General features: G+C 43.7%; 2 protein-coding genes and 2 non-coding genes across 10 annotated transcripts; 2 read left to right on the forward strand and 2 right to left on the reverse strand.

Moving 5' to 3' along the window:
• Window positions 1-18971: 18971 nt before the first annotated feature.
• SERHL2 (serine hydrolase like 2) lies at window positions 18972-69515 on the reverse strand. 6 transcript variants are annotated; one of them, XM_072126999.1, is made up of 14 exons: window positions 69136-69244; window positions 68914-68986; window positions 65490-65522; window positions 45173-45310; window positions 43942-44055; window positions 41059-41100; window positions 40515-40534; window positions 39019-39093; window positions 38102-38202; window positions 36800-36879; window positions 34532-34566; window positions 30818-30906; window positions 20290-20383; window positions 18972-19269 (listed from the first exon to the last, which is right to left on the reverse strand). In XM_072126999.1, exons 1-14 carry the CDS (start codon window positions 69148-69150, stop codon window positions 19150-19152), a joined length of 1029 nt encoding a protein of 342 aa, XP_071983100.1. In that variant the 5' UTR covers window positions 69151-69244; the 3' UTR covers window positions 18972-19149. The 6 variants fall into 6 exon arrangements, with proteins under 6 accessions (XP_071983100.1, XP_071983099.1, XP_071983098.1 ...); XM_072126998.1 differs by lacking the exons at window positions 30818-30906; window positions 68914-68986; window positions 69136-69244 and adding exons at window positions 30684-30760; window positions 69391-69515; XM_072126997.1 differs by lacking the exons at window positions 68914-68986; window positions 69136-69244 and adding an exon at window positions 69391-69515.
• A 6157-nt stretch (window positions 69516-75672) lies between these two features.
• POLDIP3 (DNA polymerase delta interacting protein 3) lies at window positions 75673-91207 on the reverse strand. 2 transcript variants are annotated; one of them, XM_072126661.1, is made up of 9 exons: window positions 91064-91207; window positions 89195-89576; window positions 86895-86984; window positions 86003-86113; window positions 82982-83182; window positions 82304-82381; window positions 80767-80896; window positions 79694-79760; window positions 75673-76848 (listed from the first exon to the last, which is right to left on the reverse strand). In XM_072126661.1, the coding sequence occupies exons 1-9, from the start codon at window positions 91129-91131 to the stop codon at window positions 76662-76664; spliced, it is 1314 nt and encodes a 437-aa protein (XP_071982762.1). In that variant the 5' UTR covers window positions 91132-91207; the 3' UTR covers window positions 75673-76661. The 2 variants fall into 2 exon arrangements, with proteins under 2 accessions (XP_071982762.1, XP_071982761.1); XM_072126660.1 differs by having other exon boundaries at window positions 86003-86116.
• A 256-nt stretch (window positions 91208-91463) lies between these two features.
• Window positions 91464-91613, forward strand: LOC140105310 (U12 minor spliceosomal RNA). Its single transcript, XR_011850547.1, has one exon. It is a non-coding gene; the product is annotated as a U12 minor spliceosomal RNA (small nuclear RNA).
• A 1798-nt stretch (window positions 91614-93411) lies between these two features.
• Window positions 93412-93562, forward strand: LOC140105322 (U12 minor spliceosomal RNA). The gene has a single exon (XR_011850558.1). It is a non-coding gene; the product is annotated as a U12 minor spliceosomal RNA (small nuclear RNA).
• The last annotated feature ends 50617 nt before the right edge of the window (window positions 93563-144179 follow it).

A 144179-nucleotide genomic window follows, 5' to 3' on the forward strand; every position in this document is an offset into this window, starting at 1 on the left:
ATCTTACACTGATCATCAGTTATAGGAATTAAATTCGCAATGAAACTGAGTAAAATTGTAAAGTAAGGGGGTTGAAATTTGAGAATTTTCTTTTATGGGCAAACCCAATTAACTCTTCCTTTTCCCTGGTCTTTCACTGAAGTTCGGCAGATTCTGAGGTCCAGGGGATTTGGAAGGAGGTGCATTTATACAGACAAGCTTTTACAGCCTCTTAGAATGATTTATAATACTCGCCACACTCCTGTGTTGGAGCATACCAGTGATTATTGTTATCCCTGCATTTAACACATTCTGGCCTGGATTGCATTATCAGGATCCAAATCATTCAGATCCTGATTAGGAAACCAAAAGAAGAATTTATAAAATACAGACATACCTTATCCCTGCTCCCAGTAGTGATGTCAGAATCACTGGGGGAAGGAGTGTAAACCGGCACTCTGAAAGTTGCATGTTGTCTGTTCTACAGAAAGTATATTTGAAAATTGTATAGCTTTTCTTTTTTTTTTTTTAAGTGTTTATTTTTGGAATTTTTTAGAACATTTGTAGGAACAACAATAATTCAACTTAGTACAGAAATACATTGTCATACATACATTGCGGCAACAATATTTTGACAGTAACGATGCGCCTTGACCTTATAAGACATAATTAGACACAATATTGCTGTTAGGTATAGTATAATGTAAATGAAACGTTACCGCAGCCCAAGCTACCAACCCACTCGTACATCACACATAAATCAACAACAACTACATTCATACACTTCCTCCCCCTCCCCCCTTGACACACCAAGTGTAATTGAGGATGCTAGAAACAAGAGTCCGTACCCTTACGCAGCAGTGCGCGGGGTGTTACACCACCTTCCCCAGACCAGGTCAAATTTTTGCGGACAACCTCTGTGTTGATAGACCGTACGATAGTGGGGTACAAACTTATTTATCAGTAGAATCCATCTCTTTAAGGCGGGGATGTCGGGATCTTTCCATGACATTACGACTACCTTTCGTGCACAATAAAGGGCAAATCTACAGAAGATCTTATCATAATGCCCATGGACTAATTCATTAATTATACCCAGGAGGCAGACTTTGGGTGATAGGACACGGGGCATGTCAAAGTGTGTATGCAGAAATTCCATAACTGCGGCCCAGAATGGTTGAACCCTGCTGCAGGACCACACACAGTGGAGAAAGGACCCACTGGCAGCCTGACATCGGAAACAAGTGTCCTCCTCTATAACGCCTATACGACGTAGTTTTTCAGGGGTATAATAAATGCGATGAAGGAACTTTGTTTGGACCAGAGAGTCCCTAGCGCTTACAATATTTTCAAAGAAGGATGATTCAACTTCTTTCCATTCCTCATCTAAGAGGTCTGGGATATCTTCCCTCCAACGCAAAAGGGCCTTATCAAAGGGCCTTCTACGCGTGGACTGAAGAAGGGTATAAGATTGGGTGAGTGGTCTAGACAGTTCCGGGGAACTCAGTAGTTTTTCTAGAGAAGTAAACTCTACAGACAAGTTGAGGGAGCCAAACTGTGCTTGGAATGCATGGCGTAGCTGAAGGTAATGGAAAGACGCTATTGCCGGTAGGTTAAATCGCTCACTTAATTCAGTGTAGGAAAGAAATTCTGAGGTTGGAGACAAGAGCTGACCGAGGAATTTGATTCCTGCACCCCCCCACATAGTCCAACCAGGGAGGGAGACAAAGTTGACCAACCACGGGTTACGCCAGAGAGGAGTTCTAGGGGACTGAGGAGCAGGGGCAGCAGTATGGACCAACCCTTGTGCCCGTTGCCAATTTACTGCAACTGCTCTCAGCGGCATAAGGATAGATGTAGATGACTTGTATCTGTATAATAAGCTAGTGAGGGCTTCATACGATCCCAGGAGAGCCCCAGCCAGCGCAGTGGCCGCGTTTGATCTGTCAATATCGATCCACCACCTAGCATAAACAAGTTGGGAGGCCAGGTAGTACAGATACATGTCTGGGGCTGCCATACCCCCCCTCTCCCTCGGGGCCTGCAACATTTCCAGACTGAAGCGAGGGGGACCCCCCTGCCAGTAGAACGCACGCAACATACTTTCAATGCGCCTAAATAGCTTCCTAGGGAGCACAACCGGGCAGACATGGAACAGATACAAAAATTTGGGAAGGTATATCATCTTAAAAATATTGATACGGCCCAGTAGGGAGAGTGGGAGAGAGGACCAACTACGTAGGCGGGACTCTGTGTCTGTCATTAGAGGCTCAAGGTTAAGTTCTGGGTATGCCCTGACATTCCCAGAGACCCACACACCCAAGTACTTAAAACGAGAAACAACCTGGAGGGGAACCGGAAAAGACATGGATGATACATTTATTTCTGATAATGGGAATAACACAGATTTGCTCCAGTTGATCCTGAGACCCGAGAATGAACCGAACCTATCTATCAGGGATAAAAGGGACGCTAGGGAAGGCCCAACATCTTGTAAGTATACAATAGCATCATCTGCGTATAATGACACCTTTTCTACTATCGGACCACGGACCATGCCACGTATATCAACAGACTCCCGGATCGCCAAGGCAAGGGGCTCTATAGCAAGGGCAAACAGGAGAGGGGACAATGGACAGCCCTGCCTCGTGCCTCTCCCCATAGAGAATGTCCCAGAAACGTCCAAGTTTGTTCTGATCCTGGCTTTGGGCTCATGGTATAGTATCCTTACGAAGGCAAGGAATCTAGGGCCGATCCCTATTTTCGATAGCAGGAGCCACAAATACGGCCACTCTACCGAATCGAATGCCTTACAAGTGTCTAGTGATAGCACATAACCAGGATCAGAGACATCCCTAGCAGCCGCTATATTCAAAAACAACCTCTGAATGTTAATGTCTGTGCTCTTTCCAGGCATAAAACCAGTTTGGTCTGGATGTACCAGGGAGGTGATCACTTTATTTAGCCGTGTAGCCAATATTTTTGCAAGGATTTTTACGTCCGAATTGAGGAGGGAGATGGGACGATAGGAATCGGGGAATAGAGGGTCCTTTCCTGGCTTAAGTAGTACCACAATCAAGGCCTCCCGCATAGAGTTCGGGAGAGAACCCCTCTCCAAAGCTATAGAAAAAAGATTAACTAAATGGGGGATCAGGATGTCACTGTTATCTTTATACCATTCCCCCCCCAACCCATCCAGCCCGGGGGTCTTACCCAGAGGGAGGGATTTAATCGCCAGCTCCACCTCCTCGGCCGAAACCGGAGCATCCAGTTCAGAGGACTGCGAGGGGGACAAAGTCCATAGGGGAAGATTTCCCAGAAAGAGCTCCGTATCCTCGGCAGAGGCGGGGGACCTGGAGGAATACAGGGAAGAGTAAAATTCCTTAAATACAGCATTAACTTCCTTGGGAAGAGACACCAAATTGTTATCAGAGTTAATAATTGATGGAACTGAGGCGCATGGCCGCTCGGCTCGGGACAAATAGGCAAGCAGCTTCCCATTCTTGTCCCCGAATTCAAATACTGATGCCTCAGTGGCAACCAACCGTTTCTTGGTCTGGTCCTTGGCCAAACTCAGGTGCTCCCTTTGAGCATGTGCCCATCTGCGCTTGTTTTCCTGACTAGGGTTATCTAAAAATTCCCTCTCCGTCTCCCCTAAAGTCCTTGTCAGGTCCGTTTCTCTCTGTCTGTACACTCTCCTCTGTCCTGCCACCCCCGAAATGAAGGCCCCCCGGACACTAGATTTGTATGAGTCCCACGCAGCCAGCGGATCAGGATGATCAGTGTTATTACTCCAGAATTCTAGGTGCGTGGCCTGCACCACCTCTTTGACAACAGGGGAGGTCAACCAGGCCGGGTGTAGCCTCCATATACGAGAATCTGCTGGGGGACCAATCAATAGGGTTAAAAGCAGAGCAGAATGATCCGATATGCTACGGGGACAGTAGGAGATCGCATCCACTGCTGGGAGTAGATCAGGTGAGACAAAAGCTAGGTCGATGCGTGAAAAACTTTTGTGAGCCAAGGAATAAAAAGAATACACTCGCTCCATGGGGAATTTCCTCCGCCAGACATCCACCAGACTAAGGGCAGTGCCCCAATCATTCAAATGTGTTGAAGCGGAGTCAATACCACTAGTACGGTCTATAGACGGATCCGGTACAGCGTTAAAGTCTCCCACACACACCAGTGAACCAGGAGGCATACCAGCTAATTTACTGGAAATAAGGGTTAACAGTGACGGGTCCATAGGAGGAGGGACATAAATAGAAGCAATATTGAAGGTAGTGCCCCACAGAACACAGTGCAGTATGACAAATCTTCCAAAGTGATCACATGCTACTTGGGTTACCTCGATAGGGAGGGACTTAGTGATTAATATGGAGACTCCCCTGGCATATACAGAGTAAGAGGAGTGGTACCCTCTTGCCACCCAAGCCCGCTTTAGCGCTAGTACCTTCTGCCCAGTCAAGTGAGTCTCCTGAATACAAATTATATGCGGTGACTGTTTCTTAATAGAATCTAATATTAATGCTCGCTTGAATTTAGAATTAAGACCCCGCACATTCCAGCTTAGTATCTTTAGCGGAGCCATATTATTTGAAGGGGTAAGGAAAAAGAAAGGATATTGATATCCATATACCAGTAAAGCCCAAGGGGGGAGGAGCCACATTCATCCATCCAATCACTCTCACAATCCACACAATTACCATACTAGTTGCCAACAGTACAATACAAACAAAACCAAAACAACCTATTTCCCAACTATGTAACCCCCTGTCTAACCCACAGCAGTGGAGACCTATACCCTAGAACAATTAACTAACACAGGACAGTGGTCCCTAGCTAAGACAGAACAACCTCGGCCTGTCCCAGGACCCTGATCCGTTGAATAATGTAGATATACATACAGCTGTAAGGCAGCGTTTAGAGCAGTATTTGTATAATGAAGTGGAGCGGTAGGGAAATGTGGAAAGAGAAAGGTAGGCAAAGAAACAGGTAAGGAAGATGGGGAGGGCAAGGGCAGAGTAAGGACATTGGCATAAGGAGGGCAAGAAGGGTAAGGGGGAGGGAGAAGGGAAAGGAAGAGGACATTTGGAATGCAAGACTAATGCAAGTACAGTAACTTCCAATGTGAGCCTTAGCATGAATAATACAGATTAAGTATGCATTAGCAGCTGTTAAGGCTTATGTTGGTAATCCGATTTAGTCCGGAGGACGAGGGGCCGCAGCAGCTCTAGGAGCCGCATCCGCCCAGTGCAGGGCCTCAGCAGGGGAGGTGAAGAATCTGGAAACCTGACCATCGACGACTCGTAACCTGGCTGGATACAGCATTGAATATTTATATCCTTTTTCACGGAGACGTTGGCGGACTTCTGTGAAGTGGGTGCGTTGCTTCCGTACAGCAGCTGAAAAGTCCGGATAAAAGGATACTCTATTACCGCTGTGCAGGATTTCACCTTTGATGCGGACCGCCCGCAGGATGGCATCTCTGTCTCTGAAATGTAAGAGGCGAGCAAGAAAGGGACGGGGTGAGCCCCCCGGAGGACCCGGTCGAGCTGGGACTCGGTGGGCCCTTTCAATAGTGAAGAAGGGGGAGAAAGTGTCGACCGGCAGGAGATCTCGAAGCCATCTCTCCATGAAGGAAACAGGATCCGCGCCTTCCACTTTCTCCGGCAGACCCACAATTCTAATATTATTGCGCCTTAGGCGATTCTCAAAGTCGTCCGCTCTTTCTATAGATGCTCTCATTTGTTGCTGCAGATCTCTTATTTGAGCCGGCATAGGTCTCTGCACGTCCTCCACCTCTGAGATTCTACGCTCCGTCTCTGTTATCCTTTCCTTGGCCTTATGAACATCATGGCGGAGCAGAACAAAATCCTGCCGGAGTTCATCCACTTTTGAGACCATCAGAGATTGGCAAGAGTTTATGGCTGCCAGGACCTCAGCAAATTTCAGATCTAACACTGCAGAGGGATCCAGAGAGTCATCAGGGTTGGTAGGAGAGCCCGGTTGCGGGGGGCTCTGAGAGCCCTCAAACATAGAGGGACATGAGTCCAGAGATCTTGTAGGTGACTGGGGTTGCGCCCGCGAGAACCTCTCCAGTTTTTGAGCGGCATGCGTTTGTATCTGGGCCAGCACCGCTTGTGATGTGGTAGTTGGTTGAGAGTCCAGGGGGTCTAATGAGTGAAATGGAGGGTCCCCAGTAATAGATTCGTCGTCAGATGGCGGAGCCGAAGGACCAGGCGCCAGTTTCTGTTTAGCAGTCCTACGTCTATTGCCCATCACAAGGGGTTACACAAAGCAGAGGCAGATATGCAACAGAGACAGCAGGTAGGTCAGACGATCAGCCAGATACCTTCAGTGAGATAGATTAGGAGATGGCCCACTTTTATTGAGTAGGTGTGCTTAATCAGGCTCGATGCATGAGTATGTCTGAGGGCCCAGAGGTCCCCCGATGCAGTCCTCCAATAGAGAGACAGAGCTATGGAGAATACCGAGTCACACTGACAGATCCCACAGCAGAGTAAATGCAAGTGTAAACGAAAATGCCAGGCAGATAGGAGCCACACACATTAGTATCAGGTTGATCTTGGCAGAGACAGTCTGGCAATGCAGCCAACTAGTACTTGCCCATTGACGGCATCCAGGGTCCAAGGAACGTTCACAGCTCCACAGGCCAGGAAGGAAGGTGGGGAGCTGGCGCTGGATATGCGCCCGGACAGTCCCAGCGTCCGTTAGAGGAGCCTGCGACGCGGCAGCGGGGGACCGGAAGTGACTGCGGCCCGCACTTCCGGTCGGCGGCAGCCCCTCCGTATAGAAGGCCGAGTATTCCGATTCTAGCCGCCGGTCGCCCAGAGACCTCCAAGCGGCAGGCGGAGAGGCGTATATTGCACAGCAGGCGGGTAGATGGGAGCCGGGTGGCGTGATGGCGCAGAGCGTGGCGACCGCGCGGTGGCTGGTATGGTTGCCGGCTTACCGCCGCTCTCCGCTCCCTAATTTCTGTCCTGATGGGGTCGGGGAGCTCCACAGTGAGAGAGGAGTCGCAGGGGAGTAGCTGAGTAGCAGGATGGCTGCCTTTTATGCAGGATGAGAATCAGGATCCCGGGAGCTCGTCGCCGTGCGTCCTCTCAGCCCGACATCCGGCCACGCCCTTGTATAGCTTTTCATTACACAAACAATATCAATTACTTTGCTGAAAATTTTTTTAAGCCATTTTTATTGGGAAAAGAAAAGGTACATGAATACAAAGTACATTGTTCACACAGGTTCACAGGTTATTCAATGATTTGTTTGATACCTTTGTTTCCTTTGGTACGCTCAGATATCACCTCCTTCCCCACTCCATTTTCCAATTTTCCTCCAACATTTACGAGAATTAAGGCGTATTACACGCCCTTGGGTCTCAGGTTGTTTGGTCTACAAAATTTTATAACAAACTCGGGCCAAGTGGGAGTAACCTCTGGGTTCTTTAGCTAAATAGTAGCGGTCGACAATACTGGCATATACCTTATATGGACTCCAGCCCTTTCGTCCTATGGATTAGACTTTGAGTCTACCTAGTGTGCCTCTCAGGTCTTCCGTCATATACCATACTGAATTTTTAAGTTTTCTCATGAATTCTTGTATTTGGTTGGTAAATGGTTTATTATAAATTTATGCCATTTGCAGAAAAGCTGCTTTACTTGTTTCTCCCATTTTCTTTCTGCATCTATCTTATCTATCTACAAATATAATTTAGCTTGGCTTATTATTTCCTCAATTGATGGGAGAGAAGACTCTAGCCCAGTGGTGGCGAACCTATGGCACAGGTGCCAGAGGTGGCACTCAGAGCCCTCTCGGTGGGCACTCAGGCTGTTGCCCCATGGCAGAGTTTGCCAGACAGGGATCCTCCTGCAGTCCCAGGACTTGCCATGCTTAGCATTATTTTAATGTGGAGCATCCTGGTCTGCCTAAGACTGCAGGAAGAGAGAGGAGGTGTGGACAGGGTCAGGTTATCATTGGAGTTCCTTCTGTGCGACCCCTGAATCTTCCTGTTCAGGTGGATGTCAAGGGACGCTCCAATTACATTGCAAATTTCCTCTCCTTCTGGAGCCCTCAGTTTCATTGAAAGCTGTGGTATAGCACAGAGCAAGAAGATTGCAATAAGTAACTGCTTGAATTACTGTATTGGCACTTTGCAAAAAAATATGCATGTTTTGGGTTACAGTTTGGGCACTCCACCTCTAAAAGGTTCGCCATCACTGCTCTAGCCAATGGTTCTGATTCTCCTCTTCTTTGCTCTAAAAGTATATACAGAAGGGATATAGAGTGCCTTGAATTTGGACCTCCAATCACTGTGTAAAAATCTATTCGACATGATTTCCCCGACAGGTTCCTTAACTTAGAGGCACAGAACGCTTGTAACTGAGAGTACTGAAACTCCTGTCGCGGTGGCAACCTGGACTCAGCTGTTATCTCAGTTAGGGACTTCAACCGTGGCTTGGTGGAGTGTAGTACCTGTTTGAAGCAAGCTATCACCTGAGTGCGCCATGGTATGAGCAACCTGCTACATGACCCTGCCTTGAATTCAGGATTATTCTAGAGCATAAGATATTTTGAAAGCTGGTAAGAGAGGTGATATCTTTTACACAGAAGTTTCCAAGTTGCAATTGTATCCTTCATCACTAGGGATTGCTTAGCTATTGGTGGTAGTTTACCATATGGAATTTGGAGGGCCGCCACCAGGCCACAGGATCCAAGCATTGCCTGCTCTAGTCTGGTGTTGGAATAATAATTAGTGGAGTTTATCCAGTCAATCAGGTGTCTAGACACGCTAAGTTATACCGTCTTACATCTGGAAAGTTTAACCATCCGTTCAGTTTCCTGGCCATTAGTTTTTGTAGAGCTATACGGGATCTTTTCCCCTGCCATATAAAAGAAATAAATGTTTTGTTCAACTCTTGTACATCTGTGGTTTTCGGCAATAACCGTAAGGTCTGTATTGGGTAGAGAAGTCTGGCAAAGCTAATCATTTTGATTAGTTGTACTCTGCCCGATATATTAAGTGGTAATGACTGCCATCATGTTAGTTCAGTTTTTATTGTATGGAAAAGTGGGGGGTAATTCAGTTTGTAAAGAGATCACGATGTGGTGCCTATCTTTATACTTAATGTGATCCCTAGCAACATTAAGGCCAAATGTCCTATTAGTGTTTTGTTCTGAAAAAGTAAATGGATCTAAGGGAAGTATTTAACTTTTCATTTGTTTATTGCGAAACCCGAAAACGACCCGAAATGTTTGATATGCTCAAGGATTTTGAGGATGTGTACTATAGGATCGGACACAAACAATAAAATGTCATCTGCAAATAAAGCATTGGACACCCTCTCGGAACCCACTGCCATTCTGCTGTAGGATTTAAGATATCCTCTTTTAGTGTGCGTTGACTTTGTTTCTAATCAATAAGCATGCAAAGAATGACAAATTGCTGATGCAAGATTTGCTAATGCTGTTACCCAGAGCAAAAATCAGCACTGCGCAAGCTTTATTTGGTTTCACAAAACTATATAGAAAAATAGGAAAAAGAAACAGAAGGGGAGGAGAGTTTATGAAGTCTCTTGATTGGAGAACTTCCCTGCTGTCCGCATTCCTTGGCCTCAAAACTTTGAGGTGTGGTCTAAGATCTCGGTGCCATCTTGAGTTCATTGTTTCTATTACAGTACTTTTTAGGAAAATAAGACAAGTAGAAATTACAGGATTTGATCTATCAGCTAGGTTTACCTTAACAGTCCCCTCTAAATCAATACAATTTCTCTCAGCTACTCTTGGTGTAGAAGCACCTACAGATCTGCCCATATGTGTGTCGTTCTCCTTTACACCAGCTGGATGACAGCATACCCCTATTGGGTATGCTCCCATTTAGTGGACTTTCAAATATGGGAATCAAATCTCTACCCTACCTTTCCCTACTCCATGGGGCTGTTTGATATGTTTCAGGGGTTGTTGATCTCAGAGGGATATCTTCATTATGCAAATTTAGGTAACTTGAGTAAGGGACCACATAGCACGCAATAAATGACAAGAGCAAAATCACAATCCCCAATATCACCCCCACTTCCAATCCCCCAACCACAAAGTGAAGAATATAGCGTCCACTTCTGAGTTTCTCTTGAGTTCCCAGGACAGTCCTTCAATCTCTTCAAGCGCATGGGTAATGAATCCATAGGGGGCGATGTCATCCGGGATACATATGCAACAAGCCGCTCCCACCATCTTACAGACTCCTCCATTCTCAGCAAGGGTCATGTCATAGCGGGGCTCCAGACTCTCTCTCTGATGTGTTTCTTTACCACCACGTAGTCTCCAGGCTTTAGGTTATGCGTACTGAGGTCTCTGTCTGGATCTGAAAAAGAATTGGAAACACTTTTGCAGACCTTTTCCAAGGCCTGGCTCAGCTGTGTGGCATGTTCCACCTGGTTTCCTGCCATCTGATGTAGGGGCCTAGTTTGGGTGCACAGCCAAAAAGTATCACAAAGGGGAACAATCCCATCTTTCTGTTGAGGGTGGTCCTAACTAAATAGTGGGCAGCAGGAAAGCACTCGAGCCATGGTTTCCCTGTTTCTTCCATGGCCTCCCGGATCTCTAACTTAAGAGTACCATTTTGTCTCTCAACCCCACCACTAGCTTGGGAAGGGTAAGGGGTGTGCTGGGCCTGTTCTACACCCAGGAGGGACAAGGTTTCAGGTCTTTTCCTGTCCAGTGAAGTGGGTTCCGCGACCAGACTTTATGGTCTCTGGGAGTCCAAACCCAAAACAAAAATTTCACTCACCAACTTCTTGGCTGCAGCTCTGGCAGTAGCCTTGGTGGGAAAAGCTTCTTGCCACCCTGGAAAGAGATCAATGCACACAAGCACGTATTCCTACGTACCACTTTTTGGTAGCTGGATAACATTCATCTGAAGGGATTCAGCGGGTGGGGTGTCACCTTTTGTGGGGTCTTTACCACCTTACCCGAGTTGTGTCGGGTACAGACTATACAGGCTTTCACTAGTCTAGTGACAGGGATAGTAATGCCTGGGGCAAAGCACTTGCAGTTTATGAGCACTAGCATGACCATTTTGGATATGTGTATGTGTCCGTCGTGTGCAGGGCACTGGGCAGACACACCCTCTCTCCCAGCATCCAGGTCCCATCGGCATCTGGGCTCCAGCTTTCTTCCACACTCCCTTCACTTCTGATGACCCTCGGGCTACCAGGGACTGGGCACCTGTGGATCAAACTTTCCAACTCGGAACTCACCGCTGAGACTTCAGGACAGTCTCTGGGTTCCATCTGTGCAGCTGCCTTCGCCACCCTATCGACCGCATACTTGCCCTTGGCTTGTGGAGTTACCAAATTGTGTGTGCTTTTACTTTTACCATCTCCACCTCTTGTGGAAGTAAGAGAGCATGCATGAACTCTTTACCCAGCGTGCCCTGGTTAAAGGGGGTCCCTGCAGAGGTGAGGAAATCTCTAGCCTTCCATATGGGTTCATAGTCGTGTTTAGACCTCAAAACTATACCATGAGTATAGATGTTTGCCCTTTTACCTTCCACCTGCTGTAGCGCTTCCCTGAGTGCCGTCACCCACCTCCTGCACTGACCTGTGTGAAGGGAATGCTTCTGCTTTTGCTACCTCATGTGCGCCACTAACCACTGCATATCCAGTGCCGAACCATCTGTCTTCTCTTACAGACCTGGAACCATCTACGAGAAAAAACTCAACATCTGGGTTAAATGCTCTTATTTTGGTTAAACACCATTCCCCCCCCCTTCCGAATCCCCGAAGACTGGTGACAGAACGGTACGATTCAGGGCTGTGCAACCTTTCAGTGTGACGGGGCATCAGGAGTGTACGCTACAGTCTGAGCTGTCTGGTCTTTGCTCAGACGCTTGGGCTGTACTTGGGTGAGGACAATGTGCAAGTCATGTGGGGTTAACACAGTAACTGAGTGATCTAGGATCAACTCACTGGCCTTGCTGAGCGGATTGCTGGCTGCAGCTACTAACACATGAGGGGCTCTCCTCATGACTGGATCTAACCGGGCTTAATAGTGGGCCACTGGGGAGGCCACCATGTTCCTGGGCTAGGACACCTGAGGCGTGGCCTAGATACTCTAGATACCTAGTGCAAAATAAAATAAAAGGTCTCGTTCCGTGGGGTGTTCCTAGGGCTGGGGCAGACAGGATTTGCCAGCTTAAGGCTGTGGAATGCATCAATTGCGTCCTGACTAAGGGCAAATGGAGAAGAGGCAATGCAGTCATCAAGGGGCAGCATCAGGCTGGAGGCAGCAGACCTTATCCCAGGCCTGCAGTAGCTGGCCAGTCCTAGAAACGTGTGAAGAAGCTTAGGGCCTCGAGATAGAGGCATATTCTGGACTGCCAGCTTTCTTTCCTCTGTCAGGTGTCTGCCTGTGGCTGAGAACCAGTGGCATAGGAAGAGCACCTTCTCCTAGCAGTACTGGAGTTTGTCTCTGGAAACATTGCAACACTTCTGTAACAGAAAACACATGAGGTCAATAAATGCATTCTGGCAAACCTGCAAAATGGAGGCACAAAAACAGTAGGTCATCCACATACTGTAAAAGGAGAACATCCAGTAAGGGGCTAGTCTGCCAGTCTACTCCCTTTAGGGCCGTGGAGTACTGGCTGGGTGAATTTTACCCCCTTGTGGGAATCTGCACCAGGTATACTTGAATACTAAACTAGTAAAGGCAAATAGGTACTGGGAATCTTCATGTAAGGGCACAGAGAGGAAAACATTTGCCAAATCAATAACAGTGAATAATATGTCACTCTCAGGGACTGCTGCCAGTGTGGGACACTCATTTGCAGCTTGGAGGTCATAGACAAAGCTACATGTATCCGGCTGTTCTCTCTGGGTCTTTTTCTTGACTGGGAATGAGTTAAAATCATCATCTGGCTAGCAGGGGAGGAGTCAAACTTCAGTTCTACAATGAGAGGAGGTAACTCTGTCTGGTACGTCCTTGTTCGTTACCACCCCCCTAGTCCTGCCCTGTTCAGGCCGTCACGACCACTCAATACAGTCACTTCAGTAATGTCTCCGCCCCACAAGTTGAAGAACGCCTACTTGTGTCGGGCTCACACAGGAACGCAACTTTTGTCAGTCTAACTTTTGCGGCGGTCTGTGAAACTACCAAGTCTCTGTTCTTCCTGGCTTTCTGTCACAGTCTTATCAGTCCCTCTATATGCAAGTCTGACAGAAATGTGTCTAGTCCTTTGGTAAGAAAGTACACTTGGATTTCACTACACTGTCAGGTCATCCCCCATGTGTTCTAAAGCTGTAAACAGTTCCTGTGAAACTCTTCCATGACCGTTTACTTCTCTGCTTTATCTCATCCAGACACACGGGACTCTCCACCCACCATCTCCAGCCCAGCGCTCTACGCTATCTATGGGGGGCTTGTCTTTGCTTAGTTTGTTCGTGTAGTACACAGAGGGACTTCATCGACATTACATGGCATAAAAAGGGCTCTTAGACTGTCAAAAGGAACTTTAAATGCAACAATGTGCCCCCTCCCTATTGTAAACATTGGCACTAGCCTGTCTCTTAGATAAGAGACACAGCAGCATTCTCAGACATCTCAATATGCTGAAATTCAGCTTTCTGTGAATGTCAACATCAGTTCTGAAGAAAACACAGACACAGATAACACATTTCAGGCAAAGCCTAGCTGCACTGCCCCCACGATCTCCCTAGTTAATGCTACAAACTCCAGAAAGCAGGTACCAGAGACATTGCAAAACTCCCCAGGATCTCCCTAGTTAATGCTACAAACTCCAGAAAGCAGGTACCAGAGACATTGCAAAACTTTTTATAGTAATTATTCTCTAATGGTCAGGATCAGATAAGTTTTAACTAGACCATAATAAACTAAACAAACAGCGTTCCAATCCCAAGATAGATTCTTTAGCAGAAGTCTGAAATTAGGTAAAATAAGCTATGCCGGCGTTTATTCCAGACACCTGTCAAGAAACCCGAAGGGTACTCAACCAAAACCACAACAACAAAAAACAGGTGCCAATAGAGTAGTCATAGGCAATTAATTTTCAGGGACTTGAAGGGAATATAATGGTTTTAAGATGGCCGCCGCTGAAAAATAAACTGTCCTAAGATGCCACCACTGAAGGATGGTAGGGCGTGTCATCTTCTCTAACCGCCAGACACAGGGGTGGAGTCTGCATTCCAGATGCCATCTTTCCCTCACGAGGAAAATATAATAAAATCTCTTTTTCTCAAATTCTCTCCACATCAAAAACTTTGAAATGTCCCTTATCGCCTTTCTCTGAAGGATTCCTGTCACTCTGTCCTGGTCCGTCTGTCAAAGGCAGAGGCTCTAAGTGTCTGCAAATCTGATCAAGTTTTCTCACTTGTACAATCATCAGATCTTCTAACACATGCCAAAACCTTCAAACCTTCACTACTACTTTTCTTTTCACCACAATGCTACCAGCCCTTCTGTTCCATTATCTCAACTTGCACTTTTCCAACAGTCCTACTTAATTCAACAACCTTCTGTCTATGTATCTTTCCCTTCCCTGCACTCAACTAACGCTATCGCACCAGTGGTTCCCTCCAGGAGGATGTCCTTTATATTCCGAAACCGCAGCATAATTTGTCCGAGACCCTTAACGGTGCAGCTGCTCACCCGCCTAAGGGCTGACCTTCAAGCTCACTGGTCACCAGTTACAGAGACTTAGCTCACTGCGTGTCAGTTAGAGTTTTATCAGAAGGCCCCCCTTAACGATCTCCCTTTTCTCCTAATTCTGGCGGCCCCTATGCCTGATCTTCACTGTGGCTTCGCTCTACTCCTCTCAGTATCTTGCCTGAACTTCAAACATCCTCCCCCTCCCTTTCTGTTCTGGTTCAGCAAAGCGCTTACACACAGCAGCCAAGGCACTTGTTTCAATTTCACACAGAAGTATCTAACAATTCAGGCCCCGCGCAGGACACCAGGTGGCTATACATATTTACCCTCCAATCCCAGCTGTCTACAGCCACAGTATCACCATTCCCCGAGTCCCAGGCAAGTAACAGGTTAACATATGTAATCTGAAACTTAACGTGATCGTGAGCTGATCAGTCCCAGTCGGGAAGTGGTGATCCCAAGGCTGCATAAGGTGCCGAGGGGGTGTCCTGGTCCTGATCGCGAGTTCAATTCTCAGCAGTGCCTCCAACTGTTATTCTCTTTTAGTGTGCGTTGGCTGTGTTTCTAATCAAAGAATTGCTGATGCAAGATTTTCTAATGCTGTTACCCAGGGCAAAAATCAGCACTGCACAAGCTTTATTTGGTTTCACAAAACTACCTTATATACTCGAGTATAAGCCTAGTTTTTCAGCACAAAATTTGTGCTCAAAAACCCTAACTCGGCTTATACTCGAGTCAACTAAAAAAATAAAGACAAAACTCACCTTTCTGACGTCACCTGTAGGTCCTCTTCTGTCTGAGACAGTCTGAGACAGAAGAGGACCTATGGGGGACGTCGGAAAGATGAGTACAGTGTTATTTTTTTTCCTACTACAGGGGTTGGGCAGGCTGTATGCTACAGGGGCTGGCAGACTATATACTGGGTGGCTGTAACCAATGCATTTCCCACCCTCGGCTTATACTCGAGTCAATAGGTTTTCCCAGTTTTTTGTGTTGAAATTAGGGGTCTCGGCTTGTACTCGGGTCGGCTTATACTCGAGTATATACGGTATATAGAAAAATAGGAAAAAGAAACAGAAGGGGAGGAGAGTTCCCAGCTTATGAAGTCTCTTGATTGGAGAATTTCCCTGCTGTCGCAAATTGACGTCAGGTCCGCATTCCTTAGCTTCAAAACTTTTCTGTCTTGGCACCATCTTGAGTTCATTGTTTCTATTACAGTACTTTTTAGGAAAATAAGGCAAGTAGAAATGACAGGATTTGATCTAGCTAGGTTTGCCTTAACACTGGGATTGATTGAGCATCCGTGCCAGTGGTTCCACCGCTAGGTCAAGTAAGACGGGGGAAAGCGGACATCCCTGCCGCGTCCCTCTATTTAGTGTAAGGTATCCCGGGGATATGGCCGGCATCGGATATATAGCGTTTTTAACAATGTTCGAAAAGGGACTGTGAAGTCAAATCAATCCTGCTCTTGGTTTAGCCACCCCCAGCACACTTTGTCGAATGCTTTTTCAGCATCCAAAGTAATAAGGACTCTCTTGCCCACTGTGGGCGGCTGGACCCTAACCCTGTCTAGAACCGTGAGAACTCTGCATATGTTAGCCACCGCTGCTCTACCCTTGATGAAAACCCACTTGGGCTACTAACTAGTTTGGGCATAAGAATTGACAAGCCGTTTGCCAACATTTTTGTTATCAACTTCAGACCCTGATTAATGAGGAAAATGGGCCTGTGTGAGCTGGGTAGCACGGGGTCCCTATTGAACTTTTATGTAAGCCAAGTTAGCAAAAGGGCGTAACAAGGATCCTTGTAATAAGGCATTGTAGTGTCTCACTAGGGTCCGCGCCATCTGGTCCCTTAACCCTATGTATGCTTCTACTGTGAAGCCATCTGGCCCTGGTACTTTTCCAGAGCCTAGAGACTCTTGATTGCCGCAGTCACCTCCTCCGTGGTGACATCTGCGCTCAATGTTGCTTTTTGTTCCGGGGTTAATTTTGGCAATGTGAGCTGAAATAAGTATGCCTCCCCCTTCACAGTGTCGTACTTATCAGGGTCTCTGTATAGGTCAGAATAAAATTGACGGAAGATATTTAATACCTCCCTGGGGTTATCTTGTATTTGGCCTTGTGCAGTTCGCAGTTTTGGGATATGCATAGCCGGTTTTTGGCCCTTTGCTAGGTTCGCTATTACTCGGCCCGATTTATTTCCAAACCGGAATAGATGCGCTTTCATGTTTCTTCACTTATAGTGGTCCTGCTGTTCGAGTAGTAGTAGTAGTAGTAGTTCATAATTTGTCCTAGCCTTTTTCCAGTGTTCTAAATTCGTGGGTGAAGGTGACATCAGGTATGTCATATATGCCCTCCTAAATCTTGTACTGCTGTCGTTGTATCTTTTTGTTTGGATTGTTTTGGATTGGGGCGTATTAGCCCCATATAATGCATTATCTGGTCTGTAATGACTACCTTCACCGCCTCCCATTAAACCCTTGGTTTTTCTATAGTGTCCGAGTTATAGAATTTAAATTCAGTCCACCAGCCCCTCAACCTCTGTAGAAAGGTCTCATCTTGCGCCATATAGGATGGAAAGTACCAAATATAGTCTGTTCCTGGTTCATGGGAGTGGCTTAAAGATCATGTTACTGGTGCGTGGTCCGATATGGCCATATTTTCAATGTCCGTTTGTGTGATTCTATCCACCAAGATGGTGCTCACTAAATGATGGTCTATACGAGGCCAAGAGTGATGCACTACCGAGATGTACTAGTATTCCGGATGTCGCCATGCATCTACCAAACTTAGGTCCAAAGACATTTGGGCTAGGTCTGTAGCTGTAGCTGAGGGGTTGGCTGGTGATTCCCCTTTGCGAGCTGTCCTCTCTCAGGTGCATCACCTGATAGAAGTCCCCTGACACCACTATCTGCGGTGATGAGTCCAGTGCCAGTTGTGTCATCAGAGTAGTGTAAAATTATTATTTATCATTAGGTGCGTATACAGTGTACATACTTAATTCTCCTGCAGGGGTATCTAAGATGGCATGTAAAATTCTCCTGTCTTCTGATGTTGTGTGAGACCTTGGCGTTATTGCTGAATTTTTGGATCAACATTAATACCCTCCCCCCTCTACTGGATTCTGAATAGCCAATGGCCTCGGCCACCCACAGGCGCTTCATGAACTTAGTTTCTGTGTCGTTCAAATGACATTCTTGCAGCGAGGCCACAACACCATTGAGAGCTTCTGTGGGGACCGAAGGCCCTTGACATTCCAGTAGACTACTTTCAAAGACATAAGAGTTGTTTTATATGGTACATTTCTCTCTGACTATCTTGGTATAAATTATGAATTTAGGTATCTCCCTTTTAAATCGGCCAAACATATTCAAATAAATTTTAATTCAAGAAGAAACAGTAAAAATCATTGCTTTCTACAATAACATATAAACCAGTGGAGTGATGGTCATCACAGTCGTCTGGTATGAACAATGCAAATACATTTTTGTTAACTTCCTCATATTCCGCCATGTTAGGAAGACAACCCACCCTATATGAGCATAACATTTACCGACCAGCTGATAATACCCCTAAGGGCAATGTCCCGCTAAACTACATAACACAGTCACTCAAGTAGTTTCTCGCGGTCTCCGGCATTCTTTTGTCCCTTATCTTTGTTGCCTTGTGGACCGCTGAGGTTATCCAGCAGTCATCGCCAACAAGGATGGTCTTGGACTGTAGCCGGCAGCTACAGTAAGGGCCCCCTGAGTCCCTGGAGATCCTCTCTCTCTCTCTGGACGTTTCTGCCAGTGCCGATTCTGCCTGTCTGCATCAGTGAATGAGTGCATTGAGCCATCCGGTTATGCCACCTTGAGAAGGGCAGGGTATAGTAACTGAAACTTTCACTGCCTCTGGAAGAGTTAGGAACATAAGGCCCGTTCCATACTAGCGAGTGTGATAGGATTAACTCGCATCACACTCACAACGCATGCTGCCCGGATCGCACGGCCTGAACGCTGCAAACCAGGACTGAACTCAGCATGTCAGTTCACTCCCGGTTTGCAGCATTCAGGCTGTGCGATCTGGGCAGCATGCGTTGCAAGTGTGGAACAGCCCTAAGCAGCCCTAAGCAGTACAAAGGCTGTGAGATAAATGGAACTTCAGGTGACATCTAATGAGTATGGGTCCATTAGTTTTGCCATAGGAATAAACAATGTTTTTTTTACATTCACCCTTGCCTTCATCTTCTTCAGCCATAATTAATAATTCATTAGGGCTTTTGCTCTTGAAATTACTGCAGCAGAATAATGAGCGTCAAGGTTCAAATATAAATACTGTTTTATTACTATGTCAAACATATCAACATTATTGATCAGTGGCTGTTTTGGAATGGTTCTCCTTTATGATAAAAAAATACATATACATCTTGTTGGAGTTGCTTGAGGATAGACAATTAACTTCAGCAGTAGGTGCAAGATCTCTCCATCAAGTACCAATGTTATAAATGGGAGTGAGTGTAAGGACGCTCATGCAGCTGATTAACAATGATTTTGGCAATCTTTTCTGGTTCATTCAAATGTACAAAATGATTTCCATCTACAACAGTCGACTGAAAGCGCTGAAAAGACAAACAAATAACACAATTTTAATAAAAGTAAGACCTAAATGTACTTTTTGCACAGCACCCATTTCAAAAGGTGCCTGGATAAAAAAAAGTAATTGTCACTTACTTTTGATTTTTTTCTAGTTATATAAAACATGTATTGTATAAAAAAGTTAAACAAATATATATATATATATATATATATATATATATATATATATATATATATATATATATATATATATATATACATCCAGCATAGTTACAAAATAAAAAATGTATTATTATTTTTTTTTAGGTTTCAACAATCCCCAAAGATAAAAAGTTTTCTTTTGTAATATATTATATAGTTAATATAATGTTCATATTAACTCAAAATGACTCAAAATTAATTCCCTAGTTTGTGACTGTTGTTTTGATATACAATTTGTATTGTCTCAGGCAAACAGGGTGACTATGGCGATGTAAAGTATAAGAGGTTTTTTTTTCCTTGTAAATATTGATGTTTATTTGTAAATATTTATTAGTACTGTGATAAAAGACCCCAACGGGACATTGTCACAATTTTTTTTCCAGTCTGTAACTGGGCCATCTATAGGGGCCCCAGTTATAGTGGCAAATAGACCCCCTGTGGGATAAAAAGTCTGGGGCAGAGTCCAATTAGACCCAGCAACTCTGACAAACCCTTTCAGACCCGACAATCACTATAGAGCCGGCGGCAGTGCTGGCTTCTGCCTTCACTACATTGTGCTATCTTCATCGTGATGCAATGAGGAGAGGAGAAGGTGGAAGCAGTAATAAACCACTTCTACCTTTTCCCATGGGTGTCCGGCTGTATCTGACAGCCGAATACCTGGTCCTGCTCCTATTATCGACGTGGGAGCAGGAGAAAACTGCAAACTCTAAAGACGTTGCTCTAGACTTGGGGCCTGTGCCTGCTGACAACTAAAGTCAATAGTTGATCAGGTACAAGTTAATGCAAAATAGAATTGTGCAACAATACCATCCATAAAAAATCTCAATACATAGACTCACCCCCTTCAGATTTTCTTTAAATCCACTTAAAAGGGTCTGGCCTACATCAGTGTAAACTCCTCTCATTAGATCGGCGGCTATTCCCTCATTTGCCCTGTAAAAAAAAAAAAAAAGATTTGTGAATGTATAATGTCTGGTCTGTCCAATCTGTATAACTCAATTTCAACATTGTCAGGATCAGAAGATTAGAGGTTTCAAAATATAGTCATACACAGCCTGTTTGCCAACATGCCACAGGAGGGTAAAACAAAATCAGAGGCTAACGATACCCAAAATAAATCCCTTTTTACATTTTTTTGGCTGTGTCAACTAGGTATTCTTAAATCAACAATAGACTTTATTAAAGGGAACTTGGAGAGACAATTCGCACAGTGAACAAATCACATTTAGGTTGGTCTCGTAGGACCCATTAGAAAGGGAATACAAGTCTGAGCATACATGGGTCGTTGGAAACTATAGAAGTTCTCAATTTGAGCCAGACTATACAAGTCAGACTATATAGCAATACAACACAGGTATAACAAGAAACAGAATAAAATAGAACAAAATCAAACAGAATACACAACCACGCACCTGCATCCCACCACTGCCTTGGATTCAGCTCCCACAATTGCATACACTAGAGATGGCAAAGACTAAAATATAAGCTCAATTATGTGACTATGTAGGAATATGCGGGGCATCAGTAAATGGTGATTCAAGCCATTTGTCCCAGCTAGAACTAAATTTATTTTCCTGTGGACAAATATCCACTTGTTGAGGGGAAGAGCAGCATTGACTGTAATGTAAGGTGAGAAGAGCCATCCAGAATCTGGTTAAAGTTTTACTAGGGTTTCAATCAGGAAAGAGCAATCTGTGGTAGAATGGAACAGCTCCGGGTCCACCAGGAGTAGACATATACTCAGAAACTTTTACACCCATCCTGTTGAACAGGAATTTGTGGTCCTGTACCCAGAACCCCTTAACCACATGAGTGGACCTGCGTCTGGGGTAGCAGAGCACTTGGGGCACAAATCTAGGAAGCAAGGACAGAATTAACTAACTCTGGCAGGCATTAGATACACCTGGAAGAGTACATAGGTCTGCAATATTCTGTCTCCTGATTTGGGATAAACCATTTAAGGCGTGGAGAGATTGATGTCCCACTCCTCATCTGTCAGTGGGCCAAGCTCACTGACCCAACCCCAGAACAGGTGTTTTCTAAATATTACATGCATGTTAATGTACATGCTAGGAGATGAAGGTACAAAAGGTGGAAGGAGTTAGGTAGGTCATAAGTCTCTTTCAACTGCTGAAACAAACTAAGGACAATGTCCTTGCAGAAGTTTCCCATATAGTGCACCCCTCTGGATCCCCAGCTAGCCCTATTACTCTTAAGGCAAGTTCAGGAAGGGCTGAGTTATTCCCTGGGGGAGTAAGCCTGTCAAAGCCAGTTGGCACAAAAGTGGGAATGCCCCTCTAATGTTACTGTTCCAAGAACGTGTTCAGGTAAAGCGAAAAGGCCAGAGTGCGGGCCAATTAAGAGTGCCATAGTACACAACTTCTCAAAATGAAACATCCCGGGGAAGTGAGACACTTAGAAATTGGGAGCGGAGTCCCACCCCCTTCAGGAATGAAACAACAGATGGGTGGCCACCCTTGCCCTATTGCCCCCTCCAACTAAAAGAGACCATGCAGCCATGACACGGGAGACTGAAGCAGGACATGCAGGATTTGGGGTAAAAGGATCATCTTGACAAAATTCACATGGGCAGAGATGGAAATGTGGAGCTTAGGTACCAGAGCCAACAAGGGGAACACATTCAGCAAGTTGAGCACAGTGTGTGACATGCCAAGATAATATCTCCGAAGTCACTTGAACGGACTGGGAGCCGACCTCAAAGGTAGGGACTGATAGGTCAATACAAAGAGAGTGTGTGATTTGGACCGGTTGATCCCAAGGCCCAAGTGAAGTCCAAACTCTGTGATAACCACTTGAACCATCCACAGTGAAGGTCCCGAAACAGGGCCGGACTGGCTCACCGCTATGCCAGTGAAAGCACCGTGGGTCATGAGGTCATGACTGAGAGGTCTCCACTCCCTGCCACTGATGGGACTTCAATAGAGGAAAAAGAGCTGAATAACTGGATGGTGCAGGCAGGGAACAATTAGCTCTCTGCATTATCATCGTTCCCCTGCTAAGGCTGTGATACCAGCAGGCGCAGAGTAATGATGTCATGATCTGCCAGCACCACAGCCACATCGGAAGATGAAAAGAGGAGAGCTGCTGGGAAACGGGGACAGGTGAGTGTGGTGTTTATTTTAATTCATTTTAAACAAGAAAAAGAGGAAAAGTGGGAGTACAATATGGGGGTATAGGAGAGGGCAGCCACAATATGAGGGGTATGAGAGGGGACCCACAATATGGGGGGGATATGAGAAGGGGCCACAATATGAGGAGGAGATGAGAGGGGCACAATATGAGGAGCAAATGAGGGGCACAATATGAGGAGGAAATGAGAGGGGCCACAATAGGAGCTGGCAGAGGCACTGATTGCTTTTAATAGGCCCAACCTAATGCTGGAACTTACATCCATGTTCACAAGATTGAATTACATTTTAGGTGAATCTGGAGAATCTCCTCCTGGAATGCAAACATGTTTAGATTGCAAAAAAGTTACTACTTAACAAACCTGAGCATTTAGGTCTAAACAGATTTGTCGAAAAGCCACAAATCTGTATATTTGAGTGAAGACTGTGCTAAAACATAACTTCATCACCAATAAATATCAAATAAATTACCTTGCAGAAGTATACACTCTGGAGGTGTTACAACGAGCAATAGAGTCCGATTTATGTCTTAGCTCATTATGGTCAAAACACTCTTACCGTAATTCAGACATGTTTGCTCCCAGGCTGGGGGTAGGGAATGCCAGATTAAACTATTGTCCTTATGGGGTCCCTTATAACTCCCGCCCTTACAAGGGCAGTCCACAGCTGTCCCTGTTAGTTGAAGTATACCCTCTGTGCACTTCAAATTCCCGGACGCATTTTGTCTACTCAGAGGCATTGAAGTGTCTTAGTGCTGGTACCGGCCGTCCATAAGAGTGGCTTAGCTAGAGCCAGTCATCCAGTGGCATGCGTGTCACATAGGGCTTGCTGTAAGCTAGCACCCTGATAAAAAGACTGCTCGTTTCCAGTCCTGATGGTGGACTAGGAGATCAAAGTTATGCAGGCTGGCCATTTGGTTTGCGCCAGCTAGAGAATACTTCCGCCTCAACTCCACCCTCTCACATGTCAGATTGGGCGCACCCACCAATTCTGTTGCTTCTATTGGTCAGATCGCAGTGCACCGCAAGCTAGTGCGGTGGACTACAATGTACACAGCCGGGGAGTGTGATCCATCAGTAGTGCGCATGAGCGAGTTCGGTGGGGAGGATTTGATAGACGCGTCTCCATCGGGTCGCTGAAAATCCCATCCCATTATGGGCATGTTTACCACTTTGAACAGCCACAAGTAAGCATATAGGCAGTCGGCTTCTGGTTGCAGTAAAATTTGAGTTTCAAATACAGAGACCATATGAAAATGGGGTCCAGTCTCCTCTCAAACTCTATCGACGCAATGTATGAACATTTAGAGAACCCTTGACATAAGAATATCTGCATAGTATTATAGTATCTCTGACATTAACAAAGCAATATAAAGGCACATAGAGAACCAATAACATAAGAACACCAGTATTACGTAGAAAATTGGAAGAAGATCAGGCATTTGAAGAGTCACACATTAAAAATGCTGACAGTAGATGACAGTCTAAACATATACATTTTTGGAGATCTACACATATAGTCCAGCCCAGGAGCAAATTAACATATGAGGGAGTGCCAGGGCTCCCCATGGCTGTGCCCCTGAGCTGGTGGTAGATTTGGCCATCAAACAAAAAAACATTTCTGGTCAAAGTAGGAGATCCTGGACCAACCCACTATGTGCTTGGTACTGTGAATCTCTGGTTGAAAGGAAGAACTCCACTGCCTCCAACCCCCTTTCATGGGGAATGGAGGAGTAGAGTGCCTCCACATCAATGCTTACCAATAGGGGATTTTGCTGAATTGTTAACCCCTTAATGTGTCCGTCAGTTAAGATGGCAATGAGTGGACAAATGGTAGTATTGTATCAATATGTATGCCAACGTTTTGACGGATCAATTTAACCCTGACACTATCACTCTTCCTTTAAGGGGTGTGACACCCTTATGTACCTTCGGGAGGCAATAGAAAGTCAGCATTATCGGAGTGGATGGGGTCATAAACTCAAATTCGTCATCACTAATCAATTTATGTGACCTGGCCTCTCCAAGAATTCTCTGGAATTCCAATAAGTAGTCTGATGTTCGGTTGGACCTCAGAACTTCATAGCCTGTACTATCTCCTAACCGGTCCCCACACCTTTGGGCATATTTTAGCGTATCCATCACAACAATATTCCCGTATCTGATGGTTTAATCGTGATTCCGCCATCTTTTTCAAATCTAAACAGATTTGTGTCCCAAGAGGAGATTCTCCACATGCGCCTAAAATGAATTTTAAAACACAATTCAATCGGATCTTGTGCACAAGGTCTTAGGCTGCATTCAGATTATGTATTTGCATTGTGTTTTAAAACACATTGCAAACATATGGGTAAAAATGCACCTCAAAATACATCCGTGTTTTACTATCATTAATACTGATGTGATTTGGAATGCGTTCTGCCTGTTTCTTTTGTTGTGCCTTTCAGACGCAATGAAAGCGCTTTATGTAAACGTGGCCTAAAAACATACAGGTAATATTTCCATGTCACAGTAGATGGGCCCCCAAAATCTATATCACTGGTGGGCCCTAGGCCCCCAGTTTGACCCTGGACCCCAGTCCTAAAAAAGTTGGGTATCCACCGCCAGCCCACAAACACCATGGGAGCATAGAAATCTTGCTAGTTTCAATGGGTGCCATGAAGGAGTGCATGCAATATTATATAGCAGCCACCAGGATCGATGGAAGCTTCAAGCACGTTAAAAGAGACACTTCTGTGTAGGAAGGTAGATGCAGGGTCATAAGAGGATGAGAAGCAGATTGAGGTCTCTTAAAATGTTCCAGCTTTTCTGTAGCTTCAACCACTTTACAACTGCGCGCCATCGAATAGATAGCGGACATTGAGCCAAGGGAAACTTCAGCATGTATGTAAGGGTGGAGGGGGGGATAGCCTCCGGAGGAGTCTATGCAGATTAGTAAAATAACATCCCAGGACAATTTCAGCAGTTACAGCACAGGTATGGGAGGGCATGCAAATTATAGGGTTTCAGGGCAGTGGGGTTGAGCAGATAGCAGTAGGACAGCAAAGTTGGAGTCCGGGGAATTTGGCACCTGAAGGGCTCATGGGGACCCCTGGCTTGAGAAGATGGTGAGCATCCATCTCCAAAAGACTGCAGTTAAACAGAGAATCCAACAGCTGCAGATGATCCTGCTTGCAGAGAGAGGGGCATACCAGGCACCTTATCAGTGCTAGGGAGCACAAGGCCTGGGTAGACTCCTCAATTAAGGCTTCTGAGGCCTAGTAGGCCATGTGTGGAGCCAGTCGAGTAGAGGCCTGCTGACTGCAAATCCAGGATGCAGGGCACTCCTAGAAGGGTACAAAAAGTTGCTCAGGGCTGCTATGGGGCCGGAAAAACTTCTTGAAGCCAGCAAATGGTGTTTGGCTTCCGGTCAGGCCGAGGGTGTGCGGTCACCACCTGCCGGGACTAATTGGGCCACAGAAGAAAACCTCCCCGGGGCTCCAAACTCCTAGCAGACATTCCAGGGTGCAGCAATGGGTGTCCCGATCCACCAGGAGAGCAGGTGATGGGGCCTGTTGTGAACTCGGCCCAAAAACGGAGAGCATCAGGGTGTATACTAAGCGGGCACTTGCAGTGGCCCACCGGCTATAGTATTTCCGAGTCCTGGGCAACCTGGGGCACTTAAAGGGGCTGGATGACACGGGGAAACCCAGGGTCGGGCAACAATGTATGCTGGATTTTTGTGATTTTATATGAAGCGCTTTTTAACACTTGTTTTGTGAGTATAATAAATATTTTACTATTACACATATCCCTGTGTTGCACTATTGAGATCTGTCTCCCTCAGTATATCCTTTGTGAGAGAAGAACACATTGAGAAAATTTGATCTGAAGTAACGCAGCATTTCTTTTGGAGATGGTATAAACAAGGATCAACAAGTTGTTCAAGGGATAAAGAATATACACTCACCGGCCACTTTATTAGGTACACCATGCTAGTAACGGGTTGGACCCCCTTTTGCCTTCAGAACTGCCTCAATTCTTCGTGGCATAGATTCAACAAGGTGCTGGAAGCATTCCTCAGAGATTTTGGTCCATATTGACATGATGGCATCACACAGTTGCCGCAGATTTGTGGGCTGCACATCCATGATGCGAATCTCCCGTTCCACCACATCCCAAAGATGCTCTATTGGATTGAGATCTGGTGACTGTGGAGGCCATTTGAGTACAGTGAACTCATTGTCATGTTCAAGAAACCAGTCTGAGATGATTCCAGCTTTATGACATGGTGCATTATCCTGCTGAAAGTAGCCTTCAGATGGTATACCTAATAAAGTGGCCGGTGAGTGTATATATGTACTTACCGTATAAAAAAATCTGGAATCCCTGTCTTTTTGGAGGTAGAAGATCTTTATATATTTATTTTTGGATTGTTTTGAAGGTTGGACTTGTGCCTTTGATCGTAGCTCCCTCATTTATATCACCAGAGAGACACGTTTTTACAAATCCTATGTGGAGATTTATAGCCATTGACGTCCCCACTGTGGGATTCTGGGAAAATATGCAAATAAGTTTTATTGGATGGGAAAAGGAAAAGCACGTCTCTATTGCTACCTTGTAAGGCTGTCCACCATTGAGAATCTGTTCCTTCTGGAATAGATACTCTGGTTGTGTTTTAATCCTGCATCATGTCATTAGGATTACTGAAAGTCATGCCTGGTGTTGAGGGACCTCACAAGCTCCTTACAAGACAGCAAATGAGGTGAGGTTTTCCTTTCCCTATCCTGGAAAACTTAATTGCATATTTTCCTACAAGCAGCATGTTTTTTAGCAGTGAGACCGGTCAATCAGGAACAAGGAGGCAGTGCAATGCAGTAAGTTTACAAACTGATTTTTTAACATTGCAGCCATGGAAAAGAACCATTTAGGGATTAGGGGTTGCTGACGTCATCTTAAAGGCAAAGTGTCAGCCTATGCATGTGCAAAGGCTGACATTGCTAATACCCTGCAATACATCAGTATTGCAGATATTATCATGAACAAGCAATCAGATGATTGCTTTTTCATGTCTCATGGTAGAACAAGTAAAAAAGTAAAAAAAAAATGTTATTCAATAAAAAAATGCCCATAAGCCCCAAAACATATAAACATCAAACATCAACCAGCTCCGTAGCCAAAAAAGTAAAAATGTTATGCCACTTGGATGACGGCGATGCAAAAATGATAGATTTTCCCCCACATTAGGGTTTTATTTGGCAAATTTAGTAAAACATAAGAAAAAATATTCAAGTCTGGTATCCTCGTAATTGTATCGACCCATAGAATAAAGATAACATGATTATTAGGCTATATGGTGAACAAGAAAAAAAGCAAAAAATCTAAATTTTCAACAATAGGGAAATCCAACCCCAAAATGGTAACACTGGAAAAAAAGCATCTCGTCCCGCAAAAAAAAAAATGCCATCACATGGCCCCAATAATGAAAAAACGAAAATTTTATAGCCCACAAAAGGGGCAAATGAGGAAACTAAAATCCTGGCAGCTGCAGGTCCTTCCTTCCCTTCTGTGCCTTGCTGTGCACCCATAAAATTAGTCACGGCCACATGTGGGGTCTCTGTACTCGGGAGAAATTTCATAACAAATTGTATGGTGGGTTTTCTCTTTTTATCTTTTGGAAATGTGTAAATTTTAGGGCTAAATGAACGTTTAACCGACAAAATTTGACCATTCTAAATCTTACCTCCATTTTGATTCAATTACTATGAAGATCTCAAGGAGTTAACAATCTTCCTAAAAGCTGTTTCTGATAGTTTGGGGTGGGGGGCAGATATGAAAATGGGTTGGTTCTATAGGGGGTGGTTTAATGCTAAATATGATAAAAATTAATTATCCAGACATTTCAAAAATGATGAAAATGTACAGTAGACATATGGTAAATGTTATTCAGCAAGTTATTTAGGTGGTAAATCTATTTGCCTGAAAACGCGATGATTTCGAATTTCAAAAATGGCAAATTTTTTAAAAAATTCATAATTTTATTTCTTTTTTTTTTGTAAATAAACGCAAAACCTATCAGCCAAAATTTACCACTAAAATGAAGTACAACATGTGAAGAAAAAACAGTCTCAGAATCGCTTTGATAAGTAACAGTGTTCAAAAGTTATAACCATATAAAACGACGCAAGTCAGAATCCAAAAAATGGGATTGAGCCTTAAACTACAAAATGGCTGCGTCCTTAAAGGGTTAAAATGCATCTGAACCAAAGCCAACCCTTATGACAGATTTAGAGTGCAGGGTAAGTTATAACACACAATAATATTGTACTGCAAATGCGTAGAAAAGGCAGAATGGCATATTTGTGATGGCCTTCTACAACCTGTCTTTAGTAAAAAATGAAGACCCTGATGACAGGTTCCCTTTAAATGGAACAGGGCAGCAGAAATTGACCTAGTAAACCATTACCAGTATGTTGTAAAGCATCTAAACCAAGATTCCCCAAACTACGGCCCACAGGCCACATGCGGCCCGTTTCGATTCGGCCCCCGACGCTAGCTGCGCCAGCGCCGGGCCCCGCGGCCTTCGACAGGTGGGCAGGATCCTCCGTCTGTCCGGACAGGAAGCTCCTGCCCGTCACTGTATAGTGCTCGATGTGGCCAGAAACGGCCGCTTGAGCACTATTACTGGAGCGATGTGGCCGGAATACAACCCCGGCGCACATCGCTCTTTGAACTTAGATGCGCGGCCGCGCGATGACGTCATCATGCGGCCGCGCACCCTTTCCTGCCCGGACGTGACAATAAATTAGAAGACGCGGGAGACTTAGGTGAGTACAGGGTTTTTATTTTTTTTATTAAAAAAGGCAGTAAAAATATTGTGGTGGCCGGGGGGCCAATAGTTAGTTATGAGGGGCAGTATAGGAAATAATTAATGGTGAGGGGCAGTACAGGAAATAATTAATTATGAGGGGCAGCATAGGAAATAATTAATTATGAGGGGCAGCATAGGAAATAATTAATTATGAGGGGCAGCATAGGAAATAATTAATTATGAGGGGCAGCATAGGAAATAATTAATTATGAGGGGCAGCATAGGAAATAATTAATTATGAGGGGCTGTATAGGAAATAATTAATTATGAGGGGCAGCATAGGAAATAATTAATTATGAGGGGCAGCATAGGAAATAATTAATTATGAGGGGCAGCTTAGGAAATAATTAATTATGAGGGGCTGTATAGGAAATAATTAATTATGAGGGGCTGTATCGGAAATAATTAATTATGAGGGGCTGTATCGGAAATAATTAATTATGAGGGGCAGCATAGGAAATAATTTTGAGGGGCAGCATAGGAAATAATTCAATAATTAATGGAGAGGGGTCCCAGTATATTTAATAATTAATTGTCCCAATTAATTCATTAATTGGGCCAATATTTAAAATAGTTCTTAAGGGGGTGCAGTATATTAAATAATTAATTGAGGGGGGTGCCAGTGTATTATGGATGCGGTCACATGTACTGATATTTATTTTTAAACTTTAGTCCGGCCCTCCAACGGTCTGAGGGAGACAGTGAATGGCCTCCTATGTAAAAAGTTTGGGGACCCCTGATCTAAACCTTCCAGATCATGTTTCTTTCATGGACCAGTGTGGTGGCCCCATCCTGAAATTCTACATTGAAGTGAGATGTAAACCGCTTACATAAAGTCACGGTGGTGGAGAGTTTAGCGCTGAAGTCAAGCTCTCCAGGGAACAGAACGCCTACTGTGCAATAATTGACCCCCTTAAATCCATGGACATGATAACAAGCTCACAGAAAGTCTGGTGCTTGCAATCACAGCAGGAGGGGTGTTCTGATGCAGGCATATGATAAATTCGGTGCTAAATTCTCAGTCTCCCTTATTGTATACAACCATTTTACTGTTCAATTCAAAGTTAATTTTCTGGATAATGCCACCATTCTGCACCATCAAAGAAACATGCTCTAGAAGTTGTGAACATACTGGAAGTGGTTTATAAAGTAAACTTCTGCTGGGCAACAAAAATATATATAACATGTGCATAGGACGAAGTTGAAAATTTCTGAAAACACAAATGAATACTTACAGTATTACATGGACATTAGACTGCATCGACTTCATGATTTGCAAACACTGCTCAAGCGATAGAGGCGCTGAATTATTCTATAGGACAAAAATATTCAAGCAAGTTAGAACTTAGTAATATGAGAAGAATTTCACCTGCTCTTAAGACTGGAACAGCATCCATTCTGCCAGTAGATCAATAAGCTTCTGGAAATATGACTTTCCACAGTTTTCTTCCTAAGTCCCTAAAAAAAGAGCCCAGTTCACAACTGCAGTTTTTTTAGAGCAAGAAAGAAATGAAAATCAGAAGATGAACAGAAGGTATACCATTCCCCATAGACTTAAATAGACCTTCCTTTATGCTTCTATTTATAGAAAAAAAATCCACTGTTTTAGATTTAAAGGAAACCTACCGTCAGGAAGATCTGATGGTAGATTCCTACTTGCACCCTCATCCCTAAACTATATTTGTCATTTCCTGGTAAGATAAATAAAGCTTATTTAATTAGCTTAAATTATACATTTTATTTAATTATAAAGTACATGTAGCACATATAAATACACTGCTGAAAAAATAAAGGGAACACTCAAATAACACATCCTAGAACTGAATATATGAAAAATTCTCATTGAATACTTTGTTATGTACAAAGTTGAATGTGACAACAAAATCACAAAAAAAATCAAATGTATTAACCAATGGAGACCTAGATTTGGAATCAAACACAAAATAAAAAAGGAAAAAACACAATACAAGCAGATCCAACTTTGATGTTGTCCTTAAAACAAGTCAAAATAAGGCTCAGTATTGTATGTGTGGCCTCAAAGTGCCTGTATGACCTCCCTACAACACCCGGCATGCTCCTGATTAGGTTGCAGATGGTCTCCTGAGGGATCTCCTTCCAGACCTGGACTAAAGCATCTGCCAACTCCTGGACAGTTTATGGTACAACGTGATGTTGGTTGATGGAGCGAGACATGATGTCCTAGATGTGCTCAATCGGATTCAGGTCTGGGTAACGAGTGGGTCAGTCCATAGCTTCAATGCCTTCATCTTGCAGGAACTGCTGACACTCCAGCCACATGAGGTCTAGCATTGTCCTGCATTAGGAGGAATCCATGGCCAACCACACCAGCATATGGTATCACAAGAGGTCTGAGGATCTCATCTCAATACCTCTGGCGAGCAAGTGGAGCCCTCCAGATAAATGCCACCCCACACTAAAAAACCCATTGACGAATCGGTCATGCTGAACGATGTTGCAGGTAGCAGATCGCTCTCCCTGGAGTCTCCAGAGTCTGTCACATGTGCTCAGCGTGAACCTGCTTTCATCTGTGCAGAGCACAAGGCGCGAGAGGAGAATTACCAATCCTGGTGTTCTCTGGCAAATGTCAAGAGTCCTGCACGGTGTTGGGCTGTGAGCACAACCCTCACCCGTGGCCATCCTCATAGAGTCGGTTTCTGAACGCTTCTGCACAGACATGCACATTTGAGGCCCACTGGAGGTCATTTTGCAGGGCTCTGGCAGTGCTCCTCCTGTTCCTCCTTACACAAAGGTGGAGGTAACGTCCTGCTGCTTGGTTGTTCCTCTGCTATCGCCCCCTCCACGTCTTCTGATGTACTGGCCTGTATCCTGTTAGCGCCTCCAGCCTCTGGACACTACGCTGACAAACACAGCAAACCTTCTGGCCACAGCTCGCAATGATGCACTATCCTGGATTAGATGCATTACCTGAGCCACTTGTGTGGGTTGTAAAGTCAGTCTCATGCTACCACAAGGGTAAAAGCACCACCAACATTCAAAATTGACCAAAACATTAGCCAGAAAGCATAGTTACTGAGTAGTGGCCTGTGGTCCCCATCTGCAGAGCCAATCCTTTATTGTGTGTGTCATGCTAATTGGTAATTATTTCTACCTGTTTCTATTCCATTAGCACAACAGCATGTGAAATTGATGATGAGGGGTGGCGGTGTCTCGAAGATGAGGTGCACCGGAGACCAGGCTAGCAGCAGCCCGAAGATGAGGTGCGCAAGTGGAGGTTGGATGGGCCCAGGAGAGTGGCCTTAATAAATTTTGGGCCCCTCTGCGGTGCAGGCCCAATAGCAGCTGCTACAGCTGTTGTTACGCCTCCAAAAGCTTCTCTGAATAGATCTGAAAGTGACGAGTACTAAGTGGGGGAAGGGGTTCAGCATAAGGTGAAGAGAGAGATAGAGAAAGTTCTGTAGAACCACAGACTGGAATGGAGGAACTGATAGGGAACAGATGAGATAATGTAACTTGCTATTCAGTGTAGGAGATATCTGTATTCACAGCACTGAACACACTGAGCTCTGCTACACACACAAAAAGAGCACTGTCACATGACCTCTTCTGTGAATAGGGATCAGGAGCCCCTCCCATTCTATGAGTCTGCAGAGTTGTTTATAGGACAGGCTCCATAGCTTTAGCGATGGGAATGATTCTTCTGGCTTTAAGGTTGTTCACCATAAAGAGCCAGATCACAAACCATTTGTTGGCTTGTCAGCACAGATGGGGGAAGGAGCTACTCTGAGGGGTATAACAAAGAAACCACTGAATATAGGTAACAAAAATAAAGCAAGGTTGTTCTACCTCCAAGGAGCAATTAATTAAAAAAAATAAAAATTAACAGTTCTTTTATATTCCAAATTGTCTACTTGTCTTAGTCACCACCCAGTCCCAAACGCCCCTGCTTCCCTTAGAGCTCTCTCTCCTCCTCTCACATATCGGGACGAGTGATTTATGAAGAAGTAAATATAACACTGATCGGATAAGACTTGACTGGCAACCAGTTCAGCCACCAGTGTTAAGTACAAAGAAAGGGGGAATCAGGTGTCACTCAGCATGCAGCGCCGCTCCTTAAAAGCATGCTGTATGCAATATGTGATTGAGTATGGGCAGGCTGGGTGGGCACACTCTCACTGATAGAGCCAGTGAGTCACTGTCACAGCATGGATGCAGGTACATGTAGGGTGTGGTGGAACCACTGCTGCACATCACTAAAGAGACTGTCGGAAAATGCTGGTGGCCCCCTTTCTTCCTACAATCCAGTCCTGAGTAGCATGACAAGGATACTGGGGGATGGAGTAGCCTTGTCTCCCAGGCTTGTACACGTACCAATAGCCTTTAAAGGGGTATTCTCGTCTGGGCATCCACATTTAGTTTCATGAATCTGTCATATATAAACATTTCTTCAGTAAGATGTTATTAAAAAATATGTTTCTGTGTGAAGATAATTCATCATAAATGTAGTCATATGTTCCCTTAGAAAAAGGACTGTATCCTTGGATACGGCCACTTCTGCTGGAGTGATTGCACAAAGAAACAAAAAGTTGTTGCTGCATGTCCCCAGCTGTCTTGTGGTAATGATGGCTGAAGCCAGGTGGTCAGGCAGGGCTCAATAGTGCATGTCTGGCCACCGCTGCCAAAATGTTAGGTGGTCATATCCGAGGAAGTTATCTCATTTCTAAGGGACAATATGGAAACATTTATAAGAAAATCTTCACACAGGAAAATTTTTTAATAACATCCAATTGCAGAAATGTTCACAAATGGCAAATGAAATGTATTGTAAATTAAATGTAAAATGTCCAGATTGGAAAACCCCTTTAAAGGTAATTTGCATGTAACTAAAATAAAATTTTTATAGGACTTTACCAGGACATGACAAATACAGTTTAGGGATGAAGGTGCAATTAAGAACCATTAGATCTACTTGTGTATGTAGATTTCTGATGACAGATTTCCTTTAATAACTGAAAGTCAAGAAACGAAACGCTGGTGTGGCCATAGCTGACTTGTTTACCTGTAAAGGTAGTGTGCATTTTTCCTTAGATTTCAAAAGACTTACCAGAGTGACCCTTATATCCCGACTGAAAACCACACCTAGAAAATAAGAAACAGAATTACTCTAATGTACTTTCAATTACACACTTATATCAAACACTATACACTTTATCAAACACAAGTGCTTGTGCGACAGTGTATGATGAAGTAGGGTCTGGCCTCCTGCTGTATATGGCAGCATCAGCCCCACGGACAACTCGCGGCAAAAAACTTGATGACAAACAGTGCTTATTGTAAGTCACTGTACATTGTACCAAGACTCCGGTGGTACCCAGCACGAGGCAGCTTAAGCGCCGGAACAAAGCTAAAGTGAAGCTACAGGCAGAGTCTCTTCTGTCAAACCAACAAAAACACAACATTGTTTCACCACAATCACTGTTATCGCCACAAGGGAACCCCTACTGTAGTAATCCCAATGCATGTCTGTCTGGCCTGTGTCTATTTGTTATTGTCACTGGAGTATTTCATACCGTAATCGCCTCAATATATGTCATGTAATGTGGTCATGTTAACCTGTATTGTGCTGTATTGCAATGTTCTGTAACTATATTTGTAAGCAAATAAGGAACCAGCAACATGCAAGAAAGTGCCTCTTATAGTGTATGTTTGTAATTGTAACATCTATAACTATGTGTAACAATTTCCAGGACACAATGTACAAAAGAGTCCCCCCCCCAGGCATCAATAAAGTATTATGGTATCATGTAAGCCCTGATAAATCTTCCCCGTGACAAAAAAAAAGAATTCGAATATAATGATGATACTTGTACCCAAAATGTTCCATTAATTGACATCTACCATGAGTTTTACTGATGGTAGATGTGTCCTACTACTAATGTCCTACTAATAAAATGTAGCCTGGTGTGTGCGCATCCCTAGCCACTTCTTACAACACCTCATGGTGATAATACAGGTAAACACCCGGAGATTAAAAAAAAAAAATAGAAAGTGTATTTACCCTGCTCTCTGGATCCTGCTTCCGGCACCGCAATGATCTTCTGGTCTGTGGCACTAACTACTTGGCTGGAAGTTTTGCGAAAGATTCATCCAAGGAGGACTGGTCAAAGCCTGTCCCTTGGGAAATCTGGCTGAAATGTCTGTGCCAAATACCAGAAGACTGATGCAAAGCTGAAAGTAAAAGCCATGCAAGAGGAAGGCAAACACAAAATTTGAGCACATATGGGGGCAGTGGATAGATACTTCTGGCCTGCCAACATCACATCAACTCCGCAATCCACTTACAGCATTTTTATAAATGCATAAGAATATGTGTAAAGTTGATGTATAACATGTCAAGAAACACTGTATAAGCTGTACTTGTGTGTGTATAAGATCCTTGAAGAATAAACGGATAGCATCCAGGAAGGGTGCATTGCTCTCCTATTTGGAACGTTTGTAAAGGAATCGGCGCTGGCTTGCTCAAAAATTTTCTTATATTGAAGCCAATTATGGCAATAAAATATAAAAGAATTAAAACAATAAAAGGAATGACGCGTTTCGCGCTTGTGCTGAGCGCTTCATCAGATTCATGTCACATGCTACATGAATCTGATGAAGCGGAACGAGGCAGTGGCATTGAGTCTCATACCAAGCATCAATAGGAGTTGTGCCCTACCTGCACAACTCCAAAAGGTGAGTGTATCACTACATCACAATAAATCCAAATATAACGAGGGTAACACACTATAGGAGCTCTCTTTTGTCTCTCCTTGTCTCCCCTACATCTCTACTGTATAAGATCCTGGAGGAGAATTGCTTGATTAGCATACTGTCTGGACTGTCTGAGGAGGCGGGGAGTTCGTCTACTAGTGGGCGGGGGTTGGAGGGAAATGTTTGTAAAAAATGTTCAATAAAAAGTTCTGATTCAAAAAAAAGAAAGTGAAAGCCATTGCAGGTTAAAGAGGACCTGTCACTCTTAAAAACAGCACTAGGAGCTGCTTACTAAAGTAACACTGCTAGTGTTATTGGAAATACTAGTGTTATCGGGTGACAGGTCCATTTAAAGTTCACTTTATTACCTTTTTTTTTTATAACCTCCCCTCTCCCTAATCCTTTTTTATATTAACCAATCTTCTACTGAGACCAGCACATTATTACCGCTCCAATAATTTTCTGCTATTATTATTTGCCATTAATGCCTCACAACTAGAGCACAGGACTCAAAGTGTAATGTATGGAATAGATTTCTCAGGACTAGTTTTGTAACATTTAGCTTGGTCACCTTTTTATCATGGCTCTCAAACATGTAGTCCAATAACAGTATTGGACTTACCACCATCCACGGGTTTAGTCCCACGCTGCAGGAGAACTTTGGCTGTATCGGAAGTTAATGATGGATTGCCATCCAATAACCTAAATAAATGCAAAAGAGGTAAAGGAGGTAAAAGAATCATGAATTATATAAAGCACAGTGTTTCACTTGTATTTTCATCCCTGCATCCTCAGGTGCTCTTAGAGTTTAAGCATCATGAGACTATGAGCTTTAATTTTATTTGAGTCTTTAAAGAAAGAAAACTTGTCACCAGGGATCTCATTTTCACTAAAGTCGTGGTGCAGAAGCCCAACAGCCTTGTGCCTTCTCTAAGCATTTGCATTACAATATATTTGTGTGTTTTAACTTACCTTGCACCCTGACAGAATCCTCTATTTAGTCCTAGGGGTTGGGCTTTGGTTTGGATACATTTAAAAAAAACACATCAAGTGCTATCAGCACATTGTAATGAAGGGGTTAAAACGAAATAGCCTCGGGTCTTCGGAAGACCGGAGGCTACCATAAAGACGGATTGCCGCTCCCCGATGACATCACAGGGAGCGACGATCCTAGGCAAGATGGCGGCACCCATGCGCAGCTATCTGATCGGCACACACGCGATAAGTGCTAGCATATTGCAGCAAAGACTTACCGGCTATGGAGAGGGCTCAGCCCGTGAGCCCTCTCCATGCAGCGAGACCCGACCGCCGCTGTGAATACACGGCAGGCGAGCGTGAACCAGTTAATTTTTAATATTTTATTAATTTTTTTTACCTTTTTTAAAACTTTTTTAAATTTGTTTTCACAATTTCTGAGACCATCTAGGGTACTTTATATATCGCAGTACATGGCGTTTTTCCATATGATTCATTACAATCATCCACTGGCTCATTGTAACAAATCTTCTGAAACCATGCTAACAAAGACGTTCGGGGGAGCTGCGATTGCAAGAAAGATGGCGACGCCTATGTGCCGCAGTGTTCTAAGTGCCGCCGGTGTCTTTGCTGGTGGCATACAAGAGGTTAACACCCACAATCGGTGCAAGCCCCGACTGCGGGTGTTAATGATGGGTCTTTGCTGCCATATGCAGCAAAGCCTCTCTCTGTATGAAGAAAGCTCAGCCCGTGAGCCCTCTTCATACACCCTTCATAGCTCTGCGGTGGATATATCCGTCACAGAACCTGAAGGGGTTAAGTATATCAATAATAAAGGAGTTTTATTTTATGTAACATGAAAATGATAGGATCAGCAATTAATATATATTGTGTACACAAAAATATATCAGAGTTGAAAATATAAGAAAGCATATAAAAAATGTCATACCGTTGAATGGCCCCTTCAGGTGTATAAACCTTTGCTCCATTTGCACCCTCTAAGCGAGTATAATGGATGATTGCCTTTTTTAGATGGTTTATTAGCAAGTTCTATAAAGAAGTAATATTTAGAGTGTTATTTACAAAAGCGTTTCTTGATTAAATTATATGGATAACCTGTTTTGCCAAATCAAATTGGTTTTACCCAAGAGTCCATTCAGAATGGCTGGACCATTATACAAGCTCTTATACCTCTTGTGTCACACCCTTATCCTTATAGACAGTAAGCTCTTGCGAGCAGGGCCCTCACTCCTATTGTTTCATATGATTGCTATTTCTCTGTTTTATTTTATTTGTATATGTTCCCCAAAATCTGTAAACGCTACAGAATTTAATGGCGCTATATAAATAAAGATTATCTATTATTACATATTGATGACCTATGCTTCAGCCCCTTTTGATAATCCAGATGCCTGTCAAGTATCTACACATGGTGAGGAGGGGGCGGGGAGAATTTGCAAATAGGGAAATACATCTACTAGAAAATCACAAGTACAGGTATTTGTCGCCAAATAATATTTACTAGTTTGGTATATGCATAAATAGAATGTTCCTCTAACCCTTCCAGCAGCGATTCACAGTCTATGTATGCAGAAACAGAGCCAGCCATCAAATTTTAGAGAAGGGATGGTGGAACATTGCATTCATGAATACATCAGACTCATGAACTAAGTATCCCAGTGGCTGAGCAGTCCCCTTACTATTGTTGTTTGATGAGAAGCACTGGAGGCACATCTATTCTTATCAATATGTATCTCATTGTTATTTTAAAAAGATACCATTTGCTAGTATTTTAATAGAAATCTGTTCACAGCAATAGGGGATTCTGGTAAAATAATCTCCATGTTAAATCGAAACAATACTTACTGAATGGACAGGAAAGAATCCATAGGAATCAAGAAGTATTAGGTGATGAACTGCCTCAGGAAATACAGAGGCAAACTATAGAAAGATGAATATGCAAAAGCAAAAGGTTAGACTAAACATTTTCATTACAGATGGTAGAAAAAAAATAAGAAAAATTACTACAATTACACAAATATGAAACCTAACTGATGCCACACAAAGTCTCTGCGGCTCTGCATTTAGACAGAATGGGGCTTATTTACTAAGGGTCCTACCGCCGCATTTCCGTCGGGTTTTCCGGCGTTTTCGGGGATTGGGTGGCTGGGACAGGGATTTAGAAGGGGTTTGTGTAGCACGTGATCAGATTTTGCCGCATCGGCACCGGCTTTCATGCAACGGAATTGGGGGGGGGGGGCGTTGGACGATCCGACTGAGCGTGGGTCTTATCTTTAAAATTGTGTCGCAAGCCTTGCACTTACATACACCAGGAAGAAGATGGTGAGTTCTGGTGGACCTGAGTGGGGAGCTACACATGCAGGATATCGGGCGCACAATGTAACTGAATCGCGGCACAGAGCATTCTCGTTGGACACTCCGGATCGGGAAACGCACAGGACCGGGTAAGTAATCCCATTTGTGAGGAAACATACTAAAATCCCCATGTCCATGTCCATTTGTTATTAAAAGAGCTAGTTGTAGCATTCTTACTCTTACATCCAGGAACTACGTATGACTGTGATAATCTTCTTATATATTTTTTATCCATGTCCTCCTTACTTCTAAAATCAACTGAACGGCTCTGGGTGTGTTAACGGAGCTCCTCAGTTGTCCAGATTCACAGGCTGTCACAATGAGCAGAACATGTCTCAACCAAACCTCTGCTCTATCCCTCTTCCCTCTGTGTAGTCTAGCAGCAGCAGGAATTGCAGGGGGAGGGAAGACCTACTCTGTTCATTGTAACAGCCTGTGAAGCTACCACACTGAGGGGCTCTGGAAACACTCACCAGACCCCTTCATGTTCATTGGCATTATTTTAAAATTGTATTTTAGAAGGAAGGAGACCATAGATAACAAATATAAGCTTGATTGTGTTGGTAGATTTCCTTTAATGTTAGTAATCCTCTTTTCTTTAACAGCACACCTTCAATGGGTTATCCAGAATATAGAAAACTCAGCAGTATACTTGTCTCTAAATCTAACTTCTCTATCCCTTCCTGGTGTTCTGGTCTGAGGGAATGGGAAGCAGTAACTTTACACCACTTAACAATGACACTGACTCCTGGGAGGGGTAGAGCATGTGAAATGGGTGCAGAGCAATGAAAAGGCCCTGCTCCCTGGTCCCTCATGCCTCCTATATTTCCACCATCCAGCACCTTCTCCCATGCTTCACCTTGTTGTTTATTATCTTCTAAAGTTTGATCCAATATCTGTGTTTCTGTTTAAACAAGATACTCCCAGCAAGGTCTGTACCACTGGCATTCACTTATCTAAATAAAAAAAATTCATAATTGACTTACCACTCCTCCTACAACACCACCTGTAAACAATCATAAAAAAAAATAAGAGTATGTTTTTTTGTAACGCAAACAATGCCAGCGCATGGTTGGCAACAGTCGAAAAATTCCTATCATTGAACAGGGTTCCTCCTTCTCCTGTACCGCAGCCAGCCCAAACATGTGGCATTCCCCATAGAAATTTATAGGGTTTGCTTGCCTACATCTGGTGCTACCATGGAAAGACTCGTTTAATGGGAAAATCCCTTCACAAAGTTAGTATAGTTTCAGATAATGAAGAATATGGAGCAGACAAAAGTAAAATAACCACGTAACCAGTTCTGGTAATGACAATTACTCAAACTTGCCAACTCTTCCATAATTTTCAGTAAAAAAACCTTGTACACCTTCCTGGCAAATATGCTAGTACGTCTACAATCACCTTAGGTCTGAGGCTATTGGGATTTAATTATTTGGTCATCTACATTTCTGACTACACCAACATCAGTAGTTGTTTCATTGGTAGAATAAAAAGAATAGATTCATAATGTTATATGTAAATTCTCACCCATACTGTGTGCCATTATTGAGAATCTTTGCCAACCTAAAGCTGCGGAGAGAACAGAAAAGATATACTATAAAAATGTATACTATGTAAATGTAATAATTGTACAATTTGAGGTATGTAGGTCTGAAAGTAAAGGGAATATACTTGTTATAGAAGTTTACGATCTCAAATTAGTTGCCTACCCCAGGACCAGAAGAGGAAAACCAGCGAGTTATTACTACTATAAGTACTGCTAGAAGCTAATAATTCATTCAACACATTTTCATGGTACCGCTAGCTGAATATCATCCTGAGCTTTTGGGGGTGAAATTCTGGCAGTGTGATTCTGAACTAATATTTCCCATGAGGTCTGAGTACAGATAACCAGTATGTTCAGTTATGGTCATGGACAAACTAGAGGAGGTTGTGTGTAATCATTGATCAGGAATATTGGGTACAGTTACTTAATAGAAACACATAGAAATATTTTGCCAATAAAAGTCAAAATAAGGAAGATTAAGCCATAAAATATGAATTCGCAATATGAACTTAAAGGAAAGTTGTCACTACATTTGCACATATAAAGCCATTAACAAGTTCCTGTAGAGCTCTATTAACTAACTGACACCCTTCTTTTAGCTAGAAATTGTTTTGCTTACATCCCCATAAACACTTTTTATCTTATATTAACTGGCATCAGAGGAGTCCGTCCCACTTATCTACTCCTCATGACTTATGCCTCATTACTGGTCACAATTCATGTCATGTGATCAGGGTGCATCTTGGGTCCTTTAGCGTCTTAACAATAGCAAACTGTACCCCATGTATGTATTTATGTGATCACATAAAGTCACAGCAGCCTCCATGGACTTCTTCTCCTTAATTCATTGCCAAAGAGAAGAGTCAAACCACTAGACATGTCTCAGGAAAGCTAATTTTCACATCATAAAAACATCTGTAATTAAGGTACAGTGTCTCACTGGTAGCTAATTTTAGGTGATATGGGGAGGACTTGTAACCTTTTATCAGCAACCATTGCTAGTCAGGGGGGGGGGTCAAAATTTGGTGACAGTTTACCAACGGCTTCAAGACTGATGAGTATGTGGATAGACTTCATGCTCTCTTGCCCCTCTGGCTGCCCCCTCCCCTCCCCATACTCCCTTCCTCTCCAACTGCCACCCACCTTCTTTTTCTCCTCGCTTTCTTCCCCCAGTTTTTCAGTTATTTTGCGTCATAGATATGACTTCACTTATTATTGTCATACTTTGCATTGAACTTGTACCTTGCTAATGTCACCATCTTTGTTTGGCTTTGGATTCACAATGCCCTAAAATGTGCTATGTTGCTACCATTTTGTTGTCTGTTGATTAATAAACTTTTTCCTGAATAGAAAAAAAAAATCTGGGTCTTCTTTAAGAATGCTTGCACATGAGCAAGTGCTAGATGAAACATCCGGTCCAAATGCTGAAAAACTGGAACTGAACTCCTGTCAGTTCAATTCCGGTTGTCATCGTTCTTTCAATAGAACCTGTGCAGATCATGAGCAAGGAACACTCCGGCTTGAGAGTACTGAGGCACATGAAGAATTATTGCATGGGGGTTACATTAAAAAAATTGTGCAAAACTTTATTCCATCACTTGAATAAAAAACATTGTGCCAGGGAAGACAGCATGCAACTAGTCAACACATTTCGGATACATCCTATCCTTATTTAAGACTAACATAGGCATACACCTGAGGCATTATATGCTCTACAACAGACATCACATGATTCTCAAGGTCCAATGACAACAAAAAATTAAAAAACCCCACAGGAGCATAATAAAACCAGAACACTTAACATGAAATCAGTTACATGAAATGCATTCTCAATACATAATCAATAATGGCAAAACATATCCAACCTGTGCAAGACCTTTTTGCTACTCTAGTGTCCACGGTAAAGATACAGATTTAACAACTTTAGCTGAATATCTCCACCCCGCGCTGGCTTGCACACATTTTTTTTACCCATGAATGGATGAAAGAAACTGCAGTTCCCATGATGCACTGCTTGAAAGTGCTGTGACGCCATTGAGGCATTCTCCGCTTCTCTCCCATATCAGGTGGTATGGTCGTTATATCGACGACCTAGAGCATGGAATGCTACAGGTGTATGCTTATGTTAGTCATGAATAAGGATAGGATGTATCTGAAACGTGTTGACTAGTTGCATGCTGTCTTCCCTGGCACAATGTTTTTATGCAGGTGATGGAATAAAGTTTTTCACAATTTTTTAATTCAATCTTCGTTGCACGGTCATTTGGAAGCTGGACTTTTTGTTTCTTCATATAAATATTGTGATACTGGGATAACACAGAGATGGAATACACCAAGTAACTGGGAGTAGACTAAGTTCAAAAGGTAGGAGCCCACTAGTGGCGGACTGCTCACATTGAGGATGCAGAACCATCACTTTGGTGTAACCAAAAATATTTTGTATATATCTTTATATGTAAAGAAAGAAAAAATGATATAGCTTTAGAACAGCAGAACCCTGAGAACGCCAGAGAGTTGCCAGCCTCCCTAGGCCCAACTAAGAGGGATTAGTTACTCTAGTAACCAACTATAACGATAACCTCAAAATAAGGCAATACACTAGGGTCACAATAGCGATATCAGATACTGATTGTGACAAGTAACAAGGGAGAGGCTGCAGGTGTTATCATTATACCTTAATCTCTTTCCTCATATTTAATGAAAAGCTATGTTTTATTCACTTTTTTATGGGTTTTGAAAGGGTTTTGGAAATAGATATAGAGAGCCTGATTACAAAAAATTCATTTAATTATTTTGCATCATTTTAATGGAAAACCTTTTTTTTTCAAATATGTTTTGCTTTTGTAGATATTTTGAGAACTTACATGTTATTACCCTATGTACGTCAGTTACATAATCCAGATGCTGATACCTCATTCCGTTAGGTAAATGAGACGACTGTCCATGTCCTGAGAAATCCAGAGCTACATAGTAATAATCTACAAAATAATTAATAAGGTATTAAATACTATTGGGTTTAATGACAATACAAATATTTTAAAATGTTATTTTAGAAATCTGTAATATTACATTATCAAAACTTTTATTCCAATAAATACCGAAAAGGATTGGTATTTTTGGATTATTTTTCACTCTTCATGTTCAAAAATATGTACGGTAACTTATTATTTATTCATCATTTATTATTCGATGTTGTGTACAGGGAAGCTGGAAAAAATTTTTCCCCTGAGACCACTTCATAATCCTCAATAGCACCATGATATATCAGTCACAGAGCCTGGGGTTAAGGTGATTATTGTTCTTAGCTAATGTGCTATTTCTGTGATCTTTTCTGAAGGGACCTCTTCTGCATGACCTGCATGCCCTGCATGACAAATTCTCAGTCAAAACTTCCAATTTTTGAATATATTGTGAAATGATTGTAACCTTGGATGGGAAGGGATCGGTGGGGTTGGGTTTATTTATTTTGTGTTGTGTATAAACAATAAAGAAATATCTGATTTAAAAAAAAATCAAAGAGGCATCATTATCATTAGTAATATTATTACAAAGCAAAACTGCAAAGAGATGTGCTTAAAGGACATCTACCACTAGGACAAGGATTGTAAACCAAGCACACTGACATGCTGGTGTGTGCCCCCTCTGCCAGGATTCACTATACTTCTCGCTTCTTATGCTCTGTTTTTTTTTTTTATTTAAAGGAACCTGAGGGGCTCTGGGCTCCATATGTGTTAATGGTGACTGGAGCCCCTCAGGCTCATTTGCATGTTTTTTTAAAGCCTTTTTTTTGTAAAAACAAGGCCAAAAGAAGCGTAAAGAAGAGCAGATCCTGCAAGAGGGAACACATACCTGTATGTCAGTGTACTTAGTTTACAATCCCTGATCCTGGTAGTAGATGGCCTTTAAGTTCCTTTCACAGCAGATGACCAAGATTTCTGCCTGTTAGGATAAAAGGACCTCACTTCCTTTGTTTTCTTGATTGCTCTGGTTCACTAACCCCTAGCATTGACATTTTTATGACCGAAATATGCCACAACATTATATGACTGACTGCAAGACCACTTTATACACAGTACTGAAACCTTGTAAACTCACCTTGGGGAAGCAAAGGGATAAGTCTGTCAAAAGTGTTGGCATTATCCAACCAACCATGTAGGCACAATATAGGTCGCCCTTCAGATGAGCCCCAGGCCTTGGCTGCTAGGTGTCCCCATGGGACTTTAAATCTCAGTTCTGAAAGAACATATATCAAAAAAAAAAACAGTGTGAGTGCAAATTAATTAAGAATTTATTTATTTTATTTATTGATAGTAGCTTATTCAAATTTTATTGTGAGCTTTACGTAAATGTCTTATATGGCAACATACCTACTCTTATGTCATTTTTGATGTGTTTTTAGCCTGTGAGGGGCAGTCCCAGGAGTTCATTATAAATAGACATGATTTGAATGGTCTATGAGGGGATGAAATTGAGTACAAAGGCAACAAGTGTCAACTGTGTCTCTGTTTCTATCCCCCACCATCTCCGAAAGGGTGGGGGAGGGGAAGGTTGGTTCTATTCTCCCTGTCTAATTTTCACAACCACAGATAATGGTCATTACTGTTACCACCAAAATATTAATAGACTAAAAAAGAATATACAGAGATAGATTAGCAAGGTTGCTTATTTAGAACTATCATTATTATTTAGCATTATTGTAAAAACTGAAAATGTGTTGCTTAGGCAAACACAACAAGCATCGTAGGGGACAGAGATGAAGGAAAGCCAGGAGGGGGGGGGGGGTAAAGACAAAGAGGGAAAGAGAAGACACCAATCTCACACCATGGGGAAAAGAGGCAAAGGCCCAAATCTTTTTCCCATGAGTAAGCAGAAGGGTATGGACACATAGGAATGTATCATTGCAGTTGCATCAGTTTTTTGTCTTTAAAGTATCTCAGTTGTGCCAAATTTGCAACTTTTCCATGCCCACTCCACTTATTACATTATATAAGTTAAATAATTGAATATAATTCTTTCTGTATCAATTTCTCCAATTTTTCAGGTCTATTCAAAGGAATACTTCATTGTTTTTTCCCCCAATAGACTAATCATCTTCCCTGTTTACATAGCTACAGGACTGACAAAAGTGTAACTGTAAAGTGTTTTAGCACAGCTGGAGAGAGCCTTTGACAACAATTGCATCCATACCTATATCATGCTGCAGGCTTCTTCCTAGCCTTAGATACAGACTGGTATATCTATTAGACCTTCTTATAAGCGCATTGAGGCCAGAGCACTAAGGGCTTTCACATGGATCAGAATAGCATGTTTGTATTTGGAAGAGCTGAATGATGTGATGAGTCACATGCTTGTGACATCACTCCAGGTCCTCTTTTCTTGCACTCCTCTACTACTGCCCCTCCCAACAAGCCTCCTTTCTTCTCCAGTCGTCCTGCACGATACCATGGTTACCATAAAGCAGGACAGGAGGAGAGTAGCCTTAAGGAGGTAAGGTAAGAGGTAAGACATCTGCTAGCAGCTAAACACCTGCAAATAGCTAATTTAGAAAATTACTTATTTTTGCTTAGTGTTTGCTTTGAGTTGAGCAAACGTTTTTATACTTTACAGTTGTACTTTAAATTATGTGCAATCTTCTGACACCTGAATGTTGCTGCAAAGAGGAAAAGTCATCTGACCACTGAGACAAATGACTGGCTCCATCATTCACCTGGCAATACAGCATGTCAATAATATTATACTGTAAACTACTAGGAATCATACTTAGCGGAAAAAGGGATGATTTTTTTTGCTTGCTACTTCTTTTATTTTATTTTTTTAAATCTATTGAACATACACTTTCATTTGATGGGGTCTGGAGCCAATGTGGGAACTCTGCACCAGGTAGGACTTCCAGCTGGATACTATTTTGACAAGAGGAAACTTCCCAACTTTCCCTGGGTGGGAAATGTTTCAGCAGCCACCTTATTACATAATTTAAGTAAAAATGGAGAGGTGCCGTTAGATCTCCAGTTATATCAAATTCATTGCTCTAGTTTAAAGAACAACCTGGAAAGGAACTTTGCAGGAAAGTTTTCTGGTGTAAAATACAAGGTTATTAATGAGGCCTGTACTGAGCTACACTGTTTAAATGTTTGTTATTATTATTATTATTTTTTATCATACAAAATGCACAATTACATATATATTACATACAGGGGAGCTAAAAGTGCCAGTAATATAATAACAACATGTAAGAGCTCCATACATTTAAGAGCTTCTAGAGCAATAGAGAAATAACACAACATAACAAAGCTCCCCGCAACAACACCCCAACCCCTCCCTACCACCCTCTGCCTGTGCTGGAGATATTGAAAAGAAAAAAGAAAAAAAAACAAAAACAAAAAGAAAAACCATCCGTATATTATCTGTGTGTCATTTATCTTCTTTTCTGCTGGGCTAACCAGATTAGGATTACCTAGTTATAATTACAAATGATCCCATATACCACTAAGTCTATTACCCTTTCTAAAGCGTTTCTCATACGTGCATTCATAAGATTTTGTACAGGCAACTAAATTGCTCCATTCCTTCACTGATGGAGATTTATCATCCTTCCAATGTTTGCCTAATACTAGTCTCGCAAGGAGGATAAGCTTCAAGGCCAAGTCACTTTTTGATCTAGAATCCAAGAGAGTCGGAAGCAGGCCTAGTACACCAAAAGTGGCCACTCGCGGCAGGGAACATTGGAGCTGGTTCTCTATTATCGTGAAAATCTCAACCTAATATGAAATGATCTTCGGGCAGTCCCATAGAACGTGGGGGACGTCGACTCATGATCTTTTGCACCTCCTACAATTAGAATTTTCACTTAACCCTATTTTAAACATTAAATATGGTGAAAAATTAATTCTGTATAAAATATTAAGTTGTGTGCCTCTGTGATTTAGATTAATAGAAGATCTAACAACATTCTTGTAAATATCTCGCCATTGTGCTTCAGTGATCAAACCGACCTGATTAATCCATTTCACTTGGCTTATATGGCTAAAATTCTGATCGATGCCAATCCTAAGCAAGCGTTAAATCCTGGACAAATTAAGTGAAGTCAGATCCGAATCTAAAATTTCAGTGTAATTACCACCCTCCTGTATCATAAGCCTATCGTGATGTATTTCTTTCCTAAATGCATGTGCAATTTGACAGTACTTAAAGGACTATACTTGCCTCATACCAAGAATCAGGTAGCTTACCCACCTTCTGTGCATATTCCCAGATCTCCACCATAAGGGAAAGAAGAATAGTACCAAATCTGCTATAAATTTCTAATGGTAACCCGTCCAACCCCAGTGAAGAGTTACGCCTGGAGGATAAGAGAGACTATATCTATATTATCCGCCTATAAACGTGGAAATTGGATATTATCTAGGTAGTGACTTATATCCTCTAACGATGCCTCCAAATCCGAGGAGTAGATATTTTGAAAAAACTGTAGGAAAATACCACTAATCTCCTGTGCATTGAAAGTTGTTTCCCCAAAGCTATTTTTAATCAAGGAAATTCTATTTGACTCCTGTTGTTTTTTAACTTTCTGCAAAACCCTTTTTGAAGGGGAACCACCCTCACAATGTGACTTCTGATCCAGAAAAAATAGCTTCTGCATAGCCTTATTTTCAATAAATCTATTATACTCCTCTTGTGCCTTATTAAAGCTATCATGAGAGTCTCGGGATCTATTCTCCTGATAAGCCCTTTCTCTTTTTTTTACTTCCTCTTTTAAAGTCCTCTCCTGTCTGGCCCACTGTTTATAATATGAAATATCATTTCTGAGTTTAGTATCCCTCTTAGGAAGGATTTCATCGCATCCCACATTAGTCCAGGATTCTCAGAGGTTCTATTAGCAGCAATGGGACAGCAGAGCTCTTTCTTAATTTTATCCTCATCTGTTAAAAGGGACAACCAGTGCACATTAATTTTCCAGAACCTAAGAGCAGGTTTAGTCGAACCAGACAGTTCAAGGACCAATGGGGAATGGTCAGAAATCGAGCGATTATCGTATCGGATTTTCCCCACCCAGCCAATAGCATGATCATTGGCAAGAGCCAGATCAATCCTAGAAAAGGAATTATAATTATTATTATAGCAATAGAATACCAGCAATTCCCCATTTAAGGACCTTCACATGTCTCTCCGACCTACTTCCTGGCAGAACCTAGAAAAGCTTGCAAATACACTTGCATGATTTCTTTTCCCTAGACGATCCTTCTTATCCGACATAACAGAATGGAAAAAAACATATCTCCTGTCTGAGTCACAAAGGGCGTCCAAAACTTGAAAACCAACTGACCTGTGAACCAGTATTGAGACTCCTCTAGAAAATGAAGAGTTATACACTTGGCTGGCCCACTTTCTATCTATCAGAGCCAGGGAATCTTTATCGAGGTGTGTCTCCAACAAAATTACGATTGCAGGACCGACCCTCCCCCAAAACCCCATCAACTTGTCTTACCATGGTAGAACTCTTCCTACTTAGGCCACTTACCCACCCCCGCCCAACCCCTACTCCCCCGACACTGACCCGTTCAGAATTGTTATAACACAGTTTTACATTTTTAATTCATAGTCCCTTAAGATCTAACCAATCTGAAACTTGTTCGGGCGTACTGAAGAACTGGGACTGGCCTTGATAAATAATTTTTAGTTTAGCCGGAAACATCAATAAGTAAATAATACCCTTTTCTCTCAACCTATTTTTTACCTGCAAAAAACTTTTTCTTTTTTGTAGGGTGTCCCTAGAGAAATCCGGGTAAAGCGCAACTTTTGGACCTTGAATTAATAAGTCTTTTAAATCATGTGTGCGTCGCAATATCATATCACGATCCCTGGATAGTAGAGTTTTGCAAATAAAGGTACCCCCGTATTACCAGGGATATAAGACACTGACGAAATTCTATGTGTTCGTTCAATATCAAAGTTGGGGGAAAGATGCTCCTTCCCTATTTTCTCCAGGAGCCACTCTTTGAAAAAACTTACAGGATTCTCTCCTTCGGCTTTTTCTGGTATCCCTATTAACCTCAGATTAGCTCTTCTTGAGCGATCCTCCATATCCGTGAGTTTCCCTTTAAGGGCCTTATTTTCTAATTCCAATGAGGAGGTAACTTTTTTGAGAGTACCCACCTCCTTCTCGATATTCAAAATTTTATCCTCAACCATTTTCTGTTTATCTCTCACCTTGTTCAGATCCTCTCTGAGGAGGGAAACATCCCCTCTCAAAGCTCCCACCTGATCTGTGAGTTCCAATATCGCACAGTTACATGTTTTAATAGAGTCAAGGATCTCTCTAAGCATAACATTTTCTCCCCCAACACCTGCATCTTCCCCCTCGTGTTCCTCACCCTCCAAAACAGCAAATCTCGATCCGTGTAGTCTATTTTTTGGGTCCTGACCATCATTTTCAGGATTTTTCTGCATAGTCAAACCAGTGCGTGTTTTCACTGAGGGGGACTTCCATAGTTTATCTAATTTCGTAACGTTATCACCTTTAGACCCTCCATTCTCTTTCACCTTGGGAGATGATGCACCCAAGAACTTCCTTGTACTATTTTTGGGAGGCATAGCGGAAGCCAACACTGCTAAAAACTTATACAATGTTTGTTGTAATTATGAAAAAAAAAATGTATTACCCATAAAATAAAAGACTTTCCTATTATCAGAAGCCCCATAGATGAGTTGGCACCACTCTCTATCCAAAATTTCAACAAAAATTTCGCCGTCTCTAACATCATGTCCTCTCCTTTCTTGAAACTTAATTTTTTTAATACTTAACTTGTCTTTCCACCATCTATTAACCAACCCAACCCTGACCTTTCCATCTTGGTCTGTGGGATCACTATAACACAGAGGCAGCAGGCCCATTGTCTTGGGGTTGTGCTGGACTCGGACGTCTCCTTTTCAGCGCATATTCAATCTCTTGCTCCAGACTTCACCCATTGCTTACAAATGAAACCTCTTAAATGCTAATAGTTGCTCTGATTCACTCTCAACAAGACTACTGTAAGTCCCTACTAATCGGAATTCCAATCACTAAACTCTCTCTTATACAATCTATTCTTAATGCAGCAGCCAAGCTTGTCTTTCAGACCAAATGCTACACGGATGCCTCCAATTTGTACCAGTCACTTCCAATTACCATTTAAAATAATAACTCTCATCCACAAAGCTATGCATAATGCTGCACCTCCCTGGCTCTCCTCTCTTATCTCAGTCTATCACCTAACCTGTGTTCTTCCATTTGCCAGTGATGTTAGATTAATCTCTACCTTGATTTGAACCTCTTGCACACACATCTCCAGGACTTCTCCCGAGCTGCACCAATTCTCTGAAATGCCCTTTCCCGTACTATCAGTCCAATACCCAATCTCCAAAGTTTCAAACCAATCTCTTTAGGCAAACCTATCACACTCACTAACTGCATGAAATTTCAACTCTCTCTTTACTAATCCATCTTATGTCTTCCTCCAGTCTGTTGATTTGTAAAGGAACTTGATGGCGCTATTTAAAGAAAAATTATTATTATTATTTTATTATCTGGCAAACACTAGATAGATGCCAAGCTCCATGCTTCTCTGCAGTCCCAATGACCTTGGACTTTGTATATAAGATGGCGGCTGATGGCTGGTTCAAGCAGCAAAATTTTTTTAAATTAAATTACTGTATTTTATTATGTTCCCTTAGAAAGAACCATTATACAAGCTCTTATACCTCTTGTGTCACCCCCTTCATCCTCATAGACTGAAAGCTCTTGCAAGCAGGGCCCTCACTCCTATTGTTCCATATAAATGATTGTACTCTGTAATATAATAGTTGTATATGTCCCCTATAATTTGTAAAGCGGTAAGGCGCTATATGGCGCTATATAAATAAAGGTTATTATTTTAATGGTTGCAAGTCTGTCTCCGTGCCCAACATATATATATTTTTTTTTTATATATATATGCTATCAGTGACCTGGGTGACATCTAAATGTTTTGTAACATTAAAATATCCTGTGTGTGATAACTGTCGGCAGTCTCTGCTTTAGGATGAGCATACTTATTACGCTAACTGCTTGACATTTATCAGCTTGACTCCTTTGTGTAATCAACTCTGGTTGGATGCCTAAGGGGTCAGCTTAAACTGTGGGGTTGGAAATGACAAAGCTTTGTGGTTTTTCCCCAAACGTACAGTAGCAAACAAAACATAAAATCCTACACCTGCCCGGCTCAAACTATACAGGAAGATACCTCACTACCCTGGTTCAGGTCTAATACCTTCAAACCAAAGAAAGTCACAATGTCACCTTGCACAAGTTTCAAGAAGTTGACCTATTCCCATGATTACTTTCCCCAGACCTATCCCATCCTGGAAAACTTAGCATATTTTCCAGGAATCCCCCTAGTGGAGCATCCATGGCTATAAGACCCCACACGCATCCAAAATATTACCATACACTTTACCACAGATGTTAAAAGAAATAATAAATACTTAGTGTAAAAAAAGACAAAGCAATATACACATACATAGGGTGGGATTTATAATTGAGCTCGCTTTTTGCTCCAGTCTTTAAGAGTTTTATAGGTGCTTATGTAATATTGTTACATAGACATCTTTTTAAAAAAAACAAATATATCTGTTGATATACAGATGCTAAATAGTGATGTCAAGACAGCAGGGTACACCCACTAATGCCTAATACAGTTTGCCACTAAAGAGACAATAACTAATGAGCACCCGTATACAAATAGAGGCTGATGACGGGAAGAGTCGAGTTACTGGAAATGTTGACCAAGACACTCACTGACTCACTGAAAATTAGGACAGGCTACCTGTGACTCGGCTGAAGATAGAAACGCCCCCTGTGACTCGAGTGAGCGTTCTGGGAGGTTGCCAGCTAATATTCAAAATGAAATTTTATGAAAATATGAATTAAGAAACCACATCAAGGCTAATTGCTATGCAGTTGAGATGCAATGTGTAAACACCCTAAGTGGTAAAGCAATCCTCAAGTAATAGAAATAATGGTTTGTCTAGTCCTGTTCTTATTAATGCAGAACCCAGAGATCTATTTCCGTGTTTGGAGGACACCTGAGCACTTCTTGGATTAAAACAGATGACATTACTGAGAGAATTTATTTTATTTCTTGCTATATCATCATTTGTGTTCATGTACTTTCTAAGAAATTGTACAGTTTAACTTTGAAGAGAGATGCCCAGGTAGATTAAACTTTATCACAGCACTCAGAGGTCAACATTTATCTTACAGTACCTAACCTTTGCCCTTCTCAGGCTTTGTTCCCTTTCATTATAGTAAAGTTATGCCAGCTTCTTTACACACACCTTTTACTAATTTTTTATTGTTAAAGGAAATCTTCCATTTGATTTGATGCTTTATGGAGCAAACATACCTTGAGAATGCTGTAGCTACACTAATGCAGAATCAGATCTTGTTTAATCCCTGTGCTGAGTGGTTTTACTGACAAAACAGATAAAACATTATAATAATGAAGCTCTTTCCCTTCTATGGCTCCTTCAGCGCTTGGTTCAGTGCTTCTCCTAGCACGCAAGTTTTTCTCTGCAGGAGAGGATGATGTAATCCCTTGTGCCTGAAGGCAGAATAATCAATTGCTACACCATTCCCCAGGTGCTGTGTATGAGTGATCCAGCTCAGATTGATTAGCCTCCATTTGTAATTACAAGCTCTGTGTGTAATGTGTTTACTTCATCCAGTGTGACCCAGCTTTCCCAAGCTCCTGAATGTTATATATGTATTTTCAGTAAAACCACTCAGCTCAGGGATTAACCAACATATGATCCTGCATCAGTGTAGCTACAGCAATCTCGAGGTATGTTTGGTTCATAATGCATCAAATTAGTAGGTAGGTTTCATTTAAAGCCTCCAACTTAAATGTATGTTATAGATAATTTATGAGACAAAGCATCACAAATTATCAAATACAGGGGAAATCTAAAGATCATGTACCGTGTTGTGTATTTGACAACAAAAAGCAAAAAATTGGACTTGTGCCATCAAAATCAAGCATGATTCACTCATACATCCAGGAACTGTGACTGTGCTCATATTCTTATATTTGTTTTTAGAACTGCTAATGTTTGGGGGTTGTTACTGGAGACCCTCCATCCTAGAGATTCACAGACTGTTAAAGGAGATGCTCCATATGAATCAGCTGAAGGTAGAGACTTTCCCCTGTGACTTGAGTGAGTGTTCTGGCAGGTTGCCAGTTAATATTTAAAATTAAAATTTGTAAATGATCAGAGGGTTGTTACCGGAGACCCTCCATGCTACAGATTCACATGTTCTAGGACTACTTCCCTTCCCCCACTGTGCTGAAACTTCCTCTGCTGCAGTGAGAGTATATCAGGCAGATAGAGGGGTGAAATGCTGAGGGAGCAGAGAGGAAAGGTGAGACAGTGTAACAGCCTGTAAATTCCAGAGCATGGAGGGGCTTTTAAAAGTTGATTTTAGAAGGAAGGGGGCCACAGAAAAGAAGAGAACATAAGAAAATGACCACATTCACGGTGCCTGGATCTAGGAGTACTGTATATTCCCCTAGTTTATGAAGCTGGATTTTAAACTAGAAAGGTAAATTTGATTTTGAAGGGGACACTTGTTCATTAAATGTGTTTCAGATGTTCAAGGTTTTCGCCTGTTAATTTAATAAATTAAATTTTTGGTCTCCATAGCTCCTTGAGGTTTTTTTTGCAGGTTTAGTTGAATTTTTGATTGGTACTTTATGAGGGTACATAGGATTGATTAACTTTAATTAACCCTTAATTAGGAGAAATTGGGACAAAAAAATGCAATTCTGAAGCAGTATACATAACATGATAAGGAGTCCTGTGTAACGATGAAATGTGTTTATATTGTTTTATTATATGACAATGTACCACAATTTGTGATTTTTGGCAGTGGTTATTCCTACAAAGATCAGGGTGGTTTGTAATCACAATAACTCCTTGGGACTACACATGTCCCCCCACCTGGCACTCGGGGCCAATACAAATAGCATGATGTGCTTCTTGGTGGCCCTGGCCATTCCTTTAAGCCACCGCATATTGCCAGCACTGCACCTCTCTGGGCTGCTTCCATCTAATCCCTTGTGCCATCTGTCATCCCTGAAGCCCATGTCATTTAAGGGCCCCACAGAGAGCCCGGGATTGAAGCAGGGTACTCCCCCTAGACAGAGCCAGATGCTGGAAGACAGATTGAAACTCCAAAGCCCCACTCCCCTATTGCAGCCTCCTGGTTAGTCAACATGTACTGAAACAGGCTCCTGGCTTAGCTTCCCCAGGTATTTAATCAGTTAGGTTGTGCTCTTCTGGGACCAGGCCCTCAAACACTCTCTAGGGACTAAGCAGCAATTCCACCCAGATCCCTATTTTTGTTTGGCTACCTCACTCTGCTGCAACCTATATTTAAAAGGCCTATTCCCTCCCTCTAGGCATTTTCTTAACAACATGTGTATGGCACATATGTGGCACCCGCGGCAACAGCTATCTCTCCTGAAGTCTGTTCCAATTGCTGCACAGAAAAAGCTATAATAAGCACCAGTGAGCTAATTTTTGGACATTTTGATATGCTATGTCAAGAAGATATGGCCGGAAAGCAGGGGATATCCTCTATGAAGTTTGACAGAATTTAAACTATGTTGAGATCAGACCTCAAGGCAGCAGTCACCAAGATTTCAGCTCAGATACATGACCTTAGGCAGAGGACAACTTATTAAAATTGGTGATAAATGGCAAATTCAGTTTGTTCTGTTTCACGGTATCTCCTACTTCTTCATTATTCATATTCTTTTTACTCTTCCTTTTTATTCTTCTATTTCATTCAATGGTTTCTTAATGTGTATTTTTCTTTAAAAACCTCTCCTCCTCCGACATCTTTGGATAGTATATATTTCCTTTTTGTGCAATTCCTTTTTATCCTTTTGATAAATTCACAGATATCATTTCAACCTGTCTCTATCAGTCCTGGTGTACACAATTTCAGTTGCCCCCAGACACGACCCTGTAACTTCTGACTTCGGGTCGGGGAAGCCATCGTGGATTTCTTTTTTTTTTAAAAGATTTTATTTATGAATTTTCAATTTTTTAAATTCAACAATAACACCTTAAAACATTAGACTACGGCGCAGCGTAGTAATACTTGAGAATAGCAGGACAGCATATTCAGATATTGCATTCGGTCAAATAGCATTCTAATATCAGAAATAGATGACCATATCAGTACATATACAGCATGTAATCGCCGCAGTTGGAACTTAATGAACAAACATTCAGACACCCATTCATGCAGACATACAAAGACATAACACTAACTACATAACACTCCACCCTCTTCACATGGGGTTCGAGCCAGACAAAAGGATACGTTTATGATATCTACTTTACACCGCAGTGTTAGAGTTCATGTTCCATCTAGACCAAATAAGTTCAAATTTTTGAGGGCATTGTCTATTATTGTATACCGAGTAATACATAGGGATAACCTTGTTGACCAGCGATATCCATTTCTGCAGGGGAGGGGGGTCACGATCCTTCCAGGACATAATCACCACCTTACGCGCATAGTATAGAACGAGTCTAAAGAAGATCCTGTCATAATGGCCACCAATGACCTCGTTTATTACTCCCAAGAGGCAAACCTTAGGGTTAGCTATATGGGGAAAACCAAAGTGATTGCTGAGGAATGTTAGCACTTCTGTCCAAAAGGCACTGACCCTGGGGCATGCCCACACACAATGTAGGAAAGAACCACAGGCTACCTGACATCTGAAGCAGTTATCATCCTGTCTAGCCCCCATACGATTAAGTCTTACCGGTGTGTAATAAATTCTGTGGAGGAATTTTGTTTGTACTAGGAAATCCCTAGCGCTTACCACTGAGTCAAAGTATGAGTGCTCAACTTCCCCCCATTCCTCTTCTGAGAGGTCTGGGATATCCTCTCTCCAGCGCCCCTGAGCCCGGTCAAATGGTCTAACTCCCTGTGCCTGCAGAACAGTGTACACTTGTGTGAGAGTTTTTGATAGATCAGGGGTTCCTAGCAGGATTTCCAGTTTAGAGAATTCAGTGGACAATGTAAGGGACCCAAACTGGGCCTTAAAGGCGTGTCTCAGTTGGGAGTAGTGGAAGGACGCCATGGGGGGCAGGGAATATTTCTCTCTCAGTTCACGAAGGGAGAGTAGCTCAGAATTTGAGGATAACAATTGGCCGATGAACTTGACGCCTGCAGCCCCCCACATCGTCCACCCAGGCAAGGAGAGAAGGTGTGGGAACCAAGGGTTTAACCAGATGGGAGATCTGGGAGACACTGGAGGGGGAGAGGAGGGGCTGACTAGCAATTGAGCTCTTCGCCAGCATACAGCTACGGTACGCAGAGGAATTGGGATTAGGGCCGGGGATTTGTACCTATATAGAAGGTTCGTAAGAGCTTCATATGACCCCATCAGAGACCCAGCCAAGGCAGTGGCTGCATTCCCCCTATCTATGTCGATCCACCACTGTGCGTAGACAAGTTGGGATGCTAGATAGTAAAAGTATAAGTCAGGAGCCGCTAATCCACCTCGAGATCTAGGCGCCTGTAGCACGGCCAGACTGAAACGTGGGCTGGTCCCTTGCCAATAGAATGTTCTTAAGATACTGTCTATACGTTTAAATATTAGTTTGGGGAGTAGCACCGGACAGGAGTGAAGTAGATATAAGAATTTTGGTAAATAGATCATTTTAAAAATATTGATGCGACCATAAAGGGATAAGGGTAATGTGGACCATGCTTGCAACCGTTTCTCTGTGTCTGTTATCAGGGGGTCAATATTTAATGCAACATAATCCTGGACCCTACGGGACACCCTGACACCCAGATATCTAAAGCTGGATACTACCTGCAAGGGGATAGATAGGTTAAGATTGGTATTACCGGATAAAGGGAAGAGAACTGACTTATCCCAATTTACCCGTAGGCCTGAGATGGAACCAAATCTGTCAATTAGGGAAAGAAGGGATACTAGAGAGGCGCCAACGTCTCCAAGGTATACTAAGGTGTCGTCCGCGTATAAAGAAACCTTCTCCGTGATCGACCCTCTCACCAATCCAACTATATCAGCGGAGAGGCGAATAGCCGCAGCAAGGGGCTCAATGGCCAATGCAAAAAGTAACGGGGACAACGGACAACCCTGCCTGGTGCCCCGGCCCATGGGGAAGGGGGCAGAGACATTCAGGTTAGTTCTGACTCTGGCTTTCGGACCCTGATATAAAAGCTGGACAAGGGCCAGGAATCTGGGGCCTATTCTCATTTTAGCCAGTACGGCCCATAAATATGGCCATTCGACCGAGTCGAAGGCCTTGCAATTGTCAAGTGAAAGAACAAAGCCATGATCAGGAGAACCCACAGCTGCTTCTATGTTTAGGAATAATCTCTGAATATTAATATCCGTTCCCCTGCCGGGCATAAATCCCGTCTGATCCGGGTGCACCAGTGACAAAATCACCTTATTTAGTCTGGTTGACAAGATTTTGGCTAGAATTTTTACGTCGGTGTTAAGGAGAGAAATAGGTCGATAAGAGTCAGGGAGAGAAGGGTCTTTCCCGGGCTTCGGGAGAACTACTATTAAGGCTTCTCTCATAGAGGGAGGCAACGAGCCATGCTCCAGGGCTGTGTTAAAAACATCAAGCAGCTTAGGGGCTAAAAATTCACATTTACTCCTATACCATTCTCCCCCCAGCCCGTCTAGACCAGGTGTCTTACCTGACGGAAGAGACTGAATAGCTAATTCCACCTCCTCTGCTGAGATGGGGGATTCTAATTCTAGAGATTGGGCAGGGGTTAGGCGCCACAGAGGAAGGTCATCCAAAAAAGCATCCATTTCGGCAGCCGTAGTAGATATGCTAGGACTGTACAGGGAAGAATAAAATTCTGTAAACACCTTATTTATGGAGGTAGGAACATGTACCAAGGCCCCACTCGCATCTGCTATAAAGGGGACCGAAGCACATGGTCGTTCCGCCCTGGAGAGGTATGCAAGTAACTTACCATTTTTGTCCCCAAATTCAAAAACTGAGGCTTCAGAAGCCAAAAGACGTTTGCTAGTGCGTTCCTTGGCCAGAGCAAGATGTTCCCGCTGTACCTGCGCCCAGGCCCTCTTATTGTCCCCACTGGGATTCTCTATGTATCTCTTTTCAGCAACCTGTAGTTTAGAGGTCAGCCCTCTTTCTTTATCGCCCATGACCTTCCTATGCCCTGCCACCCCGGAGATGATCGCCCCCCTCGTAGAGGACTTGTATGCGTCCCACAGAAGCAACGGATCTGGATGGTTATGATGGGTTTCCCAAAAATCATTATGATCTGTCTGCATTTTCATCTGCACTGTAGGATTAGAAAGCCATGCAGGGTGCAGGCGCCAAATTCGGGAATCACAGGGAGGACCAATCAGTAGATTGAGAACCAAAGCGGAGTGGTCCGAGATACTACGGGGGCAGTGGAAAATAGAGTCAACCATGGGGAGCACGTCAGGAGAGCCTAATGCCAGGTCTATTTGAGAAAAGGTCCTATGCACTGAGGAGTAAAAGGTATACTCTTTCCCCAAAGGATATTTCCCCCTCCAGAGATCTTTCAAGCTAAGGGACATTATCCATTCATTTAATCGAGTTGATGCAGGGTCTACCCCACTAGTGCGATCTAGAGATGGATCAGGCACCGCATTAAAATCCCCTATACAAATTAATGGACCCGGGGGCATGGCTGCCAGTTTATCTGTCAGTGCTTGTAGTGGGCCAGTATCAAAAGGAGGAGGGACGTACACTGAGGCAATGGTGAAGGAGGACCCCCATAAGGAGCAATGCAGTATGACAAAACGGCCAAAATGGTCGATGGCCACCTGTAACACCTCTATTGGGAGGGATTTAGATACCAGTATAGAGACACCTCTTGCATACACTGAATATGAGGAGTGGTAACCCCTAGCTACCCAGGCACGTTTCAGTGATAGAATTTTTTGTCCTGTAAGGTGCGTCTCCTGTATACAGACTATATGGGGAGACTGTTTTTTAATGGTATCCAAAATTATAGCTCTTTTAAATTTAGAATTTAGCCCTCTAACGTTCCAGCTTATTACCTTAATTGGCGCCATAAAAGTGAGGGGGGATATGGATCTGGCTGGATAGTTGGAGAATTGGAACCTGCAAAGAGAAATGGAGGGGACATAGACACATACAACCAAGCACACACACATACACACAACTTTACCACAAAAAACACATAATAAAACATTAACATGAGTAAACCTGTAACCCAATTGTACATTAGAAATAACCCCCTGTCTAACACTCTAACAATTGAAGTGCAGACCTATACCCTCGAACTATCTAACTACCAGGAACTATGGTCCCCAACTAGGATAAACCCAAAAAACTGCTTATCCCGGGAACCTGACCCCTACAGTTAGGGGGTTAGAAAGTAAATGATGGATAGCACCGATCACTTAGATACAGTGTAGAGGTGACCCCCCAGTAATTTACTAGAGGGGGTGGAGGCATCCACCTTGAAGTATTGTATGACAGTGCTTATCTATATTAGAACTGGGACCCCAGTTATGGCACGTAGGGCCTCCTGACTAAAAGGAAGGACTTTGAGTATATTCCAGCCCAAGATCAGGGAGGAGGGGCCGCCCTAGCACTTCCAGGAGCCCTAGGGGCCGAGTCCACCCATTGCATGGCTTCTGACGGGGAGGTGAAAAAACGGGTCCTCTGACCATCTATCACACGGAGGCGTGCAGGGAAAATCATCGAATATTTGTACCCCTTATCCCTTAGGCGACTGCGAACCTCATTGAAGTGGGTGCGCTGCTTCCGCACCGCAGCAGAAAAATCGGGGTAAAATGCTATTCTGTTATTACCCAAGAGAATCTCCCCTTTGCCTCTAACCGCACGCAGAATTGCGTCCCTATCCCTAAAGTGTAGTAGTCTAACTAGGAAAGGCCTGGGATTTCCCCCCGGAGGGCCAGGGCGGGTTGGGACTCTATGGGCCCTTTCTACCGTGAAAAACTGCGAAAAAGTCTCTGCAGGAAGCAAGTCCTTCATCCATTTTTCAAAAAAGCGACCGGATCAGGACCCTCAGCTTTCTCGGGGAGACCAACAACTCTTATATTATTGCGCCTTAAGCGGTTCTCAAAATCGTCCGCCCTGTCTGCAGCGGCAGCCATCTGACGTTGTAAATCAGTAATCTGAGCGGGCATTGGTCTCTGGACATCTTCAACGTCAGAAATGCGGCGCTCCGTCTCCGTTATCCGCTCCTTAGCTTTATGAACGTCATGTCTCAGGATGACAAAGTCCTGACGGAGCTCATCCACTTTGTTAACTAGCTTAGATTGGCAGGAGTTAATGGCCGCTAACACTTCAGCAAATTTCTTGTCAAGCACCTCAGATGGATCCATAGGGATGTCCTCCGGATCGTCAGGTTGCAATGGGCTCTGAGACCCATCAAACATGGAGGGTGAGGGACCAGGAGATCCATGAGGAGAGGTAGGCTGAGCGCGTGAAAACCTGCCCAGCTTCCTTGCCGCATTAGATTGAATTTGCGCTAAAACAGCTTGTGAGGTGGAGCACGCCTGGTTATCCAGAGGGTCAAGAGAATGGTACAGGGGGTCTCCAGGAACTGATTCGTCATCGGATGGCGGCGCAGAGGCACCTGATGGCGCCTTGCTTTGTTTAGCTGTTCTCCTCCTGTTGCCCATTGTACTATCAGTGTGAATTACAAGCATACAGCACCAGTAACCCAGTAAGCTTTCAAGGAGGGTTAAATTGAATCAGACAGTCACTAAGGATACACCAGGGTAGACAGCAGAAGGACTAAAACCGAGCTCTATGTAGTATAGTGGAAGTAACCCCTTCAGTGCCAGATAGCGATGTGAGCAGGGGGGGGGGGTCAGGAAAGTCTCTTCTTCACTGACACGGGTGTGCTATGTGAGGAGAGGTTCTGTGGCCAGGGGAGCAGACAAGCAGCCTACCTCTCAGCAGCAGTTGAGACAGGACCCCGAGGCAGTAGTTCCTGAGCTGACCCTCAGATTCACAACGGCGGCAGCGCCTGGAAGGCAGGGGGGGAAGTGCGCCCACTTCACTATGGCGCCGGCACACCAAGTGCCGCACACTCCTTACAGCAGCGGTCGCCCTCAGTCACGGTCCGGAGGACCGACTCCTCACCTGCCGCCGACACCGGGTCCCGGAAGGAGGAGCGAACGAGCAGGCAGCGCCCGGAGAGCAGGAGGAGGCGGCGCGCCAGATCTTCAATGGCGCCGGCACACCACGTGCTGCGCGCGCCCCGCCACCGCGGCCGTCCTCGACCCCGAACGGGAGGCCCGACACCTCACCAGTTCCCGGCACCCGGCCCCGGGACACAGTGGCGCGAGGCACCTACAGCGGCAGATCCTGCTTCACTGGTTCCCCAGCTACAGTGGCGGCGCCCGGTCTCCGCTTCAGTCCCTCCGACTCGGCTGGGGTTCCAAATGACAGGCGCCACTCAGTCCTCCGATTGCCAGGTAGGTCTGCGCCGGGTGCCCAGATGCTTATTTTCACGGATGGCTATCCAAATGACAGGATGGAGGTCAGGATCCCGGGAGCTCACCGGTATGCGTCCTCCTAGCTCGGCATTCGGCCACGCCCCCCGCCATCGTGGATTTCTGTGTGACAGCCATGGAGCTGAGTTTCTCTCTCTCTGCTCCCTGCACTCTAGCCCCACCCCCAGTAGTCCAGGACGGTGCTTACTCACTGAAGCACATACACTGACTTCTGGTTGTGATATACAGGCACTGATTTCCTGCCAACAGCAGCGTGAGGACAGATAAGTTCTTTATCTGGGAAGGGGGAGCAAGGCACAGCAGATCTAGTGTGTTGTGGATGTAGCTGAGCTGTCAGCCATTGGGGCAGATTTATCAAGTGTCTGAAAGTCAGAATATTTCCAGTTGCCCATGGCAACCAATCACAGCTCCCCTTTAAAATATTCATGAGCACTGGTAAAATGAAAGGTGAGCTGTGATTGGTTGCCATGGGCAACTGGAAATATTCTGACTTTCAGACACTTGATAAATCTGCCCCATTGTGTGTAATATGCATCTCATGGATCTCTTCATCTCTCTCTTTCTATGTGTCAGATTCACGTACAGAAGCGAAATGAAAGTGTAGATAAAACGTGTACCCTGATAATGTAACCACACTTTCAGCTTAGAGCCCACACCCTGGAATTTTGCACTCACCTGCCAAGGGAGTTATAGGTGCTAAAACAGCAATAAAATTAAAAAGCAAGCAAGTAAAATTGTAAAGTAAGGGGTTAAAAATGCTTTATAACAGTTTGTGAAGCTGACAAGCTGGTATAGAGTCCTGAACCTTATCCATACCTCTAACACCTCATAAACCCCAATGGTACTTTTAGCACTTGACATCAAAAAGGCATTTGATAGCCTCTCTTGGGATCATCTTTTCTTTGTCCTTGAACGGAGTGGTATCCAGGAGTTTTTTCTCACCACAATTAAACAACTTTACTCCAACCCGTTTGCTATCCTTAAACTTCCCTCTACATCCAGACGACCCATCCCTAACTTGAGAGGTACAAGGCAGGGTTTCCCCTTGTCCTAAGCCTTTTTTTGCATTGGCCATGGAACTTTTAGCTCACGTAATAAGTAACCATAACATCTTGGGTTTAGAAGTAAGCTATATAAAAGTAATCTATAGGTGGATGATTTGCCTGCCTCAAGATAATTAATGACAAGACACAGGTGCTGTATTATAATCTGCCTCATCACACAAAATAACTGATTGATCTCAACTTTGCTTACTGCCTCCCAAGAGAAGTATATAAATTGCCTGGTTGTTAAGATTACCTCCTCGTTTGAGTCACTATATTCTGCTAACTGTATTCCTTTATATAAGCAGCTTCAGTCAGACTTTACCACCTGGAGCAAATCCACGATCTCCTGATGGTAAAAATGAATGTGCTCCCGAAGATCCTATTCCCATTCAGGTGTCTCTCTTTTAGTTACCAATGACCTTCTTGCCTTCCAGAAAGCTGTCCTACATTTTATTTGAGTAGGTAACCGACCTAGAATTAAGGCACGCCTTATGCCTTACCATAAGAATAGGGATAGTACATCTGTCCAGCACTTGACTAAATACCAATTGCCCGCCATGAATGGGGGTCACTGTCCTCATTGTGGGTTGACATCGAGTCGGCCCTACTAAAGCCCTCTAAATACCAGGTACTTTTTAGCATATGGAGGTACTCCCTGCTAACTGACTTGTCAAGTCTCCCTAAGGTTAGTACATCAGAACATCCTCGTTCTTTTCTATTATAGAAGTAACCAGGCCTGACCCAGTTGCAGCATTTTATGGATGGGACAAAGTAAATTTTCAACTAAAATTAATTAAAAATGCTTTTATGATTCATTCATCTCCCACAATCGGAGTAATTCGCTCAGCGCCAGATTTTACATTTAGAGAGGCCCCTGTGTTCTACCACTGTCCCTCTTTCACTTAGTCTCCCTGGCTGTCTCTCACTCATTCACTCTCCCTGATTGTTTCTCTGCCCGTCTCTGTCTCTATCTATCTTACCTCACACATAAGCTGTTTTATGCTCATTGCTGAGAGTAACCAATCAAAGTTCAGAGCTCATATTAATGACCTGTTATTGGCTCCTGTATATGGTGGTTAATAAAAGTACACATACTCAGCTTTATATATTAGATAATAGCAATTCTCTGTGAGCTATATGTTCAAACGTCCACTGGATAGAAGGTCATTGTGTGGTCTCCATAACAGTAGTCTGTTGTACCCCTGATGAGCACTGACTGCTCCGTTCATCTCTATGGTGCTGACAGAGATAGCTGAGCACCATACTAAGCAATTTTTGTCAGAGCCATAGAGATGGCTGTTTTATTCATCTCGAGCCACGACAGGGGTACCATGGATCACAAGGGAGACTCACGGAGACTCCCATCGATCAACAAGTTAGGGTCTATCTACAGGATAGGGTCTAATTGGCTACGACTGGAAAACTCAAGAGAACCCTGGAAAACAATGGTCAGTAGAGAAAAACTGAAGTGTTAAAAAGCACATTCAAAGAATCGTTCAGCAAAGCATCACTGAAAAATCACTGAAGCCAGGAAGAAAAAACAAGTATGGATGTGCCCATAAGCTGAAATTGCTTCAGTGAAAAATCACTTCATGAAACCATCTAGAACATCTGGATTTACATCTGAAGTAAGTTTTCTGAAGCAAAAAGTAGAGAGAGTTTGGAAAATTTGCAAATTTGGCATACTTGGACATTTTGAAGGAAGAAACTGCAACAATACCCCCACTATAACTGTATGCTTGGTCCTAAGTAAAGTAAAATTACCTTTCAGCAGAAACGCCATTTCTTCTTTGTCACCTGTGGAGTAAAAGGACAGAAAGAGCATGTTAATATTTAACAAAATGCCTGCTCTGAACTCTAACCTGAATGAATCAGGTCTTGAATTCACATTATACAACTTTTTAAAACTGATGGCTCATGCTGGATATTTTAGGTCACTGAAGATCTGACTCTCAGACTCTTACAGTGCTCTATATACAGAGAGCATCTGATGTATACAATGACAAGGTTGCAGCACTTGAAGGTGCCTCGTGCCAACAACAATGCCCTTTTTCATTTTTGTATCTGGTTTTTTTTAATTTCCACCTATAAAAAACATTTTTATTCTTCCTCATACAATTGTACAAGCTCCTAGGTTCAATATTTTATATCCTGTGTATCTGGAAGCTCAAGAAAAATGATAATTGCACCATTTTCTTGTGGACTCTGTTTTAACGGTTTTCATTGTGTGTTCCAAATGACCTAATTTATCTTTTGATCAGTTTGTGTCAGTATGATAACAGGTATATATCATTTCTATAGGTTTTAATATGTTTCAATACTCACAATGTAAACCTTTTGTACCAAAAACTATTTCCCCATCTTCTATACTCTGCTGACAATAACCTTTCATACGTTTCAAGTCAACGTTTTCATTGCTACCATTTTGGATACTGAAAAAAAGTTTGATCACTTTTTATGAACAGTTTTATATGTGGTGAAATGGCTAAAAAGCGGCAACTCAGACATTTGGCTGTATCTGTTTCTGTTATGGGTTTTACCACCTGGCATTATCGTTTTTATATTTTGATAGATAGTCTTTTTGGGACGCACAATAACTTACATGTTTATGTGTGTTTATTTTTATATGTTATCTAGTGGAAGGGAGGTAATTTGAACGTTTTTTTCACACATATACATACATATATAATTTTTTTAAATAAAAATAATTAAACACAAACATCCCCTATACATATCTAATAAAGTAAAATAAAAAAAAAATAAAAAAAATCCACATATTTTGTATTGCAGCATCTGGGACAATCTGTACAATAAATAGGAAACATTATTGTAAAAGCTACCCAAAAATTTACATTTTTCATAAAATCCCTTCACAAACATGTTCTAAAAAGCGATCACAAAAAGTTATGTGCGTCAAAATGGTATCACTGACAAGAATGACTTAGCATGTAAAAAAAAGCCCTAAACCAGCTCTGTAAAAAAAATATTAACCAGTAAATACAGGCGGTACCCTACTTAAGGACACTCGACTTACAGACGACCCATAGTTAAAGACGGACCCCTCTTCCCACTGTGATCTCTGGTGAAGCTCTCTGGAGGCTTTACTATGGTCCCAGACTGCAATGGTCAGATGTAAGGTGTCTGTAATGAAGCTTTATTGATAATCCTTGGTCCCATTACAGCAAAAAAATTTGAAACTCCAATTGTCACTAACTACAATTATAAAATATACAGTTTCGACATACATACAAATTCAGCTTAAGAACAAACCTTCGTAACCTATCTTACATGTAACCCGGGGACTGCCTGTAATCTAATAAACCACAACTATTGTATTGTCAGGTGGCATAACACCTTCTTTGTTTCAATTACGGTCCATTGTGGTGGCCTGTATATTCTTGAGTATAAGCCGCCCCGAGTGTAAGCCAAGGCACCTAAATTTCACATGAAAAAACTGGTAAACCTATTTACTGGAGTATAAGCCGAGGGTGGGAGCATTGGTCACAGCCTCCCCAGTACATGCCACCCAGTACATAGCCAGCCCCTACCAACTATTATAAAGTCCGTAGCTGCCTGCCTCCAGTATATAGCCAGCAGCCTCTGTCCCAGTATATAGCCAGCCAGTGCCCCCTATTATAAAGCCAGTGCCTGTCCGCCAGTATATAGCCAGTGCCTTCCCCCAGTATATAGCCAGTGCCTTCCCCCCAGTATATAGCCAGTGCCTGCCCCCCCCCCCAGTATATAGCCAGTTCCTTTTTTTTCCTCACAGACTCAAGTATAAGCCTAGACAGGGTTTTAAAACACATTTTTGGTGCTGAAAAACTTGGTTTGTATTCAAGTAAATATGGTAATAAAATGTTTAATCAGCTAAAGACAAACTGAAATGAAGTAGTTGTAAAATGCATAAGTCTCACAGAAAATAAGCCCCTATGAGTCCTAATTGCAAAAAAACAAAGATTGTATAGCTTTTAAAAAGTGGCAATGCAATCTTCTCTAAATGGCGCAGCTTCCCTTCAATGCTATGGCGTGCACAACATATTGGGTATTGTTATACTCAGGAAGAAATTGGGTGTCAAACTTTTTGGAACATTTTGGAATTTTAGCCTCCGAGAATGTGTACATTTTTGAAAAATACATTCATTAAAAAAAATTCTAAATTGCACCGGATTTTGTTTTAACTTGTGAAACAATACAAGCTGTCATTTGTGGGAGGTTTCTGTCATGTAGGCCTTATAAAGTCACTTCTAACTAAATTTGCCCTCCAAAAGTAGGTTTTGATGATTTTTGTTAAAATGTGCAAAATCACACCAAAGTTATAAGCCTCCTAACATCCTTAAAAAAAGTTAAAGTAGACATATGGAAAATGTTAGTTATCAAGTTATTTTGGTGACGTACGTAAAATCGCTTCTATTGGCTGGTCTGCATTGATCAGCCAATAGCAGTGATCATGAACTGGGGGGAAGGCCGACGAAATCCCTCTGGTCCACAGGACAGGATTGATGGCCGTCAGGAACAGCCGCCATCTTGCCCCCATCACTGTGTCTGAACAGTGTTGGCAAGTCACTTCCTGCTGCACCGTTCTATTACAGCACACACCGGGAAGGACTAATAAGGGCTTATTGTTTGCGAGACACTGTAAAAACAGTAGCTTATTGATGAGATTTTATTAAGTCTACGTGTGGAAGAAAATAAGATTATCAATTCTTGTTTTGGATTTTTTTGCATTTTTTTTGGGGGGGGGGATGCTTTTCTGTAGCATAAAAATAATATATTATATTTATTCAATGGATCACTACGATTATAGTGACACCTCATTTATATTGTTTTATTTATAATTGTCCAATTTTATCAAAGAAAAACTAGTATAGAAAAAATTCCATTTGTTTTAGTATCACCATTTTTACAGCATTGTTTTTTTTTTTAAGAGTTCACCGAGCGGGTCCAATCATGATTCTGATTTATTTTACAGATTGTTACAGATGTGGCAATACCAAATAAGTGGAAGGAAGGAAATTGTGGTGTTTGGGGGGACTTTCATTTTCTTTAATTGTTTAATTTTATTTAAAAAAAAAACAACTTTGTTTTCACTTTTTTTTACATTCAGGGACATATTAGCTTGAACAAATGATCTTCTGATCTTGTTCAAGCTCAGACACAGCTTACACAGTCTTCTTCTTGGATAGCTTACATAGTGCAATATATAGTGCCGGATCCTGCTGTGGGGTAATCGGACCAACCCCCCCTTTCCCTGCAACACAATTCTGCAGCAGAAAAAAAAAACAACATCTTATCCAATACATGAAAAAGAAGGCGCCTTACAGATATTACCACATACACATCCTGAAAGGTGCCTGGCACCCACACAGGCTGCAGGTGGTACAACTAGTGAGCCTTCAGTTTAAATACTTACTATCCAGATCAACATACTAATGGCAACTTCAAGACAACTACCAGCATCCCGACTGCCACAGACTGGAGGTCACCAACATACTTGTATCAATACACCGTTACACTGTCACTTATGACATTCAGGCTGACACTTAACCTTGCTCAATGAGGCCCCCTATCGGCTGCTCGTGACCTCCACAAGTACTGCCCTGCCATAAAGAGAATAAAACAGATACGAGAAGATATTGGTGACTGCAAACATTTACCAGCTCCGCACCTGATGTTGCCGCCGCACACAGGAAGTAGAAGAAATTCTCAATTACAAAGTTTCCACCTCCGAGCGCACGCTCCCGCGCGCGTGCGTGTGACCGTTTCCCCCCAAGCATGCGCCGCTCAGTTACATGCGTTTCTCGTTTAGTTTGGGTGCAGATAATGGTATGAGCGTTTCTCTATGGGGCTGGAGACATTTTTTTTCCCCGAATCTTCCCGTAGTGGTCAGGCCCTTATTAGTTATCCAAGTAGTTCATACGACGAGCTGAATAACTCTAAACTTATATTTTATGCATTTTTGTTGGTTTATGGGTAACTATCTGGATGGAATGGAGAAAAGGGAACATTTTTGCTTAAACTGAGATCGAGACGGTGCAACTGTGCTATTATAGTATGAATTCTGCACAGATCCCCCCTAAGTAATACCTTATACATGTAGTTACAAAAGTTACAGAAATGTTTTTTAAAAGATTTTGTTACAATGAAACAGAATATAGGCACATTTTACCACGTAGCCAGATATTGGATATTTGCATATTCCTGATTATGCAAATTCGGTCTCTGAAATACTGGGGGAAATGGGTCACTCTTGGCATTGTTGTAACAAAAAACTTTTAGCTCAGCTCAAATGCCATGAGGTGGCAGCCAAAACCTAAAAGACACAGAATAAAGTGGGGAACAGAAAAATAAAGGAAGACATGACGTTACCAGAAGACAACTGAGTAAAACCAAGTTACTAGTAAAAAAAAATCCATTAAAGCCCAACTATTGAAAATGTGTTATTTTGTAATCCTGAGTACATGGCCTTCATGGGAAAACCCCTTTAAATAAGCGCAACACCATTGTACTGGGAACACCTCCATGCCCTGATTTTTGCACCACCATACTTTACTGCCTTCATAGTGTTTTCTGTAGCTTGAATTCACCGATCGTGGGGTCATCTTACTTACTGTTTGCAGTCACTAGTAAAACCTTGCTTTAATCAGTCCACAAAATGTGGCACCGTTTCCCTTTGGCCCATTTAATGTGCTCCTTTGCAAATATTAACCTAATTAGGTCATGCCATTCTCTAGTTCAATGTTATTAACAAATTATGTATAACAAGATGGCTGCCGATCCTAAAGTCAAAAGATCCAGGGTCAGAAACCAGGGGCAACTGAAATTGTGTAGACCAGGACTGATAGAGATAGGTTGGACATATATCTGTGAAATGCTGTATTTCTCTGCTTCCTGCTTCTAGCCCCTCCACTCCGCATTTAAGGATAAAGCTCTCACTGATACACAGACACTGACTTCCTGCAGGCAGCAGCAGCCAGAGGAGGACTACAAGCTACAGGCTAGTGCTGGCAAGTCCGGCTCTTCTCATTGAGCTGGATCATTAGGCACCGTTCACTAAGAAGAGCCTGCTCTTCTGGCTCCTGAACGGCTCACTATTAAATATATGATAGGGAGGTGCAGGCCAGTCAGTCACCCCACACCACTCCACTTTTAACCCAATGTAATCCGTTTGGGTCAGGAGGAAGTGAGCCATCTGCTCACTGAGCAGAGCCGGCTCACTTCTTTTTTAAACAACACATCACTACTACAGGCAGATAAGTTCTTTATCCGGCGAGGGGTAAGCAGGCACATCAGATAAGATAGTGTGTATGTAGCTGACATGTAGCAAGAGCTGTAGAGTGTCATTGTGTGCTATATACATTTCATGCATCTCATCATCTCTGATCTGTCTCATCTCTCTCTTTCTATATGTCAGATACTAGTGAATTTTCAGAAGGTATAAACCTTGTACCCTGATAATCAAACCACATTTTCAGCTCACAAAACTAGGTGAATCATGAAGTGTCTGTAGAGAGTCCCTGCCCACGCTCTGGAACTTTACACTTACCATCACTGAGTGATAGGAGCTAAAACAGCAATAAAACTGTAGTAGAATTTTCTTTAAAGGGGTTTTCCCAGGAACAAAAGTTAGGCCCTATCTCAGTGCAGAGACCCCCACAAATCACGAAAAGGAGGGATCCGACGGGGTCCCACATACCTCCGTCGGACCCCTCGTCACTCTGTCAGACTAATGGAGCAGACAGCCGTGAATGACCGTTCTGCTTCATTAATCTCTATGGAGCTGACGGAGATCGCTGAGCCCAGCACTCTGCAATTTCCGTCAGCTCCATAGAGGTGTGTTTGGGGTCAACGCAGTAAACGCAAACTGGATGAAATAGCATGCCGCTGCAATATGCTGTGATAACCATGCTGGTTCAGTATAGCTTCAATTTTTATTAAAATCCCAACAGTGTCACCAGCAATGCACCCCCTCACCATCACACCTCCTCTTCATGCTTCATGGTGGGCACCAAGCATGTAGAGTCCATTCATTCACCTTTTCTGCGTCACACAAAGACATGGTGGTTGGAACCAAAGATCTAAAATTTTGACTCATCAGACCAAAGCACAGATTTCCACTGGTCTAATGTCCATTCCTTGTGCTCTTTAGCCCAAACAATTCTCCTCTGCTTGTTGCCTGTTCTTAGCAGTGGTTTTATCATGAAGGCTGCTGCACACAGTCTGCTCTTAACAGTTCTTGTAGAGATGTGTCTGCTGCTGGTCTCTAATCTGAGCTGCTGTTAACCTGTGATTTCTGAGGCTGGTGACTCGGATGAACTTATCCTTTGCAGCAGGGGTGACTCTCCGTCTTCCTTTCCTGGGGCGGTCCTCATGTGAGACAGTTTCTTTCTAGCGCTTGATAGTGTCCCCAAAGGCAGTTGCAAAAACTTTCAAAGTTTTCCCAATTTTTCAGACTGACTGGCCTTCATTTCTTAAAGTAATGATGGCCACTGTTTTTTCTTTACTTAGAATTTGTATTATGGCTAGAAAAAAAAGAAGCTCACAGTCTATTCCAGTGATGGCGAACCTTTTAGACACAGAGTGCCCAAACTACAACCAAAACCTACTTTTATGTCGCAAAGTGCCAAGATGACAATTTAAGCAGTAACTTATCGATACCAACTGTAGCATAAGTCTTAATCCTATTGGGGTTCTGAGGACACCAATACAATAGAAAGAAAATTTGGATTGTAGTTTCCTTCCAGGGTCCCCTGAAGAGGAAGAATCAGGGGACCCAGAGCAGGAGCTCCAACCATGATCCATCCCTGTCGATACCTTCTCGCTTCTTGTGTAGCCCTGGCAGCCAAGGAGTTGTCGCTTTAAAATAGTTTTGGACTGCAGGAGGAAACCTTAAATCATGTCTAGCAAATTTTGTGCTAGGGTGAAGGCCTGGGTGTCCACAAAAAGAGCTCAGTGTGCTACCTCTGGCACCCGTGCCATGGGTTTGCCACCACTGGTCTATTCAGTAGGACTATCAGCTGTGTATCCACCTGACTTCTGCACAACAGAACTGGTTTATAACCCCATTTATAAGGCAAGAAATCCCACTTATTAAACCTGACAGGGCACACCTGTGATGTGAAAGCCTTTTCTGGAGACTACCTCTTGAAGCTCATCAAGAGAATGCCAAGAGTGTGCAAAGCAAAAGGTGGCTACTTTACAGAACCTAGAATATTACACATATTTTCAGGTGTTTCACACTTTTTTTTGTTAAGTATATAATTTCACATGTGTTAATTCATAGTTTTGATGCCTTCAGTGTGATTCTACAATTTTTATAGTCAGGAAAATACAGAAAACTCTTTCAATGAGAAGTTTCCAAACTTTTGATCTGTACTGTACATATAGCATACAAGAATGCAAGACTATCTTTTTGGATCCTGATCGTAACAAAGCATTTCTCTTTTCATAGTACAGTAGTGGCAAGACAGCAGACAAATTAAAAGGTCTGCCTATTTTAGCCTGCATTCTGAATGTAATTTAATGCATATCTGATGTACTGTGTTCTTTTGTCATGTTCATTATTCAAGTTTTCCATGCATAGTATCCCAGTTAGAACAACCTTTGCATCACAAAGCAACCCCATTCACTTTTTAATACTCCTTGATTTGGAAAACTTTGATTGCAAGATGGATGTCACCAACAAAATATTTGTAGCCCTTACCTTCTTCTAAATTATCTTATAAATTTAAATATAAACGTTTAAACAAAAGGATGCATTGGATGTTAAGAGCATAGCTTAGGTCTCACACACTTTCTTTTTCTGATGTAAAAACGCTCACCGTAAGTTTTTTTTTTTTAGTCAAAAAAAACCCTCCAGCCCCCATTGACTTTAATAGGAAATACAGCTATGAATCTAGTTACCACAATGTGACCTGTCAGTCAGACCGCAACATAAAAAAAATAGAACAATGTTTTTGCAGTATTGTAACGCCATAGAAGGCTACGGGAGTGCACAACAAACGGCCTACATACAGTTGTGTTCACTGCATTTGGCCTGTTTGGCCAGGTCACCGTATTTTTTGGCAGATATGGCTCATGTCCAGTGGCATATGGGAGACACAGCCCGTTTTTACCGACAAAATGATGCCTTAGGCTGTTTAAACCCAAAAATTCACAGCACATTTTTTTTGCTGTGCAGAGAATATACATATACTGGCAGACGAAAGCATCGTTTTTGCCTCCAACTGAACAGTATACGTCATATCTAGTGGGAAACAGGATATAAAGATGCAGAAAGCTAGGGAAGTATACTCCCTTTGGAGGCCATTGGAGCCTATGTGGATGTCCCCAGGGATCTCACTGTCCATACAAGTACAATAACCTCACTGGGGAAAACGCCCCGAATATACGCTTTCAGGGGGGAGGAACAGGATCCCACTGTATGTGCATACATAGTATAAGCCATTCGACTGTTGTATCATTGCAAATGAGAGCAAAAATCTGGTGTGAACCTAGCCTTTACCACCGATTTGAAGCCTGTAAGGCCTCATTCACACGCCATGTATCCCTATGGAGAGGGGTAGGGTGAGCAGCGCTCTCCCCGCGTGCCCGCCGTCCTACGGTACGGCAGGCAACGGTAGTGTGAATCCAGCCTAATATAGGAAGCCAAATGACAAGCTTTGTAGATTCTAAGAAGCTACTAGCAGTTATGGCAACCTACTGGCACAATACTCCAACCCTTACGTCCACTCTTGCAGGCATGATAAAACAACATGCCCCTGGGTAGAGGATCAATTTTAGTTTGGGTGAATATGTGAATATTTTTTACAGTATTCAACTTTGTTTAAATGATGCTTTGCCTTTATTCTTTGGGTCAGTATGAGGACAGATATTATTTTGCAGTTTTAAGACATAACAAAACATAGATGTATCACCATTTTCTCATACCCGTGACTTTCTGTATTTTAGCTATGTAATGGGTCATTTTTTGAGGTACGTGCTGCAATTTCATTAATAACATTTTGTTAACAGCAAGTTTGTTGGGTCCCTTTTTATTTGAATTTTAATGGATGGCTAAATGGCAAAACAAAAAAAAAAGTGCCAGGCTAGCATTGAGAGGTCCTTTTCATGGCAATCAATCTGAACTCGGCTTAACAGATTAAATGGCTTTATGGTGACCTGGCTGTAGCCTGTGTACCTTAACCTTAAAGGAAACCTACCACTTGAAGTGGCAGGTTTCAGATGGAAATACCGGGCACCAGCTCAGGGTGCTGGTGCCGGAGCTTATTTTTGTTAGTGTTTTAAACCGCGGTATCGCGGTTTAAAACACTTTTTAAACTTTATAGCCGGCGCAGGCAGGTACGCGCTCGGCGCTTACCATGCGCGCAACCACATAGGAAGTGAATGAGAGTTGCGCGCATGGTAAGCGCCGAGCGCGTACCTCCATGCGCCGGCTATAAAGTTTAAAAAGTGTTTTAAACCGCAATACAGCTGTTTAAAACACTAACAAAAATCAGCTCCGGCACCAGCTCACCCTGAGCTGGTGCTTGGTATTTCCATCTGAAACCTGCCACTTCAAGTGAAAGGTTTCCTTTAAAGAGAACCCGTCAGGCAAAATAACCCCCTAAACTAAATATATTTTCGTAAACTGTCATTAGAAAGCATTGCCTCTATCCCTTCATTGTCTCTCTACATGCCTGTAAACTTAAGCAATGAGGTCCTAAAGCTACAGCCACACCCCCAGTGCTTGACTGACAGCCTATATAATGATGTGAGGCTGTATAATGATGTGCTTTCTGGTGCTGCCTGCCACACCCCCTGCAGACTGTGTGTGCATAGGAGAGATATAACAGCTCCAGGCAGCCATATTATAGCAGAACATGTCAAGTACATGTGTAGCTGATGTCTGGTGTCACGTGTGTATTAGGAGGAGGAAGCATGTCAGCACATAAAGCACAGACACTAGCAATGCTTTACAGATAATATAATAATAATTATACAGACATGAGCAGGGGGAGGAGAGGGGAGGGGTAACAGGGGTGACATCACTGCCTCTGACCATGTGACCAGGCTCATTTACATAATAAAGAAAAGATGATTTTACAATGGTTAATGTATGAATTGACTAGATAAAGGCTGGGATGGATCCTTGTGAGCTGCTCCAACAGGTAGAGATGACAGGAATAGTGACAGAGACCTGATGACAGGTGTCCTCTAATTGTACCATAATATGTAGGAACGCCATGGTGCAAGATTTCTTACTGGGATGAATGGAGAGGTGACTGCCAATGCACTCTGCTCTCCTTGGCCATTTTCAACGCTGATGCACGGCAATCTCTCTATTCTATGAAGCATGAACTCAAGCAACTTTGTTCTCAATATAGCCAGGAATATCATAAATAACTGAGATGGCAATATCCTTTAAAGACGGACAATTTTTGAAATGTGAGATCGTAAAAATCCAGGTTCTGCATAGAGACTTAGGAACTCAGCTCATGTCTGGATTATGTAGCTTCAATGTTAAAACCAGTTAGGTCCAAATATATTACAATAACTACAAAATAACATCAACAGATCCTTTTTTTAGTACAAACAGATTATTGAAGAGTTTTAAACAAGTTATGCAACTCACTGTACATTTAGTTTCCCAGGAACAGAATAACCATAATCGTGTAGCCAGAATACTGGGGGCAAACGAAAAACTGAAATTATCAATGTAATAATGCAACAGCCCACAAAGAGGCAAGACTGTACTAAAATGCTGGGAAGCATTTGATTGTCCAATGACAACTGCCAGAGTCCTTCCAACATACTAACTGCTGGTGATCAGCACTAAACAAAGCCTCAGGAAGAAAAAGTAAAGTCTTAAGTATTCTAGAGTCTCTGGCCCCATTTGTAAATTGGCGAGAGTGTTCTCCAAATCTCTCCTATTACAGTCTTCAATATGTGTTGGTCAAATCAGAGCTTAATCTTGAAGGCAGTTGGCTGGACAACTGCTGCTGACCCTGAGGATTTAAAGAGTGCCTTTAGGATAGTGTCAGGGTCTACTTCAGCTGGAGGGTTAGAAGCAGCACTGGAGGAGGACGTTGTGTTTCTTCTAGATTCTCCATCCTTCTTTGATGTTGAGGGCGTATCACTTAATCTTCTAGTAAAAAAAACAAAAAAAAACAAAACAATTTAGATATTTGTAGATTAATCATGTTCAAAAATGTATGTATATTTAAGTATGTTACAACCCAGTCTATTCAGACAACCAATGGACCAAGCTTGTCTGAATGCACTGACCCGCTGACTCTAAAAGGGCCATGTATACATCAGTTTTTTGTGCAGATTAGTGGTCCTTCTGAAAAATCTAAGGGCATGTTCTATTCTGATTCTTTTATCTATTTCAGAATAGGATGTCAATGAAGGAAAAAAAAAAAAAACATACCGTATATACCGGCGTATAAGACGACTTTTGAAGACAGAAAAATCTTCTGTCTTCTCTGGGGTCGTCTTATACGCCGGTAATCGTCTTATACGCCGGTAATGACGGCGTATAAGACGATCGCGGTCGGATCGCGCTGCATGGAGAGGGCTCACGGGCTGAGCCCTCTCCATAGCCGGTAAGTCTTTGCTGCATATTGCAGCAAAGGCTTACCGGTAACACCCGCGATCGGTGCTAGCACCGATCGCGGGTGTTTTCACAGCGATGGCTGCCGGCAAAGCTGCCGGCAGCCTCAAAAAGATGCGCATGGGACATACTCACCGCGCCGTCTTCTTTCTTCTGCTAGGCGCCGCCATGTTTTTCCCCGGGGCGGCGCCTAGTATGACGTCACCAGCGGCGCGTCATACTAGGCGCCTGCCGGGGAAGATCAATGGCGGCGCGGAACACTGAAGACGAGCCGCGCGAACATCGGGGCCACCGGAGGGTGAGTATATAAGTTTATTTATTTTTTAATGCTGTGCTGTATACTACTGGGGGCTGTGCTGTATACTACTGGGGGCTGTGCTGTATACTACTGGGGGCAGTGCTGTATACTACTGGGGGCTGTGCTGTATACTACTGGGGGCTGTGCTGTATACTACTGGGGGCAGTGCTGTATACTACTGGGGGCAGTGCTGTATACTACTGGGGGCTGTGCTGTATACTACTGGGGGCAGTGCTGTATACTACTGGGGGCAGTGCTGTATACTACTGGGGGCTGTGCTGTATACTACTGGGGGCAGTGCTGTATACTACTGGGGGCAGTGCTGTATACTACTGGGGGCAGTGCTGTATACTACTGGGGGCAGTGCTGTATACTACTGGGGGCTGTGCTGTATACTACTGGGGGCTGTGCTGTATACTACTGGGGGCTGTGCTGTATACTACTGGGGGCAGTGCTGTATACTACTGGGGGCTGTGCTGTATACTACTGGGGGCTGTGCTGTATACTACTGGGGGCTGTGCTGTATACTACTGGGGGCAGTGCTGTATACTACTGGGGGCAGTGCTGTATACTACTGGGGGCAGTGCTGTATACTACTGGGGGCAGTGCTGTATACTACTGGGGGCTGTGCTGTATACTACTGGGGGCAGTGCTGTATACTACTGGGGGCTGTGCTGTATACTACTGGGGGCTGTGCTGTATACTACTGGGGGCTGTGCTGTATACTACTGGGGGCTGTGCTGTATACTACTGGGGGCAGTGCTGTATACTACTGGGGGCAGTGCTGTATACTACTGGGGGCAGTGCTGTATACTACTGGGGGCTGTGCTGTATACTACTGGGGGCTGTGCTGTATACTACTGGGGGCTGTGCTGTATACTACTGGGGGCAGTGCTGTATACTACTGGGGGCAGTGCTGTATACTACTGGGGGCTGTGCTGTATACTACTGGGGGCTGTGCTGTATACTACTGGGGGCAGTGCTGTATACTACTGGGGGCAGTGCTGTATACTACTGGGGGCTGTGCTGTATACTACTGGGGGCAGTGCTGTATACTACTGGGGGCAGTGCTGTATACTACTGGGGGCAGTGCTGTATACTACTGGGGGCAGTGCTGTATACTACTGGGGGCTGTGCTGTATACTACTGGGGGCTGTGCTGTATACTACTGGGGGCTGTGCTGTATACTACTGGGGGCTGTGCTGTATACTACTGGGGGCTGTGCTGTATACTACTGGGGGCTGTGCTGTATACTACTGGGGGCTGTGCTGTATACTACTGGGGGCTGTGCTGTATACTACTGGGGGCTGTGCTGTAATGGTAATGTTGTTGTTGTATGCCTTATGTTTATGAGCGACAGTTTTCCTGCTATATACCTGCATGTCATAAGAATTTACATTAAAAAAAGGACCATGTTAAATTCAAATCTGTTTTTTTAAAAATTTTTACCGGTGTTTTGTATGCGTTAGAAAAGGGGTAGTCTTATACGGCGAATATATCTTAAACTCTATATTTTAAACAGGAAAGTAGGGGGGTCGTCTTATACACCAGGTCGTCTTATACGCCGGAATATACGGTAAATATGGCAAAATACATTAATGTGCATCAACAGGAAAACAGTTTACCAATTTCACTAATAATGTTCAGAATGAATAGACTATGGGGGGCATGTTTCTTTAATCTGGAAGTAAGGTTTTTTTTAGGGTTTTGGGCTTGCATGATTTTTCTTAGAGGTCAATAAATCTGGCATCTGAGTAGTAAATGTCAAAAAAATTCACGAATTTTTGAGCAATCGTTCTAATCTTTTTTTCCCAAGCCAGCAGGGGAGCGCAGTTTATTTGCACACAGATTAGAACATTTTTGCAGATTAAAACATTAACATCTGGATTCCAATATATAAATCAGGATCTACACTGGAAAACACAGGCATTGTGAACTATGCTGGTTGAGTGAAAAAGTGGTACATTTGGAAAAAAAAACAAACAAACCCGAATATAAATTACTCCCAATGTATGGCTTTTGCACTTTCAAGTGCTTAAAGATTTTTACTTTTGAAGCTACAAAAAAATCACCACTTACAAAAGGATAGGTTGGTCTGATGTTATCACGCTGCCATTCAAGTGAAGATTGCATTTCATTGGTTGACCTAAAATTTCAAACATAGTGATAAAATTAAGATGTTTATCAGCTTAAAAATAGTTATGTATTATTTTATTGGCTTCTTTCAATACCTATAGGCTTTATTAAGGTATATTTTCCCCTATTGTAGGTATTACACTTTAAACAGTCCATTATGCATAAAATGATATATTTTCTTAATGCATCAATGAAGCATTTCTTAGAGTGTCCAAATAACCCCTGTACAAGAGCCTATGGTGATCTAGTCATGCAGCCATAACACAGGATTAACCATGTTTAATGGCATCATGAAAACAGGCTGTGGAGTAGATTCATTTAGATTTTTACAAATCTGGTGGAGCTGCTCGGTGATTCAAGCGCTCTGGCGTTTGACACGTACAGCAGGGTTTTTGGTAAGACTGTACAGTTCAGCCCACAGGTCGCCCTCCTCTCGGTGTTGCCGGGCACCATCTCCTCCATCAAAAACGGTTTCTTTTGCCACGTTCTTACAGCAGCAAGGACAGTGGTCCCTCGACATTGGAAGATACATAGGTAGAATGGAGGAGCTGGTGGCTGACGACTCACCAGATCCAGGTAAAGCTAATACAGCCTGGGCTCCCTGGGAGGAATATCAATTGACCCTTGCCTTTCAGGATTTATTAATCTAAACTATAAGGAAGCCAATTTATGTATTGCCGATTGAGTACAACAGATAGTTGATCAGGAAGCCATTCTACATTCCCCTTCCCCCTGTCCTTGTCTGGTTTGTCTTGTTCTGTCACATATCATTAAAGCCCATTTCTACTGTTCATTTCTCTGTAATATCTCAATGCTGTTATGCTCAATTGTTGAGGTCCTGCGAGACCACCCTTTATACTTTGGAATCTACCGGTTCTTTATTCAGGTTTATGTTGTTCCCTTCGATAAATGTGGATTAAACATAAATTTTCCAATAAGTTTCTCTTATCTCCACATTAAAATATCAACAGAAATAAGAAAAGAAACATGTGTGCCCTCTGAAGCTCCAAACTTACCATCTAGATATCGGTTGTTGTATTTTTTGTAGGCACCAACTGCATCTTCCTTTCTCACAAACACAACCTCGGCAACCCCTGGACTCAGCAAACGGGCACGTTTCAAGGCCCCACATACACAAAAAAGCTCCTGATGAAAAACATTATTTATATATTTATGCATAATATATGTTGCTTAAATCATATTGGATTCACTATGGAATCAAAACAATTTCCAGAACACAATTTTTATAAATTTTTTTCATAAAGAAAACAGTTAATAAATGTATATATTTATACATGGAAGCAACATCAGCACCGACTTGTTTCTGCTTCTGTTGGGCCGACTGACAGGGAATCCTTGTGTCATATTTCATATTAATTATTAATCTCTGATAACCCCTTTCACGCCAAGGCCATTTTTCATTTTTGCAATTCCATTTTTCACTCCCCACCTTCAAATATCTATAACTTTTTTACTTTTCCATGTACAGAGCTGTGTGAGGGCTTGTTTTCTGCATAAAGAACAAAGAAAAAGAGGATGCGTACAAGTAATCAAGTAATTTTATTGAGCAACCAAAAATAGAATATTAAAAACAATTAAAAACACAAATCGTGGTAAAAATACCCACTGTGCATGGACGAGTGTACATGATAGAAAAAGCCAATATAAAATGTGTGCTCCATTTACAAAAGCAAGGTAACAGGTATAAAAATTGAAATTGTGTGAGCGGAAAGACCTTGTAAGCATATAAATGGTAAATATTATATAGGGATAAATGCCAAACAGTACATTAGAGGTGACCCAACACAATTTCAGTAACACACTTATGGATGGAAACAACACATAGGCAATAAAACTTTGCTATAAAGCTTAGTACATAAAAGATGTTACAAGTGATCGTCCAGCACAGAGAAAACCGCCCCACGCGTATCGCCTAACTTGTAGGCTTCATCCCCTGAAGAAATTGTGCCGCTCACACAATTTCAATTTTTATACCTGTTACCTTGCTTTTGTACATGGAGCACACATTTTATATTGGCTTTTTCTATCATGTACACTTGTCCATGCACAGTGGGTATTTTTACCATGATTTGTGTTTTTAATTGTTTTTAATATTCTATTTTTGGTTGCTCAATAAAATTACTTGATTACTTGTACGCATCCTCTTTTTCTTTGCTCTTTATGTACCTATTTGCTTGAGATGCGGTTTTGAGTTCTCTTCACCCAGTTTTTGTAGGCTTGTTTTCTGCGTAACAAATTGTACTGCATAGTCAAGGTATTTAATATTCCATGCCGTGTAGCAGGAAGCAGGAAAGAAAAATCCAAATGCAGTGAAATTGTTAAAAAAACGTATTTGCACAGTTTTCTTGTGGGCTTGGATTTTACAGCTTTCACTGTGCGCCCCAAATGACATACCTACTTTGTCTTTGGGTCGGTGCGATTACGGGGATACCAAATTTGTACAGGATTTATGTTATACATTTACAAAAATTAAAACCTCCTGCATAAAAAAAAAAACAAAAAAACATTTGGGTTAGACAATACTGTACCTACCACAATATCTTCCTCGGTGACTCTCGGGTGCAAATTATTAACCGTCATTTTTGTGCCTTCTAAAGGGCTGAAAGCAGACTGGAAAAAAAAAATGTCACAAGAATTAAGAAGAATTTTTTAGTGTCTCCACAAAATAGCTTTTAGTTCATTTGGAAATTGTCGCTCAAAGGGTGGAGACACACAGAGGGAAATTTATCAGAAGTGTCTGAGGGAATAACTGTTCCTAATTCAGCTTTTAATTCAGCTTTGTAAAATTACAGCTGAGCTCTGATTGATCGCCATGGGCAACTAGAACAGTTGTATCTCAGACACTTCTGAAAAATCTCCCTCACAGTGTTTGATGTTTTTTTGGTGCAGTTTTTTTTTTTTTTTTTTTTGCAGCATAGTCAAAAGTGGATTCAAAAAGAATGGGAAAAAAACTGTACTTTCCTGCCAAATCAACAACTGCACCAAAGAAAACCCAACTCTATGCATGTCTTCAGCTTTACGTATGTTACCATTGCAGCATTCTGCATTTGTAGTTTTATACTGAACAAAGGATTTGCAAATAAAGAAATAAAGAAAAAGGCAGAGACCTGCATCTCTTCTGTTTTGGAACTGCTCCAAGTTTTGGTACAATACCTTTATTGAACAGTCCCATTTATTACACTATACTAAGTACAAAATGATAATTCTTACCTCTGCTGGAGTTGGCTGTATTGTAGAATTAGGCTCTTTCGTGACAAGCGTCCGTGACACATTAGTTAGCGTCTTGGTACGCAGTGAAGGTGCTGCAGAGGCAGACTGTGTAGGGATGGGTGCAGTGTATGCATCATTTTGGACCACTTTGGTGAGAGGTAACGTCTGCCCAAGGGAGAACGAGTTTCCCGACATTCCTGGCTACATGGGACATAAAATCAGAGTTAGACCACAAAATATAACGTTTCTTGAGCTGCAGGTATATAATAGTAAAAATGGAAAAAAGGTTCTCTGAACACAGCCTTATTACAAGCACTAAATAGAATAGCAGTGGAATTCAGAAGGCCCTAAAAGTACCTTTACTTTCCAATAATACTATTACAAGGGTATTCTCCCCCAAAAGAATGATTTCTAGGGGAGAACATGGTGCACATGATGGTGAACGCAGGCATATGGCTTGTCCGTCTACAATATTGGTATAAAGTATAGTTTTCTCTGACAAATCAAAACACCTACAACATAGCAATAAACATTCAAAATAAATAAACTCAGATTTTAGACACAGTCTCTTCTTTTTACTAGCGTAATCACAGCCCCAGCACCCAGGACCGGAGCTTGTGTTTAACCCCTTCGACAAACATGGACTGCGGTGCCTAAGCGGGTAAAGAAATAATGGGGCAAATTTATCAAACTGTCAGAATATTTCTGGTTGCCCATGGCAACCAATCAAAGCTCAGCTTTCATTTTACCAGTGCTCATAAATATTTTAAAGAGGAGCTGTGGTTGGTTGCCACAGGAAACTAGAAATATACTGACTTTCAGATAGCTTGATAAATTTGCCCCAATGAGTTCCCATATCCCCTACAGTTGCGATTGCAGGGCGCCAATGGGGTTGCACAGTAGTCACTGGTGTAGGCCTTGCCTAATAAATGCTTGTCAGGGAAGATATAATGCAATGCACTACATAAGTAATTAAGTTGTATAAGTGCATTATACAAGAGATCAAACAAACTCAAGCAAGTGTCCCCTTGTGGGACAATGCATTATAAAAATTAAAAATAAATAAAAATTATTTAAAAAAATTTGTATAAACACACAAGTGCCGTCCGTCCCTTTAAAAACAAAAAGTAAAAATCACACACATTCTGTACTTCCACTCAACCAGCCAACCCAGGGTAGTAAACTATAATGGTATTTATCCAGACAACAAAAACAACTTTAAAATTTACATCTTTGAAGCCACATTTCCGAATGTATGGCGCTTGGAAAGTTCCCCTCCCTCAAAGTCTCATCAGTAGAATATATGAAACCCCAAACCGTGCTATTAAAAACTAAATCCCCCCCCCCAAAAAAAAAAAAAAAAAAATCAGAACCCATACAACTCTAGTGACAGAAAAATAAAAAAAAATGTAGGTTGTTTGAGGAATTGCCGGGAAAAAAAATTAAAAAATGTCCTAGACATTAATGTGGAAACAAGTGCAGAGATGAGGGGTTAATAATCATTCATGCGATCAGTCCAATCACAATCAGTTTGCTACTGATAGACACAATATTAAATCCTAAAATGGCCATAAAACAGCCCTGTAGGCCCCGACTTAGGGTCAGAAAAGCCTTCTTAGTTTTCTGTCTGACAGCTGTGGAGCTGAGATTTCTGTCTCTGTTCTAAGCCTCTAGCCCATTCCAGGACGGCGCTCTCACTGATACACAGACACAGAGTTCCTGACGGCAGCTACGTGAGGAGTGTAAAGCTACAGACAGATAAAGAACTTATCTGGGGAGGGAGATGAAGGCACAGAAGATGTAGTAGTGTGTTGAGGAATAGCAGAGAAGTAGGAGAACTAACTGTCATTGTGTGTAATACGCATCTCATGGATCTCATCATCTCTGATCTGTCTCATCTCTCTTTCTATGTGTCAGTTACTAGTACAATGTTTAGAAGCCAGATGAAAGTGTATATAAAGATGTACCCTAATAATCTAACCATATTTTCAGCTCACAGAACTAGATGGATCATAATGCGAGTCCCTGCTCACACTCTTCAATTTTGCACTGACCAGCCTAGGGAGCGGTGGTAGCTAAAACCGTAATAAAACTAAAATTGCTGTGAAAATTGTGACGTAAAGGGTTAGAAATCATCTTTATTGTGTTAATATCACTAGAGGATTGAAATTTGAGAATTTTTTTCATGGGAAATCCCCTTCAACTCCAAATAATTTTTCACAGGATAGGGCCTAACTTGCTGATCATCCCTGGAATCCCACCATTCAGCAAGTTAGGAGGTATCCTGTGGATAGAGTCCAACTTGTTTAGTGGGAAAACCCTTTAACAAATTTACAAAATTAAATAAAAAATGGATTCCCTAATGTGTTAAAGAGCTGTTTTTGTAATATAACATATACTGATTCTGTGAAACCATAGCATCTTCCCTGTCAGTTAGAATAAATGATAGCGACATTGGAACTGAAGACTGAGAGCTAGAGATGTATTTTCTGTGAACACAGAAGGTAACAAATGTATAGCATAAATAACTAGTACTATCTGCCGGACATATAAAAGGCTACATTATTAACGTTACATGTTAAAATGAAACATAATATGGTGCCATTCCAATGTCTAACATCTATAAAAGCACCTCAAGAAATATATTTACTGTATAAGAGTGAAGTAAACGCCGGTATACCACACATACTACTGTTCTGCTATTACTGTATCTGAAGGTTTGAGCTGAAGTATTTTTTTATTGACTAACTATAAACCTTCATTATCAGAGAACATCTAAAATACAAGTGTAGATATCCCACTTTAATAAAAAAAAAAAAAACAAAACAAAAAAAATCAATTGATTATTGTCAAATGGGTGGCAACAAGCGTGGGGGGTGTTAATGGGAGGTGTTTATATTTTGATTATGTATTCTACTAAAACTGTAATTGGCGTCATCAGACATGATGTATTATTTCAAAAACGATGTTTCAAAGTGTTTTTTTTTTTTTTTTAAATCAAACTAGAGCATCAAAAATTACCCTTTTCTGCACAGTGCTGGCAGCTGTGATCTTCATCAATTTTGTGGGGATGTGGGAAAGTTCCAGCTCATCATCAATGCCATCATCATATACATCTGGTGGAGAAGAGACCTGCTGATAAACAAGAAAAATGAAGATGACAAAATATGATGCATGGGAGCCTCACTTAGGCCACACCCACTCATGCAAAGGACATGCCCCTTTCAATGTAAACTATATAGTTTTCTTGTATTAGTTGTGCGAACGATGGGAGACAATATTTTTTAGCTTTCAGTATTTTTACACCAGCATTCTGGCGCATTCCTCATTGATGATCTCCACCAATGCCCTTCAGACTATTATGTGCACCTTAAAATGCTTCTTGCAACAAACCTTTATTTTATACTGCTGACCTGAGTGGGGAGGATCTTGTCCTGAATGATTGCAGATGCATTTAAACCTATCCTCGTGCGATCAGGACAAGTTGTGCTTGCGTTTCATTTTCAGATCAATGGGCATCAGACGAAAGCATCTTAGATAATACTGGCTGCTTCGAAAGCAACACAGGGAAGCCAGTGGTAGATCAGCTCTATTTTCTACCAACAGTTCAGCTTCCAGTGAATTTATTTTGTGCTAACTAAAATGTTTTCCTCCAAACACTGTAATAGGATTTGCTCAACCGTAAAAGGTGTTTTCCTGGAATTACTATTACACACAAAAGCAGCTGGCTCCATGACTATCAATGTCAATAGAATTACAGAGATATTTACAGGTTGCGGACACTATAGGGATACAGAGCCAACTGCTCCCATTTCTAAGTGCTCTCCCTATGTGGCACTAATCGGTGCAGGCATCAACCATCAACAGCGTTTGCTAGAAAAAAAACCTTAATGTTAAACCTACAATAAATTACCTGTTTTATGGGTTGATGGTTGACGACATTTATTCGCATTCCTTTAACAGTGTTTGTCAGACCTGAAGAAATGGCTTTTGGCTGTGTTATCTGTAAAAGCAGAAAACCATTGCACATGAGCAAATGCACATATAAATAAGACATAAGAAATAACACCCTTTCACATCAGCCAGAAAAGTTTGTAATGTGGAAATGATCAAAATGTAAATAAAGTCTTTGTAAGAAAAACTTATCGGCAATAGTACAGTAGCTGAGAGTGTATCATTCTTGGTCACAATTTGTCAGGATCACCTTTATAAAGAGAAATCCTGGCCTCTTGTGTCCCTGCTAAGGGCACATTCACATGGCCGTCTGCGCCCCCATAGACGGCAATAGCAGCGCAGATCCGGCCCGCACACCGCAAAAAGATAGAGCATGCTCTTATCTTTTGGCGTATGTGCGGCCGTGCGCCACTATTCTCTATGGAGGGAGGAGGGGTCACCTCCTCCTCCTCTCGGGCATACCGCGTGTGATTGTACCCTAACTGTGCATAACGTAACTAGGTTCTGATGATGTTAACTCTGAACAATCTGCATTCTGTGGCCTCACTGAGAAAGCAGAAACAGGGAAACTTTGTTCGCTCTGAGGTAAGCCACCGGACAGGTACCTCCAACAATAACCGCCATTAAGTGGAAATTCGGGTGAAATAACATTGAGAATTTACATATACTATTGTGCTGAGGAGTGGAACTGGACTTAAGTGTATTCTCATTTGAGCAATATCATTTAATTCATTTGCCATCTACATGCATTTCTTCAATTGATAAAAATTTCACCTGTGTTGTCCTTTAGAAACAAGATTGTTGTCCTTGGATATGACCACCACTGCTGGAGTAACTGCATAAAGAAACAAATTGTTTTTGCATACGCCCCAATAGTGCATGTCTGGCCTTCACTGCCAGAGTATGGTGGTGGCGGTATCCAAGAACAACTATTTTTTATAAGGGACCATATAACAACATTTATGGGACATTATCTTAACACCCAATTATAATATATAATAAATATATATAATATATAATATTTCAAAAGGGTTATTCCCATCTGGGCATTCACATTTAATTCATCTGTGATTATATAATCACAGATGAATTAAATGTGAATGCATAGATAGGAATAAGCCTTCAAATATCCAGATGTATATTACCTGTGTATCCCAGTTTAGCAGCACTGGTAGCAGCCACTTTATGCCAGGGTTGCATCCCTACAGTTGCACAAAATCTCTCTCAAGATGTTGAAGGACCAAGTCCTGACATATACCCTCCATAGGCCTTGCCTTAGTGGATCCATGCTACAATAACTGTCGTAATCTTATATTTGTTATCCATGGCCTCCTTCCTTCGAGAAGTGCTGCAGGGAGCATAAATAGAGCCCCTCCATGCTGTTAAACTATGAAGTAGCACACTTGGCCTTTATCGTGGCCGTGTAACAGCCAGATCCAACAGCCCAAAAAGAACTGGTCAATATAGCCAGTTAAAGGACATCTACCACCCGGATGAAGAACTGTAATAAACCTGAGGGGCTCCAGTAATGCCTATGAGCCTAGAACCCCACAGGCTCATTTGCATACAATCCTTCATCCTGGTGGTAGATGCCCTTTAAAGTCCAGGACGTTAGGTGCATCCCACAAATGTAACAAATTTCACACCACACTCTGCAGTGTAAATTGGCGCTCAGTGTGATGGCACCGATATATCACTACAGGAAAAGCCGAAGGCTCTAGAACAAGACACCAACACTCCATAAACTAACTGTAATTATTGCCAATTTGACATCATTTTAAATAGTCAATAATTAACAGAGAAAACCAAGATGATGTTAACATAAAAAAATAGATTATCAATCTGCGATGTGCAACTCCTGAGTCCTACCTGAATCAGCTCTTCAAGCTGCCTAGAATATATACAGTCTAAATTGTAGTTCTCCACAAGAGTCGCTATACAGTGGACTAAGCTTTCTACTTCCAGCTCTAACCACTCAACTCACAAATCAACACTTTAAAATGTGGGCAATACCCCTTATGCCACGCAGCTTCAGCACTGGTGCTCCCGAATGGCTGTTTTCAGGTGATGCGATGTCACTCACTGGCCTCAGCAGCAATGAGTTACACTCGAATGGCAAACAACTGAGCGGGAGCAGCAAAAACATCCCACACAGAAACAGGGTATGGTATGATTATTTTCATATTTGCATTTTAGAGTATTTTTACCCTTGACCACTTTCAAAAACAGTGTCATCCTCAAAACTGTACCGCCACTTGCCTGGATGGTCTTGGTAATGTTTATTGCTGAGTAACCTTGTGTCGCAGGCGAGTTCATAGTTATGGCTGGTGCACTCCTCTTTAGACTCAGCTTCTCACGTGCGTCCATTACTTGAGTAGGTTTTCCTCCTACAGCAACCTGCTGCTTTCTAGAATTCAGCATCTCACGAGCATCTTGAACTTTACCCTTTATACGGAACCGCGCATCTTTGGCAACCAATTTTTCACGGGCATCTTTTATGCCCAGCTTCATACGAGCATCAGCTACACCGATCTTCTGGCGGGCGTCAAATGTTCTCTGAAAATTGGTGGTAGGAGTTCGACTCATTGTTGTAGGTTGGATCCTGGATCTCATACCTCCCATAGCCCCCCTATTATTCACCCTAGAAAAAAAGACAAGAGCAGATGTTTATAAGAACTTTAAGAGTCGATCAATAAACTCAGTCAAATATAAAGTACAGACAGTCCCCTACTTAAGAACACTCGACTTGCATACGACCCCTAGTTACAAACGGACCTCTGGATATTGGTAATTTATTGTACTTTAGTCCTAGGCTACAATAAACATCTGTAACAGTTATCACAGGCGTCTGTAATGAAGCTTTAGTGTTAATCTTGGTTCTTATGACAACCCAACATTTTTAAAATCCAATTGTCACAGAGACCAAAAAAATTCTGTCTGGGATTACAATGATAAAATATACAGTTCCGACTTACATACAAATTCAACTTAAGAACAAACCTACAGACCCTGTCTTGTATGTAACCCGGGGACTGCCTGTACACACTGCAATAAGGCATTTGTGGATGTAGAGCTGCATATTATGAGGGATATACCGATTTTGTGCGTTTTTTCTGTTTAGCATTTGCTAATATGGGGAGAGAGTTTGTTAACTAATAAACAAGTAAATCCTACCAGTTAATGTTGAAGCAGCACTCCAATCGATGTGAGAAAAAGAGTTTATTTCACCATAGCATGCTTGAAAATGTCTTGATTGAATTAAACTCTTTTTCTCACATCGATTGGAGTGCGGCTTCAACATTATCCGGTTCTGGATATTGGGGTCAATGTCGTACCTCCTATAGAAGACCTGCACCCTACTTATTTTACTACACGGTGCTGCTCCCTTTTGGATTTGGTAAATCCTACCTTCACTTCTGGGTTAATGAGGCCACCACATAAATATCTATGGACAGTCCAGTGACACAGGATGGTAACAGATGCTTCCTGTATCAGAAGTGTGAGGCTGAGTTCACACATTCCGATTGAATTGTGTGAAGAGATTTTGGGGTCTGAAACGCAGGTGATTGGCACATTGTTTACATGCAAAACATGTGCTGATTGTTTCTGATTGCATGTGTTTCAGTTGAAATGCATGAAATTGGGCCAGGCCCCTGTCTGATCCGCTTGAATTGCAATTCAACAGGAACATGTGAATGCAGGCTGCAGGGTCACTGCTTGGCCTAGTCCGGGTCAGTCATAGATGGGACTCATCTCCCCTGTTCCAGTGCTCAGTGGTAGCCTCAGAAGTCACCCGTGTGCTCTGCCATTATACACACTGGGAGGTCACTCTTACTGCTAATACACAGATATCACAACACTAAACACGGCCCAGTAATCCAGCAGATGAATAATTCTACACCCCAGGAGCGCCGGACACACGGGCCGCTACTGTGCAGTGTGAGGGCCAAATCTATACAGTTTAGATCGGGCTGAGGCGAAACCTGTCCGGTACCGCAGCAGAGTGAGGTGGTCGCAGCACACGGGGCCTGCTTGTAAGGAGCATCTGCATGAAAAGTAATAACCCGCACAACAAGGACCGCAGCCCCGCACAGACCCACAACCCTGCAGCGTTACCGCATCACTCACCTGCTGTAAGCCCCCGCCGCCGCCATACCCCTTTTCCTGATCAGTTCATCCAACGACACGTCGGCCATGTTCCTTAACGCAACCCCGCACCTTCCCAGCAACAACTGTAAGAAAGAGGGCGGCCCAACGCAGGGGAATGACGTCACGACGCTAGGCAGCCGTCGCGGTTGTTTACTACCATCATGCATTGCGCGGGAGATTGGAATTTGCATACAGCGTTTTATTTGAAAATGAAAAATCTGTAAAAGCGCATCGAAAATATAGGATAGGCGATAATATGACACAGCGGAATGGCGGAGTCTGACTATTACATTATACATATCTGCAGCATCCAAGTCACTCGCCCTGAGGTAGATGAAGAGACCATGCATGGGGCTGTCTTGGACAGCGGTTCCTCGTTATGCCTTAAACTAATGAGTAAGGAAAATAACGAGCTGGGGTGACGCCCGGTTCCTCACTACTCATGTGAGAAGAATTTTTGAGCGGGCACAGGTCGCCCCGTGGAGGATCTGCCTACTTTGCGGGACCTTCAGGTGTAGTGATCTGCCCGATCCCCTCCATTGTTAAAGAAAAGATTTGAACTATACTTGTGTTATTCTCCAAGCAGGAGTACAAACTTAGTCTCTCTTCCTGTGAAAGGATATCTGGCTCAATAGGCTCTGCTCACTAAGAAGAGCCCATCACTACTTTCTTTTATTATTGCATTTTCGTTCTTTCCCTCATTCTTATTTTTATGATTCCAGAGATACGTTAGGGCTTGTTATCTGCAGGAAGCCTTGCACTTTTTAGTGATGCCATTTAATATTCCTTGCAATGTACTGGAAAGCTGGAAAAAAATGCCGCTGGTGGCAGCTACTGCTCGGATGTGGAGGCTTTGGAGGTTAAAGACGCTGCTGAGCTTCTTCTTGCTTCTTCTTCTCCAGGGTGTGCTTGGTCTTCTGTTTCTTGGTTTCGGTGGCTTTGCTTGAAGAGGCCATGGCTTCTTTCAGGCTTCCTCTGGAGATGAGAATCTTCCGGTCAGGTCTGCTCAGTTTCCTGGAAGGGGGCGGAGCTATGCAAATCTTCCTGGATGAGTTCTTCCCAAGGCTTCTCCACTCCTCTTCGGATGAGCCGAGGTCCAAGCGAGTACTGTCTGTTTGTTAGTAAAAGAACAATAATCTGCTTCTTTTTTAGTAAAAGGTGAAAGATTTTTAACTTTTGAAGAGAAACCCATATTCCCAGTCTTAAATGTCACGTCCAAAAATTTCTGAAGCCCAGGGAATAACATCAAAATGCTAGCCATTTGTTTGTTACCATCATGCATTGGGCCGGTGATCGGGATTTGCATATAGAGGTTTTATTTGTAATTAAGAACAATGATAAAAATATATCTTAAATCTTTTATAATACTAAACTGTCACGACCCCCACTCACTGGAGTCCACACACGGGGATACCTACTCTATGGAGTCCCAGAATTTAGCCCTTAAGCTCCGCCCACTTCCACAAAATGGCGTCCTAGCGCTAAATTTACTCCACGCAATCTCACCACCCTGTCAATCCACTGCCACCACCCACAAGTTACTTACGCAAAGAAGGCCGTAGGCACCTCAACCACACAGACAATGTACCCGGATGATTTACACACCACATGCACTCACTTCTTTTTACGATATTAACAGGATAAATTCACACAGAACATGCAATCGCTTACTACATGGACTATGCTAACAATGACCTCTGGTAACGCAATTCCCTTCGGAGACTCAGATTCTTTAAGGCTACAAGAGGAGGCTTATTAAAGTTAACACTTTAATTTACATAAAAAAATGCAGTACACGCAAAGAATAAGAGTGTCAGATAAAATGAAAAAGATAAAAACAATACACACACGGTAATTACAAACAGTTAGGAAAAAGGAAACAAAAAACTCTTGCTATCGAAATAGGAAGAAACTCTTTGGCCCGAGGACAGGGCATAGACAGCGATCCCGTCCTCTAGTGTGATAGAGTCCCCCAAACTGAGCCGCACTCTGGCCAAAGGTGTAAATTTCGTCACCTGGGGAAGAGCACTTTTCTATGATCAAACAGAGACTCCCTGGAGTGCGGAGACACACTGCCCAGTGCCTCTTCCTGGCTGGTTGTAAAACTGGTCAAATGGAGCCTCAGGACATGATTGAAACAACACAAAGAAAGACAAGAAAAATAAAACAAACAAACGGTGGAGTAGTAATGTTATCACATAAACTATATTATAATACTACTAAAGAGACTGGCTAGACAAGTAAATGGCAGCAGGATCAATGCTAATCTCCCTGATGCACATGTGGAGACCATGCTTGGGGATGTCTTTGGGTATCAGCTATTGGTTATGCCTTAAACTAATGAGTAAGGAAAATAACAAGCTGGGGGTGACGCCCGGTTCCTCACTACTCATGTGAGAAGAATTTTTGAGCGGGCACAGGTCGCCCTGTGGAGGATCTGCCTACTTTGTGGGACCTTCAGGTGTAGTGATCTGCCCAATCCCCTCCATTGTTAAAGAAAAGATTTGAACTATACTTTTGTTATTCTCCAAGCAGGAGTACAAACTTAGTCTCTCTTCCTGTGAAAGGATATCTGGCTCAATAGGCTCTGCTCACTAAGAAGAGCCCATCACTACTTTCTTTTATTATTGCATTTTCGTTCTTTCCCTCATTCTTATTTTTATGATTCCAGAGATACGTTAGGGCTTGTTATCTGCAGGAAGCCTTGCACTTTTTAGTGATGCCATTTAATATTCCTTGCAATGTACTGGAAAGCTGGAAAAAAATGCCGCTGGTGGCAGCTGCTGCTTGGAGGTGGAGGCTTTGGAGGTTAAAGACGCTGCTGAGCTTCTTCTTGCTTCTTCTTCTCCAGGGTGTGCTTGGTCTTCTGTTTCTTGGTTTCGGTGGCTTTGCTTCAGGCTTCCTCTGGAGATGAGAATCTTCCGGTCAGGTCTGCTCAGTTTCCTGGAAGGGGGCGGAGCTATGCAAATCTTCCCGGATGAGTTCTTCCCAAGGCTTCTCCACTCCTCTTCGGATGAGCCGAGGTCCAAGCGAGTACTGTCTGTTTGTAAGTAAAAGAACAATAATCTGCTTCTTTTTTAGTAAAAGGTGAAAGATTTTTAACTTTTGCAGAGAAACCCATATTCCCGTTTTATAGGTAGAAGGGTCAGTAAGGCCAGTCTTAAATGTCACGTCCAAAAATTTCTGAAGCCCAGGGAATAACATCAAAATGGTAGCCATTTGTTTGTTACCATCATGCATTGGGCCGGTGATCGGGATTTGCATATAGAGGTTTTATTTGTAATTAAGAACAATGATAAAAATATATCTTAAATCTTTTATAATACTAAACTGTCACGACCCCCAGTCACTGGAGTCCACACACGGGGATACCTACTCTATGGAGTCCCAGAATTTAGCCCTTAAGCTCCGCCCACTTCCACAAAATGGCGTCCTAGCGCTAAATTTACTCCACGCAATCTCAGCCCCCTGTCAATCCACTGCCACCACCCACGAGTTACTTACGCAAAGAAGGCCGTAGGCACCTCAACCACACAGACAATGTACCCGGATGATTTACACACCACATGCACTCACTTCTTATACGATATTAACAGGATAAATTCACACAGAACATGCAATCGCTTACTACATGGACTATGCTAACAATGACCTCTGGTAACGCAATTTCCTTCGGAGACTCAGATTCTTTAAGGCTACAAGAGGAGGCTTATTAAAGTTAACACTTTAATTTACATTAAAAAATGCAGTACACGCAAAGAATAAGAGTGTCACATAAAATGAAAAAGATAAAAACAATACACATACGGTAATTACAAACAGTTAGGAAAAAGGAAACAAAAAACTCTTGCTATCGAAATAGGAAGAAATTCTTTGGCCCGAGGACAGGGCATAGACAGCGATCCCGTCCTCTAGTGTGATAGAGTCCCCCAAACTGAGCCGCACTCTGGCCAAAGGTGTAAATTTCGTCACCTGGGGAAGAGCACTTTTCTATGATCAAACAGAGACTCCCTGGAGTGCGGAGACACACTGCCCAGTGCCTCTTCCTGGCTGGTTGTAAAACTGGTCAAATGGAGCCTCAGGACATGATTGAAACAACACAAAGACAAGAAAACTAAAAAAATAAAACGTGTTTGTACTCCTGCTTGAAGAATAGCACAAGCCTAGTTCAAATCTTTTCTTTAACAATGGAAAGGATTGGACAGATCACTACACCTGAAGGTCCCGCAAAGTAGGCAGATCCTCCACGGGACAACCTGAGCCTGCACAAAAATTCTTCTCACATGAGTAGTTAGAAACTTAGCTTTATTAAATGAGCATAAGTCACAATTACATACAATAGTAAACGAAGAGGATGGTCAGGGGCACTATTGAGAAAGCTCTTGTGTCGTACGGTTTGAACTCTGTATTGACTCATATACCGAGTCCTCGCTGCACTTACAACTTTTAAAACTTTGTGTGGTGCTCTAACTGTGGGACATAGTCATGTGCAAAAAGCTTCATAAAGGAGAAAAGAAAGTTGGCACTCACCACCCTTTGTAAAATTCTTTTTCTTTATTGATCCATTTTAAAACATGGCGTACACGACAGGGGAGGGTTAGCAAAGTGGATACGTTCTTGGTTCAGGGACAAATCGTTTCGCGCTTTATTTAGATTTATCTCTCTCCCTTTTGCTTGTACAAGACCGTGATCTGCATCAGGGAAGGCGGCATCCTGCCCTCCACCACCATCTCCCCGTAGAGCTCCAGCAGGTCCAGGCAGATGAGGTCCCCCAGCGCTAAGTAGAGCTCGGCCGGGAGACCGTTACTGTCCGGAGTCCTGCCGGGTCTGAAGGATTTTTTTTTTTAAAACATATTTTATTAGTTTTCTTTTTATCAGATATAATAAATGAAATAATATTCAAAACTGGTGTATCTTTTTCAAGACATTATGGAAACATCATACATATGTGAATCAGATACAAAATCTTGCCAGAAAGGGTAATCCCATCATCTTCCTGCAAATCCTCCAAGCTGCTACCGTGTCAGTAAGGAGGAGGTTATGTTTGACCTCCCAGGGGAGAGAGGCTAGGCGAGTATGTAACAAGCTTGGCAGAGTGGTCGGAGCTATTAGTTCGGACTCCAGGGCTGTATTAGAATAGCAAGATTTCCCTACTAAACATTCTATGACATGACGCATTAAGCACGCAACATTATATTTCCTAATATCAGGTAGGTTGATACCTCCCTGGTCCTTTGGCAATTGAAGCTTATGCAGCGCTATGCGTGGCCTTTTACCTGCCCTTGTGAAAGCTGAGTTTACTGCATTAACGTCCACATGTTTGAGGAGCAATGGGATGGTTTGCATCGGGTATAGCAGTTTTAGGAATTACATCATTTTTACCAGGTGACACCTAGCTGACAAAGATAATGGTAAATTATTCCACCGTTTAAGCTCTAAAGAAATTTTACGTATGAGAGGAGGGTAATTTAGGGAATATAAAGAGTCAGGGTCTTTTCCCACTTTTATCCCTAGATATTTAATAAAGGAATTAGATACACTAATAGGCACGCCCAAATCGTTCTTATTTAACTTCTGGCCATCTTTAGAAAGGTCTAACAATTCACATTTACTGGTATTGACCTTAAATCCTGAAAAGGACCCAAATTCTTCTAAATGGTGAAAAACCCTAGGCACATCTCTTACCGGGTTGGATAGGAATAATAATATGTCATCCGCAAACAGCGTGACTCTCAGTTGTCGGTTTCCTATGGTAATCCCCTCCCAATCTGGTGAGGTCCGCAGCAAATAGGATAGAGGCTCGATAGCCAGATTGAATAGTAAGGGAGATAAGGGGCAGCCCTGACGGGTACCTCTGTGGAGACAGAAGGGCTGAGAGAAAGCCAGGAATACAGATCCTCGCTGATGGCATCCAGAGTGGTTAGAACCTTCCTGATGTTCAAAATTGCCGCCCGTCCTCTAACAAATCCCACTTGTGATGGGTGGATGAGTTTAGGAAGGACCTCAGCTAATCTATCTGCCATTATTTTAGAAAGCAATTTAAGATCAAAATTTATCAAAGATATTGGCCCATAGGATGCTGGCATCAGAGGATCTTTACCCTCTTTGGGAAGTATTTTAATGTGTGCCTTATTATTTACATCTGGGATAGGGGCTCCTGACAGGTAGCCATTAAAGACATGGCTCAGGTGCAACGAGGACAGACCCAATAGAAATTGTCAATATACTCAAAAATTACTATACTGACCTCTATTCCATCCCTCAAGGTCAAACTCTACCACCGACATCATGGCTGCCCTCATTGCATCTACCCACCATAACTAATGAAGATTTAGATTCCCTCAACTTACCGGTGACAGCTGAGGAGATACACAGCGCCATTAAAGTCATTAGGGTTGGTGTTACCTGTTCTCTCGGTATCTTATAATATTCTCCTGAGAAGCCATCAGGCCTCAGGGCCTTAGATGCTTTTAAGACTTTAATGGCGCTGTGTATCTCCTCAACTGTCACCGGTGAGTTGAGGGAATCTAAATCTTCATTAGTTATGGTGGGTAGATGCAATGAGGGCAGCCATGATGTCAGTGGTAGAGTTTGACCTTGAGGGATGGAATAGAGGTCAGTATAGTAATTTTTGAGTATATTGACAATTTCTATTGGGTCTGTCCTCGTTGCACCTGAGCCATCTTTCATTGCCATGATTGGGGTGGTGGGAATATTGCCTTTAGCAAACCTTGCTAATAGCCTTCCTGCTTTGTCCACCAATTCTCTGCAGTTTTGTCTCCATCCTAGAACGATATAGTGATTCTTTATGTTCAAGCCACTGATCGTATGTCTTTTTAGCTTCCACCCACTCCCCCATATGCCAATAGTGTAAGATATAATCTGGCCCTGTATCGCCACCTTTGCCACATCCCAATAAAGCTGTGCCTCGCTGTCCTGAAATGGGTGTTCCGCTGTATATTCTAACCACCAGCCCCTTAATTGAGTCTGAAAGTCTTCTCTAAAAGCAAATGTATTTGGGAACCTCCAGATATAATCCGTTCCCCTGGGAGTCTCTTCTAATATATGTAGTGAGATTGGGAAGTGATCTGAGATCACCATGTCTTGAATTGTTACCTCTAACACTCTACTCGTTAAGCCTGTTGAGAGTAGCCAGTAGTCTATTCGTGACCAAGAGTTTTGGACGTGTGAAAAATGGGTGTATTCCCGCCCCTCAGGATGTTCAGACCGCCACACATCAGTGAGTTCTGTATCCGCCAGAAAAGATTTTAGTGTGTTCTCTTCCCTGTTCCTCAGGATTCTCCCTTCTCCTGTCCTGTCACTCAGTCTTTCTTCTCCTTGATGTACCACTAAATTTAAGTCTCCCCCCAGAATTTTGGGCATAGGGGGCAGCTGGAGCAATTCCCCTGTTAGTTTCTGAAAAAATGATTTCTGTCCTACGTTTGGTCCATACACGTTACATAGCAGAAATTCCTGTACTGGAGATTGGATGCGTAAGATCATGACCCTGCCTTCTGTGTCTTGATATACCTCTTCAACCTTGTTTGGGAATTTTTTTCCTATGAGGATAAGAACCCCTGCTTTACCTTGTACTGCGGGTGACCCAAATACAGAGTCAACCCACAAGCGTCTCATCCTGTGGAAGTCTTCAGCCTGTAAGTGGGTTTCTTGAAGCAGAGCCACTCCTGCATTAATGCGTTTCAAATGTCGAAGAACCATGAGGCGCTTGTGGGGGATCGTAGTCCGTCTGAAGGATTTAGCAGCAGAGAGCGGCTCGGCCACCGTCAGAGGGGCGTCCGTGGCCTCGGCACCTGCAGGATCGAGGGTGGCTTTGTCGTCCATGGGCTTCCGGGAGTAAAGGTCGCCGTAGAAGTCGCTCTTCCCCCTCTGCATGCATTCGCTTTCATCTCTTTCAGGGGAGTGTGGCCGGAGTAGACTTTCCTGAAAAAGAAAGAGTTACACTTCTCACCCTTCTCCAGGTTGTCCACTTTGGCATGAAAGATGATTCGCCTGGATTCCTCCTCAAAGTGCCTCTTCAGGCCCTTCTTGGTGTCCTCCAGCTCCTCTCTGACGTCCAAGCCGCACCGTTGGAGGTCCTGCAGGGATCTCAGCTGACGCTGGAGGTCTGTCTTCCCACCATTCGCTTACGGTTTCAAATAAACATTTGTCATTCCTCAGGACCATGTAGATGTCTCTCAGCTCCGCCTGCACTCTCTCATCCGCCAGCAGGGCGCAGTTCAGTTTCCTGATCTCCTTGGAGGTGAACAAAAAGTCAATCCTAGAACGGGAAGAGCCGTTGGAGCTGCTCCAGGTGTAATTCACGGAGCTTGCCCCGACGGCGTCCCTCAGGGATGCTTCCGTCACTATCTCTATCAGCAGTTTGGAAGTGGAGTCCAGCTTGCGCCACTCTTCCTCTATGACGCAGTTGAAATCATCGGCCAATACTGCCTCCCTAGTGGTGGCGAGTTGCAGCCTGAGGTTCTGGAAAAGCTCCAGTCGCTCACCCCTGTCAGGGGAAGCATACACGCTGACGAGCCGCACGGGTTCACCTGCCCAGGAGCCGTCTATGACCTGAAGTCGGCCGCAGACTAGCTCCTGGATGGAATCAAGCGTGAAAGCGCTCCCCCTGAGAAGGATGGCAGTGCCAGCAGACCTGCAATCGCCCCCACCGGACCAGTAGGAAGGGCCGTGATTCCATCCCCTGTCCAGATGGTCGTAGGACCTAGAGGAGGGGATACCGCATTCCTGTAACATGTAAACATTGCATGACTGGGAGGCAAGGTAAGTTAGTGGAGTCTGACAACGAAACTTATCTCTAATGCTTCTAACATTGATGGAAAAAACGGTTAGGTTAGCCATCATGAGGGAAGAAAAAGAGGGTTAGGTTGGGACGATACCGCCTTAGTTACCTGTCCAGTCGGGCGGCTTGCCTTCTGAACCTTTTTGAGGTTCTCCAGCACCTCGTCCAGATGCTGTTCTTCCGCGATCGGGTTGATGGAGCTGGAGAGTGGGCCGTCTTCCCTTAAACCGGCTTCCAGCTCCTTGAAGAACTCCTCCTTTTCGTCCTTTTTTGCCGCCTGGGACGGCTCTGTCGCCTCCTCCAGCAGTTTCTTGCTGGTGGAGTCGCTGACGGGGCTGTCCATCGGTTTCCTCTACCTTCGCCTTGGCGCTGGGGAGGCAGGATCGGAAACAGGGATTTGGGGGAGGTAGGGGAAGTTTGTTTCTGTCATGGCAAGAGTAGAGGTGGCGGGGGAGGAGGTCATTAGTGCCACCTCTCCAAAGGAGTTGTGGATGGACTGGGGCGGGAGGGTTGCCTTAGGGGCTGGTGACAGAATTGCTGAGATGCCTGCTAGGAACAAAGCCACCGGAACAAAGAAGCAGAAGAACAAGCATGCCCAGGAAGAGAGAATGGAAGAGGAACCCCAGGCCTCAGCAGCTGCTTCTACCCCTGAAGCCTCCTACTCTGAGCAGCAGCCACCAGCGGCTAAGCGGACCAGCCAGGAGCCCCCCAAGCTCCTGCCCTATATGAGGGACATGGTGGCGCTGCAAATGAAGGAGGTAGACGGAAGGGTGCCGGACATGACCAAGGAACTGTTCTGCGAGAAAATGCTGCTGGACCAGGGGGTGAAAACCTCGGACATCTTCGGAATCCAGGCCATGGTCTACGTGATATTCATCTTGGTGAACGTCTGCAGAAGGTGCTGGGAAGCGATCAAGGCGGCGGTCCCGGATTATCCCTTCTCCAACTTTGTCGGCAACTGCTTGCTGCAGAGGGAAGAGAGGAAGATTACGGTGTCCTTGTGGAACCTGCGGACCCCTGGAAGCGACATCAACACCCTCATCTCGAGGTACTGTATAGTGGTGAAGAAACCGACCAAGATTCTGAACTGCTACGGCCTCTGGATGGGTAAGTGGACGGCGACCGTCTGGCTCCTGCCGGACCCGGAAGCCAAGGACGGACTCAAGCACCTGCCCCAGTCCTTCACGCTGGGGAACTCCTACGCAGACATGCCGCGGACCTGCCGGAAATGCGGACAAGAAGGGCACGTGATCAAGGCTTGCAAGGAGGAAACGTGCAAGAACTGCCAGGTGACGGGTCACATCTCTAAGGATTGCCCAAGAAGAACCACATGTAACCTTTGCGGACTTGCTGGACATACAAGGATTGTTCAGAGAGGAAAAGGACCTGGGCAGATGTGGCTGCACTGGCTCCGGCCAAGGGCTTTGAAGCTCGGACGCCCGCTGTGTCGACACCTCAGCCCAGGAAGAAGGCGTCAAAGAATACGAACAAGCAGTTCGCATCAAAATCCAAGTCTGGTAAGACAAAGAAGGTGACACCTTCCACCTCCCAGCCCTCCCTGACCTTCCATAACCTTTCCTCCCCCCTCTCCCCAGCTGAGAATGCCACCCTCCCCCTAGCAAGCATCTCAGGAATTCTGTCACCAGCTCCTAAGGCAACCCTCCTACCCCAGTCCATCCCCAACTCCTTTGGAGAGGTGACACTAATGACCTCCTCCCCCGCCACCTCTCCTCTTGCCATGACAGAGACAAACTTCCCCTACCTCCCCCAAACCAGTGCCTCCGACCCTGTCTCCCCAGAGCCAAGGCGAAGGCAGAAGAAACAGATGGGCAGCCCCATCAGCGACTCCACCAGCAAGAAACTGCTGAAGGAGGCAACCGAACCACCCCAGGCGGCAGAAAAGGACGCAGAAAAGGAGGAGTTCTTCGAGGAACTGGAAGCCGGTTTCAGGGAAGACGGCCCCCTCTCCAGCTCCATCGACCTGACCGCGGAAGAACAGCATCTGGACAAGGTGCTGGAGAATCTCATAAAGGTTCCGGATGGAACCAAGGCAAGCCGCCCGACCGGACAGGTAACTAAGGCGGTATCGTCCCAACCTAACCCTCTTTTTCTTCCCTCATGATGGCTAACCTAACCGTTTTTTCCATCAATGTTAGAAGCATTAGAGATAAGTTTCGTTGTCAGACTCCACTAACTTACCTTGCCTCCCAGTCGTGCAATGTTTACATGTTACAGGAATGCGGTATCCCCTCCTCTAGGTCCTACGACCATCTGGCCAGGGGATGGAGTCATGGTCCTTCCTACTGGTCCGGTGGGGGCGATTGCAGGTCTGCCGGTACCGCCATCCTTCTCAGGGGGAGCGCTTTCATGCTTGATTCCGTCCAGGAGCTAGTCTGTGGCCGACTTCAGGTCGTAGACAGCTCCTGGGCGGCTGAGCCCATGCGGCTCCTCAGCGTGTACGCTTCCCCTGACAGGGGTGAGTGACTGGAGCTTTTCCAGAACCTCAGGCTGCAACTCTCCACCACTAGGGAGGTAGTGTTGGCCGGCGATATCAACTGCGTCATAGAGGAAGAGTGGCGCAAGCTGGACTCCACGTCCAAACTGCTGATAGAGATAGTGACGGAAGCATCCCTGAGGGACGCCGTTGGGGCAAACTCCGTGAATTACACCTGGAGCAGCTCCAACGGCTCTTCCCGTTCTAGGATTGACTTTTTGTTAACCTCCAAGGAGATCAGGAAACTGAACTGCGCCCTGCTGGCGGATGAGGGAGTGCAGGCGGAGCTGAGAGACATCTACATGGTCCTGAGGAATGACAAATGTTTATTTGATACCGTAAGCGAATGGTGGGAACATGCTAAAGTTGAAATCCGTTCTTTCTTTCAGGACAAAGACAGGCGGCCACGGCAAAGAGGGGCCTCAGAGACCTCCAGCGTCAGCTGAGATCCCTGCAGGACCTCCACCACTGCGGCTGGGACGTCAGAGAGGAGCTGGAGGACACCAAAAAGGGCCTGAAGAGGCACTTTGAGGAGGAATCCAGGCGAATCATCTTTTGTGCCAAAGTGGACAACCTGGAGAAGGGTGAGAAGTGTAACTCTTTCTTTTTCAGGAAAGTCCACGCCGGCCACACACCCCTGAACAAATTACGAGACGAAAGCAGATGCATGCAGAGGGCGAAGAGAGCCGTCTAAGCCGCCAAGAGGTTCTTGTCAGGTATCGCTAACACCATTGATCCTGCAGGTGCCGAGGCCAAGGACGCCCCTCTGACGGTGGCCAAGCTGCTCTCTGCCGCTAAATTCTTCAGACACGGCAGGACTTCCGAAGGCAGCACTTGCCCGAAGATTTATTAAAAGACAGACACAGAAGGGGAAAAAATTAAGGAAGGGAACCTAGCAAAAGTCCACTTCCTGGTTTGGGCCATTTGCATAATGTATGCATGACCCAGAATCCCCTGTAAAAGTCCAAATCAAGTGAAAAGTGAGGAGTCTCCTGGCGTACCAGATGGCGTCCTTATAGCAATTTATAAGGAGCAGGCTTCCTGGATATGCCCTGGAACAGCCCATAAAGCACCGCATGGTGCGTCATGGAGCTCCTTGGCACAGAGTCTTGGAAATGGGGCTCCAGGGAGTCCAACAGGCTCTGAGCAAAGGGGCACCCCCAATACAGGTGCATAGGGGTCTCCTCCACCCAGGGGCACCTGGGTCAAAAGGGGGTGTTGCTCAGTCTTCGGGCATACGGGAAGGCCCGCAGGGGCAGCCCCCCTTGGATGGCCATCCACGATATGTCCTTGTGCCTGTTGAGCAGTCTGGCCCAGGACACGTTGGCCCAGACGGTCTGGGCCGTGTCCTGGGTGACTCCTGGGACAAATTCCAACAAATCTTTGGCTCGGATGAGCTTGTGCACAGTCTTTGGTTTCCACAGGTCAGGCTTGAGTCCCTCCAGTTGGTGCTCCCTCACGAAGCGGACGGCCTGGCCGTAGTACCAGGGCGTGTCCCAGTTGTAAGGGATGGAGCTGTCCCACTTGTCCCAGTCGAGCCCCCTCCAGAGGGGCAGGAGGAAAAAGCGGGACATGGACTTTCCCGCGGATCTTGCAGAGTTCCTCAGGGTCCTGCGCACGCAGTCGCAAACAAAGAAGATCCAGAGCAAAGTGGGGATGTCCAGGACACCTTTGCCCCCCTTGCTTGGCTTCTTGAACATGACCGCTCGCTTGACCCGGTACATCTTTGAGCCCCAAACAAAATGAAAAACGGTCCTGGTAACAGCCTTACAGACAGGGGCCGGGGGCGGCCACGCCTGAGCCGCGTACTGGAGTACGGACAGCACCTCGTTACGCAGGACAAGCGTTTTACCCTCCAAGAAGAGCTGTCTGAGGCTCCACAGGGTGACTCTGGTGTTGACTTTGGCCAAGCGTTCTTGCCAGGTCTTCAGGGCTGCGCCTTCCTTCCCGAACCAGACTCCCAGAACCTTCATGAAGTCCTGCTGAATGGTAAAGGGGAAGGGGGCAGAAGAAGTAAGCTGCCAATCTCAGAAAAGCATGGCCTCTAACTTCCTGCAGTTGACTTTTGCCCCCGAAGCGTGTCCAAACTCCTCGCAGGCCTGGACGAGCGCCGTCGCCGAGCTCTGGTCGGAGCAGAAGACCGTCACATCGTCCATGTACAGCGAGCACTTGACCTTGTCACGTCCGGGTCCCGGTGCGGTGATCCCTATGATCCCTTCGTTCTGCCGGATAGACTCTGCGAACAGCTCTATAACGCAAACAAAATGAAGGGGTGAAAGAGGACAGCCTTGCCTGACCCCCGAAAGCACAGGGAAGGGGTCAGTCTTCCAGCCGTTCACCAACACCGAGCTGTGATTATCAAGGTACATTAGGTCAACATATGAGCAGAATGTCTTACCCAACCCGAACCTGCGCAGGGCCTGGCTCATGAAGCGGTGAGAGACACGGTCGAAGGCCTTCTCCTAGTCCAGGCTGACCAGGGTTGCGCGGATGCGGCAGCTTCCGATGTAGTGCAGGGTGTCCCTCACCAGGGCCAGGTTGTCCGCGATCCGGCGGCCCGAGATGCTGCAGGACTTGACAATCTCTCCGATGACTCCCTTCAGCCTGTTGGCGAGCACCTTGGCCAGGATCTTGTAATCCACGTTGAGCAGAGAGATGGGACGCCAGTTCTTCAGGTCGCATCTCTCTCCCTTGTGCTTGTACAAGACCGTGATCAGTCCCTGCCTCAGGGAGCTCCAGCAAGTCTGGGCAGATGAGGTTGCCCAGGGCTACATAGAGCTCGGTCGGGAGACCGTCATTGCCCAGAGTCCTACCGAGTCTGAAGGAGGAGAGAAACAAAAGGGGCGAGACTAGCACTCCTTAAATATATATGGTCAGGGTCAAAAGTCATACACAAACAAACCAATAATATATTCAAAAGAAGAAAGAAGTATGCTGTAAGACCCAAATTCAAAGTATAAACAAATTTATTTGTACCGTGTAATCGCTATTTGAAAATAAATAGTATAAAAAATTGCTAATAGGTCAATAAGGGTATCTACCTGTCATGTAAGGGGGAGGGAAGGACAGCAATCCAAATCCTGCACGTTAGTTCATATAGTTTGGTGCTCGCAGCCGAAGATCCTGGTACATGAATCTTTAGTTCGGAACATCGATGGAGGGAGCCACAGCACGCCAAGGTTTCCAAAATATAAAGGCTTTATTTACATCAAAGGCATAGAGTACGCAACGTTTCGATTCGCAATGAATCTTTTTCAAGCATAAAAAGATTCATTGCGAATCGAAATGTCGCGTACTCTATGCCTTTGATGTAAATAAAGCCTTTATATTTTGGAAACCTTGGCGTGCTGTGGCTCCCTCCATCGATGTACCTGTCATGTAAAGGATCCAAACCAAGGAGAGGTTAGGGGAAGCTGGGGCACAGTCGGTTGGCGATACGCGTGGGGCTTTGTGCCCCAGCTTCCCCTAACCTCTCCTTGGTTTGGATCCTTTACATGACAGGTAGATACCCTTATTGACCTATCAGCATTTTTTCATACTATTTATTTTCAAATAGTGATTTGGTTCTATTGTCAATTGAGTACTTCATACCCTCATATAGTTGTTTGTTTGGTTTTTGCTATCTTGGTTTTATGTATTGCCATCATTTTTCAGTTTATACTGTTATTATATACATGTAGTTAGGAGAGGTCGCTGAGAGTAGGGGGAGCTGGTGGCTGTCAGGAGGACCAGCATCACCATATGCTAGGTCTTCCTGCTGCATTGTGTTTGTGTGTTTTCCACACTTTTTAAATGTTTTTATATGTGTTTTTGTGTTGTGGTGTACCACGGTACAAATAAATTTGTTTATACTTTGAATTTGGGTTTTATAGCATACTTCTTTCTTCTTTTGAATATATTATGAGTCTGAAGGAGGGGCGTCCGTGGCCTCGGTAACTGTAGGATCAAGGGTGTTAGCGCTACCTAATAGGTACCTCTCAGCGGCTTCGTCATCCGTGGGTTTCTGGGAGTAGAGGTCGCTGTAGAAGTCCTTGGCGACTCCCATGACGGCCTCCTTTCCCCTCTGCATGTTTCTGTTCTCGTCTCACAGCTCGTTCAGGGGCGTGTGGCCAGCGTGGACTTTCCTGAAAAAGAAAGAGTTGCACTTCTCACCCTTCTCCAGGTTGTTCACCTTGGCATGGAAGATGATACGCCTGGTTTCCTCCTCAAAGTGCCTTTTCAGGCCCTCCTTGGTCTTCGCCAGCTCATCCTTCATGTCCCAGCCACAGCGCTGGAGGTCCTGCAGACATTGCAGCTGTCGCTGCCACCTTCTGAAGTCCCTCTTGGCTCCGGACGCCTGCCGCCTGCCCTTGCCCTGTAAGAAACAACGGATTTGAACTTTAGCGTATTCCCACCATTCGCTTACAGTGTCAAATAGGCATTTGTCGTTCCTGAGTACCATGTAGAGTTCTCTTAGCTCCGCCTGAGCCTCCTCCCCTTCCAGCAGGGCGCAATTAAGTTTCCAGGAGCCCGGGCCAGATGGGAAACCATGGCCCAGAGCTACCTGTACCCAAACGGCCCTGTGGTCGGAGAAGAAGCAGGGGATCATAGAGTATCCGCATGGCTTGACAGTTCTGGAGGTGAACACGAAGTCTATCCGAGAACGCACTGAGCCATCGGGGCAGCTCCACGTGTAGTTTACGGAGCCGCTCCCCATGGAGCCCACCGCATCCCTTAAAGACGCTTCAGTTACCATTGTTCTGACACCCTCAATCCTTCCCTGTGAAGGAGTTGTCAGACAGCTAAACTCTTTTTCCATCAATTCATTAAGCTGGACACAGGGGGTCCTTTTCAACTTTTATTAATAGGATCAGTGTAAAACTACAACAAAATAATGGTATTCAGTACAAGATACACAGCATATATCAGTACATCACATTCTGTAAGATACATGAATTGCATAATAACTCACCGACTGTTCTATGATGAGGAAAACTGCAGATAAACTAACTGTCCAAGAGAGAGACATTAGTATGGTCAGCTTCTATGGAGCAAGATGGCTGCATGGGGCCAGGCTATAGAAAAGCATGATGGGAAAGTAAGGAAGCCTAAGTAGGAAAAGGTTAGTCTGCACAGAAACATGAGGCAGAATAAATGAGGCTGCAATACAAGAACCTATCAGCAGGTGGAGCTGCTGGCAAAACCACTTAGATATTTGCCTGAGAAGGCATGACACTGTGGTTTCCAAGGGATACCACATGAACCTTTTAACTAGAGCAGTGGTTCTCAACCTTTCTAATGCTGTGACCCCGCAATACAGTTCCTCATGCTGTGGTGACCCCAAACCATGCAACTCGCAGTAAAAACACAGTAAAATTGCGGCTCCGATGGATTTAGGCGGCCCCCGTTTTTGGTCGTTCGACTCCCGCTGGGGTCCCGACCCACAGGTTGAGAACCACTGAACTAGAGAGAAATAGAACAAGTTCAAAAACAGGTCTAAGAAACAGCTTCCCATTTTGCTTGTCCCAAAATGCCCCATGCAAAGGACCATGGAGGACAGGCAGGTGGTCATAGTGGCTGGGGATATGGCTGTTCCTTTGCAGGTCGCAAGGCTTCTTCATGTAGTTTGGGATCTGGTGTTGGGCGTCCTGAAGAAGGCTGAGTGGCGGCTCCACGTAACCGTTCTCGTATTTGGACTGCTGTGCCGAAGGGTCTGTAATGGTGGCATAAGGTTTCTCAGTGGTGCTCAGAGAGGAGGTGCTGGAGCTGCAATCTGACTCTTTCATACAATCTTTGAAGCCATTATCCATTGTGTGTGTATTCTGTCTTCTTTCCACACAACATGCACCTGAGAGAGAGTAATCTGTATTTATCCTGCACATTGCTGGGGAAAAAGACACGTTCGGCATGTCGTGGTCTTTGTCCTTTTGCCTTTGTTGGTAGCACAAGAAAAGCCCCAGTAAGGTCATTATGATCAGCAGGAGAATGACGCCAATGACGACACTCTGCACTTGCAGAGTGTCTCTCAGAGCCATGCACAGGGCTGATCTTGGTGTAAGGGATTAGTTTCTCCATTTTTAGGGCAGCTTGATCACAGTGGATACCCTTGAAACAAGGGTTGCAATAACAGGTTCCAGTAACATGGTCACAGGTTGCGTTGTGTAGACACTCACACGTCTGACGGCAGTCATATCCGAAAATCTCTGGCAGACATTTCTGTTTGCAATTTTTACCTGTGAATCCTGTTCTACGTGTGCACTGCTCAGTGATGTGGTCACAGTTGGTTTCATTGTGGCACTGACAGACATAAAATAAAGATGGGCACCCTTGGGTGATCACATCTCTATCACACAGGTAATTGGTGGCATACCTGCCTTCTCTAGTATTCAGGTGTGCTGGGTTGGGGAGCTTCTCTCGGTGAACATCCCCTATGATTACCCATCCTAAGTCTAGTTTCTGAGCGTAGGGCGAGTTATGGGGACCATTTATCTGCTTCTTCACTTTGTGAACTCTGATAATGTCTCTACCCAGCAAAAGGACCAACTTGGCTTGATGATCCAGTGTGGGGATGAGATGTGCTATGCTTCTCAAATGAGCATGCTGTAGAGCTGCTTCTGGTGTGGGGATCTCTTCCCTATTGTTTGGGATTGAATTATACTCTATAAGTGTAGGAAGGGGTAAGGATGTCTGACCATCTATAGATTCAATCTGGTAACCTGTGGCTCTTCTCCCAGTTTCTTTGCTCTATCCTGTACATGTTTTAAGAGAGTAGGACAAATTAAGTCCTTTGATTTTAAAGATGTCAAAGAAGGCTGTGCTTGCAAGTGACCTGTTGCTCTGGTCATCCAGGATGGCGTACAGTTTAACTGCTTTTTCTCTGTGACCAATAGGGTAAACTATAACAGGACAGATCTTTGAGCAAGATTTGTTACCTAGACCTTCTCTGGAAACTTGAGTACACAGAGGTGACACATCAGGTGGTGCACTGTCTATCCTCTCCCCGCCATGCTATGAAGTACTGTCCGAGGGTGAGGGAATCTGTGGTGCTGGCCCAGGGTGTAGAGCTGTAATGTGTTCTTGACTGTTGCACTCAGAGCAAGAAATACTGGCTTTGCAATCTCTGGTTCTGATAGAAGACAGCATCTGTGCTTCAACCCCGTTATATAGTAGTCATTTTACTGTTCTGACACCCTCAATCCGTCCCTGTGAACGAGTTGTCAGACAGCTAAATTCTTTTCCTATCAATTCATTAAGCTGAACAAAGGGGTCCTTTTCAACTTTTATTAATAGGATCAGTGTAAAACTACAAGAAAATAATGGTAATCAGTACAAGATACTCAGCAAATATCAGTATATCACATTCTGTAAGATACATGAATTGCATAATAACTCACCTATGATGAGGAAAACAACAGATAAACTAACTGTCCAAGAGAGAGACATTAATATGGTCAGCTTCTATGGAGCAAGATGGCTGCTGAAAATGCATGGGGCCAGGCTAGAGAAAAGCATGATGGGAAAGTAAGAAAGCTTAAGTAGGGTTAGTCTGCACAGAAACATGAGGCAGAATAAATGAGGCTGCAATACAAGAACCTATCAGCAGGTGGAGCTGCTGGCAAAACCACTTAGATATATGCCTGAGAAGGCATGACAACCATCTCGATCAGCAGTTTGGACGTGGGGTCCAGCCTGCTAGCTGAACCGGAGCTGCATCCGTGCTCTTCCATGGGGCAGTTGAAGTCGCCAGCCAACACGACCAGTCTAGTGGGGGCGAGGTGCGGCCTGAGGCGCTGGAAAAGCACCAGGTGCTCATCCCGGTCAGGAGAGGCGTACACGTTGATGAGCCGCACGGGCTCACCCACCCAGGAGCCGTCTACGATAAGAATTCGACCGCAGACGAGCTCCTGGACGGAATCAAGCATGAAAGCGCCGCCCCTGAGAAAGAATGGCCACGCTGGCAGACCTGCAGTCGCCACCACCGGACCAGAAGGAAGGACAGAGACTCCAGCGCTCCGCCAGGTGCTAGTAGGACCTAGAAGAAGGGAGGGCACATTCCTGTAACATGAAGATGTCGCTAGACTGGGAAGTAAGAAAGTTTAGTACCTTGCAACACCAAAACCTATCCCTGATGTTCCTAACATTGATGTAGAAAACGGTTATGTTAGCCATCATGAAGGAAGGAAAAGAGGTGGTTAGCCCTGGGACGATACACCCTTAGTTACCCTCCCGGTCGGGCGGGCGGTTCTTCCTCCTCTTCTGGTTCTCGGTGCTCCTCCACGAGGGTGAATTCTGAGAACTCGCTGATTCTCACTTGTAGCTGGTCCGGGAGTTTTTTGTAGACCGTGTGGCCACAGAAGTTGCAGGTGGAGATCCTGGTGCAATCCTTGGTCTGGTGCCCTGTTTCCTTGCAGTTCCTGCAGGATTCCTCTGTACAGGCCTTTGCCACGTGCCCTTTCTTGCTGCATTTCCTGCAGATCTGCGACATGTCCGGGTAGTAGATCAGTCTGTACGAGTTGCCCAGCGTGAACCTCTGGGGCATGTGCGCCAATCCGTCTTCCGCCAGGATATCCTTCTCCAGCATCACCGTTGTGGACCACTTCCCCATCCAGACTCTGTAGCAGTTGAGGAGCTTGATGGGCTCCTTCATCACGGTACAGTATCTGTTGAGGAAACTGGAAATATCCTTACCAGGAGTGCGTAGGTTCCACATCGACACCATTATCCTCTTCTCTCTCTGCAGCAAGCCGTTGCTGATGATATTGGAAAAGGGGGACTCCGCTGTTGCCGTCTTCACTGCCTCCCAGTACTTCCTGCACATGTTCATCGAGACGAAGGTCACGTAGAATAATCCCATGACCATGGCTTGAACCATGTAGATCTCGGCCGGCTTGATCCCTTGATCCAGAAGCATTTTCTTACAGAACACCTCTTTTAACATGTCCGGCACCCTTCTGTGAACCTCCTTGAGCCTCATCGCCACGGTGTCCATCTTGTAAGAGAGGAGCTTGGGGGGCTCCTGGCCGGTTTGCTTGGCCACTTGTCGTTGCTGGGGCTTTGGTGGGGCTTTGGGGTAGAAGCTGCAGTTGGGGCAGGGGACTCACCGACTGGAGACCTCAGGAGCAGGGGTTTACTCCTGTCCTGGGGTTTCTATCATTGTTTCTTCCTCCAATCTTGGGGTTTCCATCTCTGGATGCTTGTAGGTGGGGGATAGGCGAGCAGAGAAGAAGGTACTTTGCAAAGCTTCGATTGTCCCTTGGAGTGAGCGGAGCTAGTCGACCCAAGAGGGCGGGCTAAGCAGTTCTTCCTTCTTTCCCAGAGGTTCCTTGCGTAGAGATTTCTCGGATTCTCCAGGAGAGATTCCGATCTTTCATTCCGCAGGAAGGTTTCTTGTTCAGAAGATTCCCTACTGGATGAAGGGGATTCTTGTGCTTGGCTGAAGAAAGGCTTTGCCGATGCGAGGATCAAAAATTCTCTGCTTCAAATTCCGTATTTTCGCCGATTCAGTACAGGTATTAGCTCGTTGTTCTTAAAAGAATACACACCGCCTATCATAGGTAGGGTGATACAAACAAGGCAGAGTCGAAAACCAATCTCTTAGGTGAGAACCACCTTTTTGATCATGGTATCTCCCCTGCCAGGTATGTCACCCCTGCTTGTTATTTTCCTGACTCATTAGTTTAAGCATAACAAATAGCTGATACCCAAAGACATCCCCAAGCATGGTCTCCACATGTACATAAGGGAGATTAGCATGAATCCTGCTGACATTTACTTGTCTAGTCAGTCTCTTTAGTTATATTATAATATGGTTTAGTATTATAATATATTTAAGATATATTTTTATCATCGTTCTTTACTACAAATAAAAACTCTATATGCAAATCCCGATCACCGGCAGGACGGTAACAAACAAATGTGACAACTGGCTACCATTTTGATGTTATTCCCTGGGCTTCAGAAATTTTTGGACGTGACATTTAAGACTGGCCTTACTGACCCTGCTACCTAAAAATGGGAATATGGGTTTCTCTTCAAAAGTTAAAAATCTTTCGCCTTTTACCAAAAAAGAAGCAGAGAATTTCTACAGATTAAAGGAAACCTACCACTTGTAGTGGCAGGTTTCCGATGGCAATACCGGGCACCAGCTCAGGCTGAGCTGGTGCCGGAGCTTATTTTAGTTAGTGTTTTAAACCGCGGTATCGCGGTTTAAAACACTTTTTAAGCTTTATAGCCGGCGCAGGCAGGTACGCGCTCGGCGCTTACCGTGCGCGCGACTACATAGGAAGTGAATGAGAGCCGCGCGCATGGTAAGCGCCGAGCGCGTACCTGCCTGCGCCGGCTATACAGTTTAAAAAGTGTTTTAAACCGCGATACCGCGGTTTAAAACACTAACTAAAATAAGCTACGGCACCAGCTCAGCCTGAGCTGGTGCCCGGTATTGCCATCGGAAACCTGCCACTTCAAGTGGTAGGTTTCCTTTAAGCACAGTATTGTTCTTTTAATAACAAACAGAAAGTACTCGCTTGGACCTCTGCTCATCTGAAGAGAAGTGGAGAAGCCTTGGGAAGAACTTATCGAGGAAAATTTGCATAGCCCCGACCCAATCTCGGAAACTGAGCAGGCCTGACCATCTCCAGAGGAAGCCTGGAAGAAGCCATGGCTACTTGAAGCAAAGCCACTGAAACCAAGAACCAGAAGACCAAGAACATCCTGAAGAAGAAGAAGGAAGAGGAACCCCTGGCCCCAGCAACTGCTTCAACCCCTGAAACCTCTTTTTCCGAGCAGTAGCTGCCACCAGTGGCTGCAAAGATCAGCCCAGAACCCTCAAAGCTCCCGCTTATGAGGGACACAGTGGCTCTACAGGAAGTTGCGGGAAAGAGAGGCCTCAGAGATCGCTGCAGGACCTCCAGCACTGGAGTTGGGACATGATAGAAAAGCTGGAGGAAACCAAGAAGGGCCTTAAGAAGCACTTTGAGAAGGATTCTGGGCAAATTTTCTTTTGTGCCAAAGTGGACAAACTGGAGAAGAGTGAGAAGTGTAACTTTATTTTTCAGGAAAGTCCACTCTGGCGACACAAGCCTTAAGGAATTGCTAGATGAAACTGAATGCATGCAGATGGGAAAACAGGCCATCATGGGAGTCATCACAGATTTCTACAACAGCAGATGACAAGGCTGCTGAGAGCAGATCTGGCAGGACTCCGGGCAATGCTCCACGTAGCACCAGGGGACCTCATCTCTAAGTGGAAATGGCAGCGGAAGGCAGGGTGCTGCCTTCCCTAAGACAAGGACTGATCACAATCTTGTACAAGTGGAATGGTGAGAGGTGCGACCGGAAGAACTGGCATCCCATATTTTTGCTTATCGTGGACTACAAGATCCTGCTGAAGGTGCTGGCAAACAGACTGAAGGAAGCCATCAGTTGGTCCACCCGGACCAAGGAGCTTACTTCTTCTGCCCCTTTCCCCTTCATCATTCAATGTGACTTCATGAAGGTTGTGGGGATTTGGTTTGGGAAGGAAGACGCAGCCCTAAAGTCCTGGCAAGAACGCTTGTCCAAAGTCAACACCAGAGTCACACTGTGGGGCCACAGACAACTATCCCTGGAGTATCCTACCTCTAAAGGGGGCTCGGCTGGGACAAGTTGGACACGCTTTAGTACTATGCAGATGCTGTCTATTTTGTGAGAGATCACCAACTGGAGGGACTGAAACCTGATCTGTGAAAACCAAAGATAGTGCAGAAGTTTAATCAAGCCAAAGACTTGCTGTAGTCTGTTTTGGGAGTCACTCAGGACACGGCCGATACTTTGATCCCTTTTGAGAAATTGCTTTGTACACACATCATTCGAGTCAGGAGTACATATAGACAAATACATGTAAACACTCAGGAAATTCAAACACACAGAATCATTGTTGCGGAGGGTGGGAGGTTGAGCAGGGGGGTTATTGGTTGTTGGTGGCAACACTAGTCCTGTAGGAGCTGATGGTTTAGTTTTATATTTTGTTAGCTTTCGGGATAAAGGAGTTACGAAATCAATTGATTTGGCGAATGTGCTAAGCTGATCCGCTATGTATTAGCACAGTTGGTGTGGTTCCATACAGTTTTCAAAATGTTTCCATAAAAAGTGTATCCATAAAAAATCCACAAGTAATCCAAATCCACATCCCACTGAGATTATACTAAAAATATATACTTTCTTTGTGTCAATAAAGTGCGATATAATATCCTTTTGGGTGTATAGTATGAGCTGCGGTCTCCGCAAACAGTGTGTAGATATACAATATTTGTGCAATAATAGACTATGTTTTACTTACCACCGGGATTTTGTATTATCGTTTGTTTCTACTTATAGTGTGGTTTCTTTTCATGCGCATGCACACATTGAAGTCCCGGCGCACCACAAGTGTAAGTATAGCAGGGGCTTGATCGCAGCCGCCATTTAAAAAGAGAGATTGCTCACTTTTGCAGAGTTTCTTTTGCAAGATTTCTGTATGATTCTGTAACATTTTGTAACAACGCTTCTCTCCGTCTGGGATTGGAGCAACGTATCATGTTAAAAACCAGCAATAACTTTAGATCGGCCGATCATCACTTGTTATCACTCTATCGCTGTATCGCTAGACATGTTTCAAAGGCTCCGCCTTCATCATCAGTAGCATAACGTACAGCTGCTATGCTTCTCTTTTATGTGGTTTCTTTGGAAAACGTGAAGACGATTTGGTTCATAGAAAAATAATAAGTGCATTTATTGTTTGTTTTGCTGAATGAAAAACGAAAAGCGTTCAATTTATTGATATATATTGAACATGAATTATTTCATGAATGACAATATAGGTTTGTGGAGAAATATAATCTGTATTATAATACAAAAAACATCACTATATAAATGTATGTAGCAGTATGGCTCACATGTCACCAGTCACAGTGCCCATCTGAGTGCTGATGATGATCCGTTGATGATGCCCCATTAGATATAACAATACAATTCTCAGGATCTTGTTGCTTACATTTAAGGACCCGAGTTTCCTGAGAAAATAAGATCTTGATGCAGCTTTTTTAATTGCTACGCTGCAGTTTTCAGACCAATATAATTTGTCATCTACTATGACACCTTTGCAGGGGCTTTGCTAGGGTGGCAAAAGATCCGGGGCACGGGCCCCAATGCATTTGTATCAGTCTTTCAGTTTCAGTAATGCCCCCTCCTGTAAATAGCCCACTCACATCTGATTGTGCCAATAACAACTTTACTGAGGGGGCTACACAGCTACAGAAACACCAGAGAAATCCTGACTTACATTCAGTGACTGCTGGTGACATGTCCACTTCATTATTAGGGTGGTGGAACTCGTGATGTTTTGAACCGGTTGTTAGTCCATTTTTAGTCAGGCATTTTCAGTCCGTTAAAAAACGCATGCGTTTTTGAAACCGCATCTGTTTTTGTCCGGTTTTACCAATTATCTTAATTTAAAATGGACAAAAATGGATGCTTTTTCTAAAAACGGGTTCAAAACGCCACATGTGCAACCACCCTTGGACTCGGCATCACGACGTCTCCTTTCTGTGGAGTTCACCACACAGACATCTTATGTCCACATGTGACATCACCCTAAGGCTGTGCTCACACGTGGCATTTAAACAAATACAAGAGACCAGCCGCTCGTTATCCATCACATAATCATCACTGGAAACTCATGTGAGATCAAACCTAGGCTCTTCCTGCTGCCACGTGTGAACACACCCCAAGGAATGTCCTCACACAGCCCCCAGTATTGTCTCCCACACATCTCTTCCAGTAATGCCCCCCCCCCAAGTAAAGTCACCCACTCATCCCCCAATAATGTCACCCACACATCTATCCAGTAATGTCCCCCTTGTAATCTCCCTCAGTAATGTGCCCCACACAGCCCCCGCTGTAATGATCCCCAGTAATATGCCTCCCACACAGCCCCCCTGTAATGTGCCTCCCACAGATTCCCCTGTAATGTGCCCCACACAGATCCCCCTATAATGTGCCCCATACAGATTCCCTGTAATGTTTGACCTAACAATGCCCCTGCACCTTGGTACTTGTAATTTCCAACTTATTCAATGGCTTGGTCTTTGGTGATTGGACTCAGAGCAGTTTTGTACATTCGTAGGTCAATTATCATTTCCTTATTTTTTTTCACTATTAAGGATGAGGTTATTGTCTTCACTCCATACTGCAAATGAGTTCATCTGAGCATTTCTGAAGATGGCCAAGGTTTGAGTTATGGCTAAAGTCAGATGTGTAAAGGGTAAAGAGGAATGGTGTAAGAACGGTACCATGAGGTACGCCTCAGTTGCTGACAACGGTGTTAGATCTTGTGCAACCCAGCTGGTACGAATTGAGGCCTATTCGCTACATAGTCATGTATCCAATTGACAATAGAGGGCTGTAGGTTGAGATGGGTCATTTTTCCCCTCATCAATGCTGGGTCTATGGTATTAAAAGCACTGGAGAAGTAAAAAAATGTTGCCCCTATGTTGGGGAGTAGGTCCTATGTAGAAGGTAGAGCACTACGTCATCCACACCCATTGTGTTGCTGTATCCGAATTGTAATGGGTCAAGTCTGCCCTTCATAGCCTCCTTCATGTGAGACAGAAGAATTCTCTCAAAAGATTTTATTATGTGAGTGAGTGCAATAGTAGAAGGGTGGAAGTGCTCATGCACAATGTAACAGCCTGTAAAGCTATAGATTAGAGAAAATGGTTTACCACTATTAATCTGTAACATACCAAAATCTGTAGATAAGGTAAGCGGACAATAATCTGCAATAATTATAAATAACTTGCCACAGGCAACACAGGATTAGTTCAATTTCTATATGTTTTAAACAATTAAAAAACCCTCAAAATTAAAATCATCCTCCGTTCCCTAGAACCGATATAAATATAAATAACAAGTAAAAATCATAAACATCGCCACATCACAAAATGTCCAATATATCGAAATATAATAATGGCTTTTCCTGTTGTTTAACCCCGTAATGGAAAAAAAGTCAAAAATTCCACTTTTTTGCCATTTTGAAAAATGTAATAAAAAGTGATAAGAAGGCAATACAGTCTTTAAAATGGTAACATTGAATTTTTTTTTAAAAGTTTCAAAACATTACACCACACACAGCTGCGTACACCTAAGTATGAAAAAGTGATCGTACCGACCCGAAGAATATGACAATAGACTTGTCATTTGGAGAGCAGAGTGAAAGCCGTAAAATTCAAGCTCACAAGAAAACGGTTATCAATATCCATTATATCCACATAGCATAAAAACAAAAACATAAGCATAACAAAAACATTAAAATAAACTGAGATGTGAAAAAGTCTTGTAATGTACAGTGGGTCGGGAAGTATTAAAATCCCTTAAAATATTTAACTTTTTGTTTCGTTACAGCCAATTGGTAAGATCAAAAAAGTTCATTGTTTTTGCTCATTTGACAGAAAAAAAATGTTTAGTAAATTTGCAAAAATAGCTACAAGAAAAAATGAAATATCACATGGTCATAAGTATAAAAAACTGATTGGGAAAGGCACACACCTGTCTATACAAGACCTCACAGCTCACAGTACATGTCAGAGCACATGAGAATCATGAGGTCTAAGAAACTGCCCAAGGTGCTTAGAGACAGATTTGTGGCAGGGCACAAATCAGGCAAAGGTTACAAAAGAATTTCTGCAGCACTGAAGGTTCCTAAAAGGACAGTGGCTTTCATAATCCTTAAATGGAAAAAGATTGGAATGACTAAACTTCTTCCATTTAAGGTGCGCATCAAAACTAAGCAATTATGGGTGAAGGGGTTAAGTGGGTTGTGCCACCATAGCACATAAACATACTTCAACTCAGTGCCTTCTAAACTATAATTTCACCATTTACATTTATTAGAAAATATGCAGCCTGAGTTATCCTGATTTGAGTTGACTGCTGGCTCCCCCTGCTGGTAGTTGTGTCCGTCCTGCCTTCCTTCTCCCCTGACCAAGTCTGCGCAGAAGGACTCACTATCTGCTTGTCAGTTTACATCTCTGACTGCAGATTCCTCCACTGCCTCACACTGAAGAAGACCAGCTGACAGGGTGCAGCCAATCAGAAGTGAGAGGGGGAGGGGCCGAATGATGAGGTGTGTAGTCGAGTGCAGGCTGTGATCTGCACTACATGTCTCAGAGCTGCTAATACCAGACTCCACCAGAGCAAACAGGACACATTGTAGGTAAATACATCCAGGAATTAAGAGGGTCCCTCCAGAGCACAGGCTGCTCCTAAAATGGCTGTAGCCCTATCATATTAAAGTATTGCAGTCTCTCCCTTCTTCTAGATCGCAATGCTGGCTTGTTTACACATGCACATTATCATGGGCTAGTGTTCCAGATGTAAGAACTGAGATTCCATTAGACACCCGTGTTGGAATCTCCTATTATTACCTATTCTGATTTCCTATTCACGCACATTCTGTATCATTATACACTGGAACTCTCCAGCTTCAAAAATCCATAACTTTGTCATTTTTCAGTGTACAGAGCTGTGTGAGGGCTTATTTTCTGCATAACAAATTTTACTTCTCAGTGATATTTATTATCCCATGTCGGGTAATGAGAAGCTGGAAAAAAATTCCAAATGTGCTGAAATTGGCAAAAAAAGCGTCACTTTTGCATTTGCGTCACTTTCTTGTGGGCTCAGTTTTTACGACTTTCACCGTCCTCTCCAAATAACACATCAGGTTTATTCTTTGGCTCCGTACGATCATGGTGATACCAAATTTATATAGGTCGCGTTTGAATACATTTTCAAAAATTAAACAAATGTGTATGATTAACATGAACCCTAGATGGTCTGATCATTCCTACCATATACTGCAGTACTACGGTTTTGGAGTATATGGCATTTTTACACAGTATTCATTACAATGAGCCACTGGCTCATTGTAATGAATCTGCAGAAACCAGACAGCCTTGGGTCTGAGGTTGTCATGGCAACCAATCGATGACATTCGGGGAAGCGATGATCAGAACCAAGATGGCGGCACACACACACGGCGGCACCCCCGGCACGACCACGGGTATTAGTGGTGGATGTTTGCTGCAATATGCAGCAAACCCCACCTCTGCATGAAGAGGGCTCAGTCCGTGCCCCCCCGCATCTCTGTGCCGTACATGTACGGAGCGTAGTCTGAAGGGGTTAATATGTTGAGCATATGGGAAGACGTCCCACCACTTCACTGTGTGGTGTTCTATTGGCACAGATGCACATGGCACTGGCATTATGGAATAAAAGACAACCACAATTTTTTACCACAATTGGCTCGGAGTGCGGCCTACTTTCTAGTGATATTGTTGAAGGACCTGAGACCCAGCTCTGATGAGTGTACACCCATTTTGAAGTTTTTAACTGTGTGCTGCATGGACTTTTCCATCGTATCCATGCATCTATCGTCTATCTATCATTAATCTATCCATCTTTAGCTTTATATCGAGGGGAGTGGGGTTTACATCATATGCAGGAGCTATACTAAATATCGCGCCAATGATCTTTTAACCATATTGTACAATTACATGCTGGGCCCTGATGCCGGCGCATACAACCAGCATCAGGAGCCAGAGTATAGTAATCAGTATAGGGGTGGATTTACCAGAGCTGGTTAAACTGTCTGTCAGTACTGGGCATGAGCCTACATCTGCTTTTCTGTGACACAGAATAGTTGCAGCACAAGCATCATCCCTTTAAGCTGCTGCTGATGGAGCTGCTACTACTCCTACCCCCACCCCATCTCCCCACAGCAGCCGTGGCAGTAGTACATGAGCGATGACTGCCAGGAATCCCCTGGTCAGACCTGACAGAGGATGGACAATGGCGCACATAGGCAGCGGCCAACTGTCTACACAGTATTTCTTTATAGTACGCCAGTTGTTCCTCCCTCTCGGCAGCTGGAAAAAAGGCACCCATTTTGGACCGGTAGCGAGGATCCAAGAGGGTGGAGAGCCAAAAGTCATCCCTATGCCGGATGTTGACTATTCGGCTGTCACTAGTTAGGCAAAGCAGCATGCTGCACAAGTGACTCTGAGGTGACTCCAGGCTTCCATCTCCATCTATACTTCCACGGTGCTTCTGGGTCATCTGCCTCGACTTCTACCTCCACTGGATGCTCCTGCTCCACCTCTCCTGTCACCTGAGTAGAAAAACCAGCAATTTCACCAGACTCTGCTTGTGCTCCAAGTCCTCCTCCACCTCCAGTTCAGCCCCCACTGGACTCATGTGGCCATGAGATGTAGTCGCCACTTCTCCAGTGCCCTGACCAGACAGATTTTGAAGCATCTGTTCCAGGACATGAAGCAGTGGAATTACGTTATTCATCCCGTAGTCCTGGCGACTGACAAATAACGTGGCCTCTTCAAAATGGCCTGAGCAAACAGCAGGTGTCACACATGAGCTGCCAGTGGCTGACATCAAAGTTATACAGGCTAGTACTCCTGTCCGCTTGCATCATCAAAAAATCATTGCTTTTCTCTGTTCATACAGGCGGTCTAACATATCGAGGGTGGAATTCCAACGGGTGGAAACATCGCATATAAGCCTATGTTGGGGGAGACCGTTCTGCCACTGTAACTAGAGGGCGCAAGGACCATCCCTCCTCGGTGCAGCGCGGACACCACGTTCCTTCCATTGTCTGTCACCATGGTTCCGATTTTCAGCTGTCGCAGAAAAAGCCACACATTGCTTTTTTTCTTGCATGACGCGGAGCAGTTCCTCCCCTGTGTGACTTTGTTCACCCAGGCAAACCAGGTGTAGAACTGCGTAACACCACTGTGCCCTGCACATGTGGTATGATAGAGCAGCACTGCACTGCGGCGGCAGGATGGACCACCACATCTGAGACACGTTTCTCCCAGGCCATTGGATGGTAACGCTGCAAGTATTGACGCAGGGCCGTGGTGCCAACGTTAGCTCCCTGGCCACGCTTCACTTTCTGCTTGCAGATTCTACATATACACACGTTCAGCTCATCTGGTGTCTTAACATAAAAACTGCCACACCGTCAAATTGGTGATTTTACCGCCAACACTCTGCACTGAGTGACTACTAATGCTGCTGCCTCGCTGAGCCCCTGTGCTACTGCTTACTTGGACCTGCGAGGCGGGTTTTGTACCCTGCGGCTGTTTGGCTCCCGTTCTCGCACTGCTGCCACCCTGCTGACTCATGGCCACAGTAGCAACTTGCTGCCTGCTTCTCTGTCTGACGAGGAAGCTGACACCCTCTTCTTCCGACGATGATGTGCAACATAACCTCCCGTGCCACTCTCCACATCTCTTTTTTTCTGCCTCCTGCTCGAAGCAGCGGATATCTGCCCTACCTCTTCAATGCCAAGCAGCTGCAGACTGTCCTCAAAGAGTTCGTCCTCGCTGTATAGTGGTGACCTGATCCTGGGCCATGCCAACTAAGGTTTGTATCTGAGTAACCCACAGACTCTTGGCTGGGGTTGTCAGATGTCATTTGGGAGGAAGTGGATGGCCTAGTCAACCAATCGAGAATACACTTGATCAACACACTGCCGCTAGATGACACTGGCAGTTCTGACCTTACAGAGTCACGCCTGCTGCGACTTCCCTTTATTGTGCTGCAACTTGTGCCTGCTCCACCTGCCACCTCTCTGTCTGAGATAATGGTTAATCAACTATCTTGATTTAACACAGATTTCTTGATATCTACTTTAGCAACAAAAAGAATAGAAATTTGGCGTACACAGATCCCCAAAAACTGACACCCTGGACTTTGAGCAGGCTTAGATGTCTGCACATGTGATCGAGGGTGTTCCTTTTTTCTTCCCAGAGTTCTCTGCCCCATGTAACACGTTGTGTTTGCGGGCATTTTGCTAATGAAGGGGGGGGGGCAATCGTTCCCACGAATCACCGTAAATTTCGGTTTCATGTCAAACCAAAGTTTTCCTGAATTTCTAAATGTATTCCACTTCATTAGAATCGATTCGCCCATCTCAAGTTATCACCCTTTTTCAGACAAGAATTAACAATACATCGAATAGAAATAGCCAAAAATAGTATATACAGGATAGCCAGTAACCACAAGTTGTTTGTATGGTATAGTTTTACTCACAGTCCCGATTATATCTCATAGTTATAGCAGTAGGGCATGGTCCGAAAACCTGCTTAAAGCATTCCAGCGTCTTGAGGTGTGTGCCTGGATATTAAAGTTCCTGCAGGTGGTGATGTCAGCCGCAGTCTAGCAGACTGTTGATAGTGAAGCACACTACAAGGACTAGGATCACCCTGGATACTGTTGCAGTAGGTATCTCTCTAACTACAATGTGTCAGTTGTTTCCAGCATACATGCAGCTGCTTAGTGGAGAATTCCTCTTCACTCTACTTCTTTCAATAAGTCCATAAACTGTAATAGTGATTTAGCATAAGTTAGACCGGCCGGTAATATCGATTTGGTATAGAAGCGTGATATGCTTTTCAGCATTAATATCAAACGCGTTTCGAAAGAGTCTTGCTTCCTTTATCATGATGAAAAATTTTGCATGATATAAGTATTGGTTGATACAACCAACATAACTTTGTTTATGCTTGTTTTATTGCAAATCTATTGAAAATGTATTTTCCAAAAAACATTTTTAAATGTATCTTATTGAGTAATTTTTAAGAATTTTCTGTAGAATAAAAAGGATGTTTCCATGACTCCATAAGTGGTGCTGTGTTATCTTTATACACCATTTAAATTTTCAGCCAGTAGATTCCCTGATACAAACATCAGCATACGTGATATTTGATCATTTTGGCCGTGCCTTCCAAATCTATCTAAAAAACATGAAGTATTTTCCATATGAGTATGAGAAATAAGAATCTCTAATCTGATATGATCTAAACTTTTTGGTGTTAACTCTAAGCGGGATGTGAAAACCAGGGTCTGCTCATCTGCCAAATACAGTCTCAGCAGTGAAACATGGTGGTGGCAGAATCATGCTATGGGGGCAGGGAGAGGACCACTGGTCGCAATGGAAGGAAAGATGAATGTGGCCAACTACAGAGATACCCTGGATGAAAACTTCATCCAGAGTGATCAGGACATAAGACTGGGCTGAAGGTTCACCTTTTAACAAGACCCTAAGCAAACAGATAAAATAACAAAGCAGTGGCTTCAGAACAACTCTGTAACTATTTTTGACTGGACCAGCCAGAGCTCTGACTTGAAACACAATTGAGCATCTCTGGAGAGACCTGAAAATGGCATCCACCAACATTCACCATCCAACCTAAGGGAACTGCAAGGAAGAGGCAGAGGATCCCCAAATTCAGGAGTAAAAAACTTGCTGCATTATTCCCAAGAAGACTAATGGCTGTACTATCTCAAAAGCTGTCTAAATACTTATGACCATATGATATTTCAGTTTATCTTGTTTTGCTTTTCACGTCCGTGGTTCCGTGATTTCCATGGATGCCTCACAAAGCCATTAATTTCTATATGTGTTTTCTCATTGGCTTGCATTTCCACTGATCCGTTGTCTGTAGAGTCCATGGGTCCGCAAAAAAAGATGCAACATCCATTTTTCTTCAATGATGATGATGAAAGTGTCAATTTTTCAAAGCAATATGTTTCAAAAATCAATCATAGATACAACATAGATAAAATGGATGCGCAACTGAATCTGAATATCAACACCAATGTGAAAGAGCCCCAGGACAACATTTCAAATTATCCCTACCAATTGCTGTCAGATGCCATTTTATCTTGTCACCTTCTAAAAGGAGAAATCATTGGGACTCTTCCATCCCCTTAAAGGGGTTTTCCCAAGAAGTAAAGTCCACGGGATAGGGCCTAACTTGCTGATCAGTGGGGGTCTCAATATTTGTAGCAAGAATATGGTAACAATATGTTTGGCAAGCAGCCACTCTGTCCTTTCCAATGAAATACAGAGAACTTATTTGCCTTTCCACCGCCAATCGTGATGAATTAGTTATTGCAGCTATTGCAGTCGAGAAGGAGCAGGTGAACACCTGACTTTGGTCTTGCCAGTTTTACCATCAAAATGATGGTAACACACCATCTTGAAAACGTAGAACTAAGACTGTCTATGTGATAAATTCTACTGTAGAATTACACCTGATCAAAGACTTAGATGACCCATCTGATTCTAATGTTGGTGGATTGATTACTGTTCACTTAAGCTCCTGTTACCTGCTTGCTATTGATACAACTAACTTCATGCTCACTCTAAAAGACAGTCTCAGCCGCTCCAAGGCTGCTTCTCTAGCCTGTATTCTAAGGGCAGCCAGATGAACTTACGAAATTTGTCAAACACAAGGAGCAGCAACCACCCTATCATTTCTTCGCACTGTATTTTCCTGTTGGTAGGTGGAATTAACTTATTTGTTACTATATTTTACCCTAGGAGAACAAAGATCCAAAAAACTGGCTGGTAGCCAGTGACAGAACTGTATAGATATGTTTTTTTTTTTAAATTATAGAGAACCCTTTAAGGGGTTTTCCCACAAACTAAAGTTTGGCCCTATCCACGGGATAGGGCCTAACTTGCTGATCAGTGGGGTCAAACGAGGGGTCCATTGGACCGTCGCTCCGTCAGACTAATGGAGCAGATAGCCACTCATGACCGTTCTGCTCCAGTAATCTCTTTGGGGATCAGCATACTTGGAAGAAATTGGTTATTAAACTTTGTTGAGCCTTTTGTCATTTAATCCATTGAGAATTTAAATTTTGGGCCAAAATTAATGTATTGTCCAAAAAAGTTACAAATTGTAAATTTCACCTCTACTTTGTTTTTACCCCTGTAAAACACTTAAAGGGTTAACAAACTTCTTAAAGTTTGTTTCTAATACATTGAGGGGTGTAGTTTTTATAATGGTGCAAGTTATGTGGTTTAAATGTGGGCAATTAATGTGGGTTTTTATGTAAACATAGGTTTTGGTGGTTTTGGCGATAAAAAAAATTGCACCCACGATTCTAAGACGCTTAACCTAGGAAAATGAGAGGATGCAGAAAAAGCCATGCCAACGTAAAGTGGACATTCTGGAAATGTTATTTGGATGCTATGATTATCTACTTAAAAAGCAAAGAATTGAGAACTACATTTTTTAAAATTTCTATTCTTTTCATAATTAAAAAGCAAAAATATATCTTCCAAATATTTCCACTAATTTGAAGTACAACCTGTGACTAGAAAACAAATCTCACAATTACCTGTATATTTTAAAGCATTTGAAGGTTCTAACCACTGACACAGGGCAGATTTAAAAAATTGTGCTTGGCTTTGTAGCCCTAAAGTGGCTTGGTCCTTAAGGGGTTAAGAAAGCTTTCAAAATGTGGAAAAGTCCCAGGAGGCATGGCACCAAAAACCATTTATGTGGCTTGCGAAAGTATTCGGCCCCCCAACTGTGTGTAATCAAGTTTCCGTATAAATACACCTGCTCTATGATAGTCTCAGTGGAGAAGTTTAACCCCTTATCACCGACACGAGTTTTCAGCTCAATGACCAGACTCGATTTTTCAAATCTGCCCTGTCTCACGATAATTGGTTATAACTTCAGAACGCTTTAACATATCCCGGTGATTTTGAGACTGTTTTCTGTTGCCACATTGTACTTCATGTTAGCTATAAAATTTAAGTGATAAGTTTTGCATTTCGTTCTGAAAAAAAAAGAAAATTTTGCAAAAGTTTGTAAAAATTATTAATTTTCCAAGTTTGAAATGTTCTGCTTTCCAGACAGGAAGTAAAACTACCCAAAAAGTTTGATAATTAACATTTACGGAATGTCTGCTTTATGTTGAGATGATATTTCATGCGTCCTCTCATTTTTCTAGGATGTTATGAGGCGCAGAATTTTAGGTGGTATTTTTCTCATTTTCATGAAAATTGCCAAAACTCTAATTTTGAGGGACTTTGAAAGGCTTAAATAATAGTAAAACCCCATAAATTATTATAAAAAGTTCACCCCTCAACGTATTTAAAACAACTTCTATTAAGTCTATTAACCCATTAAGTGTTTCACATGAGTTAAAACAATATGGACCTGCGATTTAGAAACTTGATTTTTTTGGAAAATACATTCATTTAGGCCAAAACTGACAGTTTCATAATAAATTAAATGATGAAATGCTCTTCAATGTTTGATGCCCAATTTCTCCCGAGTGTAGTGATACCCCATATGTGGTGGCAAATTGCTGTATGGGCGCACGGCCGGGCATAGAATGGAAGCAGCGCTATTCACAGCAGATTTGTATTGTCACATTGTACAAGCTATAAATGTATTTTTTTTTTTGGTAATGCGAACTTATGAGGGCTTATTATTTACGGGATGAGATACAATGTAGAGATAATTCATTTTGGGGGTCTATAGCTTATTCATGAGATTTTATTAACTATTTCAAGGGGGACACAAACAAAATCATCAATTTTTATTTAGGATTTTTAGCATCTCTATCCCCCTGCTCACCGTAACGTAAAAATAAAATTATATCTTTATTCTCTGGTTCACTACGATTGCGGTGATACCTCATTTATATTGGTTACTATTGACAATTTTTCAGGGCCATAACTTCTGTATTTTTCTGTTGTCAGATCTGGCTGCTCCCCCGATCTCCGCGCGGCTCGTCTTCAGGCTTCCGCGCCTGTCTTCTGCGTCATACTAGGCGCCGGCCGGGAGAGAGCAATGGCTGCGCCCAGCAGAAGCCTGAAGACGAGCCGCGCGGACATCGGGGGAGCAGCGCTGCGCATCGGGGCCACCGGAGGGTGAGTATATAAGTTTTTTTTTTTTATGCTGGGGTAAGCTGTATACTCCTGGGGGCAGGCTGTATTCTACTGGGGGCAAGCTGTATACTACTGGGGGCAGGCTGGGCTGGCTGTATACTATAGGGGGCTGGTTGGCTATATACTGGGAGGGTCTGTGACCAATGCATTTCCCACCCTCGGCTTATACTCGAGTCAATAGGTTTTCCCAGTTTTGGTGGTAAAATTAGGGCTCTCGGCTTATACTCGGGCCGCCTTATACTCGAGTATATGCGTATATACGGTACTTTATTTGCATTTTCTGTGTAACTGGGGAGATTATGGGACTTATATTTATTTAATCATATTATAAAATGACAATTTTTTTTTTCACTTTTTTACATTTTACACTTCTTGGTTTGAACAAGCGTTCATCCGATCGCTTGTTCAAGCCTTTACACTGCAATACACTTGTATTGCAGTATACTGTGTAAGTAACTGAGCATGCTGCGTCTGGTCCTGCCAGGAGACGGAACCCGGCGGGGAGAGAAGCCAACGGCCTCGGGCACTTGCCGGACCCCGGGGCTGAGGCAGGAGGGATCGGATCCCCCGGTAAGCACACGGGGGGGGGGGGGGTTGGAGGTCCAATCCACGGTGGGGACACCCGGGATCTTCTTCTGATGCGCCGCCGTAGAAAGGCGCCACGTCAGAAGAAGTACCCTTAGAGACCGCCGCAAAAAGCCGATAGGGAGTCATTGAGTGGTTAATGCCGGATTTGGATACAGAAAGATTTCACAAACTAATAGTACGTAATAGTACGGTGTGGTACATGGAGAGGGCTCACGGGCTGCAATATGCAGCAAAGACTTACCAGTAACACACATGATCGGTCCTAGCACCGATTGTGGGTGTTATTCCTGCAATAGCTGCCAGCGGTTTCACCAAGACGGTGGCGCATGGATGCTCCCATCTTGGCTAGGATTGTCTGTCCCCGTGACAACATCAGGGAGCGGCGATTGGCCACCATGACAGCCTCGGGTCTTTCACTGCGTTTAACCACGTAACGGAAAATAACGCCTAAAGTCGAAAATGGCACCTTTTACTTTTTTTGGCATTTTGAAAAATATAACAATTTCTCTAAAAAGTGATCAAAAGGTCGTACAGTCCTAAAAATGGTAGCATTGAAAACAACATCAAAATTTCCACAAAACGACACCACCTACAGCTCTGTGGGCATAATACACACCTCAGAATCAGAGCCTTCCACCCAATTCTGATTTTGGCAATACTATAGTTGAAACCACACTCCCTGGTTTTATCACAGATGAAGTCGCTATGGGATATTGTCTTTAAACAGTATCTGTCGGTCACTTATGTTCCAATGGTCACAATTTGCTGCAACCACAGATTTTCCTTCTTGGTTGAGAACACCTGAGTGTCAATGGTGCCTGAACAAGAGGTTTTTAGAACACAGACTTTTAGGTGGGGGACAGTCTACAGCCGCTGGATTATTTTCGCAAGTCCCATTCACTTCCCTCTTCGGAGAAGTACATTAGTTTCAAGGTTTTGATAGCTTAGAAAGCCAAGCCTCGGGATATCATGTATTTTCTTATCTGGTATCCTTGTACCAATCAATCTTCAGTTGTGGTCAGGACGACAAATTTTTTCCAAAATGTTTGGACTTGCCCAAAAGAGGAGGCTTTCTGATCAGGGGTCTTGGGTTTGTACGTAACCATGTCTTCGCTGAAGGAACCTGACAGCATTTTTAAATGAGTCTATGCCTGAGGTCCCCAAATCTAAACCCAAGATAATTCAATATGTACATTTCTATATGCCATGGGCATGGATATCTTCATCTATTTCCCTGGGTCATGATCAATGACTGCTTGAGTAGTCTTGTCGGGTACAGTGGATAAATTCAATACTATTTGGGGTCCCTTGTGTTCCTCCATGGCAGGAGACCATTAGGGTGTCAATAGACTTGTTTTACTTTTTTGAATTTCTGGCATTGATGTCGTAGAACCCTCCCAATGGGACTTGCCTTCTATGTCCTTTTGCATGATGTCTTATTGGATACACTTTGCACAACTTCTCTTGCTTTACCGATACAACTTAATTTGTTCTTCTTTTGAAGTCTTTGTTGCAGTCACAAAAGTTTGGACTTACAATCTTCGGTAATATTTATTATGTGAACTACATCCCTACCTTCGTTTTGTTTACACGTCAATTGTTGTTTCTTTTTCGAGCCTGCACCAAGGGCTCTTGTTCATTGTACATTTACCTGAACAATGCTTTTCCATTTCTATAAAAATTAATACATTTTTTGAAAACTTATATAATGCTGTAAAATGGTAAAAAATAATAAAATTGGAGTTCATCAAATGTATCCTTTTCCAAGCCCTCAAACCCATAGCTAAAAACTTTGCTGAAATCGAAACTGATATAAAGCACCTGGGGAATAGGGTGGAACAGATTAAGGCAGAACACCCAGGCAGAAATCCTACACTTTGACTCAAGTGCAAGAGCCTCTTACAATCCACTATAACCTTATTAATGTGGTGCTCTGAAGAGCAGAACATATGAAGAACCGCAAACAAAATATCTGCGTTTGCGGCTTATCAGAGACTTTCCCCCACAAAGCTCTCCCCACTGTTGCAAAGGAGCAATTCACTACGCTCTTGAAACAGGAGCAGGCGAAACAAATACATATAGAAAGGTACCACAGGGCGTTGAGAGCGAAACCAAAAGGAGAAGAACTGAGGACTCAGTGATCACACATTATCAGGATATAGCACCTGCAACTCTGGCCAAGAGAAGATGGCTTAAACCACTCCTGTAGACGCTCAGAACCACTAACCTGCAATTTATAAGGTTGAATCCATTTGGACTGGATGTATTTAAAGGTGGGAAGCAAATTGTGATCAGGGGACCAGAGTGGCCTTTACTGGACATATCACCAATTGAAATCCCGTCCTGGCTACCGTTTGACCAAGACCTGTGACTACCCACCCTTCCAACTGTGCACCCATGGAACACGGTAACGAAGCACAAGTCGCCAAAATTGAAGAGATTCCTGAGGTAAGGCACGTAACTACAGGTCCGCAAGAGGACTTCCACTTTCCTCACTGTAATTACACTCATGTACCCTGAGTAATGAAAATATTAATTAATAATTTCAGAAGGGTATCGTATTTAATGATGTTGACAAGATTGTCGTGTTATTTGGGCAGTTGGTTCTCTGCACCTTGCAAGGTTACAAGGCAGTTGCCACACATTAGTTTGAAGTGAATTGTAACTTTTGTTATGTACTACGGAAATAATTAGGTCTTTACATAAGACCCGTAAGGGCTCCATGAGGGGCACGAGACGAGCCCTAAGTGAAAGGTAATTCTAGTATGGTTCGAACTAGGCGGATCAGGAGCTTATAGATATTTGGCGCACACTTAACCCTGCTACTAAGTAGTACACCTTTTTCTTTATGGCCCACGGCTCATACCATAGGTTGGATTACTTGTTCACACATGCAAAATATACCCCCATGATAAGATCCACAGAAATAGGGTCTATACATATCTCAGACCACTCTCCAGTAATTGCCACACTAAACTTTAGGAATGTTCCTGGAAACCCATGGTGCTGGAAGCTCAACGAAAAGGCAATAGCCGACCCAACACACAAAGCTATGCTAGAGGGGAAAACAAGAGAATATTTCAACAGCAACCACACAAAAGACGTCACCCCAGCTGTAGTATCAGACGAAATGACTTCCCTGGGCACATTTCTTAAGCAACAGCGTTCAGCTAAATTGGATGATTTATTCATCCGTATTTCCCTCTTAGAAACCTTGCATTAGAAAAGAGCAGACCCATCGATTTTTATAGAGCCAAATGACTTGAGACATCAGGTTAAGACTTATTAAATACACAAGCCTTCAAAGCCCTTTAAGGGATCAAATATAAAAGAATTTGCATACAGGCATAGAGGAAACAAAGAGAGGAATCTCACATACTTAAGATCCAAGATAATTTAAAGGGCCCAGTACACAAACCAGAACTTATTTGTGAAGCATTTAAAAAATTCTATGAGAATCTGTATAACACTCCCAACCCAGCTAAATCAGTAATACCAGAAACCTGGTGTTAAAAAAATAAGCTAAATGAATTTCTACACTCCAAGATACCAAGATATCTCACCAGAAAATGCAGACACCCTAACCGCACTATTTACGGAACAGGAGCTAGACATAGTCTTTACATTGATTGCCTCGGGTAAGAGCCCAGGGCCAGTTTCCTATTATAAAACGTTCCGGTATATCTTACTACCCCACTTCACAGATTTGTGTAACTACCTATTGCAAGGGGGTATCTTTCTAAACAGGCTCAAGATGCAAATATAACAATACCACAAAAAAGAGGGCTAGGACCCATAGGTCTGTGGAAGTTATCATCCTATCTCCCTTCTCAATTGCAATCTTAAATGATGGGCAAAGGCCATGGTGTTTCGGTTGAATCCACTCTTACCAGGACACATAGGCAGGGAGCAGATGGGATTTGTGCAAGGAAGACAGGGAAAGGATAATACCTGTAGGCTTATCCGACTTATAGAGCTTGCTAAACAGACACATCTGCCGCTGGTCCTTCTCGGCACTGAAGCTGAGAAGGCCTTTGACAGAGTTAGTTGGCCATTTCTATATGCTACCCAGGAAAAGTTTGGCATACCACCAGCCTTCAGATATGCTATCTTGACGCTATACAGGGCTCCCAATGCAAGGGTTAGGGTCAATTGGGTCCTGTCAGCACCGTTTTTTGATAAGAAACTGGACCAGACAGGGTTGCCCATCGTCCCCCTCATTGTTTATTATGGTAATGGAAACCCTTATTAGGAAATTAAGACTAACCCCCGAAATTAAAGGCTTGACAATAGGTGAATATGCTCATAAAATGGCGGCTTTTGCTGACAACCTATTGATCATTACTAGAGATGAACGAGCATACTCGTTAGCATACAAGCAACTGCTCGGTGCTCGGACGAGTATTTCGCCCGCTAGAGAAAATGTCATCTCTCGGCGTTTCGATTTTTGGCGGCCAGAAACAGCCAATCACAAGCCAGGAGACTCTGCAGTACACCCAGCATCACGTGGTACACTTGCATGTCGATAGCAGTGGTTGGCTGGCCTGATCAGGTGACCCTGGAATAGACTAGCCCCTGCCCCCACTGCTCGGATCATTCTCTGTCTGGATGCCGTTAGGGATCCCTGCTGGTCAAGGATAGCGTTAGGGTGTTTTAGTAGATTACTGTTAGGCAGGAGTGATTCTCCAAGAACCTTACTGTTAGGCAGGAGTGATTCTCCAAGAACCCAACAGCCCTTGTAAGGGCTACATTAGCGTTTTTCAATAAAAAAAAATAAAAAATTGACAGTTTATATTTATTTTGTCTATATAATAGACTTTAATTTTGAAAATGTTGAACCCAAGGGCTAGGGGTAGAGGACGAGGACGTGGGTGTCCAATTACTGCAGGGGTCAGAGCCCGTGGTCCTGGGCGGGGTGAGACACCACCTGCTGATGAGGGAGCAGGGGAACGCCGCAGAGCTACACTCCCTAGATTCATGTCTCAAGTTACTGTGACTTGTGGTAGAGCACTGTTGAGGCCAGAACAGTGCGAACAGGTGATGTTGTGGATTGCGGACAATGCTTATAGCCATTTGTCCACCAGTCAGTCCTCCACACAGTCCACCCATGTTACCCAAGTGAGCACTCCTCCAGCTCAACCTCCTTCCCCCCCAGTCTGCCCCCTGCCAGGCAAATTTGGCATTTGAGCCGGCATACTCTGAGGAACTGTTTTCTGGACCCTTCCCAGAGTCACAAACCACTTGTCAGGTTGCTTCTGAGCTCTTTCCCCGATGCCCAGGTTTTCCACCGGTCGCAGTCTGTGGGTCATGAGGACCTTCTGACTTAGTGGAAGAAGTGTGTAGAGAGGTGTCGGACGATGAGGAGACACGGTTGTCAGACAGTGGTGAAATTGTTGTCAGGGCAGGAAGTCTGAGGGGGAGCAGACTGAGGGATCGGAGGATGATGAGGTGTCAGACCCAAGCTGGGTTGATAGGCCGGGTGAACACAGTGCTTGTGAGACGGAGGCGATTCCTATACGAGAACAGGTTAGAAGAGGCAGTGGTGGGGCCAGACGGAGAGGCAGGGCCAGAGCTGGTGCATCAGCGCCAAATGTTTCACGTAGTGAAGCTCCCGTGACGAGGGCTAGATTTTCTCAAGTCTGGAGGTACTTTAAAGAAAACCACCACAGAAGGTCTACTTTCCAATCCAATACAACTGGAGAGGTGTTCGAAATTAAAAGTTTCCTTAACTGTGGTTCTAACTTTGTTATTTATTTAATTGAATGTACCTGTAAATTACAGTACATTGGCCGCACTATCCAACCACTGAGAGAACGTATGAATAAACATCGGAGTAATATCACTAACGGTTTTCTCCTTCATAGTATATCGAGACATGCGGCCCTGTACCACAAACAGAGTTATAGGGAATTCAGCATAACACCTATTGAACATGTGAGTCCCTCCACCCCCCAGCGTTTCGATCATCTAAAGAAACGCGAAATGTACTGGATCTATAAACTTCAGTGTCTCATGCCAGCTGGTCTCAATGAATCTCTTGAGAATATCTTCTAAATAATACACACATTTCCACACACACTCTAAGTCCGTTCCCACTCAGTCGAGGGTAACACCAAATAATAGACTATACAATATCACGCAACACATCTTAATAACGTATGAAATTTATTTATATGAAATTTATTTATATAACATTTTTATTTTTTATTACTTATTTTTAGTATTGTATGGCCCTTTGTTCCTTGTAGCGTGTTGACCATTGCTCTTTATTTTGCACTATTATTTCTTATCTTATTTCATATTTATTTATCTTATGTTAGTGGACCTATGGCCCACTGCTTATTTATTACTTAGGCATCGAGATCATGTCATTCTTGCTGTCCTTTTATGTACCCTATTTATTACCTAAGCTTCCTCTTTATGTACCCTAATTATTTCCTATGTACCTTATTTATCTATTACTTATGTACCCTTCTATGCACCATATTTATTTATTTATTACTTTTTATAGAATCATTCAGATGCATCCTTCCATTTATTTATTTTATTTGTCTACCGAAATTGATCTATAAATATCTTATCTTACCATTTAGGTACTGTCATGCATAGTTTTTGTTACACCTTCATACCCTTAGTTGCCGCCATCCTTCCCCATCCGCTATTTATTTCCATTTGCACATACACACAGTGCCTACGTTTTCATCTCCTCTATATAGACGCAACGGTATCCCGATCCTAGCGCGCATGCGCCCGCTTCCACTATTTGCTGATCTGCACGCAATCACCAGCGCGCATGCGCCGACTTCCACTGCCCGCCGCTCTACACGCAGGCGCCGGCGTTCACATTCTTATATCAGGCTTACTCCTCGCGCGCCCCCTTCAGTAGCTGACCGCCTGAGCTCCCTCACAGGCGCTCTTTTGTAAGTATAATGGGCTTCATCCCTCTGTATAGCCTTAATGTCTTTCTATGGCTGTCATTCAAATGTCCACATTTTCATTCCCTGTCTTTTGTTTTCCCATCTAGTCTGAGTTCCCACTCAGTGGTTCCATGTAAGTCTCCCATTTATCTATTTTTTAAATTATTTAAGTTCATTATCATTTTGGCTTCTCATGTCTTCTAGCATCTCTGCCTATCCACCCCAATTACTATACTTTTTAATTTATTTAAATTAACTTATTAAATTAACATTATTTATTGTGCCTCTCATGCCTTCTAGCTACTTGGCCTGTTCACCCCAATTATTATACAAGTATATTTACCTATGTATTTATTTATATATCATATTTTATATCATTATTTTACATAAGCCCACTTCATTTCCCACCCTCTATTCATTTCCCGTACATATACTATAATTACTGCCCATCTTTTCTTAATGATCCTAATTACTCAGCTAATTATGCCAGTATTTCCCTTACCTTCCTCGTTCTGCACACCCATCTTCTTTCCCTTGGTTTTTAGTATTACACTTTTTATACTGCTGTGTATCCCTTACACAATCATTTATTATACTTTCCATATATATGTATAGATTTTCGCTATAACTGCATTTTACTAACTATGAATTGATTAATTGTTTTATATGTGCTCACATTTCATGTATTTCATTGTATTCCATCAATTTTATGTATGTATTTATTCTACTAGTTCTGGTCTGACGAAGGGGTCTCCCCGAAACGCGTTACTGGATATTACTGCTACCAATAAAATTTGTGTCAACCATTTACTTGGAGAGATCTTTGTCCGGTTACAAGCGCACTTTCCAGGCCCCCTCCATTTTTTCTTTTTTTGTATTATGGGCCAGACGGAGAGGCAGGGCCAGAGCTGGTGCATCAGCGCCAAATGTTTCACTTAGTGAAGCTCCCGTGACGAGGGCTAGATTTTCTCAAGTCTGGAGGTACTTTAAAGAAACAGCAGATGACTGGCAGACTGTGGTGTGCAACCTGTGCCACACCAGGATCAGCAGGAGTTCCACCACTACTAGCTTATCCAATACCAGTATGGGCAAACATATGAATGCTAAACACCCCACTCAATGGAATCAAGGCCGTTCACCTCTGGCCGGGCCCACCACTGCTCCTTCCCCTGTGTCATCTGCTGCCTCTGCTAGTCAGCCCCCTGCCCAGGACCCCAGCACAAACACCTCCCGCACGAAAACCACACCTTCGCCTCCACGATCCTCCACAGCCTCCACCAATGTCTCCATGCGCAGCGTTCAGCTGTCTATACCCCAGATGCTGGAGCGCAAGAGGAAATACAGTTCCACCCACCCACACACCCAAGCCCTCAACGTCCACATCTCCAAATAACTCAGCCTGTAGATGCTGCCCTATAGTCTGCTAAAGACTCATGGCGGCGGCCGCCCTTCGGTATTCGGTCCCCAGCCGCCACTACTTTTCCCGATGTGCCTTCCCAACCCTGCACCAGCACGTGTTAGACAACATCATCCGTGCCCTGACCAACACCGTTTCTGACAAGGTCCACCTAACCACGGACACATGGACGAGTGCTGCTGGGCAGGGCCACTATATATATCGCTGACGGCACATTGGGTTAACTTGGTGGAGGCTGGGACCGAGTCTGACCCTGGGGCTTGTCATATACTGCCGACGCCGAGGATTGCGGGGCCTACCTCGGTCACTGTCTCTCAGGTCTACTATGCCTCCTCCTCCTCCCACCCCTCCTCCACCACCTCCTCCAAATTACCATCCGTGGGCATGGCGCCATCAGTCGGTAGCTCAAGGCGCAGCAGCAGTGCCGTCGCTAAGCGACAGCAGGTGGTGCTCAAACTGCTGAGCCTAGGCAATAAAAGGCACACCGCCCAAGAGCTATTACAGGGCATCACAGTGCAGACCGATCTGTGGCTGAACCTGAAGCCAGGCATGGTTGTGTGTGACAACGGCCGTAACCTGGTGGCGGCTCTGCAACTCGGTCATGCCTGGCCCATGTGTTAAATCTCATGTCCTCAAGACATACCCCAATCTGTCTGATTTGCTCACGAAGGTGCGTCGCATCTGTGCACATTTCAGAAAGTCCAGTACAGATGCTGCCACTCTCAGGGCAAAGCAGCACCGCCTCCAACTGCCCGCTCACCGACTGTTGTGTGACGTGGCCACGAGGTGGAATTAATCATTAACCATGTTATCCAGAGTTTACCAGCAGCGCAGAGCGATTGTAGACTGCCAGATGTCAACTTCCACCAGAACTGGTAGTCAGGTCAGTCAGCTTCCTCAAGTCTACAATGAGGAGTGGACGTGGATGTCTGATATCTGTTAGGTGCTGAGTAACTAACATAGATGGTCAGTGGCGATGCCGCGCCATCAGCAGCCTCACCATCCCGCTGCTTAGCCTGTTGAAAAACTCTCTGGTCAGCATGAAGTCTGAAGCTTTGCGCTCGTCACAAGAGACGGAGGAAGAAGATTCCCTTGTTGATAGCCAAAGCACCCTCTGGTCTGTTTCTCAGCGCATATTGGAGGAGGTGGAGGAGGATGAGGAGGAGAATGTTGGCGAGACAGAAGAGGGGACCATTGCTCAGTCCTTAACTGTTCAGCATGTATGGGCAGAAGAAAAGGAGTAGGAGGAAATGGAGAGTCAGACCAGTGAGGGGAGTGAATTCTTGCGCGGTGTGAGATTTCATGCTAGGCTGCCTATCCCGTGACCCTCGTGTTCAAAGAATTTATTCCAGCACCGATTACTGGGTATTCACTCTCCTGGACCCACGGTACAAGCAAAATCTTTCCACTCTCATCCCTGGAGAGGAAAGGAGTGTGAGAATGCATGAATACCAGCAGGCCCTGGTGCACAGGATGAAACAGTATTTCCCTTCTGACAGCGCTAACGGCAGAGGGGGTACTTCTGCGGGACAAGTAGCGAGGGAGAGTAGGCGAGCAGGCCAGCACTGGCAGGGGTACGCTTTACAAGGCCTTTGCCAATTTTATGTCACCCCAGCAAGACACTGTCACCTGTCCCCAGTCTCGGCAGAGTAGGGCTGATCTTTACAGAAAGATGGTGAGGGAATACATAGCTGACCATTCCATCGTCCTAAATGATCACACAGCTCCCTACAACTACTAGGTTTCAAAGCTGGACATGTGGCCCGAACTGGTGCTGTACGCCTTGGAAGTTCCTGCCTGCCCTGCCGCTAGCGTGTTGTCAAAGCCGGTTTTCAGTGCAGCTGCTAGCATCATCACCGATAAGCGTACACGCATGTCGACTGACAGCGCTGACAGGCTAATGCTTATCAAGATGAATCAATCCTGGATTTCTCATGATTTCCATTCTCCACCAGTTGAATGCAGCTCAACCTGAATAATTCTCATGTATGCACTCCTCCTCCTCATTCTCCTCCTCTTTGTACACTAAAGCAGAGGCAACTGGCTATTTTTTGCCAGGGCCAACTGGCTTTAGCTATAGTACTATATGTATTTAATTTTTCTGGAGGGCCACCTACCCGCTCCTCTGTTTTGAAAACCTTTTTTTAAATGTAATTGTCTCCATAGCTGCCTCCACACGTTGTCTCCATAGCTACCTCCACACGTTGTCTCCATAGCTACCTCCACACGTTGTCTCCATAGCTACCTCCATACATCGTCCCCTTAGCAAACGAGCTGTGTCCAGTTAAATTTTGGGTTGTTTTAACGGCTTCCATATCAAACTTGTTAACTTTGTCGCCACCCTGCTGTTATCTACAAAATATACTGCCTCCCCTCCCCTGCCATAACCAGGCCAATTACTTATAAGAACAGTACTACACTTTATCTTACACAAAATGTTCTTAGAAATGCTTTGAAAATTATAATTTTTTCAAAGTAAACGCTTCTGGCCCCCAGGCCTATTTTGGGTGGGGAGGAGCCGAGAGGCAGGGGCTTGGACAGGTGAAAGCTCGTCTGGCAGCGGACCGCCAGCTCCTTCCCAAGATCCAACTAACATTGTTTGAACTACAGCAACCTTCAACCTATAACCTTACTGTCTCCATACATCGTCCCCTTAGCAAACAAGCTGTGTCAGGCAGAATTTTCAGGTGTTTCACCAGATGCATAATGGAACTCGGCCCATCTGTCGCCGCCATGCTGGAGACCTGAAGTTTCAATAATAGCGGCGCAATATATGGATGCCCCATACTGTCTCTTTTAATCATGGAACCATTTCCGAAAAAAATAAAAAATAGAACCGCTATGCTATTCCATTATTCCTGGATGAAGTATTCAAAAGACCCCACCTGCTTTGAAAATTATAATTTTTTCAAAGTAAACGCTTCTGGCCCCCAGGCCCATTTTGGGTGGGGAGGAGCCGAGAGAAAGAGGCTTGGACAGGTGAAAGCTCGCCTGGCAGCGGACCGCCAGCTCCATCCCAAGATCCAACTAACATCGTTTTAACTGCAGCAACCTTCAACCTATAACCTTTTACCTCTAAAATCTATCTTTTCACTCCTCTTTTCTCACCTCCTTACGTTCAGCTCGGGTGCCATAACCGTCCCCATTGCCTCCACACGTCGTCTCCATAGCAGCCTCCACACGCCGTCTCCATAGCAGCCTCCACACGCCGTCTCCATAGCAGCCTCCACACGCCGTCTCCATAGCAGCCTCCACACGCCGTCTCCATAGCAGCCTCCACACGCCGTCTCCATAGCAGCCTCCACACGCCGTCTCCATAGCAGCCTCCACACGCCGTCTACATAGCAGCCTCCACACGCCGTCTACATAGCAGCCTCCACACGCCGTCTACATAGCAGCCTCCACACGCCGTCTACATAGCAGCCTCCACACGCCGTCTCCATAGCAGCCTCCACACGCCGTCTACATAGCAGCCTCCACACGCCTTCTCCATAGCTGCCTCCAAAAGTCTTCTCCATAGCTGCCTCCAAAAGTCTTCTCCATAGCTGCCTCCACATGTTGTCCCCTTAGCAAACGAGCTGTGTCAGGCTCATTCGGGTGTTTCACCAGATACGTTATGGAACTTGGTCACTTGGGACTAAATATACAGTCAACCTTTTGTTCACATAGGAAATCATTTCAACGCTTCTTGCTCACCTCCTTTGGTTCCTCTCTGCCGCAATAACCAGGCCAAATACCAATACGTACAGTGCCCCACGTTATCCTCGCCAAAAGGAATTTTTTTAATTGGTTTGAAGCCCGAGTCCATTTGGGGTATGTCGCCATGCCACTCTCCAGCCTGCTGCCTCCGCATGCCATCCCCTATAGTGTCAGGGTCAATTGTTGGGTGTTTCAGATTCTATCTCGCCTCACTCCATTGACTTCAATGGGGTTCGTTATTCGAAATGAGCACTCGAGCATCGGAAAAAGGTTGACTCGAGTAACGAGCACTAAAGCATTTTAGTGCTCGCTCATCTCTAATCCTTACCACTAACCAGTTCGGCTTCTTGCCTATAACTACTCAGTTGTTTTCTGAGTTTCAGAAATTCACCTTAAAATTAGAGAGCTCTCCAAAGTCAGAGATTGTAAATATCACACTGCCCAGTGCGGTAGCAAATTCATTACAAATAAAATCCCCATTTCACTAGCCCAAGGATAGCATAAAATATTTAGGCATACAATTTCCTGCAGGCCCTCAGTGATTATACCAGCTTAATTATGTTTCCCTACTCACAAATATTAAAAAAGGAATTGGTCAAATTGAAAATCCCATCTATAAAACTTACATCATCCCTAAACTAATTTATCTTTACCAAACAGCCCCAATATGGTTGTCCAAGTCCTTTTTAACCAAACTTAACAAAATTACATCCCAATTTCTGTGGAACATAAGAGGCCTCGACTGCGAGCAGCACTGCTAACACAGAGACCAGCATGGGGAGACATCAATCTACCAGACCCTAAAGCTTACTATCAAGCTTGCCAGATGGTTACTGATCACCCAGGCCCCTCAACCCAGCCTTTACACGGTAGTAGAAAATGCACTAACACCCCCTGGAAAGTAGAGCTAAACTATGGGGAATACAACTGGCAACATCCAAAACAGATAGCATATTACATAAGGGACTAGCATACTCTCCGGGAGGTAAAAACCATAGCACCAATCCATTCCCACAAATACCCTCTAATACCACTTGATCTATTGCCCCATCTGGTCTACCCAAAACAGGAGACAGATGCACTCTTTCTAGAAGCATCTGAGACACACCTCCATTGCAGAATTCTTTGAGGGACAGGACCAAATAGACACAGCATATCGAACACGAAAGAAAGGCCTTATGCTTAAGAACTTCCTACATAATAGCAACTTTTCAGCTGTATGCGCCAAGTTCTTGTCAGGAGAGTCCAGAAACTGACTTCACATGGCTGGAAACGTTAGTGTCTAAGGACCCTCTACAAAAGAAACTATTAGCAGAAACCTACAAGGAGCTTCTTAAAACTGCAAACTCTGAAGAGGCCATACTTTATACAACAATGGTAGAGCGAATTACAAGAAAATTTTTCAGAGGAGTGCAGGCATCTAACAGGTTTTCCAGGTGTATTCGAGTACTGGAAAACTAATATAAAATAAGCAATAGATGGTATAAAACTCCTCACGGGCTACATAGAGTGTTTACAAATGTTTCAGAAAACTGCTGGAGATGTGAAAAAGATGTGGGCAATATATTACACATCTGGTGGTCCTGCACAGCCATTCAAGTTTTCTGGAAAGAGGTTATAAATGAGATAGATAAGCTGGGTAATAGACCTATAGCCCACCAACTGAGTGTGATACTATTGGGTAAACCCACTTCTGGGTTTACTCTGCAGAATAATGACTTACAGACACCTCTATTGACGGCACCTAAACTCTTAATCCCATGTTACTGGAAAACAAATCAGGTCTCAACCCTCTCCCAGTGGAAAGACACAGTTCAAGAAATATACAGGTCCCCATAGATACAGAATACTAATTGAAATGCTGAGGTCTAGTCCACAACCCCTTTCCCATCTTCCACTACCAGCCCCCCCCCCCCCATACACACCTGTAGGAGTAAACAAGATATTTCAGAACCTAAATATTAATCACCACAAGTTCTCAGTTTTACAGGGTTCTTTTTTTTAATCAAAATGCCACATTCAATGAGGTGTAGCTGTAGCCTAGGTTGGCGATATATTAGGAGACATCAGGAGATATGACAGGCAATATATTAGGCCATTTGTAATACTATCTTTTTGAACATGTATATTGTACCTTATATAGATCACCATGGAATTATGCAGGTAAAAATGAAAAATTGTACAATATAAACTAGGTTTAACAAAAGCTGTATGTATTTCATTTTAAACAGTTTTAAAATAAATAAGATTTGTTTTACTGGATTTGGCACTCATCACAGGTAATAAAGTGCAAACAGATGCAAACTGTGCAACAAAATTAGCACCCATCAAATCTGCTCCGCTCTTCTGAATACACCTGATATAAATTTACAGTATATATTCCCAGAAAGATTAAATTGATCTGTGTTTTGAACTGCAATCTTCCGATGCAGTCAATTGATATTGCCTCATACCTTTCTTTTCACGCATTTCATTCAATGGTGTTACATTATTAATATACCTTATATTAGACTGTGAACCCCTCTGGGGAGAGGGACCAATTTGGCAAGCTGTGTGCAGTGCTACGTAATCTGTGTGCGCTATATAAAGGAACTATTATTAATTATTACAGTCATTGCAGGTTTACTTTCAATCATTGCAAGCATTCTACCCTAATGTTTGTTACATGCGTTTGGTATACTGTATATAATCGAGTAATAACTGGGAAACCGGTAATTACTCAGCGGTAATTGTGTTTCCTTGAACCATAACAGCACCCAACCGGAGAGAGGGATCCTCCTCCAGGGACAGGAAACCAGGACTTTAAAGGCGCATCCTGGCCTTCCCCCTTTAGTGGATTACAGAGACTGTTTGGGACTCAATGCTTGGTTATTTCTGGCAACCGGACTCATTCAAATGCTTATAACTGAACCCCCAGTTACCAATAGTTATCATAACACTCCTGTGCCACACACACATTATTGCACACCAAGTGTGAGGAGAGAGAAAAAAAAATTAAAGGGTGGGAATACCCGGGGTGCTGTCGTGGTTCAAAGAAACACAATTACCGGTGAGTAATTTCCGGTTTCCCCCTCTCACCACGACAGCACCCAACCGGAGAGAATAGCATAGAAAATTAGGGAGGGATCACCGAATAAAACGCTCTTTGCCCAAAAGACAACTTGTGTGCACCCGCCACATCCAATCTATAATGTTTGTAGAAGGTGTGTGGAGAAGACCAGGTGGCAGCCTGGCAGATCTGGCTTACTGACACCTCTCTAAACTCTGCCCAAGAAGTGGAAACTGTTTTTGTAGAATGGGCTTTTAGCCCTTCGGGCACTGTTGCTTCGCAGCTATATAAGCCAAACTAATAGCTAAATAATCCACCTGGATATAGCCATAGCTGAGGTTTTCTTTCACATTTTCTTACCTCCAAAAAGAATAAATAGGCTGTCTGAGCTCCTCCATTCCTCAGACCTGGCTAAGTAGATTTCAATAGCTCTTTTGACATCCAGCTTACTATACTCTCTTTCCCCATCTGTAGACGGGCTATTACAGGAGGAAGGAAGCTTAATCTCCTGAGACCGGTGAAACTATAAAGCTACCTTGGGTAGAAATGCCGGGTCTTTTGTAAGCACAACTATTCTTGAAAATCTTGTTAAAAGGTGCATTACATCCTCTGGGTCTCCTTGCTCCATGCCCCCGGGCATAGGAGATCCTTCACCTGGGCTCCCCTACCCTAGGCACTTGCGTCTGTTACCAAGGACAATGGTCTTTCCTCTCTCCAGGGTTTGCCCATGTAAAAGGAAAGTGTCTGTTCATGTACATAGGTATTTGTGTATATAGGTGTATGTCTATATATGTTAATATATGTGTCCCTCTCACATTCCTTTCCCCTTTGAAAGCACCCACCTGCATTCTTTTCTCAGACTGTACCTTTGGATATCAACCTCCTTTTATTATGGAAAGTCGTCCAACTCCCCAGGACCAGTTATTCGGAGACACTTCATATCTCTGTCTGGATGGGAATCCAGGTTCTTTTGTTACTCCCATCTGAGGGGAGCTGAACGGGTGACACCCTGGATTGGATATGCATGATAGGAAGGGTTAAAAATCTGCTGTCCACCATTTTGGAGGGGGGGGGCAAAGGAGAGACTTATAACGGTATGGGTGTGGAGCATAGGGAAGATCTCCCCTCTATACCATCTAGGAGGATGAACACACAGACGACTTCTTACCACATTCCGGGAGTTGGCTTAGTACCTGTATCCCTTCCCATCGCCCTATTAATCTATTCCCTTGCTAACCTATCTCCATACCTGTTCCCGTAATCTCTTTGTTCCCCTCCATTCTCTGTAATAATAGGGATAGTTAGGTGTAAGGATTATTATATGTGTGTGCGGGTGTGGTTGTATGCATTGTTGTGGGGTGG

Source organism: Engystomops pustulosus, chromosome 10, assembly GCF_040894005.1.
Source record: "Engystomops pustulosus chromosome 10, aEngPut4.maternal, whole genome shotgun sequence".
NCBI classification, from domain to species: domain Eukaryota; kingdom Metazoa; phylum Chordata; class Amphibia; order Anura; family Leptodactylidae; genus Engystomops; species Engystomops pustulosus.

Bases quoted from the DNA above. Each gene is read 5' to 3' on its own strand.
- SERHL2 (XM_072126997.1), bottom strand. From the start codon at position 69,499: ATGCTTGGGGGGAAACGGTCACACGCACGCGCGCGGGAGCGTGCGCTC. The intron at 45,311-65,489 runs GTAATTTTACTT...ATGTTCTTTCAG, and splicing joins AATGGCGTTTCTGCTGAAAG to AACTGAGATTTAAAGTCCCA. The intron at 39,094-40,514 runs GTAAGTCAATTA...ATCTTTCTATAG, and splicing joins GTGGTGTTGTAGGAGGAGTG to TTTGCCTCTGTATTTCCTGA.
- POLDIP3 (XM_072126660.1), bottom strand. From the start codon at position 91,131: ATGGCCGACGTGTCGTTGGATGAACTGATCAGGAAAAGGGGTATGGCG. The intron at 86,117-86,894 runs GTAATTTATTGT...CTTGTTTATCAG, and splicing joins ACCATCAACCCATAAAACAG to CAGGTCTCTTCTCCACCAGA. The intron at 76,849-79,693 runs GTAAGTGGTGAT...TTTTTTTACTAG, and splicing joins TCAGACCAACCTATCCTTTT to AAGATTAAGTGATACGCCCT.